Source organism: Oryza brachyantha, chromosome 9, assembly GCF_000231095.2.
Source record: "Oryza brachyantha chromosome 9, ObraRS2, whole genome shotgun sequence".
Taxonomy (NCBI): domain Eukaryota; kingdom Viridiplantae; phylum Streptophyta; class Magnoliopsida; order Poales; family Poaceae; genus Oryza; species Oryza brachyantha.
This window is the reverse complement of record NC_023171.2, coordinates 11,824,275-11,958,218: the sequence shown is the minus strand read 5'-3', so window position 1 is coordinate 11,958,218 and position 133,944 is coordinate 11,824,275. Positions and strand designations below refer to the sequence as shown.

Below are 133,944 nucleotides of genomic sequence, written 5' to 3'. Positions count from 1 at the left end.
AAGCCCACCTAGCAGTCAATGGTTTGAAAAAAAATTAAATCTATTAATCGATTTTGTGAGACGTTGGATTGAAATTAAAGTAACGAAGGAAACCAAATAAATTGGTATGTGTGCAACAACATAGATCTTCGAGCAAATCTAATGGACCAAAAAATTGATTGATAGATTAAAATTTTTTAAGTCATTGACAAACAGTAAACCTGAAAGAAAGAATATAGTTCAATCCAAAAAAAAAATCCAAACTGCTACATAGTTATGTTAGATCATACAGGAAAGTGGATAGGAAATCTTACACGGTGATTTCAAATGTTCAACAGGAACTACTCTTCCTCTGTACTAGCTTTTTTTTTTTCAATTGAATTGTTCAGCAGTACTACTAGTGGTTACAGAGAATACTGAAGCTGGGGCAGCTTTCTTCGGTGCCTGAGAAAAACTGCGTCGTTTTCGTAGCTTTAAACCGTCCATTTGGATGCTGATCGAGATGATGAATGAAGTGTAAAATGATGAGCAGCTTTCGGGGGTAGAGTCCACACCGATCGTCCAACATGCCCAGTAGGATGGCTGATTGGTGCCAAATCACTTCAGAAAAAATATAAACATCGACATGGCCGGCTGTCAGCGTGGGTCCCAGGCCGCCATATCCAGCCGGATCCCCCGTGGCATCGCCTCTCTTTCGGCGGCTTTTCTGCTGGGACGAGCTAATTGCGAGGCTCTTCATTGATTGCTAAGCTAGATTGAGAGCGAATTTTCCACTATAAATATTTGTGTTTTTAATCGAGAGAAGACTAAACTGCACCTTGCGTAATGGGTTGTGCTTCATATTTCGGTTTGAATTAGGTTTAAACGGGACTTCTAGTCTTAAATAATACAACAGTCAAACTCACTTCAAGGTAAGATAGATGATCATCTATATATGAGCTCGATAGATGAGTAACCTCTAAAATGACCATCTCAAGCAAGTTCAATTTTGAAGGTTTTTAATGGATTTAAAAGGGATGAAGGAGATAAGTTTAGGGCTTCACTGCCCCTAGATGGTTTAACTGGATTAAAGCAACACTTTCAATTTTTTTTAGCTAAAGCAATAGGTCTATTTTGTATCCATCTAATTCTATAATTCTTGTTATTTGGATAAGATGTATTAAAACTTTTAAAACTCTAATTATTAATAATATTTAAAATACTTAGTTTGAACACAACATGACAATATATATAGATGAGTCAGAAATAATAATTTAATAAAAACAAACATCTATTTATTATATATATATAAATAATTACAATCAAAGATAGATTTAAATATCGTGGCATTGTCCAAATGACGAAAATTATGAAACTGACGGTGGTAACACTCTCAAATAAATTAGCTATTAATTACCTAAAATGAGCAAAAAAAAGTTAAACTAAATGAAAGAAAAAACAAATCATGGAGTACAGAGATTACATTCCGACCGTTTGATCTCTTGAAAGAACATAATTGACCGGTGCCTTTTCATCCAACCTTTTGTTGCCGCGCCACATTGGTGCTCACAGAATCGGAGGCCACAAAGAACAACGAGGGCATCATTGGAGGCCATGACCCGGAAGCAGGTAGTGACGTGGCGGCATAGCTAGGGACGGTGGAGTGGGCCCCACCCCACAGTTCTCCTGAATTGATTTGCCTGGTGCTGCACTTGTGAGGTGACGTGGAATGCTGCCAATATACGTGCGTCCAGGTCATCTCCTGCGTCCACCTGCAATTACTATAGCGGCCCGACCGTATTCATTCGTACTAATTTCAATTTGCACAAGCGACGAGCAGAGAATTTACTCCACGGTAAAAAAAACGATTACACAACGCTATAGCGAAAACTTTACAGCCTACCGTTATAGGGAAAAAAAAGGATAATGCGCCATCACGGTGCTTGATTTTTTTTAAAAAAAAGCAATACTATTTAAATAAAAATTTACAAGAACAAAATAGGACCACATCGAAATTTGTATGGTTGATAGGGCCACTATCCCTCTCGGTTAGACCATGTAATCGAACTAAGCTACATCCCGTAATCGATACGGGAGGGTGTAGACACTATCACTCTCGGTTAGACCTATGATAGTGGAGGTCCAGGTCCCTGTTGAATTGGATCATGTTAAAATACACTTTGTCGAATAGAGCCATAATTTTATAATTTTTAATATCCAACTCTTATTATATATATATATATATAATATTAGTTACTTTCAATAATCATTTTTTGAAAAAAATAGAGAATTAGTAGGGTGATTGGAGGTCCAGGTCCCTGTTGAATTGGATCATGTTAGAATACACTTTGTCGAATAGAGCCATAATTTTATAATTTTTAATATCCAACTCTTATATATATATATATATATATAATATTAGTTACTTTCAATAATCATTTTTTGAAAAAAAAATAGAGAATTAGTAGGGTGATTGACATGTATGCTTTTAGTTTAACTATACTTTTGTTTCTTTTTAAATAATAGGGAATAGGCGACAAATTCACCGCCCAAACCCACTAGAAAAAAATAGAGTTAAAGTGAGGTGGTTTGACTTGAGGTCTACTCCCTCCTCTTCCAATAAGCTAACTATTTGGTTCCGTATCGAGTGTTTGACCATCCGTTTTATTTAAAATTTTTAAAAAATTAAAAAAAATACTCACACGTTAAGAACTATTCATGATTTATCATCTAATAAAAATAAAAATTTTAATCGTAAATTTTTTTTAATAAGATGAAAAGTCAAACATTAAAGATAAAAAATAAAAAATTGGTTTGTTTTGAGACGGAGGGAGTAGGCTCTAGCCTAATGATCTTTGTTTTCTTTCAAAACAATTAGGAGTTGGTGGTTGGGTGAGAGCGCCTCAAAGATAATATACAAGGTAATATATAAAAAAAGTTTTAGTAAACGACAATAAAATTTCTCTTATTAGATGAACAAGTACCTGAAGCCTGGGCAGCTCTGCTTTGTTCGGGTCTTGCCGTTCTTAATTTTCTCTTCTTTCGGTATTTGTCTTTTTGTTGTGCTTTTCTTTTTCTTTCGTTTCTCGTTTCCCTGTTGTAATGTCTACTTGTACGCCTGTTTGCGGGTCTTTACGCCGATCTCTTTATTTAATTATGCGATTCAGGTGGGTTCCTCACCCCCGGTGATCCTTAAAAAAAGATAAAATTTGCTATAGGGTATAAAAAAACACGTAATTAGTCGATGGACATCGTAAGATCACGAATTTGTTGTAGGGCATCACAAAAGTATGGTAATTAGCTACCGGACACTCCGGCCAATTTTTTATTATTTTTAGAGTCAAAAATTCTAAAAATAATAAGATTGTCCTCTGTAGCCAACCCGTTATGCTGACTGGGTCCAGTTGAACCAGACCAAGTTGGTCTTGGCGTCGTACCATACCCGAACCTTAGCCTTCAAGGCGAGTGAGCAGGTGGTGACGAGGGCGTATAACGGGTTGGCTACCGAGGATAATCTTGTTATTTTTAGAATTTTTGACTCCGAAAATAATAAAAAATTGGCCCGAGTGCCCGGTAGCTAATTACCATATTTTTGTGGTGCTCTGCAGTAAATTCGTGATCTTACAGTGTTTACCGGCTAATTACATATTTTTTCGATGCTCTGTAGCAAATTTTGCCTAAAAAAAATTTCTCTTATTAGTGGTTTCTACCCCTCTCTCTCTCTGCTAAAGAAAAATATATAGTATTTATACCAAATAACTAGGATATTCATATGAGATTTCTAGTCAACTGATTAATAGAAAAGATGTAAAGAAATACACCCTCCATATTTTAATAGAAAATGTTTTTGTCACACATTTGAGTATTTATTTCTTGAAAAACTTCTGTAATCATTATTTATTTGGTTGTGGTTAGATTTATTACTAAATATAATTTAACTCAGCTTATATTTTCATATATTTACATAAAATTTTTAAATAATATGAATGGCCAAACACATGCTTAAAACATCAATAACATCATTTATTAAATACGGATGCACTATTTAATGTAGTGGTTCCACGGGTATTACCAGAGAATTTACTGGGAACAGGAACTCAGTTTATTCTATCAAGAGTTGAGATATTTCCTATGATTGCCATTCTCTAGACAGTGAAGTCAACACAAGTATATATACGTACAACATACTTGCTCGAATGTAATTAAATTGACCTGGAACCCCTGATTAGCATGCTAAATGTTTAAGCTTATGGAGCACTGACACGTTATCAATGTAGCAACTGCCTCATTGCCATTTGACATAGAGTGAGCTCACTGCAAATAGGTCATCCCCACAACTACCTTATATTCTGTAGGCTTTCGTTTAAAAACCATGAAACAGAACAAATATTTTCGTAGCTGATTGGAGGGAGATTGCATGTTGTATCCAGTACTGACCGACAAGGAATAATTGGGATAATGTTTTTTTTATGTAGCCATGACAAAATAATGAAGCATGCCATGCCAAAATAATGAAGTTTTTTTAATGAGTGACAATTTGTGAAGCCTTTTTTTTCTTGGTCATCCATGCAGCTGTTTGATCCATCATTAGTCAAAACATATATAGATTATAGTAGCAGTTAGTGGTTGAAGAGGATGTAAGAAGGGAAGGGTGTGACATCTTTGATAAATTTGACCTTACTCAACCGGGGTAAAAACAGCTCGAAAATGACATTGCATTGCAAATATAGGAGTACTTACTTCAATCATCATTATTAAAATCCAATTTTCTTTTCATTTGAACACACTTAAGGCATATGAATATATACTTTTATTCAAACCGGCAACAAAGATTCCATAATATATTTTACATTCAAAACATAGTACGTATCACAAAATTCTAAATGTTAAATTCACATCATCAATCAATAGGCCGTCCTGTTCAGAACAGGAGAAAAGTAAGGCCAGGAACAATGAATACAACCTATAGGAGTGATGTTAAGGTGATGTTTGGGACAAGAAAAATATTTCAAAATAAACATCTATACATACATTCTCTTTTCAATCAATCCTAGGCTTCCACCAATAAAGGCTTTTACCTATTTCATCTTCTCAACCAATCATAGCATTCCACCATTTAAGTTCATCAACTTTTTAATACCCGTGTGCAGCTTTAAGAATCTTCATGTTCTAGGACGTAGGGAGTAAATTTTACATTGTAGGATCGAACAAAATCAAACAAACCTATCATTGAGGGGTGAATGGTAGGGAAAAACAAAACTAAAAAATCTTTCGCGGAATAAAGGATTACCTCTGTCGAAGAAATTAACGAAGGCTTGCTACCATGATCACGTCGCTCCTGTGCCGCCGCTATCTTGATCGCGCCGCTCATGTCCCGCCCAACAGATCATCGGATCGCGTCACTACTATGACGTCGATCAGATCATTGGAATCCAAAAAATCACCAGTAGATGAAAAACTAAAAACATAGATTGAATGATCTTGACTTTATTGCATCAACTGGTATTTACAAAGTGCACCAACAGCACTCCTATCAAAATCGTCGATCTAGAATCAACAACTAAATCTCACAAAAAACACACCGGGGGCATACCCCTCAATCTCTATTTATATTGAAAAGTCTATCACCAAATAGGAGTAGGACTCCTTATACTAATACGACTCATCTCTTAGTTTTCCTAATCAAATCCAACATGCCAAAATCAGACATAGCCGCAGAAGTCTAAACATGCTACAGTAGTCCGACTGCTACAGTACCCGCCGTGCTATAGTAATCTGGGTCCACCACAGTAATCTGATCCGGTTGCTACAGTGCCGCGCGCTACAGTAATCCGGCCCTGATTACTGTAGCGAATTTCATTTTCTTTTACGTCCAATTTTGAATCCGATTTACTTCGCGATTTTTCCAGCGCTTACACATACAACATGTGAAGCACGTTACGATTCCATCCCACACGATGTTCTTTCACCGTGTGTCACCTTGTATCCAATATCGTCCCCCGACATCCTCGATCATCTGGACCTCAGCTTCTCTCTAAGCCTAGTCATGATCCCGCCGTCGTTGACCGATACTGACCTCCAGTCACCTGCACAACTAGAGACAAACCAACCGTTTCCGAGCACAGATATCGTAACCTGATTCACATTAGTTACACACACTCGCACCAACACCTTAATTTTTTTCAAACCAAATTCAATTTATAAACCAAATCGCAAGCCAATTGTTCATCAGAAAATATTAATCATACTTATGATCTTACATAGATAAGCCTAAATAAGAAAACAACATTACAGTCTTACCCTTGACCTATTTATTACCTTATCTTTCACCCTCCTCTCTCGCTTACCCCAAATCTCACCATCCACTGATGAACTCGACACTACCAAGGCCATCGCATCCCCCTCTTGCCAGCACCGCCACCACTCTACTCTTTGCTCGATGGTGTCACGGCTTGCGCTGACGAGCTCGGGCTCTCTTCCGTTTCCACTGACGAGCTCAATCTCTCCTCTCTATCCATTGATGAGGTCAAGCTGCCTTCTCACAATGGTCAAGAGGTCATGACGGTGGAGACAACGGCACTGCACCATTGGATTAAGCCTCGAGCTTGTTGGATCTGCCCAAGAGTAGGTATGACCATGATTAAGTCCTTGGCGGTGTACATTTGCTTGCTTCCCCCCTCCCCTTGCCTGGGACTAGCTACATCGTGGGTCTCTGGACTCTCCCAACATGTGGCATGAGCCATAGTTACACAACTCCCAAGGTAAGGCGTGGCAAGGGAACCACATGCTCTGCACGATCACGTGCGTCCTCACAAGACCGTGACCTTAGCTACCACAAGGGATCGTCTATGACATGGTCTTTGGAACCACTATCCAACGAGGTGTGTTGGAAATGGACCAATGATCTCTAATATAGAACTTAAAATATAAATGATTTAGAGATTGAGTGACCGTATTGATTGAATTACATATTTATAGTTGGTGAAGGGTGTAAATTCCGTTAGTAAGAAGAACACATTCCCTGCTAAGGACACCTCCAACGCGCAACTAAAACGAGACGCTTACATTAAAAAATGGGTTTCTTTTGCCACATAGGATTGACGAGATGCTTAGCGTAGGAAGCCACTGCTTCATGCGATGTCAATGAGTGGGGGATGTTACAATCTCGATCACAACAAATTTTTGAATGAGCACTTGCATTGCTGCCAAGCCCATTCATGGGCATGTGTGGGCGGAGCGACCACTCAGAGGCCCCTAAATTGGAGGGCCTCCAAAATCTATGATGAGGATTTAGTTAGTCTTCTTTTTTGATTTTTATTTATGTTTATATGCTAAAATTTAAATTTTCAACCTTAAAAACATGTATATAAAAGTTTGGATTCTTTCATCGTTGTTTATTTTACAGCCTTTGCTTTTAGATTGTTAAAAACATGCATATAAATTTTTATTCACAAATTATTTTTTATTTATAACTATGTCGTTTGGTGTTTTAGAGAAGAGCCAAGCGATAAGGACCTAAATTTCTACTAAGGTTTAGCCCATGCCTATCGATGATAACTGAAATGCCGCTTCTCAACGATTGCTTCGATGTCCATTTTTACTGTCGTGCCGCTACGTATCTTATCTTCATTTGCCTTTTAGGTCTCTATTTGCATTGTGCTCATGGTTTTCCTGGAGACGGCCCTGATTGCTGCATAGCAATGGTCCTAACTCCTAAGTTGCGCCTTGCAGCTGCTGCAAACGAAGAAGCGGGGAGGAGCACCAGGAGAGGAGGGGAGAGGAGACTGGTTGGGAGGAAGGACAAGCTGAGCTGAGCTGCTCGTCTCTCCCTGCATGCGCTTGGGCACTTTTGTTTTTTGGGTGGCCGGCAACATGACAATCGAGAGGATCAGTAGTAGCTGTTGCGTTGGACTGTTTATGATGCTTGCACGGGTGCTACAGCTGAAACCCATTATTTCAAGTGTCTATTCAACTCCCTATCATTAGATCATCGGCTCTTAAGTATAGTGCTTAGCTTAATCATATTTTTAAACACCACCTAAGCACTTCGCGCTGAGGTGCCCTAAATAGGCATATGTGAATCATCTGTTAGGCACCATCAACCGTGGTAGCTCTCTGTTTCTAACAATTTGATCCGTCAATTTTAAATAGTCAAACAACTACTGATCATATATTTTCAGGTGGTAGAAGATGTAACCAAGTCAATTGCTACAGAACTGATCGAAATGAAAAGGTAAATACAACCGTTTTGTTTATTTGAGTAGAGACTTGTGCTAGAGTTTTGTTAGGGAAGATCGCAATCGTGATACTACTATTTGACTTAAAGCCCAACGAATTAAAGCCGAAAACCCAACGAATTAAAGCAAACGCAAAGCCCATGAATGAAAAGGCCCAGATAGTTGGATAGGAGCCTAGAACGTTTGGCCCACTCGGCCATCTTCCTTAAACCGCGTGGCGCCGCCGCCGCCGCCGCCGCAGCCGGGATTCACAAAACTAACGGAGCATCCGGAGTACCGCTGTACGGGAGTGGAACCGCCGCCGCTCGCAGCAGGCTGGTGCGGGGACGCCGGGGGACCGAATGGAGCGCGCGGTGCGGGAGCTGTGGGCGGAGTCGCGCGACCTGCTGGGCCTCCACTCGCCGGACGCCGCCGCGGTGCCCCGCGCCGAGATGCCCCCGACGCCGCTCGCGTTCCTCCGCGACCACGTCTCGCCGGGCCGCCCGCTCCTCGTGTCCTCCGCCGCCACGCGGCACTGGCCGGCCGCCTCGCTCTGGCCCACGGAGTCCTACCTCGCCGACGCGCTCCGCTCCACCGCCGTCTCTCTCCACCTCACCCCTGACGGCCGCGCCGACGCCCTCGCCCCGCACCCGCGCTGCGCCAGCGCCAAGTGCTTCGCCTCCGCGCACGTCCGCCAGGTCGACTTCCCCGCGGCCGTCCGCCTCATCCGGAGCTCCGACCCGGGCTCCGGCCTGGTGGCTTACGCGCAGCAGCAGGACGACTGCCTGCGCGGGGAGTACGCGGCCGTCGCCGGCGACGTGGACGCGCACGTGCCCTGGGCCAGCGAGGCGCTCGGCTGCCTCCCCGAGGCCGTCAACCTCTGGATCGGCAGCGCCTGCTCCCAGACCTCCTTCCACAAGGACCACTACGACAACATCTACGTCGTCGTCTCCGGCGAGAAGCATTTCCTCCTCTTGCCTCCCACCGAGCACCACCGCCTCTACGTCCGCGACTACCCCGCCGCCCGCTACGTCGCGGAGCCGGAAGGGGAGGGGGACCCGACGCTTAAGCTGGAGTTGGAAGAGCCCGAGAGGATCGTGCCATGGAGCAGCGTTGACCCCTACCCGCCGTCGCCGGAGGAGACGGCCGCGCAGGTGTCATCCTTCCCGCTCTACTTCGAGGGTCCGAGGCCGATACACTGCACGGTGCGCGCCGGCGAGATGCTCTACTTGCCGAGCATGTGGTTTCACCATGTGAGCCAGAGCCCCGGGCCGAATGGGCTCACCATTGCAGTGAACTACTGGTATGATATGCAGTTTGATATCAAGTATGCATACTTCAACTTCTTGAGATCGTTTGAGATCAATGGTTCGAAAAGGATCGATGCTCCGGAAGGCGACCTTGAGGAGACGACCGATTGAATTGACAACTTATGGTCATTTGCGCAATTCAGTTCTGGATCAATGCAGTAAGGCCACTATGAACAGCTCATGGCTCAATTCGGTCGATTGTTGTGGCCATCATCTGGCAGTTCTTCAATGTTTGGAAGTAGATGACCAGGGCATGGATCTCAATAATCTGCTGTTTATGCTGTACCAATTTGCAGGGCCAAATTCCTTATCAGGTTTGATTTGGTTGCAGAGTCAGCATATTGATGGCAACTTTTACATTTTTATTCAGACTTTGGAAGGTGAATTATGCCTATTGTGCGGTGGCCGTGATTACATTCTGCAGTTCTAAAAATGACGTCTTATGCGAATGATGCATGTTTCTTTCAGTACAGGTGGATCACATGGACAGAAATATCAAGCGATGACCTCTTCTGAATCTGTGAGCGTTATTGTCTGGTATCATAAACTCGCTCCAGCTTTACATTGCAAATAGATGTTTTTACTCCTATGCAAATGAACTATTTTAACTTTGATTCCTACATATGATCTTTTGTTTGGCTGTTCTCGTTGTGATATTATGTTGTCATCCAGATTACTGAACATGCAATGCTTCCTATTACTAGTAGAACACACATTACTCAGTCTGTGAACTCTGCAAATTCCAAAACTGCTAGTTTTATTCCCGGATATAGGCTTTCAGGAGCATAGCCGCACAACATTTCCTTTTGTTCAGCTAGTTCGTGATATTACAGAGTTTCTGGTTCATGCCGTGGCCCAATAAAATACTAACAATGAAATAGTTCAATCATAGTAAAAATGCAATGAAAATTATAAATCTTAGACATGTAAAAAAATGCTGCAAAACTGTTTCTTCAGGCTGCCTTGGCCAGCTCCCTGTCGACAGCCACCTTGATGAAGCTGCCTTCCTCAACCACCATCTGCACCGGCAGGAACCCGAGGCCATTGGCGACGGCGAGCATCACCTCCTTCATCTCAGCCCGGAACTCCTCCAGGTCGACGGTGCCGTTGCCATCGTGGTCGAACCGCGCATACAGGCCACGGTACAGCTCCACGAGCTCGTCGGAGCTCATGGCAGCCTCATCGACACCAAAGTGCTTCTCAAGAACCCTGAGGCTCATGAGCTCCTTGGCCATCTCCGAGTAGGAGAGGAGGCCATCACGGTTGGTGTCAAGCGCGGCGAACCGGCCGTCGACGGAGGAGTTGAAGGCGCTCTCGTCCTCGACGAAGCTGCGGATGGTCTTGCCGTCGAGGATTTCTACACTCATGTTGCCGATTCTCAAAATGTGGCTGTACCAGAGGTGCTGGACTGCTACCGAATGTGGCTGTATTTTGAGGTGTTTCTTCTAGTTTGGTTTGAGGAACGTGAAACCTGCAACTGCTACTTATATAGAGGACTCCTTATTTAGCAGCGGGTTTCTGTCAAAACAGTTTGCAGTATGCTATGGGCATTTCAAGTGCAATGTTCCCAACCCCCATACCGACTTTCGGCGTTATTGATGATTTACGATTTCAATGGAAGATTCGACTGTGTTACCTGTGTGCTAATTGCTAAACCCTCTAAACCCAGCATATGCCCATCATATGCCTCTAAACCAATGGATGCTACAACTTGTATGAGTACCTGGTTTCATTAAAAAAGAACGGCAGCAAAGACGGACGACGGGGTCACAGAGTCGGTGGTGGTCGGATGCAAGCCCACTGCATTTGACATCCGCGTTTCTGCAGGATTCGTGACCAGAAAGAGTCAATCCCGGCTGGAATCTGCTGGATTCTGGTAGTGCTTTGCCTGGTATTTTCAATTACGATGTCTAGAATATGACTGATCTCGTCCGATTCTATCGTGGCGGCCGACATTCTAAATTCACCAGCCGAATTAACAGGTTCCTTCAGTCCTTCCTTCCCAAGGAATAAGCGCAATTTCGTCACCACATTGACAGGAATAAACGCGATTTCGTCATCCCATTGACAGATATGGTGATAGTTAAAATAGAGCAGCATAAACACATGGAAGGAGATTACTGATAATTTGCAGCATAGTATCATTCATAAGAGAGTGATGAAGGTTCAACATCCAGTTGCAGGGGTACAACATTTTTATGCATGCCTCTGCAATGCGTTAACAACTACAGTTAACATGGTAGCTGGGATATGAAGACGAGAGGTCGATTCAGCTGGTGCGCACTAACACTCCCCAGTGTCTCACGCGACCGCAAACTTGCTAATGAACTTCTTCTTGATCCTCAGCTGAAAAAATAATAGAAATGGAGAATAGGTCAGATCAAAAATGAACACAAATTATATGAGTAATCGAAACTGAATTTAATGTTCAAAGCGATAGACTGTATCCAAATTTCCAAGTGCAGGACAAGGGCACACTGATGCAACCAATGGCAATTCCAAAACAACGTGAGAATAATGCAAGCATTCAGATCAAAGCCAAGAAGATGAGCAAAATGCTCACCTTGTCGCTGCGGCCACACTTCTTCTTGCGGCAGTTCTTAGACCTGATGAGAAGGCGTGCGTAGCACCTGCGACAAAACAGGAGAAGGAACAGGATCAGGCAAGCTCATGTAAACCGGATGCAGAGCTGGGATGGATAGTGTCAGGGGCAGGCGGTGCCATACTTGCGGCAGACCATCTTCTTCTCGTTGTACTTGAGCGCCAGATCGAGGAGGCTGGGCTCCTGGATCTTGTAGCCACCCCTGCTGCCGCCGCGGAGGCGGAGCACCAGGTGCAGCGTCGACTCCTTCTGGATGTTGTAGTCGGCGAGGGTGCGGCCGTCCTCCAGCTGCTTCCCGGCGAAGATGAGGCGCTGCTGGTCCGGCGGGATGCCTGCAATTGGATCAGTCGTATGCAGCGATCAGTTGATCAGCTTAAACAACAAACTATCCACAATTCCCATTTCTATGACCACACGCTCAAAGCGTAATTCCGGCAGAAATTTCCAGCTACCAGAACGCGAAATGGAATTCCGGAGAATGAGATTAATTGTAATTCAAAACACGGACATCTATCCACTCCACGGAAATTGGAAATAAGTTAACCTAATCGGCCAGTTACCTCTCTTCGAATAAAAAACGATCGTTTTTTTTAAGCTTTTCAAAACGGATCTACTCAGTTTCAGATCTATCAAATGACAGAAAGGCAGCAACACGGACAAGCGATCAACCACATTGCTTAGCACTCCACTAAACCCACAAACCTGCACAGTACAACACTAAACCCACAGCCTTGCACACAAACACAATATCCTGATTACTTCCCCCACGGGTGGTTGATATATCAACGAGAGCACCGATCACAGCAAACAAACTAAAAGGAGCAAACGATCAACAGATGCAATGCAAGCAACGAACACGGGCACACACAAAAAAAAAAAAACGCGCGTGCAAGCAACGCAGGTGAGCGAGAAGAGGGTAGAGATGGGAGAGACGGATCGAGACCATGCGCTGCGTATGCCCGTACGTACCTTCCTTGTCCTGGATCTTGGTCTTGACGTTCTCGATGGTGTCGCTGCTCTCGACCTCCAGCGTGATCGTCTTCCCCGTCAGCGTCTTCACGAAGATCTGCATCTCGCCACCCTCCGATCGGTGTGCTAGTGTGAGTAGTGGGGGTGATGCGCCGCGCCGGAGAAGTCGTGGTCACTGTTCACTGTGGTTATATATACATGGAGGAGGAAACGCAGCCGCTACGAAACCCTAAAATCGCGAAAAGAAAAAAAAAAAGAAAAACGAGGAAACGCAGCCGCTACGAAAACCCAAAACGTCGGGAAAGAAAGTAAGTGCAGGATTGACACGTGGCGCGCCTTACGAAGCCTATGCGGCCCACAGAGATGCATGGGCTTTCTCACCGTTGGGCCGGCCCATGTATGCCATTCTGTTAATCCTCTGCGCATCATATTAGATATTACTGCATGTCCTCTAAAATAAAAAAAAGGAAAATTGGTATTTATTTTCATCACTTGGGCATCCATAAGATTAATTGTATTATTTTCCTGGACAAAAAACTGGCTGGTGATTTGTGATTAACACTAGAAATTAGTTATGTATTACACCATGTATTCCGCCATGCGTGCATATATAAGTATCAATAAAGTTTCTCAACAGAAAATTTTAGGTCTATTTGTCTAAAATAATCATGAATATAAAAAAAATTAATAGTGAGAGTATGAATTGTTTTTAGCTCCCTAATTCAGTTAAGCAGGTTTGGCCAGCTCCCTGTCGACGGCCACCTTTGAGGAAGCTGCCTTCCTCATCTCCTTTAAAGTTAAAAAGTCAGGTGCGCGTCGAGCGTGGACGGATCCATGGGTTTTCATGAGTCTGAGGAAAAAAAAAACTTTGCTCAACACAAAAGAGAAAATATGCTGCTAGTTGATGCTATTTGTTTAGGGCAACTTAGGCGACGAGTAGCACCACTGGTGTCTATCCTTAGCGAGACCAGAATTGTTAGACCCTAAGGCTGCCCTTTTATTTTGGCTTATGTTAAGTGAATTAATTATTGGAGATTTGCTCTGGTCTAACAACCGGTACCTCGAAGTTCCAAATCGTTTTTTACCATTGGATCTAACTGAGTATGATATGTACTATTAGATTCAACGACCCAAAACGATTTGGTACCACGAGATACGATACCTTAGGTATTTTTTTTACTTTTTGTTAGACTGAAGTAAATCTCTAATTATTGAGTTAAGGAAACCGGGAGCCATACCTTTCAATAAAAATGGCACATCCTATCGTCACACTTGGTCAAAAAAACATGTACAGCGAGCCCTAAAGACATTTTGTGTATTGGCTGAGGACAGAGAAAATAAATTCATTAAGAGATGTTAAAATCTAGAAACACTAAAGCAAACTCTAATTAACATTTCCCCGCCATGCACAAACAGCAATAGACGGGCGGGGTGTAACGTTTATTAACTAATAAGATGGTAACACAAAATCTAAATCTACACTGTGAGGACTTCGGTTGAACTGATGCATGACAACGTTGTGAGCGATTCAGTTGGCGAGCTTGGATACGAATCTCTTCTTCGGTCTTATCTGATAATTAGATGAAACGGAATCATATTTAGTTTAGATCGACGTGCAATAATATTTAAAAACAATACAGGGTAAAACTTTCATATATATGTTTTTAATAACTATCTATAAAAAGACCAAAAAATAAACCACGATAAAAAAAACTTAAATCAACTCTAAAACTTATATATATATATATATATATATATATATATATATATATATATATATATATATAACTTACAGAACGAGGAGGCTGGGTTACTGGATAATGTAGCCGGCCCTGCTGCCGCCGCGGAGGCGGAGCACCAGGTGCACCGTCGACTCCTTCTTGATGCTGTAGTCGCCGAGGGTGCGGCTGTCGTCCAGCTGCTTCCCGGCGAAGATGAGACGCTGCTCGTCCGGCGAGATACCTACAAGTAGAATCGGTAACGGTTAATTAGCTTCATTAGTATTTTCAATTTATTATCTCCTATCTGAAGATAAGAGTTCAGATGTCGTAGGAAAAGAAAAAGGAGACAAGAGTTCAGATGATGAGCACTAAAGATAGTTCAGATGTTCTATTCATGGACAAAAAGGAAAGTGACGAGAGTTCAGATGAGCGCAGCAGTGCTGGTAATTAAGCTAAACCTTATTGATCTTTTTCAGTGCAATAAGATGTCGTGTATGTATACATATATACCTTCCTTGTCCTGGATCTTGGCCTTCACATTATAGATGGTGTCGCTGCTCTCGACCTCGAGAGTGATCGACTTCCCCGTCAGCGTTTTCACGAAGATCTGCATCTTTGCCCTCGCGGATCTCTCTCTCGCAAAGATTATTGGTGCGCGCGTGGCGATATATGATGAAAAGAAAACTTGCAGAAACAGTTCTGCTGCGGTCACCGCCTTTATATACGGAGCAGGAGACGCGCCCGCTACGAAGTAAAATCCGAACAGAAAAGGCAGATAAATCGCACGTACAGTTTGGATCGGAGCGGATTACAGTTCTAGTTCATGATCGCTACTGTTAGAGATAGAGAGTCCAATAGGTAAAGATAAAATGTTAGAGATATACGATAGCATATTTATCTTATACTCTAAATTTTTTATCTCATATGTATGTTATAAATACACCCATAAGAGTTAATACAATATACAACAGATTACCGTATTTCTCTCTATTTAATATTTTCCACGGCTACGAAGTCTGCGAGATTGGGCTATTTGGATCCAGAGATTTTTTTAGTTCTTGTCACATCGGATGTTTAGATGTTAATTAGGAGTATCAAATATAGACTGATAATAAAACTAATTGCATAAATAAAGGCTATTTCATTAGACAAATTTTTTAAGTCTAATTAATCCATGATTAGCAAATGTTTACTGTAGCATCACATTCGCTAATTATGCTCAATAGATTCGTTTCGCGAAATAGTTTAGAGTATGGGGTGAGTTTTATTAGTAGTCTATATTTAATATTTCTAATTAGTATCAAACATTTGATATGGTAGAGACAAAAAAAAGTTTCTGGAAACAAACCGAGTCTGAATCATGGGCTCAAACGTCACCTAAGGAACTCTGTCCATCGAGCAAGTCGATAAACCCTACGATAGATTGATTGCTCTGTTGTTTGTTAACGTGACTTTGGAAACACCAAAACTGGTAGTATACATACATAATTAAGCTCAACGAGTTCTCGTCATTAAAACTTGTTTGTGGACTGTGAATCACATTATGACGTTCTGCCATATGCGCAGATGATGTCAGTGACTCACTGAAGGTAGCCTGTAATTAACAATGAAATATAGCTCTCAACAAAGCCAAAAAAGCAATCAAATTAATTTGCTCGCCGGTTCAGGTAATATTTAAGCAGCTTTGGCCAGCTCTCTGTCGACGGCCACTTTCAGAAAGCTGCCTTCCTCGACGACCATCTGCACCGGCAGGAACCCGAGCCCGTTGGCGACGGCCAGCAACACCTCCTTCATCTCGGCCCGGAACTCATCCAGGTCCACCGTGCCATTACCGTCGCGGTCGAACTGCGCGAACATGTCGTGGTACAGCTCCGCGAGCTCGTCGGCGCCCATGGCAGCCTCGTCGACGCCGTAGTGCTTCTCGAGAACACGGAGGCTCATCAGCTCGTTGGCCATCTCCGCGTAGGAGAGCAGGCCGTCGCGGTCGGCGTCAAGCGCGGCGAACCTCCCGTCGACCGAGGAGTTGAAGGCGCCCTCGTCCTCCACGAAGCTCCGGATCGTCTTGCCGTCGAGGATCTCCACACTCATGATGATGGCGATGGTTCTTGCGAATTGAGGAAGTTTAATTTCTGTTGGTTCTGGTTGGCGAAAGCGTGAGGCCGGTGAATCCTATTTATACATGCTGACATGACATGCGGTTGAGCAAAACCCACGTTGCAAGCGCGTGGCGTACTAGCTGGTTTTGCAAGTCGGCGACCACTTCAAGACGAGTCCACTACCATGGCGTGTGGTTCAGTGATGTGGTACCATGCCATGGGCGTCGTGACGGACGGCCGATCGATGTATGTGTTGGCTGATTGGCTCCGTGCCGGCGGTTTGCGAATTGTGGCGTGGTTGCAGCTGCCAAATGCGGCGCACGGAGCGAGGGATAGGCGCGGAATATGCGGAGTTGGGTCACCCCCCCGCGCGCGCATGGGTCCTTCTCTGTCCCAAACCGTGGGTTTTTGACGTGCAGTGCAGGTGCGGGATATACCCAACCCAATGGAGGAGGCCGGTGCACCCATGTCACCACTATCCAGTACGTGTCTCCCATGGGCCATGGGCAACCCTGGGGCTGATCACGGGTTGGTACGGGTTTGAGATGACAATGGCCCCGTTACCCGTTTCCCCGCGGGGAATTCCCCTATTAGGGAACAGAGGTGGTTTTTATTGGTTCCCCGCGGGAAATTAAATGAAGGAAAACACGTTTTCGTCGGGTCTTGCGGGGGCATGTATGGTATTTAGTCCCCTGTCTCCGTTTCCCGTGGAGACCCGATTAATAGAAATATATGAGTTTTAAGTTTATTTTTTTCATGTGATGAGATTATATTCATTGTTATATTTAATAATAAAATTTATATTTTTATAATATGGATTAATGAAAATATATTTATTTATATTGATACAAAATATGGATTATATATATGCTTTGAGATGTATACTATATCGTTTAAGCGAGGACGGAAAACCCACGGGGATTAATTCCTCAGAAATTGTTTACTCGTTGCAATTTACGGGGATGGTGACGGGGAAAATTTTAACTCCCGGAGATAGGTATGGGCACGTAAAACCCGACGAAAAATTTCGTGTTGCCATCTCTAGTACGGGTGGTCCCCGAACTATAAAAAATTATCGCTCCAAAGGCCCAAGTAGATATACTCCGTATTTGGTAAAGAGAAGAAAAACTTCTTAGCCGACCAACCTTTAGCCCAATAACATGTGAATTTTTCACTTTTTTAGCTTTTCTTTCGCAAAGAAATTTTATAAATAGACATGTCCAAAAGCATTATTAAAAAATGTAACATTTCGAGTATAGCTTTCTTATATGGATTCTGAACCGGACAAAGTTTATATCAACAAAAATCCACAGGAAAAATTACATCCTTCTCTTGCAGCTTTTCTGGGTTTAGCAAAATCATAATAACAGAATTCACTTGCAAGATTATAGTTTTACGCAAGAAGCTTTGAAAACCCGTCTGATAGAATTTTGAAAAATTCTATGAAACTGATGAGATTGAGTCATGGGCTCAAACGTCACCTATGGTCCAGATCTCGGTCCATCGAGCAAGTCAGTAAACCCTTCGATAGATTGATTGATTGCTCTGTTGTTTGTTAACGTGACGTTTAAAAACACCAAAACTGGTAGTAGACATACATAATTAAGCTCAGCTAGTTCTCGTGATTAAAACTGGTTTGTGAATTGTTAATAACATTATGACGTTCTGCCATACGCACAGATGATGTCAGATTGTCAGTTTCTCACTGAAGGTAGCAAATATACTAAAATCCGTCTTATAATAACTTTATTATTTGATTTCTATGTCCAACATTTGACCATTTATCTTATTTAGAAAATTTTATATAAAAATTAAAAAAATAGTCACGCATAAAGTACTATTATTATTTTATCATATAGTAACAATAAAAATATTAATCGAAAATTTTTTAAATAAGACGAAGAGTCAAAACATTGTATCCATAAACTGAAAAATAAACTTATTTTAATACAGAAATAGTAGCACTCAACAAAGCCAGAAAAAAAACAATCAAATTACTTTGCTCGCCGGTTCAGGTTATATTTAAGCAGCTTGAGCCAGTTCCCTGTCGACGACATTCGGTAGCCACCAGGTATACTCATGTCCAACGGTTATAGATATGGGTTTGGAATTTTACTCGTCAATTCAATCATGTACTAAATTTATTGAGATCTGCTCCCGTTAAACAAAAAATACCTCGAGATACCAAATTATTTCTTACCATTAAATCTAACTGAGTAGAATGTGTAGTGCTAGATCCAACGATCAGAAATGATTTGGTACCGCGAGGTACCAGTGTCTCGAGTTACTTTTTATTATTTTTATTGGACCGAAGTAAATCCTAAATTTATAACATAAAAATATAACGCAAGAACGGTAAAATTTTACTTTTAAAAAAAGGAGTTTTTTAAGATACCTTTTGAATGTATATGAACCATCCATTTGTTTCGATCGAACGTATCATGATCATTTATACTACACCCAAATATATGTGTAGTAAATTGGTGGAAGGGTAGAATTGGAAATAAAGTTTGTGGGCAAGAAGTGATTTCTTGTATTTTGTTGAGGTGATTATCGGACGGCAGGTGGGAGTGCTCCTAATACATGGCTAGTCCATGCATATAATTTGTAGGAGCGGAATATCCTCACAGCTCATTTATCCAATCCTCTATTCTAAAAATAAATAATGAAGACTACAAATTGAGCTCCAACGTAATGATTATCCTATCATCTATTTTTAGATGCCATCCATATTAGGAGGAAGAACCTTCATATTTGGATAATCTCTCCATCCTCTAAAGAGATATAAAGGATGTCACATATGATGATCTAGTGAAATACATAAAGATGTGAATGATGAAACTAGTTTAAATGATCATCCAAATAAAGATATGGATGATCAAATTTAGATGAGCTGTTGGGATGCTCAAAGGATCGTTTGAGTTCCCAGTGCGTGCATGCATGCATAGACAATATTCATCCATGAAATATTTTCTGTTTTCTTGCTTTTACATAGGCGTACACTCGACAAGGATATGCACGCACGCAAATATATGATCTGAATCAATTGAACAACTGAACAAGTTCATCAGATTTGTACGTAAATCTAGGTTTGATGTGTTTGTTCTAAGTAACACGAGCTATGAGAACGAGAAGTAGTGTTCCCACCGGCATGACTAATCTAGTTGAGAGAATGACAGTTCTATCGCCAAATTGCTAGATCCGCAACAATAGATTTACATCAGTCAAAATAGTCCCTATCAATGCTTTAATAAAATATCCAGAATACCTTCAAAATTAACGGTTAGATCTCAACATACTACACTACTTCTTCATTAGTGCAAGGTACCGTAAAAGCACTTGATGTGACTAGAGAGTACACCTTGGTGCTTTGTGTGCAGGATTCAAGAATCTGGGAGGAGGTAGTGGTGTTGTAGAGCTCTTGGGCGTTCCACCCATGCCGGCTTCTAACGTGACGGACATACTCGGACACCCGGCGAGCGAGAAGATGGCGGAATCCTGATCAACACGTTCGTGTCGCTGACTCGCTGGAGGAGCGAGCGCTCGCCGACCCGCGCTGCAGCCTCCCCGGTGACCTGATGCTTCCGCCGCTGTACGCCGTGCGGCCTCGACAGGTCCTGACACAACTTTCTGTGGGTGGTTCGGGGCGGCGCTAGCACAGAAGACCTCGACGCGCACCTACCGGAGGGCTTCTCGGAGAGAACCAGCGGCCGCGGCCTCGAACGTCGTGAACATCTGGGCGCCTCAACCGGACATCCTCCGCCACCGGGCCACCGACGCGTTTGCGACGCACTGTGGGTGGGTGGAACTCTGCTCTGGAAGGGATCACGTACCGCGGACGTGCCGATGCTGTGCTGCCCGCTGTACATGGAGCAGAGGATCAACAAGGTGCTCATGGTGGAGGAGATGGGCGTGGGCGTGGAGATGGAGGGGTGGCTGCAAGGGCTGGTGACGACGGCGGAGGAGGTGGAGGCCAAGGTGAGGCTGGTCATGGAGTCCGGGCAAGGGAGGGAGCTCGGGGAGCGCGTCAAGGCGCACAGCGATGGCGCGGCCATGCATGGTCTGGAAGGATGGTGGCTCGTCGCGCGCCGCGTTTACCCCGCTCTTGTCCAATCTGAGCAACGCATGAATGTATTTTGCTATATTTAAAAATAACTCGGAGACAAGTCCATCGAGAGTTTGAGCACACTTGTTCTCGCAGTAGACACGCGAGTTTAACTAGTTCTTTTTCATCGAAACACTGTGACATTCTGCCATACTTGCAGTATAATTGTATCACCTATAGGTAAGGGTTATAATGAGCTCAACCATTTTACCTATAAAATTTAAAGATCGGATTTAAAATAGATTAAAAATAAAATTATACAGAGGTTTGAGCTATTTTTTTAAAAAAAATTAAGTAGGATTGTGAAATAACCTATAGGTTTTGGTCCATTGCTGCCACCCCTCTTATAAGAGGGGTAACAATGAGAAGACTATAGCTGAACAAAGGCCGACAACGATCAAATTAAGAACACAAGAATAACCATTACAATCGGAGGTGTATGAAAATTAATTTTCTCGCCGATGGATAGGTAAATATTTAAGCAGCTTTGGCCAGCTCTCTGTCGACGGCCACCTTGAGGAAGCTGCCTTCCTCGACGACCATCTGCACCGGCAGGAAGCCGAGCCCGTTGGCGACGGCGAGCAACACCTCCTTCATCTCGGCCCGGAACTCCTCCAGGTCCACCGTGCCATTGCCGTCGCGGTCGAACCGCGCGAACAGGCCGTGGTACAGCTCCACGAGCTCGTCGTCGCTCATGGCGGCCTCGTCGACGCCATAGTGCTTCTCGAGAACACGGAGGCTCATCAGCTCCTTGGCCATCTCCGCGTAGGAGAGCAGCCCGTCGCGGTTGGTGTCGAGCGCGGCGAACCGGCCGTCGACGGAGGAGTTGAAGGCGCCCTCGTCCTCCACGAAGCTCCGGACCGTCTTGCCGTCGAGGATCTCCACGCTCATCTTGACCACTCAAAATCTAGGATGTCTTCTTTACCTTTTGAGCTAGCTACCAGATCGAGGATGTTTTCAGTTGTTGTTTGGTTGATAAAAAAAACTCGAAGCTGGTGATTGCAATTTATAGATGCTGTTGATCGGAGCAAAAAGTACGTGTCGACGTAGCAGCTGGTTTTGCAAGTCGGGCGATGGTGTGCTACCACCGTACTGCTACTAGTCCACACTACTACTCTATTGGCGTGTGTGACCATTCATTGATACGGATTGGTGAGTTTTGCCGGTGCTATGGGCGAAGTCAAGTGCAACGGAGCCAAACCGATGCTTCCGTTGGTTTATTTGCTCTGGCCGGGCCGACGGTTTGCGAATCCGCGATGGTTGCAGCTCTAAAATGCGCAGCGCGGGGCGAGGATACGCGCGGAATATGCGGAGTGGGCAGCCACCGGGCGCGCATGGAGCCCCAAACCGTGGGTTTTTGACGTTTGGGTGGAGATACTCCGTACCAAATAGAGGAGCCGACACCCAACGTCGGTACTGTCCACTCACCCGGTGGGAAAGCGCCCATACACCCGGTCGGACCAGTAGCTCGATCCCGAGTTTCCAGCTAGTGCGATCTGCGTGCTGTATGGATCACTGCTACTGAAAACGAAGTTGTCCATCATGTTCCTCGCTCCAAGTTGCTTAAAAAAACATGGATTTCATAAAAACAAGAAAGAAAAATGATATGTTTTTTTAATAAAAGTATTTTTTTATTCTTGAAAAGGTAACATAAGGTAAGAAGAGGTATCACTGTTTTCTAGGTAAAATTTGGTACTTTTTAGTATATAAGGTAAGAAGAGGTATTAAATTTTATACAAAAGACAGTGTTACCTCCTAGTATCTTTTTAAAGATAGTAAAATTGTTCTAAAAATAATGTTTATTTACTCTATGAAAATATGCAGGCTATTATTAGTTGTATGACTCTCTTGTAATATACAACACGGGTGTATTACTAGAATGGAAGGAGGGAATTCATATTTAAAAAAGATATTACATCTATTTTATGCTATATGATATTTTATTTTATTTTTCCAATATGAAATATGTTATAATATTACAAATTCAAAACATCCTATATAGGAAACAGAGGAATCAGCTTGACAAAGAGGATTGCATAGGCTGCGTTCTACTTAAATTATGGATGGGATTTTTGGGGGAGGGGGGGGGGGCACTTTTCCGAGCTCTTAAAAGTGTGTTTCATGTTAAAAAAATTCAATATAAAAGTTCCTCATCTAATATTTGTAGTTTTTACTTTATAGTCATTAATTTAGTCTTTATACTCCCAAATAGTTATAAAAAAAATGTATACCGACCAGCCCTTTAGTTCTCGGCTTCTCAGCATGGCAATCAAAATACGCGGTAGACAGTAGACAGACACGAGCTGATCAACTATACTTTTCATCAAAACTGGTTTGTGATTTGTGAATTACATTCTGAGTCTGCCATACGTGCAGATACCATTGTACTATCACTTAAAGGAGCAAGTAACAATGAAAACTACATCTGAACAAAGGCCAACAATGATCAAATTAAGAACACAAGAATAGAAATAATCTGCTCGCCGGTTCAGGTAACATTTAAGCAGCTTTGGCCAGCTCCCTGTCGACGGCCACTTTCAGAAAGCTGCCTTCCTCGACGACCATCTGCACCGGCAGGAACCCGAGCCCGTTGGCGACGGCGAGCAACACCTCCTTCATCTCTGCTCGGAACTCCTCCAGGTCGACGGCGCCGCTGCCGTCGCGGTCGAACTGCGCGAACAGGCCGCGGTACAGCTCCACGAGCTCGTCGGCGCTCATGGCGGCCTCGTCGACGCCGAAGTGCTTGTCGAGAACCCTGAGGCTCATCAGCTCGTCGGCCATCTCCGCGTAGGAGAGCAGGCCGTCGCGGTCGGCGTCGAGCGCGGCGAACCGGCCGTCGACGGAGGAGTTGAAGGCGCCCTCATCCTCCACGAAGCTCCGGACCGTCTTGCCGTCGAGGATCTCTACACTCATCTTGACTCTATGGACTATGGAATGCCTTGTGACTTGTGAGCTAGCCGTTCTAGCTACCAGAGGAGGTTTTCAGTTGGTTCTGGTCTGACGAGAGCGTGAAGCTGGTAAACGCAATTTATACATACTGGTTGAGCAAAAAGCACGGTACGTAGCAGCTGGTTTTGCCGGCGGCGTTGGTGTGAGACCACCAGTCAGTCCACCCGTCCACTACAATAGAACGCGCGTAGTAATGCCATGGGCGAAAAGGCGAGTGCAGCGGTGCCAACAGACACCGATCGAGCCGGCGCCTGGGCCAGTGGTTTGCGAACGTTGCTGGGCTGATGGCTGGCAAGATACGCGCAACATGGGCCTATTTGACGAGGAAATGTGCGGAGCCGCGGGGCGTCGGCAGCCCGCAGCCACGCGCGTCCCATATCACATGCATCTCGTCTTCGTGTTGCGCAACCGAAACCGTGGGTTTTCGACGTGTGGCTGTGTCGTGGGTGGTGGCCACTGGCCAGCACGGAATGGGGGTAGCCAATAGGCAATGGAGGCTCTCAGCCAATGAATGGGCAAGGCAGGCTCTCCCCTGGACACCGCGTACCTGGTCGGACCAACTACAACGGTTTAGCCGTACCACCATGAGTGCGTCTACTAGCTGCGTCGGCAGAACCTATATTTTGTAACACAAAGACATGTGTTACAAGAACACTCTATATAACACTTTACTCTGTGCTGTGTTACAAGGTGCATTGTAACGAATACTCGATGATGAGTTATAATTGTGTTAGCTCTAGTAACATATCTCTACTGTGATTCAGTTAAGTTTAAACAAGTTAATATAATGAAACATATTTTAACATACCATGAAACATTCTTTATATTAGCGGTGAAACCATGTCCGGGTTTTCATCACTATGTTGAAAATATTTTTTTCTCAATCAAAATATAATCATATGAATTTTTTTATAAAGATTTTATTGTAACCATTACAATGATGTAATTAAATTATAGATCAAATAAATGATATAGGAGAAAATAATATTTAAAGTTTGATGATAAAGTTCTTATTAGACAGAAGTTTTTTCTTTCCAGCTACACGCTTTTTCTCAGTGCGTTCCACCGCTTCTTTACAATCTGCATTTTTCATAACTGACAAGGAAACTTACTGAAATCAGGTATTTGCCTTTCCTTTGACATCGATAAGATCAGGATTTTATTAATTGTTGACACTAAATAATTCAAATCAAACAAAAATTAATCATCATCCGGGTTACATAGCTGAATTGTCATTCAGCAACAGGACGCAAATCGGGCATGGTGCGTACTGATAACTCTCGTACAAATGCTGAATAATTAGTACAAACAAAAATCTCTCGATCGATACGCCTGCACTCCGTAGCCAGAATCCCTTCCGGACACAGTGCAGTGCAGCTCGCGCCATGGCCGACTAGGCAGCTTTGGCGAGCTCCCTCTCGACGGCCCTCTTGAGGAAGCTGCCCTCCTCGACGACCATCTGCACCGGCAGGAAGCCGAGCCCGCTGGCGACGGCGAGCATCACCTCCTTCATCTCCGCCCGGAACTCCTCCCGGTCGACGGCGCCGTCGCCGTCGCGGTCGAACCGGGCGAACAGGCCGCGGTACAGCTCCACGAGCTCGTCGGCGCCCATGGCGGCCTTGTCGACGCCAAAGTGGGTCTCCAGCACGCGGAGCGACATCAGCTCCCCAGCCATGTCGGCGTAGGACAGCCGGCCGTCGCGGTCGGCGTCCAGCGCCGCGAACCGGTCGTCCACCGTGGAGTTGAAGGCGCCCTCGTCCTCCACGAAGCTCTCCACCGTCCTCCCGTCCAGGATCTCCACGCTCATCTTCACCGACCCAATGAATTCTTGGGCTATAGCTTCGAATTCTTGTGTTCTTCTTGGGTTTGGTCTGATCAACTGCGACGCGGCGTTGGCGCGCTATTTATACTGAGGATTTTATCGTGTTCCCGCCGCGTCAGCCAGAGAGTAATATTCTGTGGGGATGTGCTAAAGTTGTCGAGTTGTGCTTTGCCATGTGAAGAAATCTAATACGCGCTTGAAATGTAAGCGAAGTTTTTGTTCGCCACGAGGGAGAGATACGCTGCTGCTGTGTCCGTGTGTTAATAAAGCAGAGAAGCCCATGGATTCGGGCCGGTTCGGGTTCGGCTGGTCGCCGCCGATGGCACGGACGGTGACTGAGATGTCACTGAGGATACGCGGCGAATCTGCGCGATCCTTTGTGTGGTTAAACTAGAGCCGCGTATTTGTCTACCAGATCTTTCCCAGTATTTTATTTGACTTTTACGTGTTTACTTTCCAAGCTACCGACGGATGTATTTTTCTTTAAAAAATTATATATGAAAGTTTACTACTACCTCCGTTTTATATTGTCAATTTTTTTAGGTTTATTTAAATTCATTGATTGATAAATGTATATATTTTATATATGTGTCTAGATTTATTAGTATCTATATGAATCTAGACAATGTCAGAAAGACTTACATTACGAAATGGAGGGAGTAAATTATATTTATAAAATAGATTTTTAATTTTATAGTAGTTTATTATATCGCTTATATCATTAAAATTTTATTATTTCCTGTCATTTTCTAACATAAATCCAACTGATTTTTTTTTAATCTTGTGCCACCTAAAGCTTCTTCCATGGTTTTCTAAATAATTAGATTCTCATAGAGAATTCAAGACTATATACCTGTAAGTTTTAAAACTAAATTAGAAACTAGATTCTTCTAAGCTAACTTCTCGTCAACAGCTTTATATAGAATATCTAGCTCTCTAAACAGTCCTAAAAGTGAGAAGAGTCAAAAATAATAATAATAGCAGAGGCCGGAGCCGTACGTCATGCTGGAGAGGCAGAAGAACCGCAGAACTTTTCCTCGATTATTATTATTATTGGAAAACCGTATAGTCAAAAGCACGTACGCTAAGCTTATGTTAGCACGCGAATGCAACGTCATGTGACCATATAGTAATAAATTTTTAGGCCTCTCAATTATAGATGTTGCATACTTGCAGCTGAAACCAAGTAATTAGTAAATCTCAGGTTTGGCGACTTCACTTTTTCAGGAAAGGTGGCCGGGCCGGCAACCGATTCAGCAGCAGCAAGTTGGCCGAGACGGAGGATACCATGGAACGAATAAGCAGCATGTCATGTGCCAGCCCACTTTACCATACCAAATGAATGGTCCTCAGACTAGTGCCAATCTCTGGTTGGTCTTGCCGACAGACACCACTTCGATCCGCCACTGGTTTCGTTTCTGTCTCGATTTCAAGAAGCTTCTTCTGTGATGCTACTCACATTCACATACTGCTGCTATTAAAAAAAAAAAGTTGTAGCCACGTACATCCTCCTCCGTCTCTAAATGTTTGACGCCGTTGATTTTTTTATATACGTTTGATCATTCGTCTTATTTAAATAATTTTGTCAAATATATAAAGCTATATATACATAAAAATATATTTAACAATACACGATATGATATAAAAATAATTAATAATTAAGTAAATTTTTGAATAAGATGAATAGTGAAACATGTATAAAAAATCAACGGCGTTAAATATTTAGGGATAGAGGGAGTACTTGGTACTCCTCTGATACTATTCCTGGGGCTGAGACGGCGCCCAACGCAATGAACAGGGTTCCTTTTTTTGGACCGATTTCTTTGTTTTACAGGTGGTCCTGAAAGAACGTTCTTCGGTTCAAGAAAAAAATGAATCTTACAAAATCAGCAAAATTTTGATTTTTGTAACGTACTTCTTCTGTTTTAAAATATAATAGGCCTTTGTTACTAGGAAAATCAACTCTTGATTATTTTAATAATATGTGTTTAGTGTCATAAATATAGTATCATTATATGCATATTTAAAAATATCTGTTCTATAATGTTAATTCTTAGTTATTGAGAATTCAAATCAATGGTCGAATTAAAATGTTGGGGTACGTGTAAAAGTCTAATATGCCTTAAAATATTTTATAACGGATGGAGATTTTCTTCTTCTTCTTCTTCCTTTTTTTCTGTTTTGAAATTTCGGTCGCCGAGATGGCTTTGCATTCCGAAACAAACACTGAACCCTTTCCCACAGAAAACAGAGCAATTTCTAAAGGCCTAAAGAGAAATAGTCTGCAAAAACCAATCTCCAACACGGCCTAGTCTATCACATAAAAAGTTTAAGCCCATAAAAACAGAGCAGCTTGTAAAGGCGTAAAGAGAATCAGGCTGCAAAAGCCCATATCCAACACGGCCTAGTTTGACCCAAAAAAAAAAAGGCTTCCCTGATGCTCTGAACTATGGTGAGCAAGAGACCTCCATTGGCATGGCAATATGGCATGGCATGCCTTGCAAGAGAAATAAAATTGCTTCTGATTTGCCTTTATTTTCCTTTGCGTGGATGGATGCATTGGTTGGGTTGAAGATGGCGGCAGATGTGGATGTTTGTCCAGCAAAGCGTGTGCTTCATGACAGCCATTTCCCCCCTCCCTACGTCAATCCTCTCCTTTTCTCGTGTTCATTTCGGTGGTTATCGTGTCATTAGTCCACAATTATTGCACTCCATGGACGTCTCCTGCCATACTGAAGACATCGTCATCTGCATGCAGTGATGCAGGGAATGGCACAAAAATGATATAATCTATTTTTCTGACCATATATAATATGAAACAAGAGCAATTTTACAGTACTTGAGAATTGGTACCTCTTGGTACCTAAGAATTAGGAGGTACTAAATTTTGCGCTAAAATTTTAGTAGCTCATAGTACCTACTCAAAAACTGTAAAATTAGTCATGAAACAAACGTATCAAATGTGGTACTCTTCTTTGGTGCGATGGGAATAATGTTTCAGGTGGACAAACAGTCAAACATCCCTGCTACAAAAATGCTTAGGCAATTATTAATAGTTTAGGAGATGTAGTTGTATGGTGATTTGTCTCCTCCTAATGGCCGTAATGTAAACTGAATATGATGTTAAACATTTTGAGATTAGTCAAAAGAGAAAGAAGGTCACATGTGAAGCTTTCAAGGACTGCATCACACTATGATTTTAGGGGGTAGGTTAACTAGAAGTGATCCATAAGGTCAGCAACCACTTAAAAACAACTGTTCTATTAAAGATCATTAGAAAAGTCATAGTAAGTGAAAGGAGAAGGTGACTTTATGCTATTTAGTAGTAGTACTAGGCATTGATTGTTTAATGTTGAAAGGATTTATGCGCTGCTTATTACTGCAGTTCTAGAAGAAACAAGAGCTCTGTTCCTGGCAGATTGACTTTAAATGGAAGAAAGAGTGATATTTTAACCAATATTCACGTTTCTCGGAATGGAGAAAAAATAAGTTGAAAAAAATGGGTGTTGGATCTTGGATGCAACTCATTGAATCAGTCTAGTTAATTTTGCCCTCCTGGACGTTCTATTTCCACAATGGCATGTACTAATTAAGAAATCTCAATGTAGCTGGATATGCACAGAGGCCTTGTTTGACAAATAGATTATGGATGCAGGATTGGGAAATATAAATAGGGGGGTGATTAGGATTAAATGAGATCTAAAGAATGTATGGCTAGGATTGAATTATACCCTTTCATGGGATATCTTTTATCAAACCCATTTGCCAAACAAACCAAGAAGATATTGTCTATATGTAATGAAGATATTTTGTAGACAAATTTTTATTTTGTTACACACACATTCTGACCTACTAGTAATTTTTAACTGAGTCACCGATATACTCCCTCCGTCTCAAAATAAACCATTTTTTTACTTTTTATCTATAATTTTTTAGTCTTCGTCTTATTCAAATTTTTTTTGCGATTGATATTTTTGTTTTTATTAGATGATAAATCATAAATAGTACTTTACGTGTGACTAATTTTTTTTAATTTTCTAAAAAATTTTCAAATAAGATAGATGGTCAAACGTTAGACACGGAAACCGAAGAATTGATTTTTTAGACAGAGGGAGTATATATGAATATTCCAATGTGCTGTCAGATCCATCGATTCCGTAATCGATGGATTTTACTTGATTGGAAATGACGAAGCAGTACGAAATCTGATTTTTCTTTAAAATCTAATTGGCATTGACAGCTCAAGAAATGAGGTTTCCTTTCTCTGATGATTAACTAGTTGTTACCTACCGCTGGACAATTATTATTCTACGTTTGATGGAAGGGAAGATGCTTAATCCCACCAGATACAAGCTGCATCAGGCCATCACATGAGTCAAGTGGTCATCTCACCGACACTACAAAATCAGCTCAAATAGCACATTCGGTTATGATTTCACATTATCGAATCCAATTTATATATATACCTCTTTTCAGTATATTTTATTAGCCTGGTGGTTTTTTTTTTTGGGAGGGGGGGGGGCTTGAGGATACTAAGATTTACTATTAAACTAGCTAGAAGAAACAAGTACACAAGTAATCAGGAAAAGAACTCTATGAAGGCAAAAGGCTAGCTGATAGCAGTTGTTTGAGACATTTTTCCATGCGAAAAAGTTCTAGTTTTGGTTCCTTTAAGGGGAAAATTGAGTTTGGTCTTAGTACTTTGAGTATCATGCAAGTTGGGGGAATCCTTGATAGAAATGGAGCATTGGTTGCAATGTCAAAATTTATAAACCACACATGCATGATGCCCTAGGCTGAATTGGATTCTTCCATGAAATATCCTTGATAGTTAACTTCTAATACTATACTCAGTGTCTTCTGTAGTTTGTAGTACTTGGTCTAAGCTCCATCTGAGATGGTGATTCCCTTTCAATGCAGATGGTACTTCAAGTTGGAATTTCTGTGCTCTAAGGGCACACCCTTAGTTATGAGTACCATGCAATCTTCTGTGTCCTGCATGTCCTTGTACTTGCTAAAATATGCTAAAATATTTTGTTTTAGTCTAATGGATCTAGGTGACAGACAGTGAATTAAAAAAAAACTTTACATTAGTCATACATCTTACAGTTTTGAACAAGAACAAATAAGAACTCCCGAAGCATGCAACTTGGTTTAGAGAAGTCAGATTTGCAGGAAATACAACAGTTCACAATTACAAATTGGAGTTTACCAGAAAACTAGTATCTTGGCCAAACAGTACACAATCCAGGAAAAAGTATTATGGAGTGTGAAAAATACTCATTTACGCCAACTGATCATTCACATATTTCATACACAAAGAAAAGGCACGACATTACAAACATCAAATGTAATATGGAAAATGTGAGATAATTAGAGCAGGTACAATAGCAGACTATAAGCCAGCTGCATATGAGCTCCAAAACAAAATGTATGTATGACATGTGAAACCATGCATTGATGTTTTGTAGATAACTGTTATATAAATTAACTATTAGATTGACTATAGATGAATTGGAGCTAGTAGTTGACTATACTATTGAACTTGTTCTTAGTACTCCGTACTAGCTAGTGCCATATTACTGTAAAATGCATCAAACAACTGAATGGAAACTGCCGTGTACACTTTTGTATCGGTAATCCGCACACGATATGCAAGAAAAAGGTACATAAGCTTAAAATTAAGTCTACAAGCACATAATAATGGCACTACTAACACTAACAAGCAGTGCAATTTACTCAAGAACAGGAGAGAGAGCTAGGACAGAAAAGGGCAGCTAATACCTGGCCAGCTTTCATTATAGTTGAGGAGGTGCGGTGGTGGTGGTGGTGCCTACTGACCTGCAATGCCGCAACAGCCGCCACCCCCCATATGAATCTCATAATTTATTCTCTTCCTTTCCACACAAACACCAAACTTTCTATATAGCATCCCCTCCCCTCAAGCCTCAACACTCTTGCCGGCCAGTTGCCACCGTTTCTCTTCTTCTTCTTCTTCTTCCTCTTCTCCTTCCCCTGCTGTGCTCAGGTTTGTACCACCCCTGAATCCTCTCCTGCATTTGAAATGCAATGTCTTGATGCAATTTGGTGTTCTTTTAGCCTGTTGTAAATTCTATATTTCTCATCTCATTGTGGTTAATTGTCTTGGGGTTGTACTAGCTCTTGAATGTACGTACTTTTTATTTTATGCTTGTTTGTATCATTTGATCTTTTTAGTATGTAGTTCTTGAATGATCTTTAGAAGTTCAGATTTTTTTTTGTAGCACCTGATAATATGTCTTTTTCTTTAAGTCGAAGCGAAGATTGTTGCGTATGTTTGGCGTAGGATCTTGAGTGTTCAGCTTGGTAGTTGGCTCTTATCTTTTTGTCTTCGTGCCGAGATCTAAAAGACATCTTTTTTTTCTTTGCTGTTGAAGCAACCAGTTTATCATGTGTCAAGATTTGGTAGGTGACACTACCACACTTACTATAATGTGACCACCTAAACTAGATCTAGTGATCGTGATGTCAGTGAGATGTTCAGTTCAAAGACCAAAGTGAAATCGATGTCTATTCTGAAATCTCTATAGATAGATTAGATCTCAGTGGGGGAAAAAAATACATTTTGGTTTTTATGATCAAGAAACATCATCTTGCAATGATCTCTTGCACTGATCGCTGTACATTCATGGATGGTCTCAGGGGATCAGAGGAGAAGAGAATGGAGTTCAAAGCAGCCATCTTTGCGGCCGCCGTAGCAGCCGTCCTCCTATCGTCGTCGTCTCCGGCACTGGCTCAGAAGAAGAGTCCGCCGGCGCCGGCGCCAGTGTCACTTCCCCCGAGCCTGGCGCCCGCGCCGGCGCCGGCGCCGCACTACGTGGACCTCGCCGAGCTCCTCAGCGTGGCCGGCCCGTTCAGCACCTTCCTCAACTACCTGGAGAAGACGAACGTCATCGAGACGTTCCAGAGCCAGGCGAACAAGACCAAGGAGGGCGTCACCATCTTCGTCCCCAAGAACTCGGCGTTCGCCGCCATCAAGCAGTCCACCTTCTCCAACCTCACCGGCGACCAGCTCAAGACGCTGCTGCTGTACCACGCGTTCCCCGAGTTCTACTCCCTCGCCGAGTTCAAGAACCTCAGCGAGCTCAACCCGGTGAACACCTTCGCCGGCGCGCCCTACACGCTCAACCTCACCGACGACATGGGCAGCATCTACGTCCAGTCCATGTGGTCCAAGCCCAAGATCTCCAGCAGCGTGTACGCCACCAAGCCGGTGGCGGTGTACGCGCTCAACAAGGTGCTCCTGCCCATGCAGATCTTCAGCAAGGACCCGCCGCTCGCGCCGGCGCCCGCTCCGGCGCCGGTGTCCGGGGCGTCCGACCTTGCCCCCAGCCCGGCGTCCGGCAAAGCAGGCGCCGGGAGCGGCAAGGCGGACTCAACGAGCGCCGCGTACACCGTCGGCGCCGGCGTCGTCAATGGCTTGGTGCTCGCAGCCGCAGCGAGCTTGATGCTCCTGTGGTGATCAGAGAGAGAGCGAGAGAGAGAGTTCTTGGGAGTCAATTTGCAACAGCACATTGTTCATGCTTGATCCACACTTAATTTTATTTTGAATTGATTTAAAAGAGCCATTCTTTTGGACATAGTAGGCATGTTTTTTAGGATTGAATTGCAGTACTTTACATCATATTATGATCATAATTCATAATTACTCATCTGTTGATGGATGAATGAATATGAAAAAAAGGGGGGGTTTCTCTTACCATTCTACATCTCTTCTCACCATTACCATTTGTCTGATTATGACATTTCACTAATTCATTCCGAAAGCAACTACCCAATTCATTTTCTTGTCAAACAAAAAATAAACAAAGATGAACAATCCTTCCGTGTACGAAATGATTCATTTCAAATCATGGCCCATTTGATGCTCACCATCATCCATGTGAGTAAGATGTTCAGTCTACTACGACTGATGAGTTGTTCGATCTTGGCATAAACAAGAATCAGGAGATGAACCGTCATTAGCGAGTGGTTGCGCCCGCCATCGAGCTGAAAGATTCACGCGTAGGACTTCCAGGAGCACGTAGTTTGAGTTTGAAATTTGAAGGATTCTCGCTTGCCTTTGGCGTGTCCGTAGAAATTTGAGGTCTCCATGTGCAACGAGCATGGTATGCTCTTCTCCTCACATGCGGTTAGTTTATGCGCCCTCGGAGATTCTGTTCCAGTGAGAAATTAATGTCTCAGATCTTCGGTTTGGCGCGGGTTGTTTAGTTACTAACCCTACTTAGCTCTCCATTTGACTCTAAATATACTAGGGCGAGGTTTTGAACATGTGTTTGTTTCTCTACTGGGGTAGGCCTGCATCCCTGATGTGGATGGAGTTTTAAATTATTTTTTAAACATGTGTACTTTTCAAAATTTCAAACTAAAGTATCTCAGAACTTATTGAAATCTGAACAATTAACATTGTCACGCCAGTATAGCTTTGTCCATGTAAGTTTCACTGACATGGTGGAACAATACCATCACGCTAACTGCTCGTGATATTATGGTGTTATTTGACCGAGCATAATCAAAAGGTCTCAATTTGAAAATGAGTTTAGAGGGATCTTACTTCAAAAACTAAAATGAAAAAACTTCCAAAAAATAATAAAAGCTCCTACGGGTGCTATTAGCGAGTCGGTCAGTCTTTTTTAACGCACGTATATTCTCTCCTAAGAACGCACGCACGTAAATTCTATCTCTATAAACATCTTCGAAACCTGACCAGTGAGAACGACGTCTACCCCTAAAAGCATAAAACCGTTAGAAAATCCTAAAATATTCGCTTCAAACCAAGCGAGTCGGTCAGTAGTCACAGAGAAACGTGCACCGGAGCAGTGCGTACGTTCCTCGAAGTCAACTTTACTGTTTATTACTGCGGGCACACTCACTGGCAAGGCACACATTTTGATCCGAACGTCACGGGCTGAACCCATCGGTGGGCCGAAGCCGAGCGGCGTCGCCGCGCGGGTGCCGCCCGAATTGGTGGGCTTGACCCACTGGGCCGTCGTGCCGCGCGTGGGCTGACGGCTCGTCTCTCCGTCTTGTTTGGGTTGTTGCGGAAACTGCGCCTTCTCGGTCCAATACTGTGCGGCCCGTATAGTAGCAGGAAAATTATTCAGGTCCTCTCCAACCGAAATGCCACTGCTCCTTCCGTTACAAAATGTATAGTCGTTTCTATTATTTAAAATTTATTCTACAATAAACATGCGGTAGTATTTTTTGTAATATAAATTTTCTCGAAAAAACATATATGCATTGGACCATTTCATATGAGTTTCTTAGGATTTGAAAAGGCTCCAATCATTTGTTTCAAAGGGATAAATTTTGTTTAGAGAAGTTTGTTTTACCTGGTCTATATATCCAACCGGATATATGCAACCCTTTCTTTTTACATTTGGGAATTTAGCTTAAGTAGAAAACTTAGCTGCTCAAATACCCAATCTAAAATTCGCTCGTATGGAGACTTAAACTCACTGTAATCACCAGACTACATGTTATTTCACTTCAATGGAATAAACAGGGACAATATCATTGGACTTCCCCACGAAATTCGTTGATAAATCATTTGTTTCAAAGGGGAAGTGTTAGAGCAAGTATAATAGCAGACTACAAGCTGACTAAATGCTTATGTGGAGGAGAGAGAGGAGCAGTAAGCTGTAATCTTATAGTCAGCTTGGATACAAGAACCAAAAAATTATAGGAGAGAGACACGTGAATCCTGCATTAGGAGGGTTGGCTACGACTCTTATTTGGAGTAGCACGTAATATATGCGTGGAGGAATCTAAAAGGAAGTAAAGTACTCCGTATGACTTTATTAGTGACTACGAGAGTAACGAGAATCACCTCACGCACCACAATCAAATTAAACCCCCAAAAAGGTCGAACCAGCCGATGTCATGCAATGAATTTTTTTTTGAGAAATAACATTATTTTAATAAAAAAATCGTAAGATTAGAGGCTATCTGTGCAAAATCGCAATTTTAACACCCTGTCGAACTGCTGCTGTTTGAGAGGGGACCCTATCGAACACCCACTGTTCGAGAGGGGACTCTATCGAACACCCACCGTTCGACATGGCCCATCACCTAACATTGAGGGGGCCTGTCGAACTGCCAAAGGTTGACAGCCTCCTGTCAAACTGCCAAACGTTGATAAGAGGGCCTGTCGAACTGCCAATGGTTGACAGGTCCCCATGTCAAACTGCCAAACGTTGACAGGCCCTCCTACCACCTTCGTCGAACGATGTGGTGTTCGACACCTGTGGAGGGTCTGTCAAACTGTCCCTGTTCAATAGGGGGCCTATCGAACTATGGCAGTTCGACAGACCTCTAAAATTGTGATTTTTCATACATGACCTCTAATCTTGCGATTTCCAGTAAAATAATGTTATTTCTAAAAAAAATTCGTCATGCAATCGTACAAACTTCATATTAATTGATTTGGATTATAGTTCCAAGATGGCTTGACACATTTTTCACGTCAAGCCACGATAATCTTAATTATTTTATCATGTAACTGGATTAAAAATTAGCCTAAGAATAGTTCATTTTATCTCCTTATTAAAACTTACCCTAAGAGCAGCTCATTCCATCTCCTCATATCTATACGTGTAAAATTCTATCTCAACTGAATAGGCTACCGGTACTTTCTTTCTTTGAAAAACGGAATTCTGGTTGCTCTGTAAAAAAGGGGAAAGTTCTGGTTGCTCTCGCAGTTTCGCTCGTAGTCGACCCAGCGTCTTGACTGGCGACATCGAGATGGGCGCAGCGGCGATGAATGCCACCACCCCCCCTGGAAACGGAATAGAAGCGAGCGTCGCGCGCGGGCGGACGGACGGACGAACGAGACGAGGCATCGGAGCAAGAGCCGGGCCGATGTTGCGGGATTCGGTCCCGCGAACGTACGACCCGCCCCCGGCCTCCGGGCGGCGCGACCCCCTCGCACGCACGTGAGCACCCGCGACGCCGACGCGAGCGGCCTTGGAACCCTCGCCATCCCCGTCCCCGGCCGCGACCCTTCGACCGTCCGTGTCAGTGGCCGGCTAACGAGGTTAGATAATCTTTCTTTACTGATCTTTATTATAAAATTTTAAAAAGATTTTTTAAGGCTCTAATAACTTTAACGGAGATAATGGGAGCTCGAGCCTTTCTCCCTGCCCGTGTGAGCTAACGTGCCATGTGGTGCGGCACAAAGGTTGCTGATCGAAGTACTAGGGGCGTAGTGGTGGCGGTGTGGTCCTGCACGATCGATCTGTGCAGCAGCAGCTCGGTGGTGCGCTGCTCTGATCGGTGGACCGGGCTTTGCTGATCTCGCAGTAGCTAGCATCAACTGGGCGATGCTATCATCAGACCCAGAACCTGGCCATCGTTTGTCATCATCGTGTGGATGGATGGATCCAAGCTGCTGCTGCTGCTACCAAGCAAAAACAGGCAATGGTCCATCCAACACGAGGGGTAAAGTGTTTTATCCTGGCGATCGATGGTCGGGTACTGCTGTCGTCGGTGTAGGACTAGAGTAGTAGTGGTTTGCATGCGGTACTCCACTCTCGTTGGGTAAGGATCGGCGTACGGCATCGCCCCACGCATGCCTTTCCACGCTTTCCAGGACAGATTTCAGGAGCAAGCGACGAAAGTCACCACGCCAATTCGCCACTATACGGAAGAACGAAATATCGCCACCCCTTTTCACCGTCGAGAGAGAGGGAGGAAAAAGGATGCGTTTTTTTTACTATTCCTACTTTTCTTTTTCACTCCTAATAATCACCCTCTCTTTATTAGCGTGTGGCCCCATGCAAAACCCCACTCTTTAATCCCGGCAGCGAAACCAAAGCGCTGGTACTCGGTACACACCACACTGTACTCCCGTGGCAACGCAAATCTTCTCTCCCGGTAGCACGGTAGCATGCACCCGCTGTCCGATACACCGAATCACCCGGTTGATCGGTCGATCCGTCTCTACCAAATGCGCGGCGTACGGGCGGCGGTACTACGTGCAATCGGGCGAATAATCCAGCCTGCCCTGCATGCCTGTCACGCTAAGGAAACCAACGTGTTCGTACCGGTACGCGCGGGGGTTCTCACGGCTAAAGATAGTTAGAACCGGTAGCATGTCTACAGAAATGACGCTCCAATCAGTTAGGAATCAACGTTGTTTACAAATTTAACCATCGAGTATCAACTAGACTACGAAGTTGATATGAATTAGAAAACCAAACTATATAATATAAGTATGATTTAAAATCGAAAATGGTAAAAAGCGATGACACTTTTTATAGGAGCAACGCTCGCTCAGGAGAATTTTGATTGCCGTTTTCTACGTTTAACTTTTCGCTTCCGTTTATGTTTATAAGACAAAATTTAAATTTTGTAACTTAAATTTAAATTTGTAGTAGATTTAGGGGGCTTAAGGAAGTTTATTTCAGTATTGACTTTTGACTTTTAAATTGCTAAGAATATATATATAAAAGTTTTATACATAAATTATTTTTAATTTATAAATATATCATTTATATTTTTTTTATAAAAGCCTAAACAATCACTCTCTTCATCTCTACTAAGGCCGTGTTCTTTACATGGGTTTAATAATCTAGATTTTGTTATTTCCACTCGCATGTTTTTAAACGACTAAACGATATTATTTTTATAAAAATATATATATATAGTTAAATTGTATATAAAACATATTAATCTATTTTTAAAATTTTTTATACCTAATAATTAATCAATCATATAATAATCCACTATGCCACGTTTTCTATGCCGGCTATCCACTACGGTCCTACTTCTACTGGCTCCGTTTGACAACCGTGCTGCACGCTGCACGTATCCGGCCGGGCGCTCGATCGCCCGCGCGCAGGCATTGATTCGCTCCTGCGCGCTGTGGATCCCGATGGGGTGGGCTGGCTGGCTGGCACGCGCAAGGACATATGCCCGTGCAGCGCGCGGCCGGCGCCGGCTCAGCTGACCTCGCCGTTTTCTCTTTTCTTTTCTCCCCCCGTCTTTAAAAGCCACTGAAAGCTGAGTATTATTCCGAGACATCGAGCGCGGCAGGCAGCCCACAGCAGCAATCTGAAATCTGCAGAGGTCGAGAGGTAGTAAAAGCCAGAGGGGAGACCTTTCTTCTTCTTCTTCGTCGTCGACGGCGGAGCGACAGCTCCCATGAGCAACGATGAGGAGGGCACTGTGGAACAGCGACCCAATGCCGTCGTCTCCTGCAATGGTCGAGTGGCTGCCTGGTCGCCGCCGGCGGCGACCCGGCGAGCGGGCCGGTCGGTCCGGTGATCTGCTCGCCTGACTGGGTGGGTCTGTGTTCCGGGCTAGACTAGCAGGGAGGATAGCCAAGAAATGGAGGGGAGTTTTGGTGATTCCGCAAGGAGGATTTGGTGAAATGGTGATGGTGGTGGTGGTGGTGGGTTCGGCCGTCGGCCGGCGGCCGGAGCGGCAATGCGGCATACAAGGGAAAGCCAGGCATTTTCTCTGCTGTTCAAGTACTTTCCTTTAGCTTTCCTCTCCATGGAAAAAAAATTAACGGTTCTTCTCTCACCGGTTGCAGTATTTCATCTGCATGCATGTGTTTCTCTTGTTAACTCAGAGCTTCGTTTAGGCAAGTTATTAACTACTTTCTGCTAGATATATATGGGTCATTGAAGAAAGATCAAGACGGTCACTGTATATCTCTGCATTGATTTCGTTTTTTCCTATATGATCACTATGCGTTCTTCAGATCTCTCTAACCAATACATGGCTATTGGAAGAATTAATGTATGTTCAATTCATCATCATCATCAACTGTGTTGTTGTACGAATCCCTGTTCTCGTGATGTTGTTTACAGAAGGGGTTTACGTACAGAGAAAAGTAGATTTACAGATCAACAGTTGCGGTCAGAATTTGCGGTGCGTGCATTTAGATCCATCATGGATCGATCGTCCTTGAAAAGAGCCATTAATGGAGCAAAAAAAATATGAAAGTAGTACCGCTACATATGCTGGTACTTTGGTTTTCCCAATCTGTCTTGCTCTCGTTTTGTCGTTGGATTTTGATCGGTGCCTTTAGCGTGCAGCCTTCGCTCTTGACTACTGAACCCCCAGTACCACGTACAGTTTGATGTTCAGTTGGGAGTGAGAGCTTCATGATTAGGTGGTGGTTGACGACTATACTGCAATTCTCGAGTGTAATTATATGTTTGTTTCGTACTTTCTATCATTGGACCCTTCTGATGGAACTCTTCAAAGTTCCAACCCTTAAGGTACACGTTGACGTTGGTGATCTACATGTCCATCCTATTTGTTGCTTGTTTCCCTGGATTCTTCTTCACTGCTTGCTGAATGTTGCCTGCTCCCTAACAGTCTCTGAATCCATTTCCACTACAAAGGATTCTTTCAACTGACAATTTAATAACATTATGCTTCCAGGCCAACCAGGGATACGATTTAAACTGATGGAAAGTAATTGCACCAAACTACTCTCTCTATTCTATAATATAAGGCATACCTATTGTTTACTTTGTCTTATAATATAAGGCGTGCATGCAAGTATGTATTAAAGCATATTTTTCATCGTAAAAACATCTAACCACTTTATATGCATATAACTCTTTCTTGGTTTTCTTGGTTTTTAGGTTAGTGGTGATTGTGTCTTGTATTATGGAACAGAGGGAGTAGCACCAATTATAATTAAAGTTCGTTGGAACCTGGTAGGATTATATTTGGAAATAAGTTCTATTCGTATGCTTGTATTATCTTGTATTTTTCAAATTATGTTTCAAAGAGGCTCCTGATAGACCAATAAGAAACTACCTTTTTTTGCTATATGGCCACGAAGCTTATATGTCCATTACTACTCAAATGGCCAATTGGTTTGCTATCTTACTGTCTATAGAAAATGTGGGAGGTAAATTTTCTATTTTTTAGCCATCGGATATGTTTAACACCCCCAACATCTTGCTTGCAAGAGCATGACCCTAACCACCCCGAAAGCTCATGGATTTGATAATATACACACAAGTTGTTATATACTGTTTCAAAATATAAGGTACTACACTGACAAAAAAACCCAAAAAAATTATAACCACCTCCAATGGCGGATCTAGCGGGGGGCTAGCGGGGCTTCAGCCCCGGTCTCCCTAAACGCTGGATCCCCTGTGAAAAATAAGGGAGAAGGGAGAAGAAGAGGAGAAGAAGGAGAGGAGGGGGGACGAAGAGGAGAAGAAGGAGAGGGGGGACGAAGGAGGAAGAAGGTAACCAGCCCCCAAAAATCCACCATTGACCACCTCATTTATATTGGTGCAGATATACATACATGTAGAAATTTAAATAAATTAAATTTAGAGGATAGCGGTATGCTAGTTAATATATGCTTGCATGCACATCTTAATTACAAGATAAAAAAAATAGTTATATCTATTATTTTGAATGAAGCGAGTAATACTTCTCCCGTACAAAAAAAATATTTTTAAGCTACACCACGCGTACCAATACAAAGCAATAAACACTAGAACGTCCTTCACTATTCCAAACCTTAATGCATGTTCCATATTTTTTTCCAAATTCTAATGTATATATTCCTCACTTTATTACAGCCCTATCTTTTCGTATATGCTTATATTTAGAAGCTAAAATTTGAATTTATAACCTTACATTTAAAGTTTTTTTAGCTTTTATTTTATTTACAAATTACTTTTTATTTGTAAATATGTCATTTGGCGATGATCACCTCCTTAAACTCCAATGCAATAATTACTCAAGATATAGAATATATGTAGGACATACGAGGATACCTAAAAATAAAGTCTTTACAGGAAGGAGGTAGTGCAAATATTTTATAATGCAAAATAGATATAATTAGTAATTTCAAAAAAAAAATACTAGGTGCTATTCCCATGGCCAATAGTTGCACGCATTGGTAGGAAGGCTCAGGCCCAACCATAGAGACACTTGACCAACCGTCCGGAATTCACTGACCTCGGGATCCGTTGGTTTCCCTGAGCAAGCGTGCGGTGCCGCGAAATTAGCTACCCAGCAACAAAGATGGATCGTTACTCCAACTTGCAGTGGTTAATTAGCTAGCTTCACACAGCATCATATTGATATATACTATCAGATGTGAGTATATTAATTACTCCAAATATTATAATTAACATTAATGCTTTGTTCCTATGTGCCCCCGGCCCTGTGTTGTTGAGCTGCTGGTTTTGACTTTGTTGGCACCAAGATATATGTCATGAGAATTGGTGTCCTAGACTTGAGAGTGGGTGGTAGCTTTGACGCTAGCTTTTAGGATAGATACTCCTATAGACATGATTTTTCTATTTCTGGACGAAAGGAGTAGTAGTTTAGCTAACATTATATTGGTTGTAAATTTTGTTACTACATCATATATAACCAGTTCAATGGTATACTCATACAATAGTTTAGTTTGGTATATATGCATATATAGTAGACCACATTCTCTCATAGAAACTGGGTTAAGATATGCAGTCTATTTCTTTCTCTCTACTCTCCAACTCAGTGCTAATGTAAGGTAAAACTCCTTTATAACTTGTTTAGGTCATCTTTATTATACCTGCACTAGAAAAAAGGAACACAAGCAAATGTTAACAGTGTGGATATGTATGGCAAGGTTGGTTGCATACATCAGCTGCTTAATTCGTTTCTTAGGGCACGTACAAAAGTGTTTATTAGCTGACTCTCTCAATCGCCATGTAAGCGAATTTGATGATGTGGAGGAAAGAGAGCGAAGGAGAGAGAAAAACTGTTGTCATGCATGGAAACGGCTTAGAGTCGACTCTTAGTATTTATTAAATGAAACTTTATTGCATGAGAGTGTATAAAAAGAAATTAGTGCAATAAAAATATCTTATTGCATTAATAAAGAAATCATACCTGACTGACTCTACATTTATACGTATTATTATAAAATAAACTTTTATTGCTGACGTCGCTTGAGTTAGAGCGTACAATGAGCTCTACCGTTGAACATGCCCTTAATCCACCGTGCAACACGCAATATTTTTTATCTTTGTGTGGTGTTCTGTGTCAGATGGGCCTCGTTAACTATAGTTTAGCCTCGTTAATTCAAAAATCTGCGGCTTGCTTCACGCATCACGTTGACTTTTTGCCTCCATCAGCAGGTGTTAAGATTTCCTTGTTCGATGATCCATGACCATGTTAATTTGGGACTGATAGGGATCCGTGCTTTGTCAGACTACAGTCAGTGTGCAGCGTTGAGCAGCAGTAGACCAGCAGTAGGCTAGTAGCATGTTCTTGATTATTGACAGTGACGGTTATAGCCAACAAGATTAGAAGGTCTAAACAAATTAAATAAGTTTCAGCAAATTTAGATAGAGTTTCAGCCCCCGTTTCTACTGATATTTGCCATAAAATTTTAGGGGATCTTCGTATGGACTCCAATAGCTTTAACGGAGGTAACAGGGGCTCAAGACTCCGCCGCCTCCATTTTAGATCCGCCACTGTTTATTGGTACTGTCTCGGACTGGATTATAGCAACAAAATAGCCATTTCTCTGATAAAATTTTGTTTCTTGTTTTGACCTGTTAATGTAATTATTTTGGTTTATTTTTAGTATTACTATGTGTATGTGCAATGAAATACCGTATTATAATAGGTTATCGGATGTTTTGTAGACCCATTAGAAAATAGAAATAGGTTGTGGTTGGCATTCCAAGTAGAAAACATCGGTTGGTTTTCTTTTTCTAGTTTACTGGTACGCCCGGCGGGAGGGAGAGTGAAAATGGACAGCTGTGTTTTGAAGTAGTTAAGAAAAAAAATATATCTCCAATAAACTTTCTATACCCCTTCATAAAGTTTTAGGTAAATATAGCTAAAATAGGAGATCCAACATGCTATCCGTTAGACTGGTGAAACAATCTAAATGGCTAAACCCTAGAGTTACTACCTAAGAGCATCTCTAATAAAATAGCTGATCTTTAACATTTAGAAATGTATTTAATATCAGACGGAGAGAGTATACACGGTTTTTTTTTTCGTTTTCTTTGCCGAAAACGCCGACCTGCTTAAAAATGCCAACGGTAGCAGACAGTGACGACGTGCAGAACAGAAGCTGCTTAACGACAGTAAAAAGGAAGATCTTTTTCACCTGTCTGCAGTGGTTCTTTTCCACCTGTCATACGTACTGGTAGAGCATTCTCAATACAAATTTTATGGACACAATTACCTAGAGTGACATGTTATTTAAAAAAAATTGAAACTAGGACGAAACACCCATCTCTCAATATATAGTTTCATCTATTGTTGTTTTCTAGGTTACATGCAAGACATAATCTGTCTAAGTAACAGTGTACAGAAGGTTTCATTCCCATGAAACTAATTTCATCTCTCTCTTCATTAAAACTTTACCGCATCATCAAAAATACCTACATATAACCCTATTTATTACCTATAAAACTCCCATTGAGATTGGCCTTATACAACAAGCAACAGACTGACGTCCAAGGACGATGGAGCAGTGGGAGGAACGTAGCTTAACTCCCATCTTATCTTATCGGTCCTGGTTAGGACGGAGATCTCCTTCCAGGAGGCGAGAAGATCTCTTCTTCCGTGCTGATTGTCAATACTAGCTACTAGGACGTGTAGTAATTGTTGTACACGGCATTGAGGACCATTGCTTCACTGCATTTTTGTATACGTGGCGTACGACTAATGGTCTATGCTTTGTGCAATAAACGAGAAATGTTGTACACGGACAGCGGTATTTATCTGTATTTATCCAGTACCAGAATTGCTGTGCTGGTCCTCCCTCCGTCTGCAAGTAACATCCGGTCGTCCAGGGATAGAGATTGTTTGCAAATGAGCAAGGTAACATGCATGTGATCGTTTCGAATCAATTGTGTACAGGCACATCAAATCAAAATATATGAGATCACATGAATCAAAATCCAAGAAAAATAGTGTATGTGGGTTGAACCACGTGCATTTTGCGTCAGAATAGTGCGTCGTACCTGCCTAGTTTGCAGCACTCAATCACTCCAGGTATAGGTTTTATTTTCTATTTTAAATCCAACAAAACAATCAGGCAGACAATGTACATCGCCGAGCGGACAGGTTTTTTTTATCACAACGCGAGGCCTTCTTTACGGAACGAGAATCTGCTACACCTGTGCACCGCGCCGCTTTTGACAGGCCCGTCAACCGTTTTCACGGGCTTTTCAGCATCAATTTTCGTGGCGGTATTTGGCTCGGAGTCAATTACCTTTTGTTCCTTGTTGCTCTCCAGAACAAATTCAAGCCCCTGTAAATATGCATAGATGGCATAAAGAAACCAAAATTACTTGGATGGAGGACTAACATCTGAAAATTGTGCATTACCTTCACTGCCTTTGTTTCAGACTTAAGCAGCTCTGTAAGCTTGAGTTTTTCGTTAGCTTCCTGTTGAATGAAGAGAAGAAAAATATCGTTACAAACAACAATGCGGGGTATTCGCCAAAACAAAAGAAAATTATCCAAGATAGGGCAGCTTTAGACCTTGGATGCAATCCTGACCCTTCATAAATGATTTACCCACCTGGAAAAACTTTGCGTTTATTCCATCTTTTAGACCTCCAGCTATTTGGCAGAGGTACCATACACCAGCATTAGTTGCATCCTGTTAGTAAACACAAGAGGTTAGGGCAAGAAAATTTCAACACCTGAAGGGTCACTAACATTTATGGGTATTTTTAGCCACCTGTTTATTATCAAGCAACTCAATCTTCCCTTCCTGATATTGCAAATAGAGAACAAAAATGTCAGGATAAGCAAAGGGTTCCGTGCTCAAGACCTCAAGGAGAATGATAGAACTTACCAATCCAGCTACCATCTGCTGAATAGCTTCAATATCAAATCCAATCTGAGACAGATCATGTTTGACATCATTCACCTGTGCATACAGAACAGAATCACATCTTTTGCATATCATTGGGAAGAATGGATCTTCCGTAGTCCTCAAGAAGAAAAATGAAAAATGCTGTAGAAGTATATGTTCTATGAATGAGCAGTTGAAGATTTACAGTAGCTTCGTCAAAGCTACATTTTAGTGCAATTGAAGAGACGATGAATATTAGTCTTGTCCTTATATTTATTCTTTATCCATTATATTATTTCATGGTTTATGTACAGAAGTGATCATTTGGAAGACACCATCAATGTTTATAATTACAACCAGATTTCCACCCGACTGAGATGCACAGCCTATAACAGCCACATCAAGTGCTTACTGGCTAGAGTATTGCACACAGTTTCTAGCTTTTGGCAGCAACATTGTCATGACAAAGAAAATCCTGATCCACCTTTCCAGATGGGACTACAGAAATCAAACCAATAAGAGCATGCATCTACTGGTAGAAAGACAATTTCATGTAATAAATTGTCTGATGTGTTAATAAGATTTGATGCGATAGAAAAAAAACAACCCTATCACCCCCACAAAGAAAATTTAAGAAATTTCCATGTGCAAGAACTTGCAGGACTAAACAGCATCATAAATCAACAAACCTCGTTTCTAATAACTTTGGAGACCTCCACCTGCTCATCCATTTTCCCATCTAAATTCTCCAGGCGCTGAGTTAGATGTCTTTTTGTTGCCTGGAATTAATTGAATTTAGAAACTAATAGTCAGCTTAAGGAAATAAAGCTAGAATATGTAACAATTCTGCGTATAAGGCATACGGCTAATGCTGAAGACACTTGATCCAATTGCTTTGACATACTCTCCACAGCTTTGGCCATGTTGCGTTTGGTGACAAACATGACATCTGCGAGAGACAATCCCTACATGAAGATATTAGGGTGTAAGAAAGCCAGAGAAAGATAGATGAAAGTTTACACACATAGCTTATTATTGTAGTAATTTAGTCTACAAAGCAAATTTCATATTAAAAGAATTTCAGCCTGGGGCTATCATTAGGGGACAACGGAATTTATGCTTTTGCTTAAATCCTACATAATCCATAGAATTAAAGTGCCACTCAAGTGAAAAAACAATGAATCTTGATAGGATGATTGGTCACAGGAATAGTTAGATGCTATAACATAATAACTAAAAGTGCAGTTTATTTGCAGTGTCCTGAAATACATATAAGGGTGCAAACTATATTTACAGTTGGATCCACATAGAACAACTAGGACGGAATGTGGCACCATAAGTGCAATGGTGCACGTAATACTTTACAGAAAGAGACAATTAGCATAGCTCTTAAGAGATATTTAATTTTAAATGACTATAAAAATGAGGCAACAATCAGATGGGGAACATAATTTTGCTATCCTTATTCAGTTAGTAATTTATAAAAGGATATAGATGAGACATCAGGGCAATATTGGGTGTTTGCCGAGAAAGAAAGCAAGGACGAAAATCAGAATCTATTAGCAAAACATACTGCAAATAAGATGAATTGATGGTCAGGAAAAAACTGTTGACAGACTACAATATGAAGTTATGAACTCGTATATTCCTGATTATACCTTCCACCACATATAGCAGTAACCCATTGCTCCAACTGCAGCTGCAGGCAGTATGTAAGAGGATAGACTGCCTGCAAAAGGTATGCAAATCCTAGTGAATAAACAACACAAGTAAGAAAAAATGTGCATGTTGAATGCGAATAAGTAGCCATTGAGAGGTAAATGTTATGAGAAACAGCGGAATGTACTAGCATTTCTATCACATTGGCATGACACATGCCTGAAGCATTTCAGCTTTATGGACACTCAACATTAAATTAGAGTAGACGCAGATTGACACTCTTTAATGAGTTTTAACACAAAAGAATGATCACAACCACCTTTTCACCAAAGAGATTTTCGGAGAGCGGGCACAGGGTTAAAAGTAATTACCTATCCAAATATCTAGATTGATGAATAATCTATGTGAATGTGTAACAGAAGTTTTTGTATGGGTAGACTCTTAACATGACTGCTAGAAAGAGTGTAACTGAAAGAGAATCAGGAGAGGATCAAACCAGCACATACCTCCAGAGTCAGAGCTGCCACTCAATATGGTAATAGGCCTGGATATAGTCAATTCTCTAACTTCTTGTGCTAAATTTCGAATCTGCAGTCAAGCACCAGCGCACAAAAAATAAAACAAGATGTCACTGATTTTACTGAAACTGAAGGCTGCATCTGTAACTTCCCATGCAGTTGCTGATTCTAGTTTCAGCAAATATAAACAGCTGCATACCTGAGCTTGCAGAAGGGCAATGTCATAGGCACTTGAACCTTCTCCCTGATTTACACCCTTCGTAAGCTCCTAAAAACAGGTCAAAGAAAAACAATCACCTTCAATAAACATCTAAGGTTTTATGAATGATTACAAGTTAAAGACGGAGAATGTATCATCATAAAAAATAGATATGCTTGGCAAACACTACAAAAACTATTGAGCGATAGCTTAAGGCTTAAGCATGACATTCCAATTGGTGCATCAACTTGCTATGTGAAAAATGAGACCTCGTAGTCTCACCAAAAGCATTTGTCATACATTTCATAAAGTAAGGACTAAGGAATTACTAAATGAGAAACACAACGCCTCAACGTTTATGAGCATGATAGAGCAGGTTCAACTTTGAAATTAACAAATTTATGCCCATGTGCTGATGTGGAGGCCATCGGTGCAACTTTAGGTGTAGCTCACTTGAGAATTTGGACTCCCACGAACTGATTTTATACGGAGTAAATCACAGCGGTGTCTGAATCACACATGGGTAACACCTTCTGTATTTCCACCTTACTACCGAATGAATCAATTTCGATCATCCGATGATCAATAACGCGAAAAAAAATCAATGAAAATACAGATGCCCGTAATCCAACTACTGCAGAACGCGCAACATCAGAAAAAAAATCCACCAACCTGGAGCTCCGCCAAAACTTCAGACAACCGGCCATTTCGCAACACGATCGAGCTCGTCAATCCTGCAGCAGCACAAAAAAAATCAGGATCAACCATCAGATGATCCGCATCGAAAAAAAAATCACACAGGAATTAGACAGCGGATGCGGTGGCGGCGGACGACCTGCGCCGACGAGGATGATGACCTTGGAGGTGGCGAACCCCGTCTGCATCGCCATGCCCCCCCCCCCCTCGCGCCTCTGGAAAAAGCTCTAGACGGCGGGGTCGTCGGCGGCGGCGACCGCGGGGGAGGAGAGAGAGATGCGGAGGTGGGCGAAGGTTCGGGAAGGGGAAAGCTGACTGGTGGAAGACGGAGGAGAGAGAAAGGTGAGAGGCGATGGTTTGGTTTGGTTTGGTTTGGCGAGCCGAGCCGGTCTACCGATGGACGGACCAGATTTGTCCATCGGGTAATTTGGACGGCGCTGGTGAGCGCCGCGCCGTGCTGTAAAATTGCCAGTCATCACGAAGGCTGTGCACGCTATCGCATCGTCACCCGCGTGTCTGCATCAGCTTATCGTGTGTGATCAGTGTCGGTAAGGTAGGAGTATCATAATACCCGGTGAAAAGGATGAAAATCCCTGGTAGAAAGGATGAAACTTGGGATATCAAATTGGTTTTGGGTATGGTGCAATGAATAATACAATTACATCAAACTGGTTTTGGGTATGATGTTGATCTTTTGCTTATAGTTTTTTTTATAGAAAACATGTCAACTAAAATCCAAAATCTATCTATATAAGGCTCCATTTAGTTCTAAAAATTGTTAGGAGACTGGTCATATCGATACGTACGGTCACACATTTGAACTATTAAACATAGTCTAATTATAAAACAAATTTCAGCTTCTGCCTGAAAACCGCGAGACGAATAATTTGAGTCTAATTGCTCTGTCATTAGCATCTTTTGGTTACTATAGCACTTATGGCTAATATGTACTAATTAGGCTCAGAAGATTTGTCTCACGATTTTTCCCGTATAATTAATTTTAATTTTTATTAATATTTAATGCTCTATTTATGTGTTTAAAAATTCGATTTGATTTTTAGAGTAACAATGCGTAATTTCGTTTTTTTACTCAAGCAGAATATACCGAGGCGTGGGCATTTATCCGCCGCTGTCCCCCGCTCTGCCACGTCTCTGCCACAGTGCCACGTCAATGCAGCCATCACCGGAGAAGACGACCGTGCCAACCCGCCGCGAGCCCCGGCCCCGGCGCCCATGCCTCCTTCTCCCTCACGCCACTCCCACTCCCACCGACGCAGCCTACTCCCCAATCCTAGCCTCCTCGCCTCGCCCTCGCTGTAGCCGGCGCCGCCATGGCCGCGGCCGCGGCCGCCGCCGCCTTCCTCCTCCTCGTCGTCCCCACCTTCCTCTCCGCCGCCGCGTCGCCGCACATCTCCGCCGTCATCTCCCAGTCCGGCCTCGACTTCGTCAAGGACCTGCTGGTGTCCCGCGCCGCGGAGGCCATCGCGCCCCTGGAGGTGCCCGACATCGAGAGGTCCGTGAGCATCCCGGTCATCGGCACCGTGGACATGGTCGCCTCCGGCATCGTCCTCGACGGCCTGGAGGTCGCTGACTCCACCGCCGCCGTCGGGGATGACGGGATCGTGGTGGCCGCCTCTCTGTCCAGCGTTAATCTGACTATGCGGTGGAGTTACTCGTACAGCGCCTGGATCGTTACGATCTCTGACAGCGGTAATGCCTCGATTCAGGTAGGGGTAGCGGTCATCATGCTTCCCTTTGTTTTTTTTTTCAGCCGAGAGATGCTGCTAGATTACAGGGGTTCTATTTTAATCGAGCTGGTGGTGCTGACTGAAAGGCATGAATGAAATGATCAACGTGTTAGTGTTCACTGTTCAGAAGTAAAATTAGTGTTAGTGTCTGAAATTGAGTGGCACTGAAGATACCTTCCAGTCGAACACACTTTAGAGCAAGGCTAATAATATAGCTAACAAACTGGCCATAAGATTCTTTGTAGTCTTCTTTAATACAGGACCCACATGTCTATCTCACATGGTGTCTTGGTTCTTGTGCTTGAGCTGCCTATAAGTTTATAGCCAGCTTCTCCTCTCTCTCATCCCTTCTCTCTTCCACATCAGCATTCAGCTGACTTAGAGCCTGCTATTATACTTGCTCTTAGTCGGTACATGAATCGGCAAACCGGTTACTTGTTGGTATTCTAGTGAGATGTGAGCTACCTATTAGTAGCAGCATGGCATACGTGCTTACGATTCACTTTAAGATACTCTTAATTAACTTTCTCTCTAGACCATTTTAGCTCAAGTTTATGATGCTATGAACCTAGATATCAGCACTACAGCTGTGCTGAAGGCAAACAGCATTTCATTAAGTTAGATATCCCATATGCCCATCAGTAAATTTGTTGGAACTATAAGCTACTTATTTTTTTTAAAAAAAATGTCTTAGTTGTGTTTTGTAAAATTTTATACCGAAACAATGTAGTGGTAGGATAATTAAAAAGTATTCATATACGGCTGTTTTTGAAACCATCATTACACCTTTTCATATGCAATTTTATCATTTCCTTTAAGTGTTCTTAGCACCTTGACACACTATCGTTCTCTGCTTTACTTAGTTTTGTGCTTACATATCTGGCACTTACAATTATTTACCTGTATTGTCCAAGTATTAGACGCCCTTGATATGTATATATACGAAGGTACAAGATGAATTCATGATTCCTTTTCGTTAAGGTTGACGGGATGGATGTTGGGATTTCCATGGGGATAAAGAATCAAAATGGATCTCTCAAGCTGTTTGTTATAGAATGTGGCTGTAATATGAGCAGCTTGGACATATCACTGAACGGAGGAGCATCTTGGCTTTATCAGGGGTATGCAGTTTCACAGTTTTACATATGCAAAAACATTTCAATTCATCCGAGGTTGCTCTATAAATTATTTTTGTTAACATCAGAAATAGATAGAGCACGTGTGTTTATCTCTCTGGTTCAAATATCATGTGAGTTTTTGTCAAAATAATTGTCCTGTGTCTTTTGAATACTCTTGATATTTATCTGAAGTTAATTAGGTGCTTCTGTGCTAAATGAATTGTAGTGAGCAGATGCTCTTTAATCCATATTGATTAATAATTCTTCCTTTTACCTTTTCTAGGTTTGTAGATGGTTTCAGCAATCATATCAGATCATCGGTACAAAATGCAATCACAAGCAAAATAATGGAGGGTGCATCAAAGCTTGACTCGTTCCTTGGAAGCCTTCCAAAGAAAATTGATGTTGATAGCGTCGCTGCTATGAATGTGACATTTGTTAATGATCCACTCTTCAAAAGTTCCTCTGTTGAGTTTGATATAGATGGACTGTTTATTCCATCTGGTAAAACTGCACTTCTAAGACACAGGCATTTTGGAAGTGCCAAATATGTACCGCCTCTTGGTAGCAGTTCAAAAATGCTATGGATTTCATTGGATGAAGATGTTTTCAACTCTGCTTCAGCTCTCTATTTCAAGGTATATTAGAATTCATTAGGTATAACTCATAAAAAAGTGATTGTTATCATGGCTAAAGGCTTAAAGCCTTACTGTGGATGTGTAAATGATTATATGAATTTGTTTTTGTCAAAAGAAATATATTGTGTTGATTGTGTCAGTTCAAAGTGGCTAATTTGAACCTTCATATGTTCCATGTTTGAAGTTAGAAACTACTAATCTCAAAACGTCTGTTCTAATTGACATGGTACTTGGATTGTTCAGGCTGGTTTACTACAACGTATGGTGGATAAAATTCCTGAGCAGCTCCTCCTGAACACTGCCACTTGGAGGTTTTTGATTCCAAGGTTGTATCAACAATACCCCAACGATGGTATGCTGCTGAATATTTCTGCTACTTCACCTCCCTCTGTGAGGATTAATGTGGGCAGGATTGATGCCACAGTTGATTTAGATGTCACAGTTAATGTTTTGGACTTTGATGAGATAGTTCCAGTGGCGTGCATATCAGTGGTGAGTTTTTTGTTTTAGTTTCACTCTGCTAACGCTTTGATTACTAGTTGCTTGACTCATGGAAGGCAAACATTTCAGAATGGATTAATAATGCACTGTCTGTCAGAATTGTTATCTTGTCTGTATTGTCTTTGCCTTTCAGCATTTCACAGAAATGAAACTATGACATGTATTTTGTGTTATGATTATAATTTTATTCTTTTTTATCCATTGATTTACAATTGAACTTCCATTATACTTATGTGTTTGTACATGAGGAAACACACACAATTGTCACCTCATTGCTGTTACCGCTTACCTCTGCCACATATTGCTTCCACAGTCAGTAGCTGTTTCCGGAGCTGCAGTGGTTTCTGGGAACAATCTTGCTGGAAGAGTTGAGTTAGATTATTTCTCATTCACATTGAAGTGGAGTGAAGTTGGCAAACTCCATACCTTCATGATTCAGGTAATTTGACCCTTTCTATGGTTTAATGGCATTCCACTGAACTATATAGAAGAGGATTTCTCCCATCCTTGGGAGATGTATAGGACCTCCTATACCTCTCCACCACCTGGGGGTAAAAGGAAAAAAAAGGCTGAACTGATTAAGCTTGGGAATCGTGTTTATGGATAATTTCTAAGAGGGACTTTGCGCTGCTAACAAGTAACAATACATGTGTTAACCTATTGAAAAGAAGAGGCAATTTTGATTCAAAATATCTTCTTGATGGAGTTCTTTTACCTAGGCCGCGTTTGGTATTGGAGGATAAGGTAACTTATTCCTGACACGGAAAACGTAGTAATAGATTAGTACATGATTAATTAATTATTAATTATTAAAAAAAATATAAAATAGATTAATATGATTTTTTAAAACAACTTTCCTATAGAAAATTTTTGCAAAAAATATACTGTTTAGCAGTTCGGGAAGCGTGCGTATAGAAAACGAGAGAGAAAAGGTAACTAAGGGAGCTACCGAACGCAGCCCTAGTATAAGAGGAAACACTTGATTGTTACTTGTGGAGTTGCACTTGTATTTAATATCACGGTGAACATCGTTTTTTTAACTCCTTAATGACTAATATGATTTTAATTCTTATATTTGCAGAGCGTGATGCAGATCTTGTTGAAAAGATTGTTTGTACCCTATGTGAATTCGTATCTCACACGAGGCTTCCCATTGCCAATCATCAAGGGGTTCTCCATCAGAGATGCTTACATCCTCACTTCCCAGTCAAGAATAATTGTTAGCTCTGATGTTGCCTTCATCGGAGGCCATACTTCCTACCAAAGCCAATGAAAGCATCTGGCAAGAAGTATGCTTGCTGTTCAATAATCAGAACATTGGCAATCGGCATGAAACACTAGTGTTACTTCCTCGACATGTTAGCAACTTAGCATTATTTCATTCTGCTCTATACCCTTTTTTCCTGTGTAGATAACTGTATAAATTGTACATACTTCATCCACAGGAGCCATAGAACTATAGACATAGTAGGTTGTTAGTTTGAACTACTAGCCTTAGAATGGGAAAATGATGGGTGGTTGTGATGTACCCACAATTCCTCCAAATAAACTGCCGATATACTTGTACACGCAACGAATTTGCTGTCTTCAACCATAATATGGGTATGATACCATTGTGGCACAATCGATTCTTGATTTATTGTAGTGGTAAGATGTAGTAATGTCACTGCGATCTGCATCACTGCATGTCTGAATGTGTAAACACAAACTGATCCGTGTGACTTTGTCTCCATGCAATTTTGTACAGTTACCTACTCTCTTTATTCTGGTTACTACCCCAATTTCAGTTAATCACTTAGAGCAGGCAGAATAAGTATCCACCTCACAGAACAATTTTTTTTCAGTAAATATTAAAAGTCGACTATGAGACGACCGCGTTTCTCTTTCCCTTCCTCTTTTTCCCACATTACTAAATTCACTTCTATAACACTGAACTCGTTTTTTCCATATTCCTAAATTCACTTATATGAGAACGCTGTTAATAAAGCCATTAAGGCCCGTTCGGCGATTGGTTTATTAATCGGCGAGGAAAACATAAAATAGTAACAAATTAGTATATAATTAATTAATTATTAAATATAAAAATTAGAGAAAAGAATTAATCTAATTTTTAAAAGTAACTTTAACATATAACTTTTTTATAAAAAATATACCGTTTAATAGTTTGAAAACATGCACATAGATAAAGAGTGAATATTGGTTAGTAATGTCCCCGGTTTTTATTTGGTGCCATTGACTTTTTATCTATATTTGACCCTTCGTTTTATTCAAAAATTTTGTCTAAATATATAAAATTATAAATCATACTTAAAGTTACTTTAATAATAAATCAAATTATAATAAAATAGTTAATAATTATATAAATTTTTAAATAAAACGAAGAGTCAAACGTAGATAAAAAATCAGTAGCATTAAACAAGAAATAAGTATGCACTGCCGAACACGGCTTAACACGGTTGTACAACCTGCTCCATCGTAGGTTAATAGCAGAGCTTAACTTGCCATTTTACAGGAAGAACCTTGAGACCTTGATTAATCAGGAGTAAGTGATCTTTCCCTCTTCTGCTGTGGAAACAAAAACAATTTTAGGACAAGACAGGGCTCCGTTGCAAATAAGAAGCCTTCGTTATCCGCGAGCCGGCTTCTCCAAAACCCAGAACCCCACGACGCCGTCGCCACCGTTCGAACTCTCCGCCACACGCCCGAGATGGCGGCCGCCTCCCTCTTCTCCCTCCCCTCGCCGCGCCTCGCCCACCGCCTCCTCGCCCCGGCGTCGGTCGCAGCCTCCTCCTCCTCCCGCCTCCAGACGCTCGCCGCGAAGAAGGCGGCCCCCGCCACCGTCGCCACGGGCACCGCCGGCGAGGGCGGCGGCGGCGGCGGCCGTGGAGCGGCGGGCGGGCTGCTGTCGGTGCTCGACCGGGCGATGGCGGACGAGGAGGAGTACCGCCGCGCGCGCGCCCAGGTGCAGCGCAAGGGCGTGGAGGCGGAGGGGTACGCCATCGAGGGGGTCTCCGTCGGCGGGCACGAGACCTGCGTCACCGTGCCGTCCCTCAACGTCGCCTTCGACATCGGCCGCGGGCCGCTCTTCGCCGTGAGCCAGGACTACCTCTTCATCACCCACGCCCACCTCGACCACATCGTGAGCACCCCGAGCCCTGTCCTCGTTTGTTTCATTTCTGTTATGCTTGCTTTGCAATTTCGTATAGAGACAACTCCCTCTCTAGCTAAGCTTTGGATGCGCCATCGCAAAGTGTCATATAAAAACTGATGTAAGGGGTTTATTTCAGTAGTTTGAAGGGTTTGCATATAGAATCAATTATCATGGGGGAAATGTCGGGTCTTAATTATCAGTAATTTGGACTGTAGTCTTCAGTTATTTTGTCGAACAAGATACTGTCGTGGTAGATTTTTTTTTTATCACCAATTCTTCTGATGAGCTAGCCTAAGTTAGGCTGCTTGTAATTCTTAAACAATCTCATCTTGCACTTTACCTGCTCTGCTTGTGTTTTGGAGGGATGTCAAAAAAAAAAATCATGATTGTGCCGGCATATTTCTCCTCTGGAAAACAATTGAAAATTTTCAATTTGTTCCCTTTTACTGTCAGATATGTTTTGCTATCGATTTTGCCATTTGCTGCTCTAATGTGATTCGACCATATCATGCAAAATAAAAAGAATCACAATGTAAATACATCCATATCTACATCTGTTTTTACTCCCTCTAGTCAGATATATTTGGCATTGGAAGAACTAAATTTAGTTCTCCCAACCTCAAATATACTTGACTGGAGGGGGTTCTATAAAAATATTGGTAACACTTCAGCTTTTTTTTATTTTGATTGTTCAGGGTGGTCTTCCAATGTATGTAGCAACTCGTGGCCTCTACAATTTGAAGCCTCCTGTTGTATTTGTACCACCATGCATCAAGGATGATGTTGAGGATCTACTTCAAATCCATCGTAGAATGAGTCAAGTTGACCTGAAAGTTGAATTGGTTGCGCTTGATTTGGGTATTGAGCTCATCTCACTTTATTTTTTTGTGTTTCTCCTGGTTTATTTCTAATGTTTCTACAAATGTTTTCAGGAGAGACATATGAAATACGTAATGACCTTGTTGCCAGACCATTTGAAACTCACCACGCTATACCCAGCCAGGTATTGCTCTCTAGGTCAATTTAATTATAGTTAGCAAATCTAAAGTTCTAGTTCTTGGACAATTTAGTGCTTAATAACTAATTCCCGTTGTGTTGGTTGTGTAAATCTAAAGGGTTATGTCATCTACTCTGTTCGGAGAAAATTGAAAAAACAGTATGCTCACTTGAAGGGTACTCAAATAATGAAAATGAAGAAATCAGGCACCGAGGTCTGCTATCAATTTATTCTATGTAATAAATATTACTGTATCTGTGTTGTTACTCACTCCATTCTTTTGTGTCAGATTACAGATACTATACTATATCCAGAAGTTGCTTTTACAGGAGACACAAAGTCTGATTTTATTCTTGACCCACTAAATGCAGATGCCCTGAGAGCAAAAGTCCTTATAACTGAGGTATTGGCTTTAGACTTAGTTTCATTGAATTATAGCCCTTGCTCCCAATTTCCTAACCTGTGAAAGTAACTGTTCTCGCTGTATATATTATCAAATAAAATAAAAAAGATACAGAAAATACATTATGATAAAAAAATCAGTCACTTTTAGAGATGTGGTTGTTGTCATGGAACATGTCAAAGTCAGTGAAAAAGGGTGTGTTATAATAATATAATACAACTATGTTCCTGAAATAGCACAGAATGGCAAAAGGAGATCTTTAAGCAAAACTACCCTATTATATTGATTGTTATATCTTCACTTGAAGAGAAAATCTAAAAAATGCAATTGACAAACGTCTAAGTCTAAGAAATGCTATTGACGAATACAAGTTCTAAGAAATGCCATTGTACAAATGAATTTGTCTGAGAAATGCCATCGCCGTTAGGGTTCCGTCCGTTTCTACCGTTAAATACACTGTTTATGCTATAGCACTTAACGGAAAATTTGGACGGAACCTTAACGACGATGGCATTTCTCAGACAAATTCGTTTGTACAATGACATTTCTTAAAACTCGCATTCGTCGATGGTATTTCTTAGAATTAAGTATTTGTCAATGGCATTTGTTAGATTTTCTATTGAAGTAGCAAAAGAACTTATTTTTGTTTGATCATACGGTACAGTCAAATCTGAAACATGAAAAAATAAATTCAAACGTCCCCCATATTGAATGCTTTGGCACCAACATCATTTGACATTTTTCACAGGCAACCTTCCTAGATGATCAAATTGATGTTGATCATGCTCGGCAGCATGGCCACATGCATCTCTCTGAGGTAAATAGTGATTTGCTTCATGTCACACTCTCTCTTCCATAATTCTAGTGAGCTTTGGGACAATTTTGGTGGTTAAATGAGATAACATAAACCTGGTATGTGCTCAACAGATAATGGAGCACTCCCAATGGTTTAGAAACAAGACCATTGTGCTCACACATTTCTCAAATCGATATAGTCTTGAGGTATGTAATCATTAACCTATTAAACATTGGGAATTCGTTGTTTCCTAAAACAAATCATTGTGAATTCTTGAATAATCTAATCCAAATGATTACTTTGTAGGATATTAGACAAGCTGTTTCCAGACTACAGTCAAAGCTATCTTCAAAGGTTGTTGCACTGACGGAGGGCTTCAAATCTGACTATAGATAGTGTATAGAAGTAGGTCAGCTGTGCTTCTCACCCTTATTTGCTGAGAATATCTTAAGTTGCTTCACTAGGAATTGGAGATTCATGAGGAAAAGGACAGAATAAATAGGTGTTGGCTGTTTGGCTTTTGTATGTGACTATGTGTATCTCTTATCCTTCTATATTAGAAAATAAGTTTTATATAGCTAAATGATTACTGTGATAGAAAAATGTTTCTACATTATACATGGCAAAGGTGATTCAATAACATACATAACATTTTCTTTTATATTCTCCTGTTTTCAGAGTAGGAAAAGGTGTAGAAAGCTGAGTATTACAATGCATTGAAGAGTCCGAAGGCCAAATACACTGAATTGCATACATCTACATGAAATCCAATGAGTTATAAAGTGCCATACAGTTTAACTGTTGACAGCAACAAGCAGGCATACACTTCTATTATTGCATACCATGAGTATACTCTTGAAAAATAGACCAACCTATGAGTTTGTTCTAAAGTGTCGTACAGTATAATCCTTGATAAGCAACAAGCAGGCATAAACTAATATTACTGTATACCATGAGTATCTTCTCTGGAATAGATCAACTAACAAGTTTGCCTTTTTAAGCCTCTTTTCCTCTAGTGTGTCTTTTTTGGGGATACAGGAGAGCAATACTGCTAGTATCCGGTTATATCATAACAGATTTTCCTTGCATCAATGTCTTCTTCACTTACATGTTCAACAGATTCATCGTCATCACTGGAGTAACTCTCAGGATCTTTACATGCGGGAATGATGAATACGTCGGATTCATCTGGTAATCTGAAGCTAACTCTCCTGATGCTGTTTTGGCTCCTAATAGAGATTCTATCGATGGAGAAGCTGTCCCTGATGTTACGAGAGCTATTTTCATCAGAGCAATCCGGGTTAATTGGGCAAACCTTTGGAGAGTGCCTCCGAGGTGATGGGGCTCCAATTGCCTCCCCCTGGAAGCTCTGTGGAGGATACAAGATGTCTCGGAGAGTGTTTTGCCTTGCTTCTGCCTCGACTGTTCTGGCCTTGTTATGCTGCTGCTCCTCTTGAAGGCTTCTGGGCTTCATTATGTTGAATATTGCTTTAACATGGCAACAGCTTTGTGAGCCCATCTTTTCCCTCTCTTCTAGGTTATGGAACGACATGTGTCATGGGCATTATTGGGTCATGGCAAATGCATTTATATGTGTGGCCATGCTTACTTAGTTTTGTTTTGGGAAAATAAAATAATCTGTTTTGCATAGACTAAGTTATGTCAAACCTTGATCATGTCAAAGTAGGACGAACCATGGTGATTCAACCAAGGAAAGTAAAGGAGACAGAACACTTATTTGGATTAGGTTTGGGATTTTTATTGGTGTTCCCAGACTGACATCAAAGATATTCATCTGGTGATATTATTTTTGTCATTTGTTGGGGATGTCAAGCATGATAACCCTGCTTACATTTGGGATTTGGTATAGACAATAGCGGAGTATATGATGAACTATTTAGAATCCTGACAAGAAATATTTGGATTGTAGAATGCAACTAGGCAACTTTGTCTGTATCTACATAGCTATGTTCAGCCAATTGTGATTGGCTTGAAACCTTGAACTCCCAAGTGAGCAAATAGGGTATCCACTGCTGGCACTGCACAGTGTATCCCGCTGGTTTTTCAATTGAAGTCGTAAGACTTTTGGATCTACATTTGACTGGTCATATTATTCAAATTTTTTGTACAAACATGCAAAATTATAAGTCATGCTTAAAGTTTTCTTGGTAAGAAATCAAATCATAAAAAATAATTAATAATTATATTTTTTCAATATGATGAATGATCAAATGTACGATATTAAATAAAAAACGGAGGAAGTAAATAGAAACAAAAGAGGTAGGTCCAAAATATAGGTTTTTTCACTGTCCATAACTCCCAGTTTCCCAACATCATTGTTGTTTACTCATCTGGGTCTATTGACTTTACATGCTTTTAAATTATGGAAATGTGAAATGCCTGATATACTCTCCATTCTACATTATAAGACTTTGTACATTGTATATATATGCTAATAAATCTAGACATATATACAAAACATATACATTGATATATGGATGAATCTAGATAAACTCAGAAAATTTTATAATATGGAATGGAGAAAGTACGTGGTAGGGTCATACTCATAGTCTCATACTGCTATTCTGCCGATTTACCGCTTACTAGAATATCCTGCACGGTTAATCAATATAAAATCATTGTTTTATGTAGAATTCATGTTATAGACCAAGATGATGTTTAATGTTTTATCTCATACGGTATTACTGATCACATCACCTGTACTTTCTGCAGGTCATCTGCCCGACCAAATCAGCAAAACTTAAAAGAGCATCCCCAATAGCTCATCTAAATTTGGTCATCATATCTTCATTTTGATGATCATCTAAAATACTTTCATCCTTCATATCTTTTTATAGTTCAGCAGATCATCTATATATAGCATCCTCTATATTTATTATCTATTTGGAGGATTCTAAAACACTTTCATCCTTTATATCCTTTTGTAGTCCAGCAGATCATCTATATATAGTATCCTCTATATTTATTAATCTATTTGAAGGATTAGAGAGAGAACATCTAAATATAGAATTTCTCTCATAATATGGATGACATCCAAAAATAGATGATAAGATAGATGTTCTGCTGGAGCTCAACTTTTACTTTTCATCCTCTATTTCTAGGATGAAGGATGGGATGGATGAGCTGTTGGGGATGCTCTAAGCAGATCATTTATCTCATCATCTATTTTTAGATGTCATCCATATTAGAAGAGAGAAACTCTATATTTAGATGTTCTCTCTCCAATCCTTCACATAGATATAGAGGATGTCATATATAGATGATCTGTTAGAGTACAAAAGGATATGAAGGATGAAAGTGTTTTAGATGATCATTCAAATAAATATATGGATGACCAAATTTAGATGAGCTGTTAGGGATACTCTAACATTTATATCAATCAGAAATTACACAGTTTTTGTACTTCAGAATGCTGCTAGTACCAAGATCAACGAAGAAGGCCACTGGCATCGTGCGAGCGGCAGGACTGGTACTGAACTGTAAGCTGCTTCTAGGGTTGCATACATCGGCTGAGTGCCTTTTTCAACTATGGATCTTCTATATTTTGTGGGCAGCTTCTCAAGCTTCTAATAGGTGTGTTTCATGCAGAAAAATATTTTATATAAAAGCTACTCGTTTGACCTTATTAGTAGCAATTAATCCGGTTGTCTATTCCTAAATAGCTATCACAACAATCAGATAACAGAGTACTTCAATCTCAGCTACCTCAAACACCACCACCAGTAAGGACATTGAGAGGTAAGATCACCGTGGAAAGCTTGCCGATAGCAAGAAATCCTGTTCCATGATGTATAGCTCGGTAGTGTTGCGATTGTTGAGTTGAGTTTGTGGACTGTGCAGCTCAGCTGAAAGCCCTTGTAGACTGTCTTTGTTTGAGCCTAACATCCTTTCCAGTCTTACCTCCACTTGCCTCATTGTTGGCCTCTCTTCCCCCTTCAAACTTAGGCATTCCGATGCCAGTGCCGCAACTTCGTTCACATTCTCCATGCCCTCGGTGACTACTTGAGGGTCTAATATCTCATAGATGCTATCATGTATCATCAGCAAATTGAAAAGTGCAATCAGACCGACATTGTCCGATGATGTAAAAACAGTAGGTTTCTTCCTTGTGAGCATCTCCACAATTATGACACCGAAGCTGTACACGTCACTCTTGTCCGTCAATCTACCCGTTTGGTAATATTCAGGATCTAGATATCCAAACGTGCCTTGGATCGTGGTTGTCACACCAGCTTGATCAACTGGAATGCCCCTAGAGGCTCCAAAGTCCGATACTTTTGCTGTTAAGTGACTATCAAGTAATATGTTGGCAGACTTAACATCCCTGTGAATTATTGATATGGATGCGGATGAATGTAAATAAGCTAAAGCACTTGCAGCTTCGAGAGCAATCCTCAATCTATCCATCCATGACAAGGATTTGGGGCCTTCAACGTGAAGATGGTCCGAAAGTGTTCCGTTTGATATGAACTCGTACACCAGCAGTGGAACCTGTGTTTCAAGACAACATCCAAATAGCTGCACGACATTGCGATGGTTGATTTGCGAAAGAATGGCAACCTCGTTTATGAAATCGTCGATCTCCTTTCGCACCGCCATGTTTGATTCCTTGATGGCAACGGCGCCCCCGTTTAGCAAGATGCCTTTGTAGACAGTGCCATGGCCGCCACTGCCGAGCTTCCTTGTCTCGTCAAACCGGTTTGTGGCCTTCTCGAGCTCTTCCAAGGTAAACATCATCCTTTCAGCAATCACCTTGTCAACAAGTTGTTGCAGCAGTAATCCACGGTTCTGCTTGAAGAATGTGGCTCTCAGTTTCTTGGCTTTCCGTGCCTTGAGTATGTATGCTACTGCCATGGCAATCACAAACAGAGATGGAATCCCTACGCCGCTGCTGCCTCCTATAACCACAAGCAGAACTGCCAACAGAAGATAAAGAGTCAATTCTGAAGCCTGTTTGCAGGGGCGGAGCTACGTTAGGTGTGGTGTGCGTGGGGGGTTTTAGGAACCAGCCTGAAAACTTTTTAGTTAGAGCTTTTTTATTATTCTTGAAAAAGTATCTCAAGATATCATATTTTTTAGTGTAAAAAGTGTAATATCTTGAGGTACATTGTATCTTAAGATATAAAAAATTTAAACTAAAATTCTCGGTACCTTGAGATACTTTTCAAGGATGATAAAGAACTTTTTTAGTTAAGAGTTTATCTATTTTCATCATATTCATATATACACCGCTCCAATCTAAAATTAGACACCCACGTGGGTGATAACCTGAACTCAATTTAAACCAATAAAAAACAAATAAGTAACACAACTCTCTATTTCGCTATAGCTTAGGCAATCCTTGCCTGTTTGTGTAAGGATTTGCAGAGAACAGAGACGATTGCAAAGATGAAGAAGTTATGAATTGAAGATAAATTTATACGTACTCGTTGGTTCGCATCCACCTTCGTTCAGAGCATCACCGTGCGTCCCACCCGGACACGAGCACGAAAACGATCCTGGCTTGTTTGTACATTCACCATAGCAGGGGTGCTCTTCTAGCATAGCGCACTCATCGATATCTGAAAGAGTGGTTTTAGAGGGGAGATGGCTTAGCTATGTTTGTGATGCCATATTTTCCCCCAAAAAGGGGTAAAATTGTATTTACACTTTAAATTACCTTAATTAATACGTGCTATTTAGAGAGCTAGGATTAATTGGACTAAAAGTAATTGATATTACCTACCTGACAGAGAATATAAGGAAAATAGAAATATATACTAGTAGTAAAACTAATATAGATTATTTATCTTTTCTTATTTGATAGATCTATTTATACTATCTATAAACTCTTAGTAGTAGAATGTTTTTCTAACTCTATATTAACCGTTGAGATTTATCTTACCAGTGGTAATACTTTCAGTAGAATATTATATAGAGAGAGCACGTGAGGGAGTAAAACATGTGCCACTTAATTAATACGTGCTATTTACAATGCTTTGGCAGAACTGATGCGAAAGAGATTTGTTTTGGTCTAACAAAAAAAAGTATTTCGAGGTACCAGTACCTCTCACGGTACTAAATCATTTCTGATCGCTGGATTTAATAGTGCATATCCTTTAGATATATCCAATGGTAAAAAACGATTTGGTACCTCGAGATACCGGTATCTCGAGGTATTTTTTGTTGGACCGGAGCAAATCTCGATTCGAAAATAAGGGCAAAGAAATTTGCATGCTTCTCCTTGTGATTAACCTACCTTGACACCTGCAACGTAAGGATTGCCCTGGTACCCGCTGCTGCACCGACACGAGTAGCCGCCATGCGAGGTGCTGGTAGAGCTGCGGCAGTAGCTGTTGCTGCTGCGACAGGCCGTGTCCGACGACCCATTCGCCGGGCACCCCGACTTCCCGATCGCCCAGTCTAGCACGGCCGGCACCGCCGGCATGTCGCCGCCGCCGCCCGGTTGCCGCGCTGATGATCCGAGCTTACTGGCGTTCCCGGCGAACCACTCGCTGTCGGCGATGAACACGAGAGCCGCCGACAGGTTAGGCGAGGAGGTGGTAGTCGGCGGCGGCCCAGTGCTGCGTGTGCCGAAGGGTGATAGCTGGACGCTGTACGACGTGAGGCCTAGGTAGATGGAAGCTTGGCAGCACCCAACGCCGGTGCACGAGTCGTCGGAGGACGCGGCCCGGCCGGCCGGCCGGGTGCCGCAGATGGTGGTGCACGCGGCGACGATGTCGCGCTGCCCGTCGTCGTCGTCGTCCAGGAGGGCGGCCTGCAGGTTGCAGCCCACGACGACGAGCCGGTTCCGCCGCTCCTGGAGGTAGAACGCGCCGCCGAGGCCGCGGCCCCAGGCGCCCTCCTCGCCTTTGGCGGCGTCGAAGGCGCTGCTGACGACCACCGTGGAGTTTAGGATGGATATCTCAAGAACCTCAGTTGCGCCGCCGCCGTCGCCGAGGAAGAGCTTCGGTTGGTGGTAGGAGCGGTTGCAGGTGACGGCGAAGCCGGCGAGATGGCAGCCCTCGCCGACGCCGAACGGGTAAGGGATGACCATGCTGCCACACGAGCTCGGGCAGCCCAGCAGCGATAGGCTAAGCGCGGTTGCCGCCATCGTAGCGGCTTGGAGAAACATCGCCACAGCGATTACAAGTGAAGGCGCCATCGTCGAGCTGATCGATTCAGTGGCAGCTTCAGTTTCTCCGGAGAAGACTCATCATGGCCGTCCAGCTACTTGCTCGCCGTGTTTGACCTGACTGAATGAGTGAAGGCGCGCCATTGCCACAGATTTGTTGCGGTGGGAATCGTCAATGTAGGAAACCGAGGAGAAGACAAAATATGTTAACACGACTTCACCCCATCCTTGTCCGTGCGGTGCCATTTTCTTGTGGAACGAGTGCGATGTCATATTGGAATGAAAAATATAAATTTTGAATCGGTCTTTTTTTAATCATCCTTAAAAAGTATCTTAGAATATCAAAAACTTTAGTGAAAAATTCTGATACCTTGAGTTATATTGTTTCTTAAGGTACTAAATTTTTACACTGAAAAATATGGTATCTCAATATACTTTTCCAATAAAAGTAAAAAAAAACTCTAAAATAAAATAGTATCCCAGATGCATATGCATATTCATTACAAGATATTTGCTAAAACATGTAAAAAATACTGTGTGCAATATTTCAAAATTAAGGGCCCCCTTTGAATCACAGGAATGAAAAAACAGAGGAGAAACAGACAAATATATATGGATTGTGACAGGAATATAGGTGTAAAACAGAGAATTGTAAAACACATAAAAAACGTAGGAATGACCGTTTGATTGGACCACAGGAAAAACATAGGAATTTGAGGAGAGATAAAGACTTAAAAGGATTTTTCCATGAGGTTCTACCTCTTGTTAGATTTTCCCCAAAATTTGTATGGGAAGAGGCACTCTATCGGAATTTCATAGGATTTTATAGAATTCATTCCTTTAATTCAAATGACTTTGTAGGAAAAAAATCTTATAGAAATAAAATTATCTAAAATTCCTATGTATTTTCTCTGAATCAAAGGGAGCCTAACTAGTGAAACATCATAAAACACTTATGGAAACATCCTAACGATATGCAGCATTAAAAAATCATTGGAACACACAAAATAAAAATATGCAACAGTCATATTCCAATTGAAACATTTGTTTCTTTCTAAAACAATTAAATCCCACATATTGAGACATATTTTTTCATCGGAATATAGTCATGTGACATTTTTCTATAAAAATTAACTTGTAATGAAGACAATGGTATAATTGGATCCCAAATCAGATAAAATCCGCTGGAAACTCGCTAATTGAGCTATTGTTACATGCATAAGTGCCCATACAAAGTGTCTTCTCATAATGACTAGGCAAGTAGGCATGCAGGGGTAGAGAGAACTGCAGCCATGGTGCAGAAAAAGGCATGCAACGGGAGCACCTGATCCTTTGGTCGACATCAGGTGCCTGGTCCAAATCATTTTTCCTACAAAACCGACGAACGGCACACGCATGAGAAGGCAAGCAAACGCCAGAAACGAAGAGGAAAGGAGTGATTGGGGAAATGGTCACGGCGGCAGCGCCACCGCATGATGTTGTTGCGACAGCGGTGTCGGTGTCGGTGGCCGGGGTAGGGTTGGTGGATGAGCAGCAGGCGGCAGGGGTGGGGATCTTGTTGCAGATATTGATGTTGGTGCTCTCATTTGTGCTCGGCCATCTCCTCCGTCGCCGCAAGGTGTATTACATCCCAGAGGCTAGTGCCTCCCTCCTTATTGGTATGTGTGCACGTCCATGTATCCTTAACCATGCTGATCATCGCCTGCGGCTGGGGATTCAAGGAATTCGTGTCGAATCTAGCAATCATTATCCCTATGCACTGTTGTGTTGCTCCTTTCATTGTATTGTTTTGGGTAATGGGGTTTGGGGTTGTCTAGCGATGTTTTATGCAACAGAAAATGTTGACATGGTGTTCAGCTGCAAGCAATATTGGTGTGATTAGGTGGAACCACTATGGATATGTTCAAATTTGGTTGTGTGTTCAAACATGAATTAGATGAACAAATATGCATGCATGCACACTGTAATCTAGTTTAAACCATCCTTTCTAAATTTTACTATTGATGGTTATAGATTGGTTGTAGCTTATGGGTTATAGCTATTAAGGAGAAAATAAACCTTTAAGTTGGCATGTATTGCTAAAAGACGCATTTTACTTTTGATAAGCAACCGTATTTCTGTTAAAAATTTTAGTAACATAGCTTTTACTAATATGTGGTGATCTAAGATAAATGATGTGCTATTTGGATTTATTCTAGCTACTTTTGTTTGGATCATCTAACGGTTTGTTGTTTTTTGTTGACTATCTATACTATTTACCTTATACCTTAGAAGTGGAACCTCCTAGGTGAGAGGACCCCATCATTTTACTTAATAGTTTCTACAACTTGAAGGCACATTGAAAATGTTAGAATCACATTACACCACATTATTGTGAAATTACTTGATATCTTTTTATGTCAGGGATGATTGTTGGAGGCATTGCTAACATATCAAACACTCAAAGAAGTATTCGGTGATAATCTTTTATATTACTTACTATATGTATTTTTTTCCTTGCAAAATGTAACATTGTTGTTAAATCTGAACATTTCGTTATGTTCATTTGCTTTCTAATTCAGGAGATGGTTCAATTTTCGGGAGGACTTCTTCCTTCTTTTCTTATTGCCTCCAATTATATTATATCCTTTCTTGTATGTTGATTTTGTTTTTTTAATTACTTGCACGAAAATTTACCATGTTTTACTTGACTGGACCTTACTCAGTCTGGATTCAACTTAGCACCTGTAAGTGTCAAAAGCTTGAAGCCTCTTCGTTGGTTAAGATTGTTTCATTCTCACCTAATTAATCATATTTTTTTCTTGACAGAAACCATTCTTTTCGAATTTTGGTGCCATTATAACATTTGCAATATTGGGAACCTTCATTGCTTCTATTATCACTGGTCTTTTAGTGTAAGGGTACTTTCTAGATTGTCTCCATGCCTATTCCTTAATATTTATTTCATACATAAATATGTACAATTTATTGTTTCATTCATCATATCACAGATATGGTGGTGGGTTAATACACATCATCTATAAGTTGCCTCTAGCTGAGTCCATGATGTTTGGTGCACTAGTGTCAGCAACTGATCCTGTTACTGTACTGTCCATATTTCAGGTTCCTGCTATCCCTATATAAACTATATTGTATAAAATTTGAAATAAAAGGATCACATAATGTCCATCAATTTGCAGGAACTTGGCACTGATGTGAACCTCTATGCGTTGGTTTTTGGAGAATCAGTTCTCAATGATGCCGTATGCATACCTTATTTATTATTTAATACAAGTTTTTGATTTTTTTAATTTCTACTGATATGCGCATATTGTTTGGTATCTAACTATGGATTGCAAATTCAGGTGGCTATATCCTTGTATAGGTGAGAATGTATTTCCTAAGCTCCTTTTGCTTATATAGCTTCCTTTCATAATCCCATCATTAATAGTTTGAACTTTCCAGGAGTATGGCTTTAATGAGGACAAATTCTTTTGGACAAAACTATTTTCTAGTTGTCATCAAGTTTCTTGAGAATTTTGTTGGTTCAATGTCATCAGGTACTATAGCTTAAATGTCTGCATATGCATGTAACACATGAAATTTTGAGCTGCTTATGTATTTTCCTTTTCCATAGGATTTTAGCATTTGGTTATGATTACATAGGAATATATATTTACAGTTTAACATTGGATATTTCAATTCCCTTTTGTTGTGCAGGCGTTGGGGTTGGGCTTATTTCTGCTCTCATATCCTTTATTTTGACCTTTTTTTTATCAATATGGACCTAATGTATGCTTTCTTTATTTGGAACAATGCCACCTCTTTGGTATTCCACTTCTGCAAATTAAAACCAATATACATGTCATATGTACATGATGAGCACAATTCAGCTAGTATCACCTAGATTTTTATAACATATATTAAATATATTTTATACTTATAAAGAAATGTAATACTTATGTTTGTGGCCTCCTGAATTCCCCTTTTTCTTACTATTAAAAATTAGAATACACATGTTGGATCCACCCAGAAACCAATATGTTATATTTCCATACCTTGAGACTTCATTTTTATGTATATTATCTCAAGGGTTGGAGGGAAAAAATCAAGTAAATATGTAATTATCTTTGTGTTGCATTTAAATGATGTTTTCCATGTACTCTAAAGAGCAAGAGGGAAAAAAAAACCGACAGGAACAATATCTTGGGTATGTAGTATGTACATGGACAAATCAACAATTTTATTGCCAATTATTCTAAAAATTCTTACAATGAAAAAACTAATGTTTTTTTGGACTTCATTTTTGTGTATATTATCCTTATTGAGACTCGGTTGTCAGTCCTTAATCTTGTCAAACCTCTTCAAGTATGCAGCTCTAGGTGTTGAGAAGTAAGTATATATCCAATTTTGAACAAACTAGTATCCCACATATAAACAACTAATATCATTTATTTTTACTTACAGCCTTTATAATCTGGAAAGTTGCTTATTTGTCCTTTTCCCTTACTTCTCGTAAGCCCACATTTGTAACTTATTCTGTTTTACCTTCTTTTTCAAGATTGTTGTAAATAATTGCTAATTGTTTCAGGTACATGCTATCTGAAGGCATTGGTTTGTCTGGTATCGTTTCTATTCTATTTACTGGGATTGTAAGTTTACCTTTGATGATTTTTTTTCTAGATTTTGTTCTTATTAATTATTATAGAAATACTTATTTTTGGGAATACATTATAAACATGCTTGCTTACAAGAAGTGGGTTTTTTTGTCAGGTTATGAAGAGATACACCTTCTGCAACTTGTCAGAAGATTCTCAGCGTTTTACTGGTCGTTTTTTCCATCTACTTTCATCGCTAGCAGAAGCTTTCGTGTAAGCAAATCCTTTAGATCCAATAATTAAGTAAGTCTAAACACTGAATTTGTAATGCATTTTACACAGGTTCATATACATGGGATTTGATATTGCAATGGAGCGACAAAGCTGGTCACATATTGGATTCATTTTTTTCTCAGTTGTATCCTTTGCCTGGATAAGACACAAACCCTTAATGTGTTTATTACAAACAATATAGTTCTTGTTGTTTCCTTAATTTTTTCTTTTGCATATGCATCCAGATCTTTATATTACTTGCAAGGTATTTTTTTTGTCCAACTCATCTGCCTGATTATCTTTTGGTCTGATGTTGGACTAGTTAATGTTTTTGCCTATATAATTATGTTAATTTCTAATGTCATCTTATTTTAAAGGGCTGCAAATGTCTTCTCTTGTGCATACATATTAAATTTGGCACGACCAGTACACTGCCAAATACCTAGGCAATATCAGCTAGCACTATGGTATAGTGGTATGTAATTATGTATGCCTAAATAGGTAATAAAATTAGGTACATGTTTGTTGTGCTCATGTCATTGGCTCATCTTGTGTAGGTCTTAGGGGGGCAATGGCATTTGCCCTTGCAATTCAGTCTGTTCATGATCTTCCTGAAGGACATGGCGAAACAATTTTCACCGCTACCACATCTATTGTTGTTTTAACTGTAGGTTACTGGTTGTAATTCTTTTAATGCTACATAAATTAAGGCCAAGACTACCCATCACTATTTTTATGCAAAGGATTATGGATGTTTCAGGTTATATGCTATTCTTAGATCATTCTAAATGTCGTATTGACAAACATTCCAGGTGCTTCTAATAGGAGGCTCAACTGGCACAATGCTCGAATCCTTACAGGTAGTTGGGGATAGTCATCGCTATCATCATCCATATGAGGTAAGTACTTACATAACGCAACATAAGTAAATGCAGATACATTATGTTTCTCTTTTTATACCATTAGGTTAGTTAAACAAAGAAATCTTATTTGTTTGCTATACATTATTAGCCTAATGTCAAATATCAGTGCAATTCTACCGGGCATGTAATCGCACTGCATTACTTGTAGTTATCCCCATAAGGGCTTATTTGGATATCTTAATCCTTTGGATATCCATAAGTTTTATTTCCATTTTCTTGTCCATGGAGGATTAGGTATGTTCCTTTCTAAGAATAAAAAAACAAATGCTAATTGGTTCTCTCCATAAGTTCAACCTGCTGGTGCTGAGTACAAAAGGTGTAGATATTTCTTTTATTTGAATGATTCATCGTGATTTGTTTAATTAAATATTGAGCACTACCAGATAATTTTGTTGTTGAATGCCATGTGTGCTCTGGCTGTGTGGCTATTATTCCTACTTGTATATATTTCTTACGACTCATGGATTAACACCATAGCATTATTGTTGGCTCGTCACTTGTTGATGTTGTACTTACTATATGTACCAGAACTTTGATGGGAACAATGCTGGCTACACCGGGCAACATTACGAGGAAGAAACATCAACATCAAACAGATTCAAAATAAAACTCAGAGAAATCCAGAAAAGGTACAATAGTGCACATTGAGATTGAAGTACTTGCTCTTTATAGTTTGAGCATTTTTACTATTCTTAAAAAATATCTTGAGGTACCAAAAATTTTAGTACAAAATTTTGATACTTGTACCCTCAATACTAAACTTTTACACTGAAAAATATGGTAACTCGAGGTATTTTTTAAGGACGGCAAAAAAGTTCTTAATAGTTTACTTTCTAATATGGTGACATTTTGATTGATAAGTTTCCATCCGATGTATGTTGTGTGAAACTACCAACTTGTGTTAGTATAATTCTGCGGCATTGCACGCTACAGAGCATGCACTCCTGGTCGCTTAAATATTTTTTTTCTTTACTACCTTGCAGCACCTCCTCTTTCGCTTTACTGGACAAGCATTATCTTACTCCCATTTTCACCTCTCAAAATGGGGATGAAAATTCTGATGATGACGAGGATAATATCAGTAAGACACTACACATGTTTCTATTCAACACTTTTTCTTGTGCTAGCTTAGTTTTCTTCCTCACAAATTAATTATTGTTCTGGTGAAAAGCAGATGAATCATTGAGGAATGAGGAAATCTAGAAGTCATGCGGATTTGGAGGATCATGGACCTATGATTAATGACGACAAACATGAAAAAAAATCAAAGAGTTGTGCATTCAAATCAACATCAAAAGTCGAGCAATCTATACGTCAAACCCTAGGATGTTAGTTCGAGAGTATATGTAAGTAAATAGTATCGAAGGTGGAATTCACTAGGATATATGCTTTCCTTTCTTGAGGAAACTTGGTAATGTCATGATTTTTTTATCGGTTGCCATTCCAATCCACATGCCAAAGTTTTGAGATGAAACTTGAAAACATTGCAAGCATGAGTACATGACTATGTATCAACATGCATAATACCGCAATTATCGATTTCGCAAAAACCCCCCGTGATTATCATTTTTACCTAAACGTGGCGATAATCGCTACAAACCAAGCGGTTACCGTGTCCTACCATGCGGTATTTCTTTAAAATCATGACGATTTTGATCAAAAATCATAAATTCAAATTCAATGATTTTTATGGGATTATCGTCGATAATCGTGCTACCATGAGTAGCGGTTCTGGCCTTCTCCATGATAAACGGAACCCTGCTCGTAAATATTAGCCCCTCCATGTTTTTATATGACGTCGTTGATTTTTATGTTTACGTTTGACCATTTATCTTATTTTAAAAAAATATATAATTATTAATTATTTTGTTATAATTTAATTTATTATTATAAAAACTTTAAGTATAATTTTATATATTTGAATATAATTTTTGAATAAGACAAATGGTCAAACATATTTTAAAAAGTCAATAGCGTCGTATGAAAAAACATACACGGAGTACTTCTGCTAAGCTTGATTGCTGGAATGATATTGCGATCCGATAGAAACAACGGTCTTGGGGAGCTGGATCTATCTTCTCCTGTGCCTTTGCGTTACATAATCAACCGACGCACCTCAGGTACGCGAGTTACCGAGCTCATGTGCATTTTGCACTAGAATGCACGAGTTTCGCCACAACATCAACCCTGGGACTATAGTTGGACAAATGCGCTGCCGGCACGGCCCAGGCACGGTCGAGTCCGTGTCGGAATGTGTCGGGCCGGCACAGCCTGATCAGCCATTGGGCCATATCGTGCTGGCCCATGAGCGGCATCGATGGTCCAGGCATGGCCCAATACCACTCGGTCGGTCCGAAGGCACGACGATCTATCGTGCTTCTTCAATAAATAAGTCTATATCTTATCCCTTACTAATTTGGGCCGTTAAAATAAGTCTATTTCCCCTCTCTTCTTTGGGCTATTATATATATATATATATATATATATATCCTTCCCTAAATGTTTGACGCCATTGATTTTTTATACACGTTTGACTATTCGTCTTATTTAAAAAATTTACATAATTATTAATTATTTTTATCATTTCATTTATTGTTAAATATACTTTTATGTACATATATAGCTTTACATATTTGATTAAAAAAATTTGAATAAGTCGAATAGTTAAACGTTTATAAAAAAAATCAATAGCGTCAAATATTTACAGACAGAGGTAGTAGTTAAAATAAGTCTATTTTGCACCTTATATAAATAAAAGTCTATTATAGGTCCCAAAGTTTTTTTGGTTGAATCAGGCGTGCCTAGCTGGCCCAACGTGCCAAGGATGCGGCCCAGACACAGTCCAACCATCCGAATCCGACCGAACCGGCCCGAGCCCAAAACCGATCGAACCGTATCGTGCTTGGACAGGACATGACCCTGTACCTTAGACCGGGCCGTCAAGCCTCGGACCTTGTGGGCAACTATAGCCGGGACGTGTTGGGTGCCCATCGCTGCACGCCACGCGTAAAAACCAGGTCTTCCTCCGCTTGACACCTGGAGCTCCGCAATGGCCGGCAATGGCGAGGTGGCCATGAGCCCGCATCCCTAAGTCTTCTTGGATCCTGCTAGTAGGCCAAAAGCAAGTCCAACGTCCCATATCTATATCCATATAAACAGTGTTGGATACTACAGCTGCAGGTCAAGTAGCTAACCAGAGTAGGGTGAAAGGGTTGCAGTTGCAGATCGAGAAGAGAGAATTCGCAATGGAGGCGAGCAAGGAGAGGCGGCAGCAGCAGCAGGAGGAGCGGAAGCTCGCCGGCGACACGGTGCAGCTGCCGCTGGAGACCAGCCCGTACGTGCAGTACAAGAAGGACGACGGCCTGGAGGACTACAAGCTGCGCGCCTACGGCGCCCGCGGCCACCTCCCCGTCTCCGACGTCCCCCACGGCGGCACCGGCACCGACGCCCCCACCGTCCCCGGCACCGCCGTCCCCACCGGCAAGCGCCAGCCACAGCGTGACCAAGGGGGCGCCGTCGCCGGCGGTGATGTCGGCACCGCCACCGACGCCATCAATCGCCATGGTGTGCCATAAACCCGTAGCAAGGCTTTCACTACGTAAGCTGTATGCCTCTCTTGTGTAGTGTTCGCTTTTCAGACTTTCAGAGTGATGAAAAATAAAGCATGAAATAATGTGTAAATCACTGTCAATTAACAGCTCCAAATACTGTTTTGCATCCAAAAATAAGAGTTTCCAGCTTCGTACATGTCACCATTGATGATCTTCTTATTTATTCAGTCATTCCATTTTCGTATCACTGCAACAAAATTAAGATCAGTTTCCATCATCTTGGATTCTTTCTTGTATATACTAGCCAATCAAACGAGCAGCCGAACCCCCCAGCTATCAGCGGCATCCATTGGCGCCGAACCCGATCCTCTGGTTGGCGACGTCGTACGCGACGGCGAACGTCTTCTGCTGCGTGTTGCCGAGGATGGCGATGGACGTGTCGTCGCCGTTGGACGCGAACGCCAGGCACGCCTGCGACACCTGCGACACGTACAGCACGCCGGTGAAGTCGAGGCTCATGGTGGCGCCGCCTTCGAACAGCAGCGCCACCTTGGGGATCTGCGCTGTCGCGTGGCCGGTGAAGTCGTAGCACGTGTCGAGGATGGACAGCGCGGGGGCCTTCTTGTACTGCCCCATGTACCGCGCGAACGCCGACCGGAGCGCCGCGTAGGCGCGCGGCGGGAGGCGGGTGATCACCGTGCCGGAGTCGATCACCGTGCCCCCCGCCGTCGAGAACACCGTCGTGGGGACCCTTATCTCCCGGCCGCCAACCTTGATGCCGACGAGGTTGAGGTAGTAGAACGACGGGTTGTCGCTGTTGGTCACCATCGCCGTGAACTGCGCGTTCGCCGGCGCGGCGTCGCCGAGGGACAGGTACCCGTTGCCGCTCGACGACGACGGCAGGCAGTAGGTGAAGCCCGGCCCGTAGTTGGGCGCCCCCTGCGACGCCAGCGACACCTTCTCGCGGCCAAGGCCGAAGAGCCCGTCGGCCTGGCCGAACAGCCCGGTGTTGGAGTCGCCGCAGCCGAAGACGAAGCCCGGGAGCTTGGCGGACGCCGACAGCGTGAGCGTGTCACGCACGAGGTTGCCGTCGGTCTGCGACTGGTCGCCGTACGCGACCTCGTACCGGCACTTGTTCGACGAGCAGGTCCCCGAGTCGAGCTCCTGGCACTCCTGCGCGCCGCAGGGCACGGCGGCGTACGTCGACGACTGCGCCGGGTCGAACAGCGGGTCGTTCTGCTGGTAGCAGTCGCTGCACGGCGTGCACTGCACCCACGACAGGTCGCTGCCGGTGTCGAACACCACCGAGTACTGCTTCGCCGGCGTTCCGAGCCCCACGGACACGATGTAGTTGCCGGTGCCAAGGGAGATGCCCCTCTGCGCCGGCAGGGACACGCCCTTCGAGGCGCGTGCCGGGTCGACCACGGACGCGCCGGCGGCGGCGACCTTGCGGTGGATGGAGTTGACCCTGGCCTGGTCGCGTTCCAGGATCTCGACGTGAGACGGCGCGCCGCCGCGACGGGCATGAAGCGGCGAGCACGGGCCGTGCTGGTGCACGACGCTGAGAGCCGACGAGTTCGACGTCGCTGCAGGGCAGCACAAACGGAAATGAGCAATGCGATGCAACTCGAAGCAGAGCAACCACATCTATTTTTAAGTTTCAAGCATTAGCAATTTTACGGTCTAACATAAAGTAATTAAAAGTACCTCGAGGTACCGGTATTTCACGATACTAAATCCTTTCTGATCGTTGAATCTAACAGCGCACTGAGTAGATTCAACAATGAAGGTCTAACATAAAGTAATTAAAAGTACCTCGAGGTACCGGTATTTCACGATACTAAATCCTTTCTGATCGTTGAATCTAACAGCGCACTGAGTAGATTCAACAATGAAAGATGATTTGATATCTTGAGATACTTTTTATTGGATCCGAGCAAATCTCTTCAAACATACTATAATATACCGAACAACATAGATAGCCCGAAAAAAAAACAAAATAAAAAACCAAGAACAATATATGTAGTGAATAGTGATATACTTCATTCATATTTACACCCTATTTTGTGGCACCCTATTTTGTGGCTTTTGTTTATACTTATAAATAAGTTAAAATTTAAATTTTTAATCTTAAATATGGAATTACTTTTAAGGTTTTTTTATTGCAGTTTATTTTCTAGTTTTGACTTTTAAATTGTTATAAACACATACATAAAAGTTTTATTCGTAAGTTATTTTCTTTTTGCAAATATGTTGTTTGATTTTTTTAAAGAAACCCCAAAATAACCCTCAATAAATGACTCCGCTGACTTTTTGACAGACGTTTAAAGTGGGTATATATCCCGGCAGCGATTCTTCCTTACCATTGCATGAATGTAACTTTAGTATAATTGACTACAATTTAACTAGTTACAAATGTAACCAATATATAACTAACATGTAAGTCTCGTACTAATAAACTGTGATACCTTAGAATTATATACTAGTTGCTTTATAAATATATTTACATCCGAGTGATTTATAGAAAAAATACTCGAGTGATTTATAGCAAAAGCGTAACCATTCATGACAGTGAAAAACTGTAATACATTATCTTACCTAGGTTGGATATTTATAACAGTTTTATGAACTGGATATATGTTGCTTTCTATCGCAATTACTGAGTTTCTGTGAAACTAAATTTCAGAATAATGCATATACAAGTTCAAGCAGAATACATAGTAACCATACTCCAAATCTAAAGAGACCTAACATTCTGATTGGTTGAGTCCTTCAATCCCTCTGTTTGGCCAAATGGACATGGATTTATATAAGTTCGAGTGGATTATTGGTTGATCAGGTCGCATTCTTTTTTCTGCAGCAACAACTTCAGTTTCAGATACTACTACCTGCGAAAGGAGACAAACGGCAAAAATCCTGCTATTATTTGTTCAGTTGTTCTACGGTTAGATAGTCACATCAAGAAATTCTCCTTTACAAACTTCAATTGTCGTCTCATCTCACGATGTATTATTCCTTTTGACTTCTGTGTACCTAATAGTGGGCATTTTAACTCTGAACCCCTGATATCAAATTAGTTTATTAATTGGCTTCATCTAAAGCCTAATCCTCTGAAACTACCTATGCAAATTACTCAGGTAATATAGTAGTCAGGTGTTATATAATACTAGAAATAATACTCTTCACTGATAGTAAAACTAATTTAGATCATTTATTTTTTCTAATCCAATAGATCAGTGTTTATACAACTACGTTAGCTACATGTTAAACACTGATACTAGAGTATTTTTTAGTGGTAATAGAACTCTAAATCAGCGGTTGAGATTTTTCTACTGACAATAATACCGATGGTAGAATTCCATCGATAAAAAGCATTATAGTCGACCTCTGTAACATTGCATGAGTACACATGCATCTCCTCGCCAAAAGAAAAATGAGGAAGAGTGCATATGCATTAGTTTCTTGTATATGATGTTTGGAAGAAAACTGTGTCGTTCATTTTCAAGAACAACATTTATACAAGGATCGGTAGGCGAAACAATGCAGACGCACGATCATTAAGCAGATGCAAAAATAGCTGTCACTACCTTTGGATGCAGTGCAGGCCGGGCTCGGCAGCAGCGAGCTGACGCGGAAGACGTGCCAGTTCGGGTCGTTCGTCCGAGCAGCCGGCGCGGCGGCGCCACCAATCCGGCGAGGAGCAGTGACCACAGCTAGAGCTGCAACCGCAAGCAGAGCAAACGCTCTGCCGCGAACAAGAGAGCACTGCCTCAACGGCGAGGACGCCATGGATTCCGGCCGGCGAGCGCCTCCGTCACAAGCTCGGGATCTGAGCGTCACTCGCTCTGTGCGTCCGTGCAGCTGAAACGATGGCCATAGCCGCTGCTTATATAGCGTCGTTAGTTGGGAACACACGCCACCAGCACCCAGCACCACCCACACACGGCGTCAAAGTCGTCGTCGCCGCCGTCAGCTGCGCGCAAGAAAAAGATTAGGTTGTGCGCCACACACACACACACACGCACAGCTAGCCGGCGACGAGCACCATGGCCACTGTCCGGCATTTACACGGCGACGACGACGACGAGGCGAGCTAGTGACCAACTGTCAACTCCAACTCCAACGTGATCAGTCACTCGCACACGCGCGCACTGAGACGAGGTCGCCAAGCCTGAGCCACGAGGTAAGCCGATCACGATGCTACGGTTAATTGCTAATTAATTTGCTATAGATGCATATCGAATTGGGTTATTTCGGTTTGGCTATGATGATATGATATCGGAATGGCCGTAGGAAAATGACACCTCTCGTGGCACTCGTTCTAATTAAAGGGGAAGCAGGACACCGACCTGTCACACTCGTGTAAATTGGTGGTGAAGAATGCTGATATGTTGGAGGTTGCTTTCTTTCTTTGCCACCACGCGAGAAAGCAGGAAATGCATTTGCACGCAGTGCTGATTGCTGAATTGCTGATGCACTCACGAAGTGACGGCACAGCTGGTATGCAGGTTTGTGTCAGTGTGTGTCAATGTGTCATGGCTACTTGCGATCAAACCCAACGCACGTTGCTTGCACAAATCTGCAGAAAATGGCGATCTGTTTTACAGGCCGGTTGGTATAGTGATAGCTAGCTGGATGCTGCTCCGTTCTTCAGTGATAAGGGTTTAGTTATTTAGGCTTAGCTAGGAGTTAAGCAGTGTGTCTGTATAAACATTGCTTCTTCAGAAAGTTGCAGAATTGGAACATCCAGAACAGGACAGAGGATCAGACACGAGCACGCAACTTGATTACTTGAACTAATACTAGTAAGTTACAACACACATATGATTGATGTACTTCAATGCTACATAAACAACACCGGATTTAAGTAACCCTGATTAGACTCATGAACAACACACCTATGCGTTGCATTTTTCCCGGTGCACGCAGATGGTGTCTGCTGCCATGCAAAATATTTGCAAATGGTTTCAGTGCAGCGGAGCAGGAACCTGACCAGGCCTGTCACTTGTGCATGCCTGCCGTTTGTTCAGGCTCGCAGGACAAAGCAGCTAGCGTTTAATTCGATCGTCGCTGCCATGGAATTGAAAAAGGCTGGACCTGACAAATCAAGCCGTGATTTCCTTTCCAAACCGAAACAAAAACCGACAGATAAACGACGAACTGCACCTAACATTATACTACTGTTGCATATACATATGTTCTTGATCAACCGGGAATGAATGAATGAATCGAAGACGGCCTACCAAACGTGTTGAAGTGCATTGCATCTGGTCAGTCAGTCAGCTGGGTGCCGGGTCAGTCAGTCAGCTGGGTGCCGAAATGGGAGAAGAAGTGCAGGAAGTGCAAGGGTAGCTAACCGGATGACTGACTGGTCACTTCATCGATCGCACTGAGAGGGAGAGAGACGGCGACTGTCAGTAGTGGCACCCACACTAATTACCGAGGTTTAGTCAACACGGGTGTAGATCATTAGTGCGGTTAATCGCTTGGTTAAATGTCTACTACTAGTTAATTACTAAATACGTCAGCCACTCATGGGCAGCAGCAGCACATTCTCTCGTTTCTTCGAATTTTCGTGCTGGCCGTCTATTTCTCACTCTCTCTCTCCCTCGGCGGGGACTCCGCCGGAGCTCGGCTGCGCCGGCGAGGGGAGAGGAGAGGATGGTCGAAGAACGGCAAGAAAACAATAGTAGAAGGGTTTATTTGCAAATATCCATCTCCTGGTCGGCAACTTCAATCTGGGCCGTTCGTTGTTGATCCAACGGCCATCATAGGCTGGGTTCTACACAGGGCCCACACTTATACGGAACTTAGTGCAAATCAGCCCGTATTCGGACCGCTATCGTGGGCCTCGATTGCTGCCTTTTATAGGCTTCATGGGCCATTGCGAGATCAAGTCCGACCTTGCCAACAACAACCTTGGCACCCAGGGATCGCCCTAGGGGATAACCGCTTCGGGCCCCAAATCGTGGGGGCTTCAACTCTAAATTTTTTAAATAACATGTACAATATTTTTATATAAATATTATTTCTAAATGTAATTTAAATATTTGCGATTATATATATATATATATAAGTATATATCTCTTAGTAATTATTATGGTATAATATGATAAGTCTTTTTGAAAAATTAGGACCTGGCACCATTGCGAGATCAGTGACTAAGGAGTTCATGGATGCTCTTGCCGCTGGTGCCGATGTGTCCATAATTAGGCAGTTCGTTGCCGGAGAGGGTTGTTGTGACCACCAAACACAATGACGATGAACAGTATATGTATGGGAGGCCCAGCCTGGTGGGTCCTTTACTGTTACCCGTGACACCTCCGGTGAACTGCTTGGTCAGGGTACTAAAGCATCCCAACAACTACTCTATCCCATTCTCTATTCTGAAAATAAAGTATAAAAACTATAAATTGAGCTCTAACAGAATGGCCATCCTATCATCTATTTTTAGATGTCATCCATATTAGGAGAGAGAACCTTCATATTTAGATGATCTCTCTCCGTCCTCCAAAGAAATACGGAGGATGTCATATATGGATGATCTAGTGGAATACATAGAGATATGAAGCATGAAACTAGTTTAGATGATCATCCAAATGAAGATATGTATGACCAAATTTAGATAAGCCGATGGAGATGCTCTAAGATCACCCTCTACCTCAAGGGTGATCAGGTAGGAAGATGTAGTTCATTCCTCTTGTGTAGTATTCCTATTACTAGTATATAATAATATAATATGTAATAATAAAGGGCATGTTTAATTTGTTACGAAAATCAATCATTCAAAATATTGATATTGCCAAAATTTTAGTAGGTAACAAACTAAACTAATCTCACCATCATACCAATATTTGGTAATTCTAGAAAATTCCACTCACAAAACTATGCCAAAATTTGGTAAGGTATCAAACTTTATATGACCTATATATCTTGACCTTGCCAAATTTTTGGCAATGCTAAATTATGGATTTGGCACTGGATGGTAAGGTTTATTTGGGCAACAAACTGAACATACCCATAATTATGTCTTGTGAACATTAGATTTCTTGTACATTCAGTGATGATTCTATATCAGCTTATATTTTTATTGGCAGTGGTCATGATTTGTCTTCAGTCACACTATTCTGAAGCACTGTTCTTGTGATATCAACAAGAGGTCTGATGCTGCAGTGCTCTTTGTGTAGGAAAAGAAATTAGCAGACTAGCAATATACCACTGTTTTTTAGAAGTGCAATTTTAATCACTACATTAACAGAAATAAACAATCTAAGCTTTCATTATGAACTACTGATATGTGTTTCTTAGTTGTTATCAGCTTCATGGACAACTGTGAAGAGTTGATCCGTGAGTGGCTCAGCTTTGTGGGGTATCGTTGACTCAGAAGACCTTCCTCTCAACATCTCCCATGAGCAGGAGCGGATCTAGCATCGAGGTGGCGGGGGCTCGAGCCCCTGCTACTCTAATACCTCACTAAAATTATTGGAGCTCTCACAAAGAACCCTTAAAATTTTATGACAAAAACAGATCACTCTGATTTTATTGACTAGATCCGTCACTGTTCATGAGATGCTCCGGTAGAAAAAGATCCTTAAGATGAACCGCAAGAACCTTGTGATTCACGAGTGCGTTGAGCTTTTCTTTGAGATTGAAGAGAACAAGGAAGAGTGCAACACAAGTTCTAGGAGGCCTTCTCCAAGAACCTCAAGCTTGGCATCCACGAGGATCCCACTAACAGGAACCTCAAAATTGTTTATGTTGCAATGCTATATGCTTAGTTCATTAGTTAAAACTTTCTTTTCTTGATTCTGCCTTGGTCCTTATGATTGTTTTTGAGCCCTTTATGGTTTGCTGCTTTGAGGATGGCACTTGATATCTTCTAGTAGTAGCTTTGGAGCTTAGCTTGTCATACACTGCTTAATTACTAGAAGCAGTTTTTTAGTACACAGATGGATGTCCACCTATTACTTGCATGTCATCTAAAAAGTCATTAAGAAATATGACAAAATTTGACAAGATAAATAAATATGAGTTATATCACCCCACAAACATACAAGTTTAAATTCAACTTCTACAAGTTACAGTAAAAATAACAAAAACAATTATGAACATGTGTATACTTAGCCTCAATTTTGTTTGTTTTTTCTATAACTTGTAGAAGTTAAATTTAAACTTGTATATTTGTGAAGTGATATAACTCATATTTATCTATCTTATCAAATTTTTTTTCATATTTTTATGACTATTTATATAACATGCAAGCCCACGGGTGGACATCAATCCACCTGTGTGCTTAAACTGTTCATCCTTAATTACTTGGGGTAATTACTTACTGCCGATCTGTGAAGGATACCATATTCTGCTTCTGAGAACAAAGTACAAAGCAGCCCAATCTGGCCCTCACTTTGCCCTTCTGCTTTAACAAAAGCAAAGCATTTGACGCATTCCCTAACCCAGGTGTCTGCCATCCACCCATCCACACGCAGGCGCTTTACTTACCCAAGAACAAATGCTCACACGGACAGAAATGGAGATGCTCACCGTCACCGGCGCCGCCATGGCGCCATCTTGAATTAATCTTGATCGATGAAGTAACTAGCATTAGCAAGACACATTCTGCCGCTGCAGCATTTAAGCTTAAGCATGTCTTCTCCTCCTCCAAGCTCGGCGGCGGCGACCAGGGACAGGGACAGGGAGAGCGCCGGCGAGAGCCTACGCAACTCCTGCCACGACTTCGCCAGGAGCCTCGCCAGGCTGCCGGCCAGCATCATGGACGGCCTCTCCAGGTCGATGGCTCGCCGGAGCCGCCGCCCTCGCGACACACCTCCGCCGCCTCCTCTCCCTCCCCTCGTGCCGGAGGAGCTCGTCTTCTTCGCCGAGCTCGAGCGGCGGTACGGCGGCCGCCACCCGTTCTTCTACGGGTGCCGCCTCGCCGAGGCGCTCCGGGTCGCGCGGAGGGAGGGGAAGCTCGTGTTCGTGTACCTCCACGACCCCGACCACCCCTACACCGAGCCCTTCTGCCGGAGGACGCTGTGCTCCGACGTGGTGGTTGAGTTCCTCGACGCCAACTTCGTGTCATGGGGAGCCGTCGCCGGCCGAGGCGAAGGCATCGGCATGGTCGCGTCGCTGCAGCCTGGCAGCTTCCCCTTCTGCGCAGTCGTCTCTCCCGTCTCCGACGAGACCATCGCCGTCCTGCAGCAGGTACAAACTCCATAACTAACACCGAAGCAAAAAATGTCTCTTTTCTTTTCAAGTTTTCGTAGGATTGATTAACAGATGCACAAAACTGTATCTTCTTGCAGGTAGAGGGCCCGGTTTCGCCGTCAGAGCTAGTGGAGATTCTGCAGAGAACCATCGATGAGCAAGGTGCAGCTTCCAGACAAACTTGGTTGCCAGAGGAGCTAGCCGCAGCCGTGAGAGCCTCAAGGGCCGAGGAAGAAGAGAGGAGGAGATCAGCTCTGCGGCTAAGACAAGAGCAGGATGCAGCTTACCTCGAGTCACTAAGGAAGGATCAGGTAGACATAACATGCTCATGTTGAGGTTTCTGTTCAATGTTCATCATCAGTTCATGTGTCCTGTCCAGGGTGAGCTCAAATGCTCACTGACTCCATTGATGTAGGAGAAAGAAAGGTCCAGGAAGAGTGTTCAGGAGGGGCTTGCAAATGCAAAGCCAAAGGTGAGCAATGGGCTTCGTCCAAGATACCCTGGCCAGGCTGCAAGGGAAGCTAGCAAGACAGCTCAGGCCAGACCACCTGCTCAGAATGGAACTGAACCTTCACACAGAACTGAAGCAAACACCAAGGTACAATGACAAAGGCCTGGTTTAGTTCCCAAATTTTTTTCAAAAACATCACATCGAATTTTTGGATACCTAAATAAAGCATTAAACTAGATGAACCAAAAAATTAACTGCACAGTTATGTAAGAAATCTTGAGACGAATCTTTTGAGCCTAATTAGTCTATGATTAGCCATAAGTGCTACATTAACCAACACGTGCTACTGACGGATTAATTAGACTTAAAAGATTCGTCTCTCGGTTTCTAGGCTAGCCGTGAAATTCGTTTTTTCGTTCGTGACCGAAAACCCCTTCCGACATCCGGTCAAACATTTAACGTGACACTTCTCCCAAAAATTTTCTCAGTCTAAACACCACCAAAGTCTTATTCTCTTGTACAAATTTATAGTGCATTCTTAAAACTGCTAGTAAAAACCGGGGGATGTCAAATACTAGTGAATATAATCCCATACAAAATATTGGGGGTTCACCTATTCAGCAGACAGGTGTTCAGATCATTTTTTTAAGAAAGCAAAGCCACAAGCAGGTGTTCAGAACTTCAGATCACGCATTCAGGTGTTCTGAAGTCTGAAACTCTTGAAGCTCCGGCTACAAATTTGCAATGATAAAATATCAAGAAGCGTTATCCATGTTACCATTGTGCAAATGATTCCTTAGATCAAATGGATGTGGAAATTTCGTGCATGTATAAATTTTTACGCAGGTGATGATAAGATTTCCCTAAATAATGTATAAATTTTTACGCAGGTAATGATAAGATTTCCCAATGGAGAGAGAAAACAGCAGGCCTTCCATCACACAGATACCATCAGAGAAATATACAGGTATGTCGATTCCCTAGTAATACCAGGCATCGGAAATTATCAGCTCGTAAGAAGCTATCCACGGAAAACTTATGGTCGTCAGCAGCTGGAGATGACTCTTCAAGATGCAGGCTTCCATCCAAGTGTAACACTGTACATTGAACAGCTTCAGTAAACATGCTGTAACCACGAACCTGACAGCAAATTTCATGCAACAAATGAAAGAGAAATATCTGGATATGTGTACATGTTCGTGCATTCTACTCTACTTATACCTGCTGCCACTTTGCATACATAGAAAGAACTTTACTGCACAGTATAAGTGTCATTGTTTGGCTTTTTTATTAAAAAATTAAATAACATATTTGTAAATAAAAAATAATTTATGAATAAATTTTTATATATGTATACTTAGGATCTAAAAGTCAAGCTTGCAAAATAAGCTTCGATGGAAAAATCCTAAAGTCAGCTCTAAGTTTAAGGTTAAAAATTTAAATTTTGAGCTATAAACATAAGTAGAAGAAAAAAGATGGGAATGTATGTTTTTTTTACCAAACTTTAAAGATATGATACCATATTATTTTTCTACTGTAAATACTTAATACCTATAGGTACCAGTTAGCTAGATATTCCAAAAATTTATATTAAAAATTAAGTACATCATATTTTCGTGAGAACCGTAAAATTTCGTAAAATTTCTCACGTAGAAAGGAAAAGCCACATGTTTAAAACTTCAGAGTGCAAGGCATGCAGTAGTACCTGTGTATTAGCAATGCTCATCACGGTAAGAATAGGTTGTAGTCCACCGTGCTTAAACATACTTTTTATACAAAAAATAGTGCTTAAAATATAATATTTATCACCGGATGTGTGAAAGAGGTGTTCTAATTATATTATTACATATTTATATTTTTTTGAATAAACCTTTTTCTGAATAAAACATAGTTATGTTTTTAGACGGACAACGCACATCTGACACTTTTAGTTAACTTGATGACTGATATATGAGTCTAATGGTTATAAGACCATATGTCAGTCTCTGGATTAAAAATGGAAAGCAAAGTTAAGGAAAACGAGAGAATAGGAAAAACATATGATTCTGACAGAAATGTAGTCGTGTAAAACAAAGGATCGCAAAACACAGGAAAAACGTAGAAATGACCGTTTGATTGGACCAAAAAAAATACATGAATTTAAGGAAAACTTATATATGAAGACGCATTCCATAGAAATTTTGTAGGATTTCATAGAATTCAATCCTTTAATTCAAAAAGTTCTATAGAAAAAATTTCAATAGAAATAAAATTCTCTAAAATTCCTATAGAATTTCTTTAAATCAGCGGATGTTAAATGGGCTCCACTCCGAAGGACCGCTACCATTGTTGGCGCTCCGACGCTCCGACCGTCGGATTTGAGGTTGGACGTTTTCCGCCAATAAAAACCGCGCCCCTTACCCTTAACAACAGATAAGTGGCCCCACCCGTCAGTGTCAGCTTCCCCGCATCCGCCGCGGCCATGGCGTTCGCCGCCATCCACGCCCGCCTCGCCGCCGCCGCCTCGTCGCCGCCCCTCCGCTCCGCTCCCGTCCGCATCCGCCCCTCTCCCGTCGGAACCTTGTCCGCGGACCGCCACGTCAGCTTGCGGCAGCAACGGCGCCAGCGCCGGCCGAGGAGGGCAGGATTCGCCGCCGCCATCAGCGCGTCGCTCGACCTCACTGAGGACAACGTCCGGCTCGCCCTCGACGAGGCCAAGTCCGAGGCAAAGCACCGATCCTTCTCCCCTCGTTCCTCCTTTCTTACCTCCTCAGCGCAGCGAAACGTGTGCGGTTCTCTTGTCTCTAACTGACGCAGCGCCATTGTTGTTGCTTGCTGAATCTTTTGGCGTCAAATCGTCGCCTCCGCTGCTCCTCGCCCAGCTGGGTCAGCTGTTCGACACGTCGGTGGGGATCACAGGTGGAATCCAATTTGCCAAACCTGCGCTGCTGCGGTGAACGCGGATGGAAAAATCTGGGAGTAATCTGCTTCTCCGTTTCGTGTGGATGATGATGGCAGGGCAGGTCGATCTCGCGGAGCTGGACGGGCCGTTCGTGAAGCTCCGGCTCAAGGGCAAGTTCTGGCACACCCGCGCCACCGTGCTCGCGCGGCTTGGTAACTACCTCAAGAACCGCATCCCGGTGAGCACGTATTTTTCTCCCCTTGATTCCGGCGTGTTCTTGCTCCTGCTTGCGTGTGGAGCTTGAGAAAGTTTCCTTTTTTAGACTGGAGGTGAAGTTGCTATCGTTTTGGCAGGAAATCTTGGAGGTGGAGATAGAAGACGAGAAGCAGCTTGATGATAGCCCTGCAGCCTTCTGAGGTAACCACCATATTGAACGCTGTAGTCTGCTCACTCAGTATGTAAATCTTGTGATGAACTAGAGTTTAAAATCTTACAAATTTGTAGGTCTAGAAAAGTGGTGGCGAAAACACATTTAAATATTCAGTTTTACAAATTTTAGTTAGAAGTTAGTACAGCAGTATCATTTATAAAGATATGAACAACATTTTTTCTAGATAATGGGTAATCCTGGATTTTACTGTGAGGAGATGCGCGAGATCGGAAGGAATACGCGAGCGATTGGAATTGATAGCAAGAACAAACGGGATACAACACACGAATTCGTCTTGACCCAACAGGATCAAGCCGCCGCCGCCGCCATCGCGTGTTTCTGCCTACCTCTTCTGTTCGTCCTTCTACCGTTTTTATACACCCGCCAGCTTCCAAGCCAGCTAAGCCAGCCAGCTGTACAATACTCACGCACACACCCACTCCGGCCCAAACACCAGCCTGTTGGGCTTCTTTGTACGCTTGGCGCGGCCCATAGAGTCAGTCTTCCCTGGCATTGCTTGTAGCTCGTCCGGCGCGCCGTCTTCCGTAGGATCGTCAGGAGATGGTGTCCTGACAATTACTTAAACAGAAGCTACAACCAATTATTTCATTAGTTGCAAACACATAGATGCTTAAAACATGAATGGAAGAAGACAAAACATGCGAATAGAATGCCACTTGACAGAAATACATTATTCAGGATCAGGAACCAATCCTATTCTCTAGATTTGGCATGCTGTGCGGATACTTTTCTTGTTCTCTTCACACTTGTAACTAGGGCTGAAATCAAGTCTAGTACATTGCCCTATATATACATTATCTAAAATATACTACATCCGTCCAAAAACATAAGCATTTCTAGGTTATTTAGCAGTGATTATGGTTGGAAAGAAAAGACCATACTGCCTCTTAATAAATGAGGCATGAATGGGTGGGAGGGTAGGTGGAGATAAAATAAGAAGAATTTTAAATAGTAAGTAATTAATGAAATAAGTAGTACTATGAATAGTACTAGAAATGTTTATATTTTGGAACGAGTAGAGTACGAACAACATTCAGCCGAGCGTCGTTGTGGTATGAGACTCCTCTGCATTACTGTAGATGATCCAAGTCCCGTCCACATTGCAGTGGTATTCACTGGCCAATAGCTCCAATATGTCAACCTGAATTTCTGTACTCAAGCTGAAGGACCAAGTCTGCTGGAATGCACAATCCTACATTCTCACCTTACTTTTCTGGTCAATGTTGCATGAATTCAGGGATTCCTAATCACCCTGCATTTTGATTGTGGAGGTGCATGATTTGAAACTTGTATTTATTTTAGCACTTGCGAGTCGCAAGAACCTGAGAACTGTACTGATGGGACCTACTTTCGGATAGGTTTAATAGACGCTTTTCCTGATTCCGAGCTTGGTAGGATCAACTTTATGTGTTCTGTTCTGATATTATAATTTGTGTTCGCCCTTGCAAATGATGTTTAAGTCGTGGTCATCATATTACATACTCTGAAATATCACTGCATCAATATGCTTCTGTGTTCATTATGTCTTCTCCTGTGGACAGTACTCTGGTAAACTAGAAGTTGGCTGCTCGTTCACAAAAGTAATATTGGTCTTCCATCCTATGAGCATCACGGTAATTCATTTTTTCCATTTGAAATTCTGACATCCTGATTATATATATTTCTCACTTCTTATCCATTCCCGTCATGTTTTTATATTTTGTGAACAGACCAATCGAATGCAAGTGAATACAATTGCACTTTGAACGTTGTTTGCAGTTGAATGTTCTTTTATCTTAAAAACTGAACCACTAATTCTTGCGTTGGGGCTACGCTGTGGCCATTTCAGCGCTTTTGTCAATCTGTCAAATGTTTGGGCAGCAGCGAACTAGGAGTATCTGAAGAGAAAGCAGTTTACAACCCTAGGCCCCTAGCTCTGTTGAACAAGACAATCAATTTCGACAAATCTTGTACTGCTAGAATAAATCTATCTGTTCGTTCTTTTCCTTTGAGAAACAGTTGTTTCGGGCCACTTCTGGATCATACTCCCTCCCGATATAAGTATTTTTAGTATTTGAAATGTCTCTATAAATATAAACATTAATATAGTATTACCTTTCTGATCCAACTACCCCTCATGATTTCCTGTATTTATTGCTGCGTCGCTGGGTGTAATATTTTACCAGACTTAGCCGTGTTCGGCACCCGGGTGGTTAACCATTAGTATATAATTAATTAATTATTAGCTATGAAAAATATTAGAAAATAGATTAATTTGAATGTTTAAAGCAACTTGCATATATATTTTTTAAAAAATATATCATTTCACACTTCGCAACTTGGGAAGCGTGCGCGCGAAAAAGAGGGTCAGTAGTATTATGTATGGCCGAACACGGTGTTAGTAAACTCTTAGGGCATCATAGATTTTTCAGCAGGTGTCAATTTAATTTTACCTTAATCTTGGTCTCTACAAAATTCTTATAAATATTTATATTTATGGACAAATGGAGTAGTTTGCACAGTCATCATGTACTCATCGGATGGTGCCAATTGATGATGCTGGAAACTACTTTCGAATTACTGGAGAAGGAGGACTTGTCTATCATGTTCCAGACCAGAAAGTGTGCATTTCATCATCAAAGTGACATATTTGAGAAAGCTTGTTAATTCCTATACTTAGAGTACTAGCAAGAAACAAGATTTCCAAAAGAAAATTGCATGGAAGCTCCATCCAATGTCCCTCCATCCATCAACATCTTGGACTGAATCTTTTCAGCAAACCAACTCATTACTCTCTCTCTCTCTCTCTCTCTCTCTCTCTCTCTCTCTCTCTCTTCATGAACTATATTTTTGCGAGCAAAGATATAACGATTGCCAATGTGTTTCTGTCTAAAAAGGTGAAAACAACAAAGCAGGAAACCATGATGCCAGTAGGAAGCAGTAATGCCCACCAATACTTGCTGCTAGATTCTATTCATATTGCAGCTCTGATTACTCTTTCCGCGCAAAAGAAAAAAAAACAATCTTTCATTGCTTTTAGTTTAGCTGAGAAACTACACCGTAGCAAATGTCATTTTCTTTAGGGGAAAAAAATCAGATCAAGCGTTCTGAACATCACTTGAGAGACTGAGATCATTATCTTAAAATAAACATTCTTAAGACTGAGATACTCTGAACTATCCAGCGCCCAATGAACAGGTATGAAACTGAGACTGCCACCTAAACACCAAACCGAAAATCCCCAGCTTCTCAGTGTCAGTCTGTCAGACCAACATGTGAACAAACTGGGCGATTATTCTCTTCCAACTCTCTGCAGAAATGTACTGCAATTCTGACAGAACATAATCAGCTCAGGACCTTGCAGATTCCATTGCAAAGTCCAAGCTGCCATGATCAATCTCTCTCTGGGATCATCCATTGTGCATTGCACCGGGCCTTTTCCTGTCAATGCCACTGTTCGTCAGAATGTTACAGCGTGGTCCTCCTATCGGTTGGCCACTGGTGGTTGGAGCTAAAATTTCAGTATACAGTTCTACAGCGATGTGTTGGGCTAATGGCTGGAGTAATCATTTGGGTAGTGTGGTCTGATCAAAGAAAGAATCTTTGATTACTCCTGCCACTAGTTGCTTCCAAACTGTGCTTTCTCTCGAATTCTTTTTTTTTCCTTTTGGGAATTGGGGACGCAAACCCAACCACATCATCGAGCCGAATTGGTTCTTGATTTCTTTTGCATGGAAAGCAGCAACAGATGAGAGTGCAGTGCAGTGCTCTGGTCGCCCTGCTCCTCAGGTTGCTTCTGAATAATCAGGGTCAATTGGTTATTCTAATCCGAATCTGTCGGCCAGATTAGCGAGGATCTGGTTCCATGTCAGGCCAAAAGGAAGGGAATAATTAATCAATCAGGGATGGATGGCCCGAGGAGGAAGACGACGAGAACGACGCGGCGTTGGTCTCTCCATGGATGGAGTAGCTAGGTCGAACTTGCAAGCAATAATACGAGGAGATTATCATCCGTGACCAAAATTTAATTTTTTTAAAACTTAATCTTATTTTAGAGAGGATCTTAGGTTTTTTTTATCTCAGTCTATTTTTCATAATTGGATTTTAAATCGCTAATAACATACATATAAAAAAATGTTGTCTATATTTTTTTGCAGTTTATTAGGATCCAGATTTAGTGACATTGTCCCGTGATATTCTCGGTGATATTCTGTCACTGACATGTGGACCCTACATGTGCCTAGACCCACGTGGGGCTTACATGTCAGTGGCAGAATGTCACCGAAAATATCACGGTGCAATATCACTGAATCCGCGTCCAGTTTATTAGCCGTGGTGCAAACGATTGGAAGTCTTAAGTCCCTAGAAAAGAAAAGAAAAGAAACGCAAGATGAGATGCAAATTGCACATTCTTGCAATATCTTACTACATGGTTTCATGTGATCCCACGTGAGGCAATCTTAAGATCAGAAGAACAGCAGCAACTAGGAGCTCGTTTTACGTGCGCAGAATCCGCGTTGTTCATCTGGCATCTTGACCATGTCCAGTTCTTTCTCTCTTTCTTTTTTCCCCATGAATTTTCAGCTTCTTTTCGTATCGTTTTCTCTGCTCTGAAAAAAAGTGTTTTTTTTCTCATTTTGCGTCGTTTTCAGCAGGTATCGAAAGCGTTTGGTGGCCTAGGATTTGTTCATGATGAGCTAATATACTCCAGTCCCTTTGCATCATGTGCGTGGCAGCTAATTGGACCGACCAAATTAAGGAGGATTAGCCAGTAACCATACATCTATATTCAGTCGGCGTCAAGCCATCGCATTCACATCAGATTAATTAGTCTCCGGTGATCATGTGACCTGCACAAAGACAAAACGCCTATCGCTTCACTAAAACTGTTGATATAATATAATCATAAAGTTGGATCACTAACCGTGTGGCAAATCATTTAAGGTTCTTGGTTAATTAAACAAACTAATCAGCTAGAAGTTTCTTCTCTTCTGCTGTGCAATTCTTCTTGGGTAACGTGTTTTCTCTTCCTAGGATCGATCCATATCTGTTGCTCTCTTCCTGGGATCCATCAATGGGTAAGCTCCAAGGAAGATTAGACGTAGATTACAAGGCCAATGATTCGGATTTTAGTTTAGTTTAGTCAGTTTCTGTTCTTGATCAGCCCCTGGATTCTGGATCCTGATGTGGGCAATCTTTGTTGGCTTGTGCAGAGAGAGATACGAGTCAGAATGGAAGGGAAATTCTCTCCAGCTGCACTGCAGCCTCCAACTGTCGTCAGACTCCTCCATGGCTGGCGCCAAAATAAGTGTTGCTGTGTTCATCCTGCTTGCTGTCTTCAGAGAAGCTTAATTTGGACGAATGCACATGCCGAATGGCCATCCATGAATAATTTGAACCACTGTTTGGGAGTCTTGTATGTCCTTGTGCAGATTTCTCATTTTCTCCTTGGCCCATGTTTGAGTTGCATGTTTCCCGCTTATGGGTAAGTTCTTTTTCAGATAATGAGAATAGCTTACATCTATGTGATACCCATAAACCCGTACTTATCTTGGCAGAAATACTATAAACTCAATCCTATATGTAAAAAAGTCTCGTACATATCGATAGAATAATATCCATACTTATTTCCTTAGTTCTATTTAGATAAAGGACAACTATGGATATAAATACAAGATCCTCGGAAAAAAACAAGTCAATCCACCCCAACAAGCCTTGAGAGGCCAATAGACCCAAAGGGGCAAATTGGAAGCAGGACAATACAATTTCCATCAAGCCGACATTGGAGAAGCCCAAACAATGCCTATCTGGCGACAACCACTCATCTGCTACCATGCTAATATAGTTATAGACTAGATTAGTGTTTCCTCCTTGTATGTTGTATGAATGAGAGATTGATATAATGACTAAACCGGCTATGGCCGACATGAGTAGGGTTATAAAAACTTTCTCTCCTCCTTGTTGCTATTGTCTCACGTATATTTTAGCACTGGTCGAACCCTACATGTTCAAATGCCATAGTCGAAAATCTATATGACAGTAATCTCCGACCTCTATCAACAATCGTATAGCTTATATGTTTTGTTGGAATAATATCGAGTGATGGGACAAGTCCCTAACTCCTCTGATAAAATGACAGACTGAACCATCGAAGGGTAGGATCTTAACTGAATATATAGTCCTTTGAATAAATTGACCACAAAAATCTCATGATAAAATTTTTGATCACAAAATTAGCCACAAAAATATCTCAAAAAATTGATCTCCAAAACTAAATAACTTTGGATGAAATTAGATTCAGTTTAAGTAAGTTTTAGGACTGGTTAGATTGCTTCCTTATTGAATTCTAAGATTTCATCCAATTATTTTAAGAAAATAGAAAATAAACTCTGAATGCTGGTACTGACGAAGGGAGTGACGAATCTAATGAGAACAATTGGTGGCATCGGAGATCTTCTGTCTCAAGTTTGGTACACACAATCTTTGGGCTTGTTCCATTGATTCAGCATCACCTGAGGATGCTTGGGAATAATAGTACATTTTTTCTGAAAGAAAATTGTCTATGAGTTGTATGTAGGTCTGCATGCAAAACTGTAGTTAGGATTTTGCAGAAAATTGTGCAGTTTATTCAGGATCCATGCAAAGTCCCCTCTCCGGATCCCAGAAAAGCTCAAACAACATTTCAATTTTTTTCCTGACAAAATGGTTGTTTAGATTTGCATTTCCTACCAGCAAAAGAAACTGAAAGCCAACCTTCCAGTGTTAGGAGGGAGTCTTAAGTCCTAACATATTCTATTTGCCACCAAATCATGAAACCCAACTTTAACTTTTTCTTTCCTTCCCCAAAATCTGACATTGGAACTCCTGCTGGGGAAAAAAAAGTGCCCATTGATTCACCAAAAATGCACTCATGCCAAGTGGCATATTTTCCATGGCAAGAGAAAGGCATGGACCCAAAGAGGCCCTTTTCTGGCCTAATTTGTTGAAACTTCTGGCATAATCAGAAAAGTTCCATTTGCAGTTTGGACATAAGACATATCTGAATTCTGAAAATGACCTCCACACCAACAAGCAGTGGTCTACAGACTTCATATGGACATATCCAGATGATTGACCTGATATTGGAGGCCATATTTTGGCATCAGTGTAAAAATGTTGGTGCTCATCATGGATAATTCAGAAAAGCACAATCAACATCATTTTTTTTCATGCAGTCAAATTAGCCATCCTCAGTTAATTTGGATGGTTCCAGTACTGTTTCGTATGCTGTTTCTTGAGTCTTGATCGATGTAATACTCCCTCCGTTTTCAAATAGTTTTCCGTATTGACTATTGCTGTTTTTAACTTTTGGTCGTCAATAGTTTTTAAATGGTAAGATTATCGTATAGCTTTCAATTATGTATATACCTTTTAAGGTGCTTGAGTCCATCACCTAACGTTCCTCTTATTGTATATAAGTTTGTCTACAGTTTGGTTATTACAGTTGTTGCAGAAAATGAAGATTTTTTTCCTATGGTTTTCTTACATTTCCTATTCTGCCTAGCACAATTGATACTACTTGGTCTTTAAAACGACTATTTTTAGCTATAAACCTAGATGATAAATGTCTTATTAGGTGTGAACCTTGACGGTAACCTATTAAGTTCGTATCTAAACATATACCACCTCCGTTTCATAATATAAGATGTTTGATTTTTTTTAGTTGCAACGTTTGAACATTTGTCTTATTCAAAAATTTAGTATAAATATAAAAATGACAGGTCGTATTTAAAGTTCTTTTGATAATAAAGTAAGTCACAAGCAAAATAAATGACGTTTTTATAATTTTTAAATAAGACAAATGGTCAAATATTGTAATAAAAAAACAAACATCTTACGTTACGAAACAGATGGAGTATACGGTAGTCTCTTGGAACAGAGATAGTAGAAAATATGGCGCACAGACCTACCATGTTAGTTTAAACTCTTTAGCTCAAATATAGATGTATATTACTTCTTAATTTAAATGGTATTGAGCTCTTTCTTAAACCTGCTATATTATAGAGAGACCATGAAAAAGAGTTTTGTAACTAACTAGACGAATGCATGGAGAGAAGAAAATATTTTATAATATTATCTAAAAATAAGTAAAAAAACTCATTTTTTGAAATGTTTTATCCATCCTTTTGCTATAGTAAATATTCACCTTGATTTGATTTTATTTATGGCTAACCATTTTGATTTGATTCTTTAAATGTTGAGAAACTCAAGGGTTGATTTGTAAGAATTATAGTGAGATCGTAGATTTAGTGTCATCACAATTATCTTATTTTATAAAAGTATATAAACTAGCATGGTTGACACAAGAACAAGAGAGTAACATATATCTATATACATTTAGATTGACGGATGCAAAATACAATTGTATTTATGAAAACAAAAAAGAGACATGTATCAAAAAGTGTATATATAAAAAATCTCGCTATGTATAAGATTGCGCGGGAAAATCCGTTAATTTTCACGCACAACATCTATATACCAATTACGCGAAAAAAATCATTACTTCTCATAAATAATAGCTAAGTACAAGATTGCGCGGGAAAATCTATTAATTCTCATGCATTAACAAACCAGAGTAACAAAGAAAAAAAGCAATCCAACAACTTGCATATTTGTAAATTGCAATAGAAAACCTGATGTACATACCCCACTATCTCAGCAGCCCCATTTGAAACTGATACATATTTTTAGATTATTCAATTACTTATGACTATTTGAGATATAACCAACTAAATTAATTAAACAACAAAAGGTAAAACAAACTTGCTTTAGAAACATCAGACAAGATACTATTTTTATTTATATAAAAGTAATATACACAAAATATACTATTTAGAAGTTCGAAAAACGATAAAAATCCAAAATCCAGGATGCAAACACGAGTACCCCAGAGAACGGAGGAATCCATGCGAGTAAAACCAAACTGTCTCAAATGGTCCCCAGGAAGAAGAACAACAACACAGTGACACACACGTACACAGAGAAGAGAGTAGTACCACATGAGGGCTTACTGTACTGTAACCAGTTTTTGCCATTTAGAGCCACCCCATCACTGGCAACAAAATCCTCCCAGCTGCGCTTCTCTCCTCTCCTCTCCTCTTCTCTTCTCACATCCTCTTCCTCTTCCTCGGTCAAACCGTCTTTCTCTCCCCTATCGCGAGGAGAGAGAAAGAGATAGAGAGAGAGAAAGCGGAGTAGAGGAGCAGAGTGTACTATTTCCCGTCCCCTCAAAGATCAATTTTTTTTTCTTTCCTCTCCCCGTTTCGTCTCCTCCTGCGCCGATCTTCGGCGAGCAGCGGGGCGCCGCCGTCGCGCTGTCTCCGCTGCGTCCTCACCGGTGAGCGTCTGTCCGTTATGCGGCCGGGCTCTTTTTCGTCTCTCTCTCTCTCTCTCCTCTTTTCACTTTTTGGGAATTTGTATGAACCCTAGGTTCAACTCAAGATCTGGAAGTTTCTCTCTTAATTCGCCTTTACGTTGATGCTAATGACTGTGTTTTTGTTCCCGAGAGGCTTGGGGGGTTACACGTTAGATCCGCTACTGGAGGATATCCATGCAAAGTTTTCAACTTGTCTGCAATGGAGTCTTCTTTGTGTGTGTGCCGGTGTGCGTGCGTGTGTTTTGTGTGTGTGTTCATCTATTGAGCTTTATCACTTTGTTTTCTTGATCAATTTGTTTATACCTACTCTGATCCTCCTGTGAACTTCTGATTTTGTCCACTGGAGTTTGAGTTGGTTCGAGTAGGTGCCCATATAGGATTGATTTGGCTTTGTGTCCTGGTCTCTGGGTAACTTCTTGTGCTATATGATTCTGATTTGCTTTTCTCCCTTGTTTTGTGTAAAGAAATATTGTTTGTTATCGATTTTACTATGAAATATTCCATGTTCAATCAGAACTAATGCTGTATTCCTTAATTCTTGTTTCAGTTATAAACGGATTGCTCTGCCGCATGGCCGGCACCAGCGACCATGGATCCCTCATGGAGGACTGGATGCCACCACCCACACCTAGCCCCAGAACGATCATGTCAAGCTTCTTGAATGATGATTTTGTCTCTGGTTCATTTGGAAATTTTTTCAGTGAACATGAGAGCAACAAGCCCCAGGATCAGTTCGAAAGAGGCAGAGAACTTGTGGGTTTGAGTAAGGAAGTGTCCTCTCAATCTGCCAGGCCCACATTCCAAAAGGATGCTTCCCTGGAGCCAAGTTTGCTCAATCCTACACAGAGATCAAACTCGCATGGTGGTTTGGCAGAGCGCAGGGCTGCGAGGGCTGGTTTCAGTGTTCCAAAAATCGATACATCTCGTGCTGGTTCATCCACAGTAGTTCGATCACCTGTGGCGATTCCGCCCGGTCTTAGTCCAACAACACTTCTTGAGTCACCTGTTTTTCTTTACAATGCAATGGTATGTCATGTTTCCATAGTTGGTTTGCTTATTTGTACACCAGAATGGATGTCTTAAAAGCAAGGTTGTGTTAAGGCATAGTTTAAGAGTTACTGAGTTAGCATTAAAGACTTTCAAGTTGCAATTACCAGGCACATGACTTTTTTTCCCATTTTGTTTTTTTAATGAAACAAACACATGAGTTTCTTTTTGCAGTTAATAGAACATACACCATGATTTTTGGGCAATATCAAAATATGTAGATAATACCGGTCGATGCCTACTGTTATGAACACAGTTACCCTAGAAATGATTTTTCTGATTGACATCTTACTATTTTAGAAATATGTTCTGTATATGCTAATTTTAATTCAATACTTAATAAATATGCATATGCATTTCTGTTATGATGTTTGCTATACAGGCGCAACCTTCTCCAACCACTGGCAAACTGCCATTTTTGATGGGTACAAATGCTAAGTCAACAATACCACCAACTACCAAGATGGATGAAGATTGTGCATTTGGCAATGACACTTTCTCCTTCCAACCCCATGTAGGGTCGAGACTGCCAAATTTCGCTGCTGCAGAAAAGGTAATTCCATGACCGTCGGTTTCCATTTTGTTTTTGCCTTCCAGTATGATGTAATACTATCCCTGTTCTTTATTGCAAACTTCACTCCAAAATGAGCTAGCTGGTTCCTTTTTATTCATTTATGTTTATTGTACATGGTTAAAATGCATTTCACCAAAACCAGTCCTTGTTGAATTTTCATCAGCAGGAATCCAGTCTTCAGTCAAGCTTTACTGCAGTCAAAGATACCAGTGATGAAAAAATTGTTAAGACAAAGATATCTGACTCCAAGTTTGGTGATAACCACTCCTTTTCTGATGAACAAGAAGATGATGAGACGAACCAAAATGGAGAATTCTCTTCTGCTGCTATGTGCTCCCCAGCTGAGGATGGATATAGCTGGAGAAAATATGGACAGAAGCAAGTTAAGAACAATGAGAATCCCAGGAGCTACTACAAATGCACACAGACAGCTTGCACTGTCAGGAAAAAAGTGGAGTATGCTCAAGATGGTCAGATAACACAGATAATCTACAAGGGTGCGCACAATCACCCTATGCCACCTCCAAACCACCGTTCAGGTGTTCCTCTGTCACATACCAATGATCTAGAGGTGAATGTCCTAGATAATCGCGGTCCACAGGCAGGCCTTAACTCTGCATCACTGTGGAATAATTCCAAAAATGATAGTCTTCAAGATGTTCAAAGTGAAGTAATTGAAACAACAACAGCTGCTTGTCGTCCACAATCATCCAATTGTGATACATCTATCATGGAGTCCCAAGATGCAGTTGATGTCTCGTCAACACTGTCTAATGAGGATGATAGGGCAACACATGGCACAGCTTCTATAGAGTGCAGCGGGGATGGAGATGAGACTGATTCTAAGAGAAGGTTAATGCCGCATACCATTTAACTACTTAATTCAGTCCTGAATGCATTATAATTCATATATGGTCTGGTTGTTTTTCAGGAAGTTGGATGCTTTGACAGCTGCAACTGCTGCTATTACCACTACCAGTAACATTGACATGGGAGTTGCGGCATCAAGAGGTGTCAGGGAGCCTCGTGTTGTTGTTCAGACAACAAGTGAGGTTGACATCCTTGATGATGGTTACCGCTGGCGCAAGTACGGACAGAAGGTTGTTAAAGGAAATCCAAATCCAAGGTCAGTTTAATGTCACTGCATTTCTTGCTGTAATTTGATCGCGTGGGATTCATCCTTTGATGATTCAGGTTCGATGTTCTTGGTATCATCCTGAGATGAGTAACCTTCATTTGTCTGCAGGAGCTACTACAAATGTACACACCAAGGTTGTTCGGTGCGCAAGCACGTGGAGAGAGCATCACATGATCTAAAATCCGTCATCACGACGTATGAGGGGAAGCACAACCATGAAGTTCCAGCTGCCAGAAATAGTGGACATGGCAGCTCTGGTTCTGGAAGTGCTCCATCCGCACCGCAGGTTAATAGCTCTCAACGTAGGCAAGAACCGGCACAAGCCAGCTTTGGTCAGTTTGGTGGCACGGCTCCTTTCAGCTCCTTCGTTCTCCCACCAAGAAACCAGTTTGGACCGGCAGCAAGCAACTTTGCCTTTGGGATGGTCCCGCCAGGCATGGCGATTCCGATGCCCCCTCTAGGGCCTCTTGCTCCAACGAAGATGGTTGGTCATCCATCTACAATGCAGGGTTTCCAGGGGCTCATGATGCCAGAAGGAGAGATGAAGACGGAGCCCATGTTGCGGCCCAGCTTCCCAGCAGTAAATCAATCTTCATCATCCTTCCAACAGATGATGAACAGGCCTCCATTTGGTCCTCAGATGTAAATAATAGGAAACAAAGAAAGAAAAATGATAGATGTGCTTCAGCCTCTATACATGGTAGCAATGCTACAACATAGCTTTGTTCTAGCTTTTACCTGTTCCCCCCTTTTTCTTTGGGGTTTTTTTTTGTGAAGCAAAGAATTTCTTTTTTGTTGTAACTGGAAAAGGTGTTGGTAGTGTTCAAGACAAAGGGTGGTAGCGTTCAAGACAATGGAAAAAGTCATTCAATTGGAAATGTTGATCGTCAGAATAACCATTCCTGTTGTGTGAAAGGCATATATCATGTATTAGCCTGGTTACTACTACTCCCTAATGCTGAGTATTGAGAGCTGTGATCTGTGGCTGCAGCTTGAGCTACTCCATCCATCCGAGGAAGAAAAAATTCACTTTTCTGCAAGAATCCGAACACCATTCATGTCCAGAACTCCAGATTCGTGTATAAAAGATGTCTTTTTAGAACCGAGTTAGTTTTACTAAGTTGGCTCGCCAATCAAAATACGAGTTTTGAAATTTCTTGAAGCAATTTCGTATGAATTTTTACTAAGCTGTGACTGATCTATCATCTTGCATGGAATGGCATATTATTTTTCTTGGAAGTTCTGAAAACCTCAGACTCTCTCAGATTAGTGGTCAGATTATAGCTGCATCCCAGACTAGACAGCAGCGGCGACGTCTAGTCTAGTAGGCCGGTGATCTGGTCACCGTGCCCTCGAACACGACGACCTCGTCGCCGGTCTCCACGCCGTGCCACTCGAACGACCGGCCCTCGTCCATCACGCTCTGCCGGTGGATGAAGAAGTAGGCGCCGTCGAGCGGCAGCGGGAAAACGCGCTCCTCCAGCTGCTCCCGCAGCGCCGACACCTCGTCCCGCGCGCTCACGGCGATCTCGGCGCGCCAGTGGCCGCACCGCGACACCACGTTGACGCGCAGCCGGAGCGCGCCGCCGCAGCTCCCCTTGTTGCCGGCGGCGGCGGCGAACTCGACGACGACGTGGATGACGGAGCCCTCCACGATGCCGTACCGCTGGGCGCAGGCGGCGGAGCCGCCGGCGTCCTCCAGCAAGTCGCCGTTGTGGAACAGGGACATCCCGGCGGCGGGCCAGCCTCTGTAGCTCTGGAGCCTCTGCTTGATGTCGCCGACGGTGTCGAAGAAGCCCACCTCCATCTTGAAGGCCAGCTCCCCCGAGCACACGAATGTCACATCCATGGCCAACCAACCAGCAACCTAAGCTAGCTCTCTCAAGGTGGTGCAACTCTGCAAGTGCAGCAATGGCGGCTGGAACCAAGCATGGACATGGTGTGCGTATATATTTTCACAGCGAGGAGGCCATTTTTGCCATCGTCCTTAGCTCCTCACGCGAAAATACGAAATGGCATGAACGAGCATGCCATTCTTCCCATTGGAGATGTATCCAAGGATGAAGAGGCATGAATGCACGAGCAAACTGTGATGAACAGAAAATTCATGAAGGCGAGGCCTCCTCTGAAAATCAGCTACCTTTTTTTTTTTCTGAAAGCGGCATCTCTTGAAACCAGCTACCTAGATCTGAAAGCGGTATCTGTGAATACGCCTTCTTGGATGGACAGTGCAAGAGGATGTGTGATTGTGTGCTGTTGGTTGATTAGGAGAGGGATGCAATTCTTGTTGGATTATGTTTTGCACATAAAAGTAACAATAGGACAATTTGAGCTTTCTGTTACTCTCAGTCTCAGGTGGTTTACTTTATGCAGAGAAGTCAGAGGCGCCTGGCACTAGAAAGATTCATTCCTTGAAAAAGAAGAAGATTTAGTTCATCAGTATAGGAGACTAGGTGCAAGGTTGCAAAGATTTAGGTAACAAGCATCATGAAAGCAACATTTGTTTATGCATCTCTTTCAGTCAAAGCAACGTTACTTAGTACAAATGAATATACTGGTGAATGCAGCACACACACACAAAATAATTATATATAAAAAAAAAGATGTCCTGGAAATCGTCTGGAGGATTCAGCAGCAACATCACAAAAACAACAATTGCATTTCATGGAGTTAGACAAAGGATCAAAAGATACAGTCATAATGCTCAATATGCTGCACTGCAGTCATTTCTATAGTGATCAGCAGAAACATATGTTTCCAGGAAATAGAGTGACAGTAGTTCCTCCAGATAACATATCCTAGTAGTCATATGAGTCATCACCCAATATATATTCCTGTTACTGAAAATTGTACGCTAATAATACATTTTTCTGAATTTTTCATCTGGAAAATCAGTAGTGGAATACAAGGAGGACAACTGTACAGAGCTAGTAACTGATGTAGTCAAGTTAATATGATCTCATCAAACTGGCTATTCTTCACCGCTAACAAATACATGCCATGATCAGGAAAATGCTGAGTACTCACACACAAAGAACCTACTAGTACATTTATACCAGTTAGTTCTAAAGGTTTTGCATTGTCTCAAATTTTACTCCTGTATCTAACTATCTTTGCCAATGTTTCCTGGGCAGCCAGTGTATGGGAATGGTCATGCCCAAGCATTACAGTCCTGATGCTGATGCAGGTTCTGCAGAGTTCCTCGCCACTGTCGAATAACCCGCCTCGCATCAGCAGCTTTGCCCTTGTCTCAAGCAGCGTTGCCTTGAGCAGTGTCACCTCCTGCCAGATGAACTCATCATCAGCATGGTTGTTTGTCTGCAGCTTCTTCTTCCAGCATAGTGGCCCCTGCTTCAGGTCCTGTATCCGCGATGCAAGCGTCTTCTCTGCATCCTCAAGGATGTTGGTGCACACCTTAAGCAGCTCCAGTGCTGAACCACACCTTGAGAATGTCACGAATGCTTCAATCGCAAGGGGCAGCGCTATCTTCTTGATGAAGAGCACCATGTCAACAGCCTTAAGCTGAATAACAGGTGGCTCAGATTTAAAACCGAACACGAGGAATGCGCTAGCCCACATGTGGTCTGAGTACACAGACGTATCTCCAGACCTTATGACACCGGATGCAGCTGCAGTTGCCGGTGCCAAACCACCTCTGATCTTGCCAAACAACTGCATGATTGGGTGAAACTGGATCCAGAAGCCTGGGTGATGTGTTGTTTTTCGTGCCAGGCCAAGTTTTACTAGTAAGAGTGCTGACTCCACCTCAGTCTTCCTTGCCTGTGGAGCTAGAAAGCAATGTGTGCCACATAACAATGCGGTCTTGAGGGATTCACCCCACAACTGGATGCTATTGGCTTTTGTTGGTAGCTTGCTGGCCATAGCAGCTAGTAGGGTTGATGACATGGGAGCTGGAGCTAACCAGGAACCAGCACTGATCATTCTCAAGGCAAGGCTACCCCCTTTCACCCGGTCCATCAATGCAAAACAGAAGACTAGTACCTTAATCAGGAACAAATTGTGCTGCCATAAGCTGTCAACATTAGCACCAAGAGCAAGCATGTTATCGTTCAACGATATCTGGTCGACAGTCTCAAGCAACACGGAAGGAGCAATCATCAACTCGGACAGCAGAGAACCAACAATCCACAAGCCAAAGCTCAGTCCGCCCAACCGCCCATCGAATTTTCTGAGAACTTCAATTTCCTCAGAAGGGTAGTCCTCCTTCATTTTCCCCTTCATCAGGGTCACAGCTTCAGGAAATGAGAGCTGCGGAAGTGGCATTGGTTGAATGTTCATCACATGTGGTAGCCGTGTTGTCACAATGACATGGCTTGCTCCAGTGTTCCTAGGTATGAAGTCATGAAGGTCCTTCCCCTCCCACCAATCCCTCTCATTGTCAAGGTTGTCAATGATAAGCAGGTATGGAACATCCCTGAAAAGTTCTCGTTTCACCCGCTGAAATGCATCAAACTCTTGCTCCTCAAAGCTTCTAATCCTGCCCCTCTCCTTCTCAGCCTCAGCACTGATATCCAGTCCCAAATACATCGACAAATTCAGTATATTCTGCCTCAGGTACCTGGCCTCACCTCCGATCCACAACACCATCTTGTACCGTTGCGAGTACCTGTATGCAAACTCCAATGCAAGCTCCGTCTTGCCGATGCCGGAAATGCCATTGATGCAGATCACACTGACATTACCATGACTCTTGCTGTTACACCTGAATCTTGATTTTTTGCGCTTTGATCTCTGCTTCTGAATGCTTCTCCCTTTCCCTGATGATGTCTCGGTCGCAAATGCCTCTAACATAGGCTGCTTACACCTGCGCAAATCCAAGCTGATGAACCTGCCATTAGATATCCTCACAGTGTCACTATCCTCATCAGCAAACCCATCTGACACACCACTGGACTCACCAGTAGTCATGGAACCCCTTGGGCACTCCAAAACTTCGACATCCTCTGCGCGACCGAAGAACATGCCCTCGATCTCAGAGAGCTCCTTCTCCCTTCCAACAAAATGGGGGTTCCGCGGAAATGGCAGATATTCAACACCCTGGTTCTCCTTCTCGCCACTGCACCTTCGGCCGAGCTTCCATTGCAGCACGGTGGCTGTCCTTGACACACAATTTCTCCAATTGCTCTCGTCTGTCTCAAGCTTGAACTCATGACACCTCATTAGCCCCTCAAATGCTTCCACCCCTTCCTTCCCTTCGAATTTGTCATCAAACATCTCTGCAATGTCGAGAACCTCGGTGTCGAACAAGATTGGCACCAAGTTCCTCTTTTGAGCAAAGAACCGGATCTCCTCGAGGCTGAACGGATTGAGGAAGCTGGCCATGGTGACAACCACGATGCCGAAGGTCACTGAGCAGATAATCCGGTCTGCAACCTCATGGCTCTGCGTGTCGGAGTACCTAGCCCGGTCGGCCATGAACGATGCAATGCCCTGGAGCTCGAGCTCCGACTTGAGCCACTTGCAGAACCTAGTGAGAGCACCGCCTGCGCCATGGAAGCCGATGTAGACGTCGCAGCTCCGGAGCTTGGTGCTGGACATCGGCGACGCCACGACGCCCCTGGTGAACGAGACGCGCGGCACGGGGAAGGAGAACGACGCCCGCGCCGCCGCCCCGCCGCCGGAGCTCTTCGGCGGCGGGTCGACGCCGCGAGAATCGTACCGCTCCGACGGCGGCGTGCGGGAGGCGCTCGGCGCGTCGGTGTCCTCCGAGCGGGACCCGTCGGTGCAGGACGCCGGCGTCGGAACGGCGGCTTCGGGCGCCTTAGTTCCCCGATGCCGCTGCGGCGGCGGCGGCGGCGGAGCAGGCGGCTCCACGACCCGAGGGGACACGTAAGGGGACTGCAGCGCGGAGACGAACGCGGAGGACGGCGGCGACGGCGAGTTGAGGTAGGGCGAGATGGAGATGGCCGGCGAGATGGGGTTCGACCAGTCGGAGCCGCCGCCGCCGCTGCAGCCGCCATTGGTCGTCGTCTTGATGGTGAGGGACTTGGTGGCAATGGGGATATCTTTGGGCACATCAAGAAAAGATGAAGCCTTTTCTTCTCCTCCTTCCATGGCAGCTAACAACGAATCAAAAATCTTCAGCTTTTTTTCATGACAAGAACATCATAATGTGCACCTTGCTTTTACTGCCACAATTACAGCAAATCGAATCCAGAAGTCAGAAATGCATACTCACGTGATTCATAAAAACTGCCGATAAAAAAACGATTTTGCAAGAACATATCATCTACACCCCATTCAGCAAAACAAAGAGAATCATATTTGAGAAATTTACCAATTGACGGTGGTCAAATAGCAGTCTAGAGTTCAAGAATCCGACGCCAAAGCTGCTTCTAGGGATCAAAATTCAAAACCGACCGGAAAAGGCTTGGATTTGGACCCTCAAGATGGTCAACTTTTACTATTCAAACCATACAATGGTGAGTTGGTGACCCTCAGATATGATGATCTTGTTTTCTTGTCCAAAGAGGAAGAAGAGGGCTGAACCCAATATCTAATGTCAACTTGTCAACCAGTTTACAGGTTTGAAGTGTTCTATGTAGTAAATCTTGAGGATGGGGAACTGGGTATGATAAAGAAGAAAACTTGTGGCTAACCACATGACATCAAAAGGTGCAAGAGAAAGGAGCAGTTGCTAGAAGCCCAGAACCACAAAGACCAAGGCCATTGCTAATCAGAAAGTGAAAAGCAGTGACCAAGACCAAATGCAGCGGCACCAGCACCAGCACCAAAGCTTGGCCAGATCAAAGGAGATAATGGGACATATGGGTGTCAAGTGGTCATGAAAAGTTTAGTGAGCAACAGCACCACAGCAGGGAGCATGGCAAAGAGATTCAGGTCGAGGAAGAAGAAGGCAGGTGCCCTGCCCGTTGTAGCGGTGAGCGTTTCACCCTGAAAAAGCATGGAATCAAAATCAAATGCAGCTGCTACTCCTGCCTACTAGTGGCAGTACAGCAGCAGCAGTACTGGTGATTCACAGATTCTCACTTCAATGAGCATCCTGGTCCTGGAAAAAATTGACAGTGGCCATTGCATGGTCGGATGGACCATAGATTATCCACTCCTGCATAACCCATGTTTTGTCTGACCAATACAATCGTAATGGTGTGCCTAATTATTTACTAACCCCAAGCATGTTAACTAGCACCTCCGATTACATGCTCCAAAGCTTAATTAGAGGCCATTTGGCTCTGCCTGAGAGGTGATGGAGATCCAGCTGGCGAGAAACAATGTTGCAAAATATTTCTGAACTCATCGTCTCGTCATCTTTTGATTTCATTACACTCAGTCGAATATCGATCAAATAACTTCATAAATAGTGACGGTAGGTCTAAAAAGAAAAGGAAATAGTAGTTTAACATGGAACTTAATAAATATTTTCACGGTTGTGTCAGGAAAAATCCGGGGCCTACTGGAGACTGGAGAGAACGATCAGGCCATTAAATGGCACTGCTGCTCGCATCAAATTCCGCTGCTACATGCCGAATTGAAGGCCTCGTGCAAGGACAGAGACAGCACCCCCTGCTCTGCTCCCTGCCTCCTCGCAGGCGTCGCACATGCACGAGCTGCGCCGACGCGGGGCAGCGGCACGGCACGGCGCCTGAATATCCTCTCCCGCGCGGGAAGACGACGACGACGACGAATCGATCGGTGCGTTGGCCGTGCTCCTCCTCCAGCTTGCGAAGCAAATTGCGCCATCTTTTGATTCTTTGCATCGCCATGTGAGCCGTCGTCCTCTCTGAGCAGTGATCGATCTCCCTGCAGGCTGCATCCGCCGGGACGATCCATCGCACGAGACAAGATCGTCTGAAAGCTATGGGCCGGCCGGAGGCGGCAGGGTCCCCTGGACGCGCGGCGTGACTGCAATTATGCATCGCAGCAAGACTGAAAACTCTGAACTCGTAAGGCGAGGCCAAGGGAAAAAGCGAAGCGAACTGGAGCTGGGACGGAAAGGGCCGCGTCAGTGAGCATCAAAATCAGTTTGAGTGGTGAAGAATCTTCGGGGGCGCGAATTTCATTGGTTTTTGAACATTTTATCTTTTAGTTTCAATACTACACTCACTCGAAACTTATTATATATCTGAATTTTTTGGCCAGACCACTTCGGTTGCCGTGGGTAAATAACAATAGCACGTCATTCTCGTTAACATAGTCAAATAATGTTCCCCTCATTATTTGAGTTATGTTTATACTTATAAGCTAAAATTGAGTTTTAAACCTTAAATTTAAAAATGACTTTGGGTATTTTTCATAATAGGTTTTTAGCCTTTGTTTCTCTGTTTCTAGATAACTAGTAACACTTATATAAAAATTTTATTTATAAATTATTTTCCGTTTGTAAATATGCCGTTTTATTTTTTCTATGGTGGCATGATCAAAGAATTTTATTTTTTTGATAGAATGCTCGAGGGAGCTCAGCTTTTACTGAAAGCAAATAAAATGGTGGCATGATCAAAGAATTCAGATCTTTATATAAATTTTAGGAGGGTTTTGTTTTAAAATTTTAAAAAAATCGATTCTCAGCTCCTGCTCCGTGTATAATAATTCATTTTGGCCTTTGCAGTGACAGTGGGAATTTCGTCAGGTTTGGATTCCGGAGTTAACTATCCGATGGATATTTAGATTAGTGAGTAGATTAACCAGAAAAAACATTTTTTTCATCTTCCATGAGATACCGCTGTTTTATATGTAAAATTTAGTACATTTGAATCTCCTCGAGATGGAAAAATGCTCAATAAGAAAACAATTCTATAAGAGGGAGTGTGCTTCTGTTTACTGGCAAATTGTGGCCCATGGGCCTGCCTCGTCAAACTATACTGCAGCTGAGTTGGATCATCGCATCAAGGCTTTTTCGGTGGCTAGGGGGTAGTCGGTGAAAAAAAAACTTAAGGTGTCACATCAGATATTCAATCAATTAGATGTTGAAAAAGATTTTTGGACACAAATAAAAAAATAAATTCAGCTCATCTAGAAATCGCGAGACAAATTTTTTGAGTCTAATTAATTCGTCATTAGCACATATTATTTACTGTAGCACCTTATGGCTAATTATACACTAACTGTAACTAGTTTTTCTTTATCAATGTTAAATGTTCTATTTAGGTGTCCAAAGATTTCGATGTGATGTTTTTGGAAAAAAAAATTAGGAACTAAACATGCCCTAAATGCCCATTACAAAGCTGCAATCGCATCTGCCACTGGAGTTATTATGAGCATGAGCTGGCTTTGGACAGCACTGTCATGGCATGCTAACCAGTGACAGTGTCACTGCACTGAGCACCGAAAGCAACAGCCTGTATGCCATGCATGAGCATGAGCATGTATACGTTTCCTGAACCCGCGGCGAGATGCAGAAGCCAAATGCAGCCAGCACCAATAAATCCAGCGCGCAAAATCTAGCTAGGTGTAGTGGTGATCGATCGAGGACGAGCCATGGCCACCGCCGGCGGAGAGAACGACGGCGGCGACGTGCCTGACATCCATCGCGCCGGCGACAGAAAGACGCTGCTCAAGAGCGACGCCCTCTATCTGGTAAACAATTCATCACCACACAAGTCGTACGTAATGCTCGTGACACACCGCTCGTCTCAATGATAAAAATGTGGTTTCTTCTCCGATGAGATCGGCGCAGTACACCCTGGAGACGACGGTGCTGCCGCCGGAGCCGGCCGGCCGGCCGGCCTGCCTGCGCGAGCTGCGCAACCTCACCGACAAGCACGAACCCTGTACGTATGATGATCTGATCGATCGACCTGCTCGACGATTTTGATGCTGCCTCTGCGGTGTGATGTGGCGCTGGATCGATCTGTTGGTATTAGTTAGGGCTCCGGCGGCGTCGCCGGCGGACGAGAGGCAGTTGATGCGCTGGCCGGATCGATCGTCCGGACGCATGTGCTGTGACCCCGGAGATGGAAATAGATCCATTTTTCCATACTAATACTGGAGATGAGTCTGTTTGGGAAATTTATTTGTGGAAAAATTCGCCAAACGATTTGTCAGCGCTGCCCCTGAGTCACAGCCTGACAGTGAGCTAGCGGAGCATGGAAATGTGGAAGACAAGCTGAAGACCAGAAGGAGTCACAGACTTAACTTCAAGTATGTTAGACCCCAATGGGCCGTGGAATAGGACAGACTGTCATTAGCTGCCGAGAGGGAGAGGAGTATTAATACTGTAGTTTGTACGGCATTGAACTTGGCTTGTGAATCATTTGAATAGGACGGCGGCGGCGGAGCATTCGGTTGAATCGCCGACGAGTTACCATTTTCGTTGTTCGCAAGTTCTAGAGTTAGGATCCTCACAACTTGGTATCAGAGCCATCATTCTTCCTTTTTTTCACTTATAATTTTTCCTTGATCGGACCAGTAAAATTCCTGGAAGGAGGTGGGAGATTGGTTCATCGCCAGCTCCACAAAAGTGATTCGTTCGCTCCCCTCTTTGGGTTGGTTTGATTCGGGAAGCAAGGAATCGGGAAGGTAGAGCATTCTTGAGAAGCCGCGCTATCTCACCAGGCAAGCCCGGACGATCATGGAGCAGGGAGATAAATTGGATATTCTGCTTCGCAAGATGGAGGAGGCGGAACAGAAACATGAAGCTTCGGAGGAGCGATTCCATTCGGGTTTGCAGGAGTTGAAATCGGCGATGGAGGGAAGGATTTCGATAGTGGAGCAGAAGGTGGAGGAGTTGAGTGTGACGGTAGGAGAACTCTCTGATTGGGTAGCAATGATGCAGCTGAAGTGGGAGGAATATGCAGGCGAGGCAGTGCCGCATAATAATGGAACAGGAAAATCTAAGAGAAGCCGAGAAGAAGATGATCCAAAATCACCTATTTTCGTTCATCAGAGAAACCCTCCTTCCTGTGAGTATTCTGCTTCCCACACCCCTCATTTCGCATTCCTAGCTTTGCTTGCTACCATCATAGTCAGATATTTGCTAGTTCACCTGGTGTTTCGATGCCTCCGATGAGTTGTCCTCAGTTTGATGGTGTAAATCCTCAGATGTGGTGTAATAATTGCGAGTCGTATTTTGATGTATATGGGGTTTACCCGGCCAATTGGGTTAGGGTTGCAACTCTTAATTTTGTTGGGCTGGCAGCTTTTTGGTTGCAATCTGTGAGGCAACAATTAGGAGGTATTACTTGGGCAGATTTGTGTGAATGTGTGTGTGCCAAATTTGCTCGAGATCACCTTCAGGCTTTGCTTCGTAAGTGGATTCATATCTGACAGACTAATACTGTGGCAGAGTATGTTGAGAGATTTGATGCAGTTATGCACCAACTTATGGCTTATGAAGAATCTGCCCCTCCCACCTATTTTGTGACTAGATTTGTGGAGGGATTGCGGCAGGACATCAGAATGGTGGTTATGGTTCATAAACCATAAGATATTGATACTGCTTGCTCTTTAGCATTACTTCAGGATAAACACACCGTGGCTTATGTCAGTAGGTCATTGGGGCCTCGAACTCGTGGTCTTTGCACATATGAAAAAGAATGTTTGGCTATTTTGTTGGCATTACAGCAGTGGCGGTCTTATTTGCAACACAAGGAATTTATCATTCTTACGGATCACAAGAGTTTGATGAATTTCACGGATCAGCGTCTTCATACTCCTTGGCAACAGTGTGCTTATCCTAAGTTGCTCGGGTTGCAGTTTCGTATTTGTTACAAAAAGGTATCAATAACAAGGCTGCCGATGCTTTATCATGCTGTGATCATAGTCCTTCGGTGGAATTTAGTGATGTTTCTGTTTGCACTCCCGAGTGGCTGCAAGAGGTTGTGCAAGGGTATTCGACCGATTCACAAGCTACTCAGTTATTGACAGCTTTGTTTCTAAATGATCAAGCGTATCCTCATTTCACTTTGAATGATGGTATCTTGTGGTATAAGGGTCGAATTTGGCTCAGTACTAATGTGTCCTTGCAGACTCGTGTCATTTCAGCCCTACATGATAGTCCTGTGGAAGGTTATTCTGGTTTTCCAGTGACCTATCGTAAGGTTAAATCTTTGTTTGCCTGGCCTCGTATTGAGCAGCAGGTGAAATCTTATGTGCAAAATTGCTCTACCTGTCAGCAGGCAAAGCCGGACAGGGTCAAATACCCGGGTCTCTTGCAACCTTTACAGGTTCCTTCTGGTGCTTGGCAAACTGTCTCTATGGATTTTATTGAAGGGCTACCGACTTCTCGTCGTTTTAACTGTATTTTGGTGGTGGTGGACAAATTTTCGAAGTATGCGCATTTTGTCATTGTCTCATCCCTTTTCAGCTTCTGATGTGGCTCAGTTGTATATGGAAGGGGTGTTCAAGCTCCATGGTCTTCCTTTGGCTATCATTTCTGATCAGGATAAAATATTTACTAGCAAACTTTGGCAGCAACTTTTTGCTAAGGCTGTTACTTCTCTGAATCTGAGTTCTACTATCACCCTCAGTCGAATGGACAGACTGAGCATGTCAATCAATGTGTGGAAACATATTTCATTGTTTCATCCATGCTTGTTAGTCCAAATGGAGTCAATGGTTGAATTTGGCAAAATATTGGTATAATACCAGTTATCATACTGCCTTGAACAAGGCTTCTTTTGAGGTGTTATATGGGCATTCTTCAACCAATCTGGGTATTTCTATTGATTCCTGTGAATTGCCAGACCTGCACCAGTGGTTGGACGAACGTGCTTTGATGGTTAAATTGTTGCAGCAGCATCTTTATCGTGCCCAGCAAATCATGAAGCTTCAGGCTGACAAGCGCCGTAGTTTCCGCGAATTTACAGTTGGTGATTTTGTTTACTTGAAGCTTCACCCATACGTGCAGTCTTCGGTGGCCCATTATGCTAATCACAAGCTTTCTTTCAAATATTTTGGTCCTTTTGAAATTGTGCAGCGCGTGGGTTCCGTGGCTTATTGTTTGGCTCTTCCTGCATCTAGTTTTATTCATCCGGTGTTTCATGTTTCCCAGCTCAAGGCGGCTCATGGGTTTTAACATCAGGCTTCTGTCCAACTTCCTTCGGCTATGGAGCAGAAACAAGTGCTTGTTGCAGTACTGGATTCACGAGTGGCTAGGGTGGGTAATGCAGTGGTGTCTCAAGTCTTGATTCAGTGGTCTTCTGGTTATGCGAAAGAAGCTACTTGGGAGAATTTAGATGAACTTCGTTCTCACTTTTCACATGCGCTGGCTTGGGGTCAAGCCATTCTTCAAGGGAGGGGGATTGTCAGCGCTGCTCCTGAGTCACAGCCTGACAGTGAGCTAGCGGAGCATGGAAATGTGGAAAACAAGCTGAAGACTAGAAGGAGGAGTCACGGACTTAACTCCAACTATATTGGGCCACAATGAGCTATGTAATAGGACAGGCTGTCATTAGCTGCCGAGAGGGAGAGGAGTATTAATATTGTAGTTTGCACGGTATTGAACTTGGCTTGTGAATTATTTGAATCGGACGGCGGCGGTGGCGCATTCGGTTGAATCGTCGACGAGTTACCAAGCAAGTTCTAGAGTTAAGGATCCTCACACGATTATCCCCTTCATCTTTGCCGGCGAGCCGCGAGCGCAGCGAACGGTCCAAGGGAGATCGGATGGCGGCCGCAGGTGCCGGAGAACGCAAGGAGACGGCCGCCGGCGGCGGAAGCCACCTCCACAGCAAGACCCTCCTCAAGAGCGTGCCGCTCTACCAGGTAACATCCATCTACTCAACCCAAACCGATCGCCTGAAAAAAACTGATGCTTTTACGCTCCTCTCTTCCCAGTACGTGCTGGAGTCCACCGTCTTCCCGCGCGAGCCCGACTGCCTCCGCGAGCTCCGCCTCGCCACCGCCAAGCACCCCATGTGAGTTTAGGATGCGAGGAAGAGCTTCCCGTAGCGTGTGTGCTTGCCGTTGTCTTGGTGCCGTTCTTGCACGGTGAGTGTTTGACGTAATGTCCGAACGGGCGAGACGTGCTGCGTGCAGGGCGGTCATGGCGGCCTCGCCGGACCAGGTGCAGCTGTTCGGCCTTCTGATCGAGCTTCTCGGCGCCAGGAACGCCATCGAGGTCGGCGTGTTCACCGGGTACTCGCTGCTCGCCACAGCCCTCGCGCTCCCTGACGACGGCAAGGTCTGCGCCGCATCGCCACACCACAACTAGCTATAGTTGCCAGAGTGCTTGATCGCTTGTCTCTTGATGTCCGTGTGCATTGGTGGCAGATCGTGGCCATCGACGTGAGCCGGGAGAGCTACGACGAGGTGGGGGCGCCGGTGATCGAGAAGGCCGGCGTGGCGCACAAGGTGTACTTCCGCGTCGGGCTCGCCATGCCGGTGCTGGATCAGCTCGTCGCCGAGGTACACCGACATGCTCGTTCTGCGATCGTGCACGGCTCGAGAGATGGCATGATGACCTGAGTGTGGCTTTGTGCAGGAGGAGAACAGGGGCAGGTTCGACTTCGCGTTCGTGGACGCCGACAAGGCGAACTTCCTCGGCTACCACGAGCGGCTGCTGCGGCTGGTCAGGGTCGGCGGTCTCATCGCCTACGACAACACGCTGTGGGGCGGCTCGGTGGTGTCGGAGCCGGACGGCGCGCTGCCCAGGCTCACCAGGGAGTTCAACGCCGCCATCGCCGCCGACCGCCGCGTCCAGCCGTGCCAGCTCGCCATCGCCGACGGCGTCATGCTCTGCCGCCGCGTAGCCTGACCTGACTGAAAGGCTGAAACAATGAGAAAGTGTGTGGGCAAAAATGAAAACAAATAAAAGTTGCCATCTTTTAGCACAATGAAACGATGAAAAAGCAGCCAGTGGTGCAGCCACAGAGAATTCTAGAACAAGAGGTTATCTAATAATCAATTCGCTGATTTATGAACAGGTCACGTTTTGTACTTTTCGATGGTTTAAGGGGTTGTTTTGATGGGGCTAAACTTTTTAGCCCCATATCACATCGGATATTTGGATATTAATTTAAAGTATTAAACATAGACTAATAAAAAAATTAATTTTATAAATGAGAGCTAATCCACGAGACGAATTTTTGAGCCTAATTAATCCATAATTAGCAAATGTTTACTGTAGTATCATATAGGCTAATCATGGATTAATTAGGCTCAAAAATTCGTCTCGTGAATTAGTCCAAGATTATAGATGAGTTTCATTAATAAACTCCGTTTACTATTTATAATAAGTGTCTAAATATTCGATGTGACTAAAAACTAAACTTTAAACTTTAGCTCTTAGAAACAAACACCCTCTGAATCTGGTTGTGATGTTATACTATCTTTGATCCTTCGACCAACTGGTCGTCATTCCTACTGACAGTGACTGCCTCTATCTGGGTTTGTTACCACTGAACTCTAAAATGTCGAAATAATTTTTTTAATTATTCTAGTGATTATTTTTAAATTTTGAATTAATTATATTTTTCAGAGTATCTGATTGATTTTGAGATCATTAAAATGATTGAAATTACGAGAACCAACCAGAAATACTTATATTATTGTATAAAATTTAAATTTTAAAAATGTTTATATTTTGATATTTGCTCTCCCGAAGTACCGGTACCTCGAGATACCAAATCATTTATTACCATTGGATCTAGCTAAGTAGGACGTGCACCGTTAGATACAACGATCAGAAACGATTTGGTACCACGAGTTACTAGTATCTCGATGTATTTTTTTTTGTACGGGAGCAAATTTCTTATATTTTAGTCGGACAGGCAACTCACTCTTGCAAGGTCGATCAATTTCATACTTGGCGAAGAAATGACGGTTTATGGAGACAATAGGTGAGTACTCCATTTGACTGATTTTTAACTGAATTGTGCATAGAAAAATGGGTTTAAGTACATGAGACGGCATAATCATAGAAACGATAAGGGAAGCAGCCAGACTTCTGTTTCCTCTCGCCTTCGCAAGCAGTAGTACTACTCGTCTTCCTCCTCGGATCCCCCAAGATCGAGTCCACCGATTCTGATCCCCATACCCATGGGCGCTCGCCGATCCCGAGAGATCGTGTCTCCCCACCCCAGGGTGGTTTCCTGATCCCATCTGGGTTCCAAAGCCGCCGCCTTTGACGGGAATTGCGGGCTGCGGTGGTTTGGCCGGGCATGGACTCCGGCGCCAACAGCGCGAATTCTGTCGGGGAGTCGGTGGCCGAGTCACCTGCGCCGGTGCCGGCTTCCCCGCCGAGCCATCCCGCCGCCGCGGTCAATAAGGGCCGTGGGCTACGGCGGTGGCGGCGTATTCCCCGGGAGCACCACGAGGAGGGCTCCCCCGCCGGTGGCGGTGTTGCGGCCGCGGCCGCCGCCGCGAATGAGGACTTGGCGCAGCTTCACAAGCGCCGCTTCCCTCTTGGTGCTGATGCGCCCAAGGGGAAGCAGGACGCCGCGGCCGCCGTAGAGGTGGAGAGCCCCGTCGCTTCCGTGGAGTCCAGCTTCGCGCCGCCGGAGGCGCCGCCCTCGCCGGTCCAGACGAAGCTGGACCCGGATCTCGGCTTCCTGATCGCCTCCGCGGGCTTCTCGGTGGGCGCCGGCGGCGCCGACTCGGACAACAGCGACGACCGGACCAGCAAGTCCTCCACCAACGCCGCCGCCGCGCCGCGCCACGACTTCTCCTTCGGCGGCGGCTTCGGCCGCGAGCGCGACAGGCCGCGATCCCGCGCCCCCGGCGCCGGGGCGCACGTCAAGGGCGTCCGCACGGCGCGCGCGCGCGCAGCTAGCTCCCGCGTTGCCTCCGCCGCCGCCTCCGGCGCGGTGGAACCGGAGAACTCGCGATCCAGCGTTGAATCCAATCTCCGAAGCTCTAGCACTCCTCACGCTCCCCAATCAAGCGCTGGCATAAGCAGCAATGGCGTTCACAAGGTTCTGTACGACGATGCCGAGCACAGCGACGGCGAGCCTCCGAGCGAGGAGGCACGCTCTGGAGGAGCAGGAGGTTTCTATAGGGAGAATGGGAGTGTAGTAGGCAGATTGGTAAAGGGGAGCAGCGATTCCGATGCCGATGATCATCACTACGACGACGAAGGGAGTATCGGCAAGGGCGAGAATGGGGAAATTCATTCAGGTCTTGATCCGTATGCCCAGTCGATTGCGATGCTTCAGTCAACCGAGGAAGCAATTGAGAATGGTAATATCGAATTCCCCTTTGTCATAGCTTCTTAATTCATGAAAACCAGTACTCCATGCCTTTCCTATTTGATTTTAAAGGCTTGTTACTGAAATTCAGCTCACTGCGGAATCTCTCAAAAGATTGAATACATGCAAGCTTTAGTTTCATTTCTTATTTGCTTTATGCATGATCTGATGGTCTAGGTCAATTGATTAGTATTTTCTGGCATGAAGTCAACACTTCCTACTCTGTTGCTAGCTTAGTGGGTGCAGTTCAGAATCTCCAGAATACTGCTAACTTTGTTTGTGTAATTTGAGGTTCATCAGTTCATTTTCCTAAAGTGGCCTACTTAATAAGATGCAAAAGGCTGAACAATTATTCCATGTTATGGTCAATTAATGAATGGGCAATACATGGATCCAAAATATAACTTAAAAATCAAACTGGCTGCATGCTTCTTTAATAAGGAGTGGCAAATGATGGTTATGTTGATACAGAACTTTTAATGAGTTTCTCCAATGAAAAATCTTTAGCAAATTACGGAATTAACTCACACTACATGTGGATATCCTGCTAAAATGGTCTTTGCCGATGATTTTTTTTATTTGAGTTGCAACTTGTAAGATGAGTAGGTCTAAGGAGCTGGCATGCTTTTAATTGCTAAAGAGAAATATAGTGGATGACTTGTTACCATTTTCACATATTGCCAACAAACAATTGCCTTGTGCAATTATGGACGTTGTGGCAATTATTTACTGCTAAGTGCTGACTTACTCATTGTATTAGAAAAGGTCATCTCTGTTTAGTACCGTATGCATTATGGCATTCAGTTTTTCAAATTGTTTCGTCTTAAGAATGTCTGTGCTGTTTTTTCTCATAGAAGTAAGAAGCATCTGTTGACTTGTATTCTCCTAACCTTTTCCAAGTAGAATATGCCATTTTATTATGCAAGGGAGAAAACTCGAACATGTCATAGCATAATTAAGAACATATACTTTCCCTGCATGTTCTGTGAAGTTTCCTTAACCTATTTTCCTTTAATAAAGTTTGAGTGACTTGTTACTTTTTTTACTCCAGCATGGTCATGACACCATTTGTATTTAATATGATCTAACAACGTGAAATCTTATTTTTCCCCAGTCAAAGTGTTTTTTTCAATACCTATTTGCTTCAATGTATTTTGCAGAGATCCAGAAGTTCATTGAACTGAGAAGTGAAACATGTGAGAATTCCACAAACAACCACAGTGAAACTGAATGGAGCAGTTCATGCCATTTTGACGAGTCAGAACAACTGGGTGAGGAGTTGAAGCTTCTTGAGTCCAGGCTGGAAGAAGCTTCTGTGCTCATCAGTGATAAGGATTCAAGAATACTTGAACTTGATGCTCTGAACCACAAACAACCAGAGAAACATGTGGTATGCAATAGCGAGCTGCTATCTCTGCAGTCTGATATGGATCAATTGTTCATGGAGAAGATGGAAGCAGAGACCCAATGCTTCATCCTGACAAGAGCATCACAAGCTTGGAAACCCCCAACTGAGGATCAAGCGGATCTTTTGTACATGCAGAAATTTCTGCCTGAGGATTGCAAAGATCTGGAGGCTAAGCTACGACACACCGAGAACAGGGCAGTGATGCTAGAGGAGATGGTGGAGAAGCTAGAGGCGCAGTGCAAAGACCTTGCTAGGACTTCAGAAATCCTGAAGCTGCAGGCTAGAGCAAATAGAGCTCGGCTGTTTTGTTGCATTCAGTTTGTTCTGCTGTGTATCGCCGTAGGAACCTTCCTTGTCCGGCTATTGCCCTCTTCTCCTGAAATTGTACCTACCTGAGGTTAGAAAATCCTGTGCTTAATGAGCCTTTGTGTAGGCATTCTTGAAAAGCTCTTCACTGTAATTTACTAAGCATTGGTCACCCTATAATTTTTCAGTTTGTAACATCAACTCAATTTTGCTAGTAATTTCTTCCTTTCCTTGCTGTACTTCATCACCAATGTACTTCCCTTACCTGGATTCTGTAAATGTCAAAAAGGGTTCCTATATAAATGTATCTTTTTTGCAGACAGTATAAATTGAGACTGGAAACAGGTTCCAAAATCTCAATGTTCATAATCATACTGATAGTTTCAAACCTTTCCGTGCCTGGTATTTCCTGTTTGCAAATGCAAGATTGCAAATTTGCAATTCATGGAGCACTATTAAGTAGTAATAGTAATAGTAATTGCTGGAGATGCTAGGTTACTGGGATATGCCACACACACAATGAAAGTCTGAAACTCTGAAAGTAACTGGCACGAGCATAGAGAAAGATCAAACTGACAAATTCATGTGGCAATATACACACGCGATTGCACTACTTGTCCAAATTAATCAACTTTTTCACCCATCTCATACATGATCACGGGGGGCCGAACATTTTTTTGAGATTACAAGCACGAGATGTTGATGAGATCAGAAGAAGTTTGGGTTGTATCCGTTGCTGCAGGTGGCGAGGATGTAGTAGGCGACGATGTGGCCGAGCGAGCCCCAGGCGAGAACGTCGACGATGTTGAAGCCGACGGGGTCGTTGGACTTGAGCAGGCCGGCGTACTCCTTGGCGCGCTCGTCGCCGGCGTCGAAGTGGGTCTTGCCGTTCTGCTCGGGCACCTGCTTCGCCACGTTCTCGCGCTGGAAGTTGAAGAAGACGAAGCGGCCCAGGAAGAGGGACACCCCCGTGCTGAGGCTGATCACCACCGACGGGCTCAGCTCCGCCCTCGCCGCCACCGACCGCCTCGCCGGCGCCGGCGCCGCCACCCTGCACGACCGCACGCGCGGCGACGGTGACGGCGCCAGGCGGAGCCCGGCCACGGTCGGCGGCGACAGCATCGTGGCGGCCATGGTTTTCTTGGAGCTGAGCTGCGGCACTGACCGTGGCGGTGTGCTCTTTCTTTCTTGATCTCGCGAGCTACGTGTAATGGTGGAGTTTGGGGTATATAGGGTGGATCTGACGTGGCAGATATGGTGGGCCCGGGGGGAATGCGAGGCTAGTGGTGGAGAGGAGGAGGATTTCGAGGCGCGGCCATGGCGTGTGGCGATTGGAGGGTGCAGGATAAGGTATCTAAGCCATAACAAATTTCTCTCCTTTTTCTCCTCTCTTCTGAACCTCTTTTTTTCAACTTTTAGGAGAGCAATTCAGCTATGCATCTCACTATCTTTTGCCATTGGAAAGTTACTTGGTTGGTCAGGAAGCCAGGGGTGAAACGTAGTGGTTGTGCAGCACTGGATTCAGAGGGTTGTTCAGCTTGTGAAAAAGGTGTTCTTTTTACAGCATCAACTCAACTACAAATTATTCAGACATTTCAGATTTAACTAGACTGTTCAGAAAGAGATTGACCTGGCAATTCAACATGCATCATGACAGCTCTTATATATGTGCATGTCGTAAAAGCGTCTCGACTCAAGTACAGAAGCAATCAAGCAACAGAACGACCCTTTCCATTGCAGAAGAACAAATAGCTTGCATGGAGATTAGCACAGGCAGAAGCCTAGCCGTGATGAAGACATGTACTTTCAGCATAGAGATCACACATTTTTTTTCAGACAATGTAACATCAGATTCTCCCTTCAATCCTCCGATGAGAGAGCTATTGCTGCTGCTGACAAATGCAGCACTGAATGTCATTTGGCCATTGGTAATGTTCAGGGAGGAGCTAAAAGGGGGTTCTTGCTAAGATCAACAGCTACAAAAACGGATTGACGTGCTGCCATGCAGCAAGCCAGCGAAAGAGCTGCGCGAGCGATGTTCTTCCTCTGCACAAGGCTGAAGAACGCGAGTCAGAACTCAAAAATGGCATTTGCAGGCTGCAGCTTCACTCTTCACAGTTGCTCAAGGCTAGCTCTAGTCAGCTAGTCACCATAGAAGCACAACCCTTTTTTTCCCTATGAACAGCACAGTCTCCTCTGCAGAAGTAGCCAGGATTGATATCATAAGACAAGTTCCATTAGCATGCTTACACGAAAATGCAGGTTTGTGACCGACTTACCCTGACACTGGAAGACTGCATCTGCTGCATTGCTTCCAAAGTCTCCATCATTTCCATCTGCTTGACCAGGGTCATATGCAACACCTGATAGAAAGTGCACAAGAGAAAGAGCTGTAATGTGTCTGTTAAAGGAGATACAGTACTCCTATTAAATAAGGTTCAACCTCACGGAACGCCTTATCGATTGCACAAATCTAGTAAACAAATCCCGCAACACGCTCAGAGGTCTAGGTAAGCATGCTAAGAGCCTGAGACTTCTAGTGGCAGCTAAAATACAACAATACTTCTACCAGTTCAGATGTATAGTATACAAGTGATACGAAGGTTTGCCAGTCTATTGAAGAATGGGGAACCAAAAATATTTGATTCTCTGAGCCAGCCATTTTAAATTGTCTCCAAGGTCTCGAAATCATAAAATGCAGTGTGAAGACAATTAGACATCAAAGAGAGAGAGAAAGGGAAGACCCAAACAAAACAGGAATATGACAAAGCAAAACCATAGGGAATGGAGAACACATATTGCCTAGGAACTATCTGCAGTAAGCTAGCAACATCTGTAACAAATTAGTGTGCAAACTTACTCTCTTAGTCCTTTCTAGATCCGCTTCAATGGATTTTATCCGATCAAAAGATTGTAGCAATAGATGCTCTTTCTCCTTTGGCATATCCGGAGGTTTGCTCGCAAGATGATTGCCTAATGACTCAAGCTTTTCAAGACGTTGTAAACAAGCACTGATGCCATCTTCCATTGCACTTTGAGGCTGTGGATTCCCTGTTGCATTCGAAGGATGGTCATTTTCTTGCATGTTTACTCGCCAACTGACAAAAAGGCTGAAGAAGCATAGTATCTTGATCATGAGTATGCCTACTCCCCTAATAAAATTCCCAACAGTCCTTCCAGTCAGAGTGCCATGCAAAATAATTGCAGTGTTCCCTGCAAGAGCAATTATTTTCAAGCAAAGTACATAATCGTCAGATCTAGTTAGTATTTATAACTTATGACTAAATATATGGGTCTTCACAAAAGAAGAGGTTATACATTTTTTTTTGCTGGGACGGCGGTTATACATAATCATATGGTAAAGCAATATTGAGTCTGAAAGAATTATTTGGTGTGTGTAATTATTTGAACAGAACAGACATTTTTCGTTGTTCTAAAGAAGCAGCTGTACTGAAATGCAACTACATAATGTAGGTACCTAAATTATTTATCTGTTCGATGGTGGATGAATGCCTATGAGAGTTGAGTTGTTCTGGCACCATTTCTGAAGATTGTTGTACAGTCTGAGAAGATTCAGGAGTTACATCTGGGAGACCCTTTCTGTCACAAGACTCGCAGCTACAGAAAGTTGAAGAATCTGATCCCTTAACCTAACACAAGCATTTTGATATCGAGTCAGTTCACGTAATGTATCAAGAATATAATTTAAGGCATTAGAATAACTGGAGGTAAAAACAACCAAACATATCTTAGTTAAAGTAAATGATGGTTCAATAAAGAAGCACAGCACATACTTCTTCGCTAACAGGAGTAAGGAAACTGTAGTCAGTACCCCTCTGAACTGCTGATAAACTGAACTCATCAATATCTGACTCTGATTCACAATTTGATACATCACTAATCAACCCCTGATTTCAGAAGCAACAATAGCAAAAGGTTCAGTAAACTCCAGAGCGCTAATTTCTTTGGAGTCCGATTCGTTCAAATGGTTCAAGGAAAACAGACATTCAGAACCTTGCCTTCAATTTTTCTGCCCTTAGGGAAGATCCGCTTCTATCTTCGCTATCAGAAACCTGCTTTATTTCCCTCATACTACTACTACTCCTCATACTGTGTATCAGCTACAAAAGAAACTTTTGTATCAGTATGCTTTTCAGAGGGCCATTCATTACTGGAACGCTGTCACAAGTTAACTTCCATATAGAACATTTCTAAAGTGCTGTGGCTGTTGTATAGAAGGGTAGAATTACAAATTTAGAGGTACCTTCAAAATGACATGATCATTCCATGGCCCTTTGTTCGAACCAAGGCAACCAACTTCACTACATACACATGAACCGCCAAGGAACTCCGGTAATTCACTGTGAAAGCACAAAGCATTTTTCAGAACTTCGTAAGGTGAACAGATATAGCTGTATAAAGATATGCAGGCTAAGTGTTTCAACAAAAGTTGCTAGGCGCAGCTAGTTGATACTAACCTTTTGTCAATTACTTCAAGAAGTTTGCTCTGATAATTTGTGCCAAGAACCTAAACAGAAGAACAGTTTTTGCATCATTAAGGTGTAAGTGCTCTTGAATGACAAATTGTGGCACTTACATGTATCTTGGAAGAAGTTTTTGGATCAAGAAACCCTTTCATACTGTTCCATATCAGCTTGAAGCCACTACCCGCGTTCACGACATACATCTGATGTAATGTCTGCAGATTCATGTAAACTTGAATGAGTATCTCATAGTTTCTAACCAACACCAAAACAAAGCACACCCTTGGAAATCTAATGTTACCTAATATTTACCTCAGGATAGTAGTCACTGTCAATTTTCTGCATACGGTGAACAAGCTCCCTTGCAGTCTTTGAGAAATTCTTCAGCCCCTGAAGCAACACAACAGCAGAAACATTAAACCTAAGGAATGACAAGATCCAATACTACAGACAACACAGACATGTATCCAAAACTCAATGTGGGAGCTGTCCCATTGGCAATTTGGCATACCACACCGTGGACATCCAGTATGGTGGTTGTGGAATCAATGTGCCTCTTGGCTGCCAATGTGCAAGCCGGGAACTTCTCCCTGAAAGCCCTCTCGAACTCCTGCACATGGTACTTGATGTACCGGTCCACCGTGGTGATCTGCATCAGCTTGTTCGGATCGACCCTGCCGAGCCTCTCGATGTACACCGGCCGGCCTTCCCGATCAACACCATGGTAGCCCTGGGGGTAGTGCCGGAGCACGTCGTCGAGTTCATCGAACTCAAACTCCTGAACCACAGAAACCCAGGAGTTCATCAAGAACAAACCAAAATCATTCAGACACTGTAAATCTTTATAGCTCATCAGGTGAAAAGGTTCTCTGAATGTCTGATCACCTCCAAGATCGTGTCGGCTCCAAACTCTTTCCTCCATCTCAGCATCTCTGCCCACATTTGCATCGCCTTCTCAGAATCAAACTTCCTTGCCTTCAGAAACCTGCATTACAATGGGTCACCATTAGAGATGAAAAGGATGCGATCTTTGGGGGGAAAAAGATGGGTTTTTTAACCCAACCTTAGCATCATATGGTAGTCGTCGTGCTTGTCGGGGAGGAGGCCGTGCGCGGCGAGGCGGTCGCGGAACGCGGCGACGGCGAGCTCCTCCTCGGCGTCGCGGACGTCCTCGATGGACATGGCCGCCGGGTACCGGAAGTCGACGCGCCGCCGCCTGCCGCGCTTCCGGAGCGCGTGGATGGCCTTCCGCCGCAGCGACCCCATCCCGCGCCGCCGCCGGTCGTCCTCGGAGTTGGGGTCGCACGGCGATATCTCGAGCTCCTCGGCATGGCTAACTGCAACAAGTGCGGCTCGTTTCATCATCCGACAAACGCAAAGAAAGATGCAAGCTTTCAATGCCAAGAACTGCTTTCCTTACCTGACATTGTCACGCTTCTGAATCAAATTTGAATCTTGGCTGAAACAAATAGATGAGAAAAATCGTGAAAACAAATCAAACAGAAGTTGTTCTTCTAGTACAACAAACGCTATCAAAAGAAATCAAACAGAGGGTGTTTTTAGAATACATCAATAGAGAAAATTGCAGTGGTTGATTACAAAAAGAAGAACAGAGAGGTCGTTGTTTAGTCTCAACCAAAGAAACTGCATTCACCACCACATTGGATCGATCCTAGGATGTCCGAAAGAAAAGAAACAAGAACCCGATAGAAACAGCTCAGCTCACAACCAAAAAAACACCTTTTTCGTTAGCACAAAAAGCAAAACGCAATCCAGAAAAAGTGCACAAGATTGAATCAGCTCGGCGAAAAATTACGTTTTCGGATCGACTCCTCACGATCTGAGCACTAAACCGAGTGTTACTAGTAACTCCGTCTCCTGTAGTCCGTGTTGCTGTTGCTGTATGGACGGCAGGACAGACAGACTGCAACTCTGCAGGTCAAGGGAAGGAGAGTGGCCGGTGATCAACTAACTGATCATATATAGAAGAACACTTCTTTATGATACATGTCATGTATTCTTACGTGAGGTGGCATACGGTATGAACAGTATATGTGCCTGTAGATATACGTACGTGTCGGTAGGGGGACCACTTCTGCAGCTCAACGTCATCTACATTGTAACTTGGGATGAAAAAGGTGGCATCTTTTTTTTTTTTGCTTCAAACGATGGAACATGAGGTGTTGGAAGTATGATGAAACCTAGGCAGGCAGCTCGCAGGCGCAGCACACATTCCCATCGAGATGTCAGGATTGTTTAGGACTTACTTAAGCAAATTGATTACTCATTCCGAGTTGCTTAAGCAGTCCAGTGCCTGATGAAGTCAGAGTTGACACTCAGTTTTCCAGCTGACTAAGGCTCAAGCTTGGACAATAACTTCATCCTATTATGACAGGAGAATTTCAGAACAGAAAACTTGATTTTACGAGCAATTTTACCATTTTTAGAAGGTATCAAGAGATATTATTGTTTTCTACGTAAAATTTGGTGTCTCTTGGTACCTTCTTCTCAAGGATAAAAAAAACTCTAATTCCATAGTGATGATCGTCACTCGGTAGGATTTTCTCGCAAGTGTTTTCGCGTAAAATTTTGTGTCTCTATCATATGTTTATTTTCTTACCTAATTTTTAAGTCTCATTTCCTAAGCCGGATGAGAATCGGCAACGAGGTTATGTAGGACTAGATTTTAGATTTTAAATGATAATGAACGACTTAAATTTATTTAGACAACATAAATGAAAGTATTTTTTTATTATTGAGAAGGTATCATGAGATACCACTGTTTTCTATGTAAAATTTAGTAATTTCTATTTTCTATATAAAATTTAGTACCTTTACTAAATTTTACATAAAAAATAGCGATAACTTATGATACATTCTTAACGATGGTAAAATTACTCTATATATAAATAATGGAGTTCCCTTTGAACTCTCGCCCCTCCCATATATTGAAATTTAGAAAGTTTATTTCTCTAGTTCATATCCCCATCCTCTAAAACTACATCGGTTCAACTTTAGCCTGGCGCCTGGCTAGACCCGGTCCGAGGAAGCCTGAGCCCAAGCCAGCCCAACCATGCATTGGGTCGGCCCTGAGAATAGATGTTGAAGCCTGAAAAAGCATGTCCCGGCCTAAGAAAGCCTAGGAGTGGCGAACGGGCTTGTAGCCTAGTGGTTACAAAGGCATTAGTAGCACTTGAGGTCCTGGGTTTGACTCCTCGTTGGAGCGAATTTTCCAGGATTCTAACGGATTCTAACGGTTTTGTGCTTTCAGTGGGAGACAACGTGCCCGTCGTCAGCGAGGTGCCTGTGCTGATTTCGTTATTCTGGAGTTTGCCGGCGGTCTTCGGAGGTGCTCATAGGGGTAGGGTTTGCGTGTGTTTAAAAAAAAGAAAGCCTAGGAGTAGAGGTCGGGCTCTGTTTTTCTAGACATTTCGGGCTCGGGCTTGGACCGAGCCTTGGTTTTTTGGTCGTGCTCTTTCCAAGTCCAGACTGAAGCCCAGCCCGACCCAAGTTTTAAACAGGCCTATCTAAAACCCACGTGTCATCTAACCAAACAAAATAGCTAATTGCCTAATCCCTCTCAACTTTCATTCACTTCTAAGAACCCCCGAACTTATCCTAGGAGTAAAGAATAGAGACTACAATGGTTGTGCTCGCTCACTAAGATTATTCCTAGATTATCACACACGTTTCGACCTGTTAAATAGTGTATTTTGTATAAAAATATTTCCGTAAAAAAATTACATCATCTCATATTTCTAAAGTAGACTTTTAAATTTACAGTAGTTAATTCCATTATTTATACTTATTGAACAGCTATAAAAAATTATATAATATTTCATCATTTATTTTTATCATAAAAGAACGGAGCCGTTGTCCCTTATTAAATGATTTTTTTAGTATTTATGGATGAACAGGTAAGAGGTATTAAAAGGATATAATTTTTTTTTCAATTTCCAGCAAGATCAGAATTGGTTTATTTTATACTACCTCTGTTTCGAATTCGAAATAAGATTATTTTTCAGTTTCTAGATATAATGTTTTGACTATTCGTCTTATTTGAAATTTTTTATAAATAATGTTTTTATTGTTACTAGATGATAAAATATGTAACTAATTTTTTAAAATTTTTTATAAATTTTTTAAATAAAATGAATGATGAGATATAACAAAGTTTCAATTTCGGAACGGGGGAGAGCTACAAACCTCACGTGCCTGGCTTCAAACCTTACACGGTCAGAGGGCACGTTTTCCGACGAATATAGTAGCACCAAACAAAGCTAAACGAAACAAGAGCTCAAGGACAGAGAACCAAACTGCATCGTCGTCCTCATCACACAACAAAAAGGCAAGGAGAGCGCCACGCGTGCATGGCCGCCGGCCGGTCGTCGTCCACCGCCTCGTCGTCAAGCACGCACGCGTACGGCGTACTTCGTCGTCGTCGCCGGCCGGCCGCACGCACGCAAACGCACTAGCCGCCATGGCCGCGCGCGCATGCACTGCCCCTGTCACGAGGAGGTGGAGGAGGACGACGACGCCGACGAGAGCGTGGGAGACCCGATCGCAGCGTCTTGACCACACTGATTAGGCTTCAGATGGGTCCGGATTTTGCAGGGAGTCACTCTCTCCGTCCTAATTAAGCATGCTTTATTTTCTATTTTTATCTCCTTTGTTTGTTTACTAAAGATTTTATTTTTTTGAGTAATTGTTATATCAAAATTTAATAAGGTAGAAGATAAATGTATTAAGATTTAAAAAGTGTGAAGCAATTGTATTAAAGTTTAAAAGCATTAGGAATATTTTAATATCTATAGCTATATGTTAATATGTAAGATATATAAACCATGAAGACCGTGTTCTAGGAGGGGTAGTTATTGGTACGGAAAAGTAGTAATATACTAATACATAATTAATTAATTATTGATTATAAAAATATATAATAGATTAATATATTTTTTAAAAAAATAAATATTTTTTATAAAAGATATATCGTTTAATAGTTCGAGAAAAGTACGCCCGAGAAAAACGAGGTAAGCTGTGGTTAGAAGCAGCCGAAGTCATTACGTGAGAGTCGAGAGAGTACGTTTCCGGGAGAGGAGGGAGAGAGTTGAATGTATAGTTGATTGATTAATGAAGTAGGAGTATTTTAGAAGAAGCAGGGTTTTGAACTGGCGTTGTAACGTGGGTTCTGTCCCGTCTTTTGTCGTGTTACGGGCTGTTCCCGTGACGGCACAGTGGTCTCTGTCTGTCCACTCCTTTACAAAATTCACCAGGCCTACGCGCCAATCTAGCGTCAACGATCTCTCATTACAAATATTTTGTTTTCTTTTCCTCATCCACTTTTAAACGAAAACACATGCCCTTGAATTTGTTATATCCTGAGTTTGATGAAGTTATAATGAACATGTTAGATGATCTCAGCATCTATTTGTTAGTTTATTAAATGTAGCTAAAATTTTATTTACAACTTAATTTTAAGTTGCTTTGGGACTTTTAATTTAAAACTTAATGTTAGAGTTGTTTTTGGGAGTTTTTATAGGAGTCTAAGATGCATATACATATTGATAGTTATCCACAAATTATTTTAGTTGTCTCCTCCATTTTCTTATGGATTATCTACTACTACATCTATCCTAAAGAAAAAATATTTCTGAAATTGGACACAAGAATTTAGAAAGTATATGAAAATGATTGAGTGGATGTTGGGAATGGTAAAGAAGAGAATATAGGTTAAAAGTTAAATATATCATGGTTGTAATTGGTTAGAATAAGGGGTAGATAAAGAAATATCTTTATTTTGGGAAAAGAAAGCTTGAGTGATAAAAATAGCTTTATTTTGCTATGAAGAGGTATAGTTTAAACAATTAAAGACATGCACAAAAGCTGGTCATATGGATGAATATTTATCATGAAGCTAACAAATAGTAATATACAAAAGGGCTATCTGAGCAATGTTGATGTAGAATTTTTTTGGAAAGAAAAAAAAACAAATTTTTAGAAACGTGAACAAACAACTCTTATAGAAATTTTTAGAACTTTTTTGGTTCCTATAAGGACTGTTTAGAGCACGTCTATATGTTAATAAAGGGATTTTTTTTAATTTTCACGAGCACACTTTTCAATTATCTAAATGATGTTTTTTGTGAAAAAAATATATAAAAATGTTTTTCATCTGGTTTATGTATGCGAACAACTCTTACAGAAATTAGATAAATTTTCCAATCTCACTGATCTCAAACAACGCCAGAGTATTGCTATGAAACCCATTCTTCGTAGAGTTTTCACCAGAACCAACGAAAACCCACGGATTGGAATCACCTGCAGTCCTAGCAAGGACTGCAAGTTAAGCTACTGTACGTATTATCTGCCGTTCAATTTTGTGACAAGTGGTTCAGATCGCTTGCTACAGTAACCAAGCTACAGTACACCCTCAAAACACGCTGTTGTGTTTGGAAGTCGTCAAATGTGCAATTCATCAGTTTTTCAGACGCCACGTTGCGACTGTTCGAAGGACAGGAAGCACAGTGGCATCTTGGTTGGTGACCTGCTCCTTTTCAGCGTCCGTATTCATCAGGCATAGGGAGAAGATCATCAGCTGCAGGAAGCCTTTTTCCCTCTGATTTCTCCTTTTCTGCCTGCATCCTGCTCCTCTCCTACCTTGTCATCTCGTCAATGGATCCACATGCCGGAGTCACAGCTTAACAAACAGTCAAAATCCCTATTCATGGCGGTGCAAAGCCACGACGAGTTCTTCAGAGTTTCAGAGAGAAAAAAAAGTTCAGGTTTTTTAGTCCACTCTCGAATGAGGTCCATGGCCAGAGCTGACACATTCAGGAAGCAAGCTGGCTGGCTTGATCGATCGATCGATCGATTTAAAGCCAAAAATCTGAGAAACGACCAAGGTAATTATGGTTTAGTAGAAAATTCGGTAGGATGATGATGATTATTACAGATGGAACAAGTGACTGAAAAAGCTGTATCTGAACCTCTCGAGTCTGTCTCGTTTTCCCAACACACGGTCTGAGACATGGATCTGTTTTGCCTTGGGAAAGCGGGGGAAAAGCCTGCATCACACGTAGTAGTTTTCATGACTTCTATATTCCAATCTATTCCTAACTAAAGCAATCTGATATTAAATGTGATATATTCACATCCCCACTCGGAGCAATATGATATAACATATCTAATACTAGATTACTATATTTTAAAATGAATCGTGTACTAACTTCAAAAGTAGCAAGGTAGATTTAGGGCCATTTTGGAACCAAGAAAAAGCAAAAAAACTATGAAGGGTTGGAATGTGTTACTCACTTTGTTTATATTAAATTGTATTTTTACCTTTTTCATTGTCAAGTCTTACCAAATTCATATAGAAAAATTGTAGCAACATCTAACGTACCGTATTAGTTTCTTTGAATCTAATATGTTCAGATTGTATATTTGTGTTGAATCTTTTTTATCTAAACATGATTAAACTTATAGAAGTTTGACTTTAGAAAAGATCAAAATATTTTATAATATTAAATATAGCGAGAAGAACAAATTTATATAAGATTCTTTGGAACAAAGGAATAACTCTTGCCAAATTTTGATCAGATTTTATAAACATAAAAAACAAACAATCACCCCCTAAGGGCACGTACAAAGATGCTTATTAGCTGACTCTCTTAATCGCTACGAAAGCAAATTTGGTGACATTAAGGAAAGAGAAGGAAAAAGAGAGAAAAGTCGTTGTCATGTACGGCAACAGCTTAGAATCGACTATTAGCATTTATTAAAGGATGCTTTCTTGCATGAAGATGGATAAAAAGAAAACTAACATAATATTTTATTGCATTAATGAAGAAACCATACTGACTCTACTTTATACGTATAATTATAAAATAGATTTTTATTACTGACGTGGATTAGATAATACTCGATAATGGGCTCTATCTTTGAATATGTCCTAAGGGTTAGGGAGCCATGACCCATGTTAGTCCACCGTCCCACTACTGGACGAAGGGTAGGATTGGATAAGAGATAAGTAGTGAAGTAGAGTTGGACCGCGTTCAGCTGGAGGGGAAAGTGGGTTAGTTATCCAACCTGAAAAACGTAGTAATAGTTTAGTATATGATTAATTAATTAATTATTATTAAAAACTATAAAATAGATTAATATGATTTTTAAAATAATTTTCCTATAGAAAATTTTCATAAAAAATACACCGTTTAGTAGTTTGGGAAACGTACGCCTAGAGAACGAGAGGTTTAGATAACTTGGGGGTGTCAAACGCGGCCTTGATAGTGTTGTTGAAGTGAAGGGTGGTGGTGGTGAATGGCGATTGCCTATGGCCAGGAGTGTACCAAGAGCAAAGGAGCAAAATGAAAATTGAAAATTTGGAATAACACACAAAATTTGATCAAATTTTGGTTGTAATTTAGCTGTTTATGGGATCTAAAAGGAATGCCATTTTTGTTCTTTTACCAAAAGTTTGGAAAAAAAAGAGGGGTAGCACTTACCACCAATTGTTGAACATTTCGATCGTTAAGTATGAGAAATTCTACGTCTTTAATTGTATCCTAAACTACTAGATTATATAGAGAGCTATACTTATCAGGACCATAAAATCAGTGGCTCAAGATACTTTCTTCGGTTTTTAATGTTGACACTGTTAATTAATTGATATATGCTTAATCATTTATTCTGTTTAATGGTTCGTGTCATTTACTTTTTTATGATTTGTGATTTGTTTTATCAACCCAAGTACATTAAGCATATCTTACATTTTCCGTATATTCACTTTATTTTTAATAAGACGAATAAGCAAATTTTCAACGAAGTCAACGTTAAAAACAACAGAGGGAGTATGTAAAATAAACAAGTTTTTTTTAGTAAGTATAATAAACAAGTGATCTGATGATGATCTCCCACTAAAATAAGATAAAGTGACGGTGCATGTGAACAAACACGAAAGTTCTCTTTATTTCGACGATCAACACCACCCCTAAACTCGAACAAACATCACATCTGTGACTACTAACACACACGCTTCAGTGGCTTCAATTCACACGTAGAATTAAAGTACGTAACACATTATATGTTGGAGTCCTCATGGCGCGAAGGAATCGATCTTTGCCGCGTTCATGGCCGAGAGGATGTGCGCGCCGGCGACGGCGCGGCAGACGGCGGCGCCACCGGGCCTCACGCCGAGCAGCCGGAACGCGGCGTGGTCAGGGTCCCACCGGGACGTGTCGGTGTGGCACACGACGGCGGCCGCGGTGATCATCGCCGCGTCCCCGCCCTCGCCGCCGCCGGCCGCCTCCACCGCGTACGCCCTCGCGGGGCCGCCGCCGGTGGCGGTGGTGGCAGCGCGGCAGCCGTACACGGACGCCGCCGCCTCGCCGCGGCACACGACGAAGCTGGATCCCTCGACGGCCCTCACGGAGCGGACGGTGTGCAAGCGCAGTGGCGGCGGCAACGCTGTCGCCGCGCCGCCGCCGCCGCCGCCGGCGGCGGCTGTGGTGTCCGCCGCTCGAGGCAGGGGTAGGCTCTCGCCGACGCGCACGGCGTCCTCGAGGAAGTACACCGTCGGCGACGACGGCGAGGGCACGTCCTCGTCGTCGGCGCTCTGTACGGCGACGCGGTTCAATACACCTGGCGACGACGGCGCGGCTTCGCCGCGAGGCAAGGCCCTGTAGTCGTCGTAGTTGAAGTTCATCGGCGGCGCCGGCGGTGGGCCGTCGCCGGCGTTCTTGGCCTTGCCGCCGCCGCTACGAACGTCGTGCTCTGCATGCATGCATGCAGCCACGCATGTCAGAGAGACGGCCACGTACAAAATCATCTCTTACTTACTTTTGTTCGATTCATCTATGATCACAGCTAATTCACAGGCTCACCATGGTGCAGGAGCTCGAGGATGGCGTCCGGCATGGAAGCGCCGGGCATGGCGGCGCGCCAGAACGCCTCGGCCGCCGCCGACGTCCGAGCAGCAAAGACGACGGTCATCTGCCGGCCAGGTTGAACCACCTGATCAGGTCCAAACCAAACAGCCAGCACTGCATCAGTGAACAACAATGCTTGCATAATTCAGAGCTAAACGAAAGTGATCACGCTGCATCGATCACAAGCGCTCCAGCCATGGCTGGGATGATCTCCTGCGCACCATGAGAGCCGTGGCGGCGAGGGCGAGGACGAGGAGAGACGCCATGGGAGGAGCTGCAGGAAGAAGAAGAAGAAGAGGTTGAGCCTCGAAGACTTGCAGCTCCTTGTGTGCAGTCACAACACCGAAATTTATAGAGGGAGACACGAAGATGCATTACGATCATCGCAGCTAAATCCGATCGAAAAGATGGTTAAAACAGATTAAATCAGTGACAACGATCAACGATTGGAGAAAAAACAAGTGTGTGGAATATAATCTTGCAGATGATGCATGCAAGATCATCGGCTCATCGCACGGCGTGAGAGCGACACAGAACGAACACGCCATTGCTCTCTGCTGCAGATTTCAGGAAAGAAAACGACGACACGTTGATCGGCTGGACGGCACAGAAAACAACCTGACGGTTGCCCGGATGATCGGAACACGATCTCGCTGACGCCTGCTACTGCTACATCTTGTACATGCCAGGCTGCAGATGATTCACAAACCTGAATGCTCATCCAAAAAAAAAAAAGAAATCACCTTCATTTCAACACTGAAACGCAGACGCTGATGCTTGCTTGCTCGGACGGTTCAGCAGATAGGCCGAAGAAACAATTCAGAAGCCCATAGCAACAAGGCAGCAACATATGGAAACTTTACAACGGCCCACTCAGATGTGTAGGGCCTCTTCGGTTTGGAGGATTTTATAAGAGAGATTTGAGGATTTCAACTGTTTCACGTGAAAATCCTATAAAATTTATGTGTTCCGAAGAGCCCTGCAGTGTATTCCAAGGAGGTCTCCATTGTTTGTTTTTTTCTATAAAAAAGTCAAATGATATATTTACAAATAAAAAATAATTTGTAAATAAAAAATCATATCTATGTTTTTAGCTATCTAAAA

The 133,944-nt window shown here is 42.5% G+C and overlaps 25 protein-coding genes and 1 pseudogene across 40 annotated transcripts; 12 read left to right on the top strand and 14 right to left on the bottom strand.

The window, feature by feature from the left end:
* Positions 1-8,452: 8,452 nt before the first annotated feature.
* Positions 8,453-10,529, top strand: LOC102702595 (bifunctional peptidase and (3S)-lysyl hydroxylase Jmjd7). Of its 4 annotated transcripts, none has more exons than XM_040527375.1 (3): positions 8,453-9,642; positions 9,781-10,021; positions 10,442-10,529. In XM_040527375.1, the coding sequence occupies exon 1, from the start codon at positions 8,537-8,539 to the stop codon at positions 9,593-9,595; it is 1,059 nt and encodes a 352-aa protein (XP_040383309.1). In that variant the 5' UTR covers positions 8,453-8,536; the 3' UTR covers positions 9,596-9,642; positions 9,781-10,021; positions 10,442-10,529. The 4 variants fall into 4 exon arrangements, with proteins under 4 accessions (XP_040383309.1, XP_040383310.1, XP_040383311.1 ...); XM_040527376.1 differs by having other exon boundaries at positions 8,453-9,864; positions 9,958-10,021; XM_040527377.1 differs by having other exon boundaries at positions 8,453-9,864; positions 9,953-10,021.
* Positions 10,225-10,943, bottom strand: LOC102707798. Its single transcript, XM_006660696.3, has one exon. The coding sequence runs from the start codon at positions 10,849-10,851 to the stop codon at positions 10,438-10,440; it is 414 nt and encodes a 137-aa protein (XP_006660759.1). The 5' UTR covers positions 10,852-10,943; the 3' UTR covers positions 10,225-10,437.
* Positions 10,944-11,608: 665 nt separating this feature from the next.
* Positions 11,609-15,455, bottom strand: LOC102707516 (polyubiquitin). Its single transcript, XM_040527378.1, has 6 exons — positions 15,287-15,455; positions 14,887-15,017; positions 13,056-13,152; positions 12,211-12,418; positions 12,048-12,114; positions 11,609-11,830 (listed from the first exon to the last, which is right to left on the bottom strand). Exons 1-6 carry the CDS (start codon positions 15,387-15,389, stop codon positions 11,786-11,788), a joined length of 651 nt encoding a protein of 216 aa, XP_040383312.1. The 5' UTR covers positions 15,390-15,455; the 3' UTR covers positions 11,609-11,785.
* A 795-nt stretch (positions 15,456-16,250) lies between these two features.
* Positions 16,251-16,913, bottom strand: LOC102707238. The gene has a single exon (XM_006660695.2). The coding sequence runs from the start codon at positions 16,862-16,864 to the stop codon at positions 16,451-16,453; it is 414 nt and encodes a 137-aa protein (XP_006660758.1). The 5' UTR covers positions 16,865-16,913; the 3' UTR covers positions 16,251-16,450.
* A 2,860-nt stretch (positions 16,914-19,773) lies between these two features.
* LOC102702316 lies at positions 19,774-21,001 on the top strand (annotated as a pseudogene).
* Positions 21,002-21,279: 278 nt separating this feature from the next.
* On the bottom strand, positions 21,280-21,931 carry LOC102706962. Its single transcript, XM_006660694.2, has one exon. The coding sequence runs from the start codon at positions 21,866-21,868 to the stop codon at positions 21,455-21,457; it is 414 nt and encodes a 137-aa protein (XP_006660757.1). The 5' UTR covers positions 21,869-21,931; the 3' UTR covers positions 21,280-21,454.
* A 1,389-nt stretch (positions 21,932-23,320) lies between these two features.
* On the bottom strand, positions 23,321-23,890 carry LOC102706679. Its single transcript, XM_006660693.2, has one exon. The coding sequence runs from the start codon at positions 23,888-23,890 to the stop codon at positions 23,477-23,479; it is 414 nt and encodes a 137-aa protein (XP_006660756.1). The 3' UTR covers positions 23,321-23,476.
* Positions 23,891-25,034: 1,144 nt separating this feature from the next.
* LOC102706403 lies at positions 25,035-25,953 on the bottom strand. Its single transcript, XM_006660692.3, has one exon. The coding sequence runs from the start codon at positions 25,731-25,733 to the stop codon at positions 25,320-25,322; it is 414 nt and encodes a 137-aa protein (XP_006660755.1). The 5' UTR covers positions 25,734-25,953; the 3' UTR covers positions 25,035-25,319.
* A 5,586-nt stretch (positions 25,954-31,539) lies between these two features.
* LOC102706124 (fasciclin-like arabinogalactan protein 7) lies at positions 31,540-33,489 on the top strand. Its single transcript, XM_015841047.2, has 2 exons — positions 31,540-31,776; positions 32,430-33,489. The coding sequence occupies exon 2, from the start codon at positions 32,449-32,451 to the stop codon at positions 33,247-33,249; it is 801 nt and encodes a 266-aa protein (XP_015696533.2). The 5' UTR covers positions 31,540-31,776; positions 32,430-32,448; the 3' UTR covers positions 33,250-33,489.
* An 11,174-nt stretch (positions 33,490-44,663) lies between these two features.
* LOC102705839 lies at positions 44,664-48,997 on the bottom strand. Of its 2 annotated transcripts, none has more exons than XM_006660690.3 (12): positions 48,803-48,987; positions 48,640-48,701; positions 47,968-48,036; positions 47,757-47,838; positions 47,250-47,320; positions 46,455-46,556; positions 46,281-46,370; positions 45,592-45,666; positions 45,475-45,507; positions 45,313-45,393; positions 45,117-45,176; positions 44,664-45,039 (listed from the first exon to the last, which is right to left on the bottom strand). In XM_006660690.3, the coding sequence occupies exons 1-12, from the start codon at positions 48,855-48,857 to the stop codon at positions 44,863-44,865; spliced, it is 957 nt and encodes a 318-aa protein (XP_006660753.1). In that variant the 5' UTR covers positions 48,858-48,987; the 3' UTR covers positions 44,664-44,862. The 2 variants fall into 2 exon arrangements, 1 of the variants encoding a protein (XP_006660753.1); XR_001551047.2 differs by having other exon boundaries at positions 45,001-45,039; positions 45,273-45,393; positions 48,803-48,997.
* Positions 48,998-49,780: 783 nt separating this feature from the next.
* On the top strand, positions 49,781-54,406 carry LOC102702038 (putative BPI/LBP family protein At1g04970). The gene is made up of 6 exons (XM_006661302.2): positions 49,781-50,390; positions 51,393-51,532; positions 51,813-52,167; positions 52,411-52,659; positions 52,982-53,107; positions 53,750-54,406. The coding sequence occupies exons 1-6, from the start codon at positions 49,995-49,997 to the stop codon at positions 53,939-53,941; spliced, it is 1,458 nt and encodes a 485-aa protein (XP_006661365.2). The 5' UTR covers positions 49,781-49,994; the 3' UTR covers positions 53,942-54,406.
* Positions 54,407-55,320: 914 nt separating this feature from the next.
* LOC102705278 (tRNase Z TRZ2, chloroplastic) lies at positions 55,321-60,857 on the top strand. 6 transcript variants are annotated; one of them, XR_005812447.1, is made up of 11 exons: positions 55,321-55,807; positions 56,515-56,677; positions 56,752-56,822; positions 56,935-57,030; positions 57,106-57,219; positions 57,968-58,036; positions 58,147-58,221; positions 58,322-58,420; positions 59,135-59,206; positions 59,306-59,524; positions 60,749-60,857. XR_005812447.1 is itself a non-coding variant. In XM_040527538.1 (9 exons), exons 1-8 carry the CDS (start codon positions 55,376-55,378, stop codon positions 58,409-58,411), a joined length of 1,110 nt encoding a protein of 369 aa, XP_040383472.1. In that variant the 5' UTR covers positions 55,321-55,375; the 3' UTR covers positions 58,412-58,420; positions 60,749-60,764. The 6 variants fall into 6 exon arrangements, 4 of the variants coding, with proteins under 4 accessions (XP_040383472.1, XP_040383470.1, XP_040383471.1 ...); XR_005812446.1 differs by having other exon boundaries at positions 59,135-59,524; XM_040527538.1 differs by lacking the exons at positions 59,135-59,206; positions 59,306-59,524 and having other exon boundaries at positions 60,749-60,764.
* An 828-nt stretch (positions 60,858-61,685) lies between these two features.
* On the bottom strand, positions 61,686-65,180 carry LOC102701755 (wall-associated receptor kinase 3-like). The gene is made up of 3 exons (XM_015841170.2): positions 64,271-65,180; positions 63,463-63,597; positions 61,686-62,952 (listed from the first exon to the last, which is right to left on the bottom strand). The coding sequence occupies exons 1-3, from the start codon at positions 65,178-65,180 to the stop codon at positions 61,781-61,783; spliced, it is 2,217 nt and encodes a 738-aa protein (XP_015696656.2). The 3' UTR covers positions 61,686-61,780.
* A 1,369-nt stretch (positions 65,181-66,549) lies between these two features.
* Positions 66,550-72,465, top strand: LOC102701478 (sodium/hydrogen exchanger 6-like). The gene is made up of 22 exons (XM_015841169.2): positions 66,550-66,808; positions 67,554-67,605; positions 67,712-67,771; positions 67,852-67,876; positions 67,959-68,044; positions 68,141-68,252; positions 68,330-68,392; positions 68,495-68,514; positions 68,595-68,689; positions 68,850-68,878; positions 69,490-69,521; positions 69,597-69,644; positions 69,721-69,781; positions 69,903-70,000; positions 70,070-70,145; positions 70,246-70,265; positions 70,378-70,475; positions 70,558-70,667; positions 70,813-70,899; positions 71,452-71,552; positions 71,907-72,004; positions 72,095-72,465. Exons 1-22 carry the CDS (start codon positions 66,598-66,600, stop codon positions 72,124-72,126), a joined length of 1,614 nt encoding a protein of 537 aa, XP_015696655.2. The 5' UTR covers positions 66,550-66,597; the 3' UTR covers positions 72,127-72,465.
* Positions 72,466-74,146: 1,681 nt separating this feature from the next.
* Positions 74,147-74,614, top strand: LOC102701203. The gene has a single exon (XM_040527534.1). The coding sequence runs from the start codon at positions 74,169-74,171 to the stop codon at positions 74,496-74,498; it is 330 nt and encodes a 109-aa protein (XP_040383468.1). The 5' UTR covers positions 74,147-74,168; the 3' UTR covers positions 74,499-74,614.
* Positions 74,615-74,670: 56 nt separating this feature from the next.
* Positions 74,671-78,318, bottom strand: LOC102705004 (aspartyl protease family protein At5g10770-like). The gene is made up of 2 exons (XM_006660687.2): positions 78,062-78,318; positions 74,671-76,060 (listed from the first exon to the last, which is right to left on the bottom strand). The coding sequence occupies exons 1-2, from the start codon at positions 78,261-78,263 to the stop codon at positions 74,811-74,813; spliced, it is 1,452 nt and encodes a 483-aa protein (XP_006660750.1). The 5' UTR covers positions 78,264-78,318; the 3' UTR covers positions 74,671-74,810.
* Positions 78,319-82,979: 4,661 nt separating this feature from the next.
* On the top strand, positions 82,980-85,307 carry LOC102700928 (plant UBX domain-containing protein 10-like). The gene is made up of 4 exons (XM_040527822.1): positions 82,980-83,675; positions 83,777-83,989; positions 84,094-84,276; positions 85,020-85,307. The coding sequence occupies exons 1-4, from the start codon at positions 83,118-83,120 to the stop codon at positions 85,248-85,250; spliced, it is 1,185 nt and encodes a 394-aa protein (XP_040383756.1). The 5' UTR covers positions 82,980-83,117; the 3' UTR covers positions 85,251-85,307.
* A 1,165-nt stretch (positions 85,308-86,472) lies between these two features.
* On the top strand, positions 86,473-93,028 carry LOC121055336. Of its 5 annotated transcripts, XR_005812455.1 has the most exons (7): positions 86,473-86,833; positions 86,991-87,027; positions 87,127-87,248; positions 87,364-87,427; positions 89,003-89,074; positions 92,096-92,518; positions 92,654-93,028. XR_005812455.1 is itself a non-coding variant. In XM_040527617.1 (5 exons), exons 1-4 carry the CDS (start codon positions 86,591-86,593, stop codon positions 87,424-87,426), a joined length of 465 nt encoding a protein of 154 aa, XP_040383551.1. In that variant the 5' UTR covers positions 86,473-86,590; the 3' UTR covers position 87,427; positions 87,625-88,276. The 5 variants fall into 5 exon arrangements, 1 of the variants encoding a protein (XP_040383551.1); XR_005812456.1 differs by lacking the exon at positions 92,096-92,518; XR_005812453.1 differs by lacking the exons at positions 92,096-92,518; positions 92,654-93,028 and adding an exon at positions 89,290-89,568.
* Positions 93,029-96,514: 3,486 nt separating this feature from the next.
* On the top strand, positions 96,515-100,266 carry LOC102704732 (probable WRKY transcription factor 3). Of its 2 annotated transcripts, none has more exons than XM_006660686.3 (6): positions 96,515-96,816; positions 97,403-97,881; positions 98,285-98,455; positions 98,643-99,328; positions 99,408-99,602; positions 99,723-100,266. In XM_006660686.3, the coding sequence occupies exons 2-6, from the start codon at positions 97,426-97,428 to the stop codon at positions 100,258-100,260; spliced, it is 2,046 nt and encodes a 681-aa protein (XP_006660749.1). In that variant the 5' UTR covers positions 96,515-96,816; positions 97,403-97,425; the 3' UTR covers positions 100,261-100,266. The 2 variants fall into 2 exon arrangements, with proteins under 2 accessions (XP_006660749.1, XP_015696825.1); XM_015841339.2 differs by having other exon boundaries at positions 98,640-99,328.
* A 289-nt stretch (positions 100,267-100,555) lies between these two features.
* On the bottom strand, positions 100,556-101,463 carry LOC102700650. Its single transcript, XM_040527627.1, has one exon. It carries the CDS (start codon positions 101,461-101,463, stop codon positions 100,936-100,938), a length of 528 nt encoding a protein of 175 aa, XP_040383561.1. The 3' UTR covers positions 100,556-100,935.
* Positions 101,464-102,568: 1,105 nt separating this feature from the next.
* Positions 102,569-105,689, bottom strand: LOC102700370. Its single transcript, XM_040527321.1, has one exon. It carries the CDS (start codon positions 105,687-105,689, stop codon positions 102,699-102,701), a length of 2,991 nt encoding a protein of 996 aa, XP_040383255.1. The 3' UTR covers positions 102,569-102,698.
* A 7,343-nt stretch (positions 105,690-113,032) lies between these two features.
* Positions 113,033-114,456, top strand: LOC102704446 (caffeoyl-CoA O-methyltransferase-like). The gene is made up of 5 exons (XM_006660685.3): positions 113,033-113,297; positions 113,370-113,449; positions 113,571-113,715; positions 113,805-113,939; positions 114,016-114,456. Exons 1-5 carry the CDS (start codon positions 113,199-113,201, stop codon positions 114,286-114,288), a joined length of 732 nt encoding a protein of 243 aa, XP_006660748.1. The 5' UTR covers positions 113,033-113,198; the 3' UTR covers positions 114,289-114,456.
* A 902-nt stretch (positions 114,457-115,358) lies between these two features.
* On the top strand, positions 115,359-118,787 carry LOC102700088 (WPP domain-interacting protein 2-like). The gene is made up of 2 exons (XM_040527887.1): positions 115,359-116,711; positions 117,880-118,787. Exons 1-2 carry the CDS (start codon positions 115,694-115,696, stop codon positions 118,521-118,523), a joined length of 1,662 nt encoding a protein of 553 aa, XP_040383821.1. The 5' UTR covers positions 115,359-115,693; the 3' UTR covers positions 118,524-118,787.
* Positions 118,788-118,992: 205 nt separating this feature from the next.
* Positions 118,993-119,655, bottom strand: LOC102699810 (photosystem I reaction center subunit V, chloroplastic). Its single transcript, XM_006661295.3, has one exon. It carries the CDS (start codon positions 119,565-119,567, stop codon positions 119,142-119,144), a length of 426 nt encoding a protein of 141 aa, XP_006661358.2. The 5' UTR covers positions 119,568-119,655; the 3' UTR covers positions 118,993-119,141.
* Positions 119,656-119,947: 292 nt separating this feature from the next.
* Positions 119,948-124,901, bottom strand: LOC102704174 (phosphatidylinositol/phosphatidylcholine transfer protein SFH6-like). 2 transcript variants are annotated; one of them, XM_015841041.2, is made up of 15 exons: positions 124,734-124,901; positions 124,338-124,376; positions 123,981-124,254; positions 123,803-123,902; positions 123,429-123,695; positions 123,230-123,307; positions 123,031-123,132; positions 122,912-122,961; positions 122,698-122,794; positions 122,453-122,554; positions 122,228-122,341; positions 121,912-122,083; positions 121,294-121,646; positions 120,713-120,796; positions 119,948-120,629 (listed from the first exon to the last, which is right to left on the bottom strand). In XM_015841041.2, the coding sequence occupies exons 2-15, from the start codon at positions 124,342-124,344 to the stop codon at positions 120,609-120,611; spliced, it is 1,821 nt and encodes a 606-aa protein (XP_015696527.2). In that variant the 5' UTR covers positions 124,345-124,376; positions 124,734-124,901; the 3' UTR covers positions 119,948-120,608. The 2 variants fall into 2 exon arrangements, with proteins under 2 accessions (XP_015696527.2, XP_040383820.1); XM_040527886.1 differs by lacking the exon at positions 124,734-124,901 and adding an exon at positions 124,486-124,563.
* Positions 124,902-131,851: 6,950 nt separating this feature from the next.
* Positions 131,852-133,196, bottom strand: LOC107304974 (BURP domain-containing protein 15-like). The gene is made up of 3 exons (XM_040527763.1): positions 133,062-133,196; positions 132,796-132,925; positions 131,852-132,685 (listed from the first exon to the last, which is right to left on the bottom strand). The coding sequence occupies exons 1-3, from the start codon at positions 133,104-133,106 to the stop codon at positions 132,009-132,011; spliced, it is 852 nt and encodes a 283-aa protein (XP_040383697.1). The 5' UTR covers positions 133,107-133,196; the 3' UTR covers positions 131,852-132,008.
* Between the last annotated feature and the right edge of the window lie 748 nt (positions 133,197-133,944).

What these genes read in the sequence shown, in the direction of transcription:
- LOC102700088 (XM_040527887.1), top strand. Translation starts at nt 115,694, where the DNA reads ATGGACTCCGGCGCCAACAGCGCGAATTCTGTCGGGGAGTCGGTGGCC. An exon ending in CGAGGAAGCAATTGAGAATG is followed by an intron (nt 116,712 to 117,879) that starts GTAATATCGAAT and finishes TGTATTTTGCAG; the next exon opens with AGATCCAGAAGTTCATTGAA.
- LOC102704446 (XM_006660685.3), top strand. Translation starts at nt 113,199, where the DNA reads ATGGCGGCCGCAGGTGCCGGAGAACGCAAGGAGACGGCCGCCGGCGGC. An exon ending in GCCACCGCCAAGCACCCCAT is followed by an intron (nt 113,450 to 113,570) that starts GTGAGTTTAGGA and finishes TGCTGCGTGCAG; the next exon opens with GGCGGTCATGGCGGCCTCGC. An exon ending in CGCTCCCTGACGACGGCAAG is followed by an intron (nt 113,716 to 113,804) that starts GTCTGCGCCGCA and finishes CATTGGTGGCAG; the next exon opens with ATCGTGGCCATCGACGTGAG.
- LOC102701755 (XM_015841170.2), bottom strand. Translation starts at nt 65,180, where the DNA reads ATGGCGCCTTCACTTGTAATCGCTGTGGCGATGTTTCTCCAAGCCGCT. An exon ending in CGTTGCAGGTGTCAAGGTAG is followed by an intron (nt 63,598 to 64,270) that starts GTTAATCACAAG and finishes CCACTCTTTCAG; the next exon opens with ATATCGATGAGTGCGCTATG. An exon ending in AGGTGGATGCGAACCAACGA is followed by an intron (nt 62,953 to 63,462) that starts GTACGTATAAAT and finishes TTCTGTTGGCAG; the next exon opens with TTCTGCTTGTGGTTATAGGA.
- LOC102702595 (XM_040527375.1), top strand. Translation starts at nt 8,537, where the DNA reads ATGGAGCGCGCGGTGCGGGAGCTGTGGGCGGAGTCGCGCGACCTGCTG.
- LOC102705839 (XM_006660690.3), bottom strand. Translation starts at nt 48,857, where the DNA reads ATGGCGATGCAGACGGGGTTCGCCACCTCCAAGGTCATCATCCTCGTC. An exon ending in CATCATCCTCGTCGGCGCAG is followed by an intron (nt 48,702 to 48,802) that starts GTCGTCCGCCGC and finishes GTGCTGCTGCAG; the next exon opens with GATTGACGAGCTCGATCGTG. An exon ending in TGGCAGCTCTGACTCTGGAG is followed by an intron (nt 47,321 to 47,756) that starts GTATGTGCTGGT and finishes TACCTTTTGCAG; the next exon opens with GCAGTCTATCCTCTTACATA.
- LOC102707798 (XM_006660696.3), bottom strand. Translation starts at nt 10,851, where the DNA reads ATGAGTGTAGAAATCCTCGACGGCAAGACCATCCGCAGCTTCGTCGAG.
- LOC102704732 (XM_015841339.2), top strand. Translation starts at nt 97,426, where the DNA reads ATGGCCGGCACCAGCGACCATGGATCCCTCATGGAGGACTGGATGCCA. An exon ending in TTTTTCTTTACAATGCAATG is followed by an intron (nt 97,882 to 98,284) that starts GTATGTCATGTT and finishes TTTGCTATACAG; the next exon opens with GCGCAACCTTCTCCAACCAC. An exon ending in AAAGGAAATCCAAATCCAAG is followed by an intron (nt 99,603 to 99,722) that starts GTCAGTTTAATG and finishes ATTTGTCTGCAG; the next exon opens with GAGCTACTACAAATGTACAC.
- LOC102700928 (XM_040527822.1), top strand. Translation starts at nt 83,118, where the DNA reads ATGTCTTCTCCTCCTCCAAGCTCGGCGGCGGCGACCAGGGACAGGGAC. An exon ending in AGTCACTAAGGAAGGATCAG is followed by an intron (nt 83,990 to 84,093) that starts GTAGACATAACA and finishes CCATTGATGTAG; the next exon opens with GAGAAAGAAAGGTCCAGGAA. An exon ending in GAACTGAAGCAAACACCAAG is followed by an intron (nt 84,277 to 85,019) that starts GTACAATGACAA and finishes ATTTTTACGCAG; the next exon opens with GTAATGATAAGATTTCCCAA.
- LOC102705278 (XM_040527538.1), top strand. Translation starts at nt 55,376, where the DNA reads ATGGCGGCCGCCTCCCTCTTCTCCCTCCCCTCGCCGCGCCTCGCCCAC. An exon ending in ACCACGCTATACCCAGCCAG is followed by an intron (nt 56,823 to 56,934) that starts GTATTGCTCTCT and finishes GTAAATCTAAAG; the next exon opens with GGTTATGTCATCTACTCTGT. An exon ending in GCCACATGCATCTCTCTGAG is followed by an intron (nt 58,037 to 58,146) that starts GTAAATAGTGAT and finishes TGTGCTCAACAG; the next exon opens with ATAATGGAGCACTCCCAATG.
- LOC102705004 (XM_006660687.2), bottom strand. Translation starts at nt 78,263, where the DNA reads ATGGCGTCCTCGCCGTTGAGGCAGTGCTCTCTTGTTCGCGGCAGAGCG. An exon ending in GGCCTGCACTGCATCCAAAG is followed by an intron (nt 76,061 to 78,061) that starts GTAGTGACAGCT and finishes GCTGCCCTGCAG; the next exon opens with CGACGTCGAACTCGTCGGCT.
- LOC102700650 (XM_040527627.1), bottom strand. Translation starts at nt 101,463, where the DNA reads ATGGATGTGACATTCGTGTGCTCGGGGGAGCTGGCCTTCAAGATGGAG.
- LOC102706124 (XM_015841047.2), top strand. Translation starts at nt 32,449, where the DNA reads ATGGAGTTCAAAGCAGCCATCTTTGCGGCCGCCGTAGCAGCCGTCCTC.
- LOC102700370 (XM_040527321.1), bottom strand. Translation starts at nt 105,689, where the DNA reads ATGGAAGGAGGAGAAGAAAAGGCTTCATCTTTTCTTGATGTGCCCAAA.
- LOC121055336 (XM_040527617.1), top strand. Translation starts at nt 86,591, where the DNA reads ATGGCGTTCGCCGCCATCCACGCCCGCCTCGCCGCCGCCGCCTCGTCG. An exon ending in TCGACGAGGCCAAGTCCGAG is followed by an intron (nt 86,834 to 86,990) that starts GCAAAGCACCGA and finishes CTCCTCGCCCAG; the next exon opens with CTGGGTCAGCTGTTCGACAC. An exon ending in CACGTCGGTGGGGATCACAG is followed by an intron (nt 87,028 to 87,126) that starts GTGGAATCCAAT and finishes TGATGATGGCAG; the next exon opens with GGCAGGTCGATCTCGCGGAG.
- LOC102707516 (XM_040527378.1), bottom strand. Translation starts at nt 15,389, where the DNA reads ATGCAGATCTTCGTGAAAACGCTGACGGGGAAGTCGATCACTCTCGAG. An exon ending in AAGAAGATGGTCTGCCGCAA is followed by an intron (nt 12,115 to 12,210) that starts GTATGGCACCGC and finishes GTTTTGTCGCAG; the next exon opens with GTGCTACGCACGCCTTCTCA. An exon ending in AGTGTGGCCGCAGCGACAAG is followed by an intron (nt 11,831 to 12,047) that starts GTGAGCATTTTG and finishes TTATTTTTTCAG; the next exon opens with CTGAGGATCAAGAAGAAGTT.
- LOC102701478 (XM_015841169.2), top strand. Translation starts at nt 66,598, where the DNA reads ATGGTCACGGCGGCAGCGCCACCGCATGATGTTGTTGCGACAGCGGTG. An exon ending in ATTATCACTGGTCTTTTAGT is followed by an intron (nt 68,045 to 68,140) that starts GTAAGGGTACTT and finishes ATCATATCACAG; the next exon opens with ATATGGTGGTGGGTTAATAC. An exon ending in GTCCTTTTCCCTTACTTCTC is followed by an intron (nt 69,645 to 69,720) that starts GTAAGCCCACAT and finishes TAATTGTTTCAG; the next exon opens with GTACATGCTATCTGAAGGCA.
- LOC102706962 (XM_006660694.2), bottom strand. Translation starts at nt 21,868, where the DNA reads ATGAGCGTGGAGATCCTCGACGGCAAGACGGTCCGGAGCTTCGTGGAG.
- LOC102704174 (XM_015841041.2), bottom strand. An exon ending in TACTGGATGTCCACGGTGTG is followed by an intron (nt 123,308 to 123,428) that starts GTATGCCAAATT and finishes GTGTTGCTTCAG; the next exon opens with GGGCTGAAGAATTTCTCAAA. An exon ending in TTACTCCTGTTAGCGAAGAA is followed by an intron (nt 122,084 to 122,227) that starts GTATGTGCTGTG and finishes TGCTTGTGTTAG; the next exon opens with GTTAAGGGATCAGATTCTTC.
- LOC102702038 (XM_006661302.2), top strand. Translation starts at nt 49,995, where the DNA reads ATGGCCGCGGCCGCGGCCGCCGCCGCCTTCCTCCTCCTCGTCGTCCCC. An exon ending in GCATCTTGGCTTTATCAGGG is followed by an intron (nt 51,533 to 51,812) that starts GTATGCAGTTTC and finishes TACCTTTTCTAG; the next exon opens with GTTTGTAGATGGTTTCAGCA. An exon ending in CTTCAGCTCTCTATTTCAAG is followed by an intron (nt 52,168 to 52,410) that starts GTATATTAGAAT and finishes TGGATTGTTCAG; the next exon opens with GCTGGTTTACTACAACGTAT.
- LOC102707238 (XM_006660695.2), bottom strand. Translation starts at nt 16,864, where the DNA reads ATGAGTGTGGAGATCCTCGACGGCAAGACGATCCGGAGCTTCGTGGAG.
- LOC102701203 (XM_040527534.1), top strand. Translation starts at nt 74,169, where the DNA reads ATGGAGGCGAGCAAGGAGAGGCGGCAGCAGCAGCAGGAGGAGCGGAAG.
- LOC102706403 (XM_006660692.3), bottom strand. Translation starts at nt 25,733, where the DNA reads ATGAGCGTGGAGATCCTGGACGGGAGGACGGTGGAGAGCTTCGTGGAG.
- LOC102706679 (XM_006660693.2), bottom strand. Translation starts at nt 23,890, where the DNA reads ATGAGTGTAGAGATCCTCGACGGCAAGACGGTCCGGAGCTTCGTGGAG.
- LOC102699810 (XM_006661295.3), bottom strand. Translation starts at nt 119,567, where the DNA reads ATGGCCGCCACGATGCTGTCGCCGCCGACCGTGGCCGGGCTCCGCCTG.
- LOC107304974 (XM_040527763.1), bottom strand. Translation starts at nt 133,106, where the DNA reads ATGGCGTCTCTCCTCGTCCTCGCCCTCGCCGCCACGGCTCTCATG. An exon ending in TCGCCGCCACGGCTCTCATG is followed by an intron (nt 132,926 to 133,061) that starts GTGCGCAGGAGA and finishes GGACCTGATCAG; the next exon opens with GTGGTTCAACCTGGCCGGCA. An exon ending in CCTCGAGCTCCTGCACCATG is followed by an intron (nt 132,686 to 132,795) that starts GTGAGCCTGTGA and finishes GCATGCATGCAG; the next exon opens with AGCACGACGTTCGTAGCGGC.